Here is a 144,179-nt window from a genome sequence, read left to right as displayed (position 1 = left end):
AAAGGCACAATGCCGACTTAAATACAAGAAGAGTAAATCTTCTCGTTGTTTGTTTTGCTTTGAGCGTTTCCTGGGAGATCAATATTAGATTCCGTTGCACTACAGCAGCTTTACTGTATCCCTTGGATTTTCATATTGACGATGAAACACAGATATTGCGTCGGGATGTAATACAAATGGCACAATGCAGACGTAAGTACAAGAAGAGTTAATCTTCTCATTATTCGTGGTTTGCTTTGAGCGTTTCCTGGGAGATCAGTACTAGATTTTGATGCCCTACTGTAGCTTTACTCTATCCCTTGGACTTTCACATTGACAATGACACTCAGAAATTGCGTCTGGATTTAATACAAAAGGCACAATGCCGACATAAGTACAAAAAGAGTAAATATTCTTTCTGTTTGTGGTTTGCTTTGAGTCTTTCCTGGGAGATCGGTATATGATTCCGATGCACTACTGCAGCTTTACTCTATCCCTTGGACCTTCACATTGACGATGAAACACAGAAATTGCATCGCGATTCAATTTAAAATGCACACTGCCGATTTAAGTACATGAAGAGTGGATCTTCTCATTGTTCGTGGTTTAATTTGAGCGTTTCCTGGGAGATCAGTATTAGATTCTGATGCACTACTGCAGCTTTACTCTATCCCTATGACCTTCACATTGACGATCAAACACAGAGATTGCGTCAGGATTTAATACAAAAGGCACAATGTCGACTTAAGTACAAAAAGAGTCAATCTTCTCATTGTTTGTGGTTTGCTTTGAGCGTTTCTTGGGAGATCAGTGTTAGTTTCCGTTGCACTACTGCAGCTTTACTCTATCCCTTGCACCTTCACATTGACGCTGAAATACAGATATTGCGTCGTGACTTAATACAAATGGCACGATGCAGACTTAAGTACAAGAAGAGTAAATCTTGTCATTGTCCATGGTTTGCTTTGAGCGTTTCCTGGGAGATCAGTACTAGATTTAGATGCACTACTGTAGCTTTACCCCATCCCTTGGACCTTCACATTGACGATGAAATACAGAAATTGCGTCGGGCTTTAATACAAAAGGCACATTGTCGACTTAATTACAGGAAGAGTAAGTATTCTATTTGCTTGTGGTTTGTTTTGAGCGTTTTCTGGGAGATCAGTATTAGAATCGGATGCACTATTGCAGCTTTACTCTATCCCTTGGACCTTCACAATGACGATGAAACACAGAATTTGCGTCGGGATTTAATATAAAAGGCACAATGCCGACTTAAGTAATAGAAGAGTAAATCTTCTCATTGTTCGCGGTTTGCCTTGAGCTTTTCCTGGGAGATCAGTATTAGATTGCGGTGCACCACTGCAGCTTTACTCTATCCCTAGGACCTACACATTGACGATGAAACACAGTAAGTGCGTCGGGATTTAAAACAAAAGGCACAATGACGACTTAAGTACTAGAAGAGTAAATCTTCTCATTGTTTGTAGTTTGCTTGGTGCGTTTACTGGGAGATCAGTATTAGATTTCGAAGCACTACTGCAGCTTTACTCTATCCCTTGGACCTTCACATTGTTGATGAAACACAGAAATTGCGCCGAAATTCAATACAAAAGGCGCAATGCCGACTTAAGTATAAGAAGAGTGTATCTTTACTTGTTTGTGGTTTGCTTTGAGCGTATCCTGGGAGATCAGTATTAGATTCCGATGCACTACTGCTGCTTTACTCTTTCCCTTGGACCGTCACATTGACGATGAAACACAGATATTGCGTCGGGATATAATACAAAAGGCACAATGCCGACTTAAGTACAAAAAGAGTAAATATTCTTTATGTTTGTGGTTTGCTTTGAGTCTTTCCTGGGAGATCAGTATACGATTCCGATGCACTACTGCAGCTTTACTCTATCCCTTGGACCTTCACATTGACGATGAAACACAGAAATTGCGTCGCGAATCAATTAAAAAGGCACAATGCTGACTTAAGTACAAGAAGAGTAGATTTTCTCATTGTTCGCGGTTTAAATTGAGCGTTTCTTGGGAGATCAGTACTAGATTTAGATGCACAACTGCAGTTAATCCAACCCTTGGGCCTTCACATTAAACGATGAAACACAAAAAGTGCGTCGGGATTTAAAACAAAAGGCACTATGCCGACTTCAGTACTAGAAGAATAAATCATCTCATTGATTGTAGTTTGCTTAGAGCGTTTACTGGGAGATCAATATTAGATTCCGTAGCACTACTGCAGCTTTACTCCACACCTTGGACCTTCACATTGACGATGAAACACAGATATTGCGTCGGGATTTAATACAGAAGGCACAATGCCAACTTAAGTACAAGAAGAGTCAATCTTCTCATTGTATGTGGTTTCCTTTGAGCGCTTCCTGGGTGATCAGTACTAGATTCCGAAGCACTACTGCAGCTTTGCTCTATCCCTAGGACCTTCACATTGTCGATGAAACACTGAAATGGCGTCGGGATTTAATACAAAAGGCACAATGCCGACTTGAGTATAAGAAGACTAAATCTTCTCATTGTTTGTACTTTGGTTTGGGCGTTTCCTGCGACATCAGTATTAGATTCCGATGCACTTCTGCAGCTTTACTCTATCCCTTGGACCTTCTCCTTGACGATGACACAGAGAAATTGCGTCGGGATTTAATACAAATTGCACAATGCCGACTTAAGTACAAGAAGAGTAAATCTTCTCTTTGTTTGTAGTTTGCTTTGAGCGTATACTGGTAGATCAGTATTAGATTCGGATGAACTACTGCAGCTTTACTCTATCCCTTGGACCCTCACGTCGACGATGAAACACAGAAATTGCGTCGGGAATTTATACAAAAGTCACAATCCCAGCTGAAGAACAATAAGAGTACATCTTATCGGTGTTTGTGGTTTGCTTTGAGCGTTTCCTGGGAGATCAGTATTTGATTCCGATGCACTACTGCAGCTTTACTCTGACCCTAGGACCTACACATCGACGATGAAACACAGAGATTGCGTCGGGATTTAGTACAAAAGGCACAATGCCGACTTAAGTTCAAGAAGAGTAAATCTTCTCATTGTTTGTGGTTTGCTTTGAGCGTTTCCTGGGAAATGGGTATTGCATTCCGATGCACTACTGCAGCTTTACTCTATCCCTTGGACCTTCACATTGACGATGAAACATAGTGATTGGGTCGGGCTTTAATACAAAAGGCACAATGTCGACTTAATTACAGGAAGAGTAAATGTTCTTTTAGTTTGTGGTTTATTTTGAGCGTTTCCTGGGAAATAAGTATTAGAATCGGATGCACTACTGCAGCTTTACTCTATCCCTTGGACTGTCACATTGACGATGAAACACAGAAATTGCGTGGGGATTTAATATAAAAGGCACAATGCCGACTTAAGTACAAGAAGAGTAAATCTTCTCATTGTTCGCAGTTTGAATTGAGCGTTTCCTGGGAGATCAGTATTAGATTCCGATGCACCACTGCAGCATCACTCTATCCCTTGGACCCTCACATTGGCGAAGAAACACAGAAATTGCGTCGAAATTTAATACAAAAGGCGCAATGCCGACTTAAGTATAAGAAGAGTATATCTTCTCATTGTTTGTCGTTTGCTTTGAGCGTATCCTGGGAGATCAGTATTAGACTCCGATGCACTACTGCAGCTTTACTCTCTCCCTTGGACCGTCACTATGACGATGAAACACAGATATTGCGTCGTGATTTAATACAAAAGGCACAATGCCAACTTAAGTACAAGAAGAGTAAATCTTCTCATTGTTTGTGGTTTGCTCTGGGCGTTTCCTGGGAGATCAGTACTAGATTGCATTGCACTACTGCAGCTTTACTCTACCCCTTGGACCTTCAAATTGACGATGAAACACAGAAATTGGGTCGGGTATTAACCCAAAAGGCACAATGCCGACTTAAGTACAAGAAGACTAAATCTTCTCATTGTTTGTGGTTTGGTTTGGGCGTTTCCTGTGACATCAATATTAGATTCCGATGCACTTCTGCAGCTTTACTCTATCCCTTGGAACTTTTCCTTTACGATGAAACAGAGAAATTGCGTCGGGATTTAATACAAAATGCTCAGTGTTAACTTAATTAGAAGAAGAGTCAATCTTCTCAATGTTGGTGGTTTCCTTTGAGCGCTTCCTGGGTGATCAGTACCAAATTCCGAAGCACTACTGCAGTTTGACTCTATTCGTAGGAACTTCACTTTGCCGATGAAACAGAGAAATTGCGTCGGGATTTTATACAAAATGCACAATGCCGACTTATGTACAAGAAGAGTAAGTCTTCTCATTGTTTGTAGTTTGCTATGAGCGTATCCTGGAAGATCGGTATTAGATTCGGATGCACTACTGCAGCTTTACTCTATCCCTTGGACCCTCACATCGACGATGAAGCACAGAAATTGCGTCGGGATTTAATACAAAAGGCACAATCCCAGCTTAAGTACAATAAGAGTATATCTTTTCGTTGTTTGTGGTTGCTTTGAGCGTTTCCTGGGAGAACAATATTAGATTCAGATGCACTACTGCAGCTTTACTCTATCCCTTGGATCATCACATTGACGACGATACACAGAAATTGCGTCGGCATTTAATACAAAAGGCAAAATGACGACTTACGTACAAGAATAGTAAATCTTCTCATTGTTTGTGGTTTGCATTGAGCGTTTCCTGGGAGATCAGCATTAGATTCCGATGCACTACAGAAGCTTTACTCTATAATTAGGACTTTCACATTGGCTATGAAACAAAGAAGTTGCGTCGGGAATTAACCCAAAAGGAACAATGCAAACTTAAGTACAAGGTGAGTAAATCTTCTCGTTGTTTGTGGTTTGGTTTGAACGTTTCCTGGGACATAAGTTCTAGATTCCGATGCACTACTGCAGCTTTACTCATCCCTTGGACCTTCACATTGAAGATGAAACACAGAAATTGCGTCGGGATTTAATACAAAAGGCAGAATGCCGACTTAAGTACAACAAGAGTAAATCTTCCCATTGTTCGTGGTTTGCTATGAGCGTTTCGTGGGAGATCAGTATTTGATTCCGATGCACTACTGCAGCTTTACTCTGACCCTTGGACCTACACATTGACGATGAAACATAGAGATTGCGTCGGAATTTAGTACAACAGGCACAATGCCGACTTAAGTTCAAGAAGAGTAAATCTTCTAATTGTTTCAGGTTTGCTTTGAGCGTTTCCTGGGAGATCAGTATTAGATTCCGATGAACTACTGCTGCCTTACTCTAACCATTCGACCTTCAGATTGACGATGATACACAGAAATTGAGTCGGGATTTAAAACAAACGGCACAATGGCGCCTTAAGGACAATAATGGTCAATCTTTTCATAGTTTGAGGTTTGCTTTGAGCGTTTCCTGGGAGATCAGTATTAGATTCCGATGCACTACTGCAGCTTTACTATATCCCTAGGACCTGCACATAGACGATGAAACACAGAGATTGCGTCGGGATTTAATGCAAAAGGCACAAGGCTGACTGAAGCACAAAAAGAGGCAACCTTCTCATTGTTTGTGGTTTGCTTTGAGCGTTTCGTGGGAGATCAGCATTAGACTCCGATGCACTACTGCAGCCATACTCTATCCCTTGTACCCTCACATTGACGATGAGACACAGAGATTGCGTCGAGATTTAATACGAAAGGCACAATGTCAACTTAAGTTCAAGAAGAGTAAATCATCTCATTGTTTGTGGTTTGCTTTGAGCGTTTCCTGGGAGATCAGTATTAGATTCCGACTCACTACAGCAGCTTTACTCTATACCTTGGACCTTCAGATTGACGATGAAACATAGAAATTGCGACGGGACTTAAAACCAACGGCACAATGCAGACTTAAGTACAAGAAGAGTATATCTTCTCATTGTTTGTGGTTTTCTTTGAGCGTTTACTGGGAGATCAGTATTAGATTCCGATGCACTACTGCAGCTTTGCTCCATCCCTTTAACCTTCACATTGACGATGATACTCAGAAATTGCTTCGGGATTTATTACAAAAGGCGCAATGCCGACTTAAGTACAAGAAGAGTAATTCTTCTCATTGTTTGTGGTTTGCTTTAAGCGTTTCCTGATAGATCAGTATTAATTTGGGATGCACTACTGCAGAATTACTCAATACCTTGGACCTTCACATTGACGATGAAACACAGGGATTGCGTCGGGATTTAATATAAAGGGCACAATGCCGTCTCAAGTACAAGAAGAGTAAATCTCCTCATTGTTCGCGGTTTGAATTGAGCGTTTCCTGGGAGATCAGTACTGGACTTAGATGCACTACTGTAGCTTTACTCCATCCCTTGGACCTTCACATAGACGATGAAACACAGAAACTGCGTCGGGATTTAATACAAAAAGGCACAATGCCGACTTAAGTACAGGAAGAGTAAATCTTTTCATTGTTTGTGATTTGCTCTGAGCGTTTACTGGGAGATCAGTACTAGATTCCATTGCACTACTGCAGCTTTACTCTATCACTTGGTCCTTCACATTGACGATGAAACACAGTAATATGCATCGGGATTTAATACAAAAGGCACAAGGCCGACTGAAGTACAAAAGGAGTCAATCTTGTCATTGTTTGTGGTTTGCTTTGAGCGTTTCCTGGGAGATCAGCATTAGATTCCGATACACTACTGCAGCTATACTCTATCCCTTGAACCTTCACATTGACGATGAAACTCAGAAATTGTTCGGGATTTAGCATAAATGGGACAATGCCGACCTAAGTACAAGAAGAGTAAATCTTCTGATAGTTTGTGGTTAGCTTTGGCGTTTCCTGGGAGATAAGTACTAGATTCCGATGCACTACTGCAGCTTTACTCTACCCCTTGGACCTTCAAATTGACGATGAAACACAGAAATTGCGTCGGGTACTAACCCAAAAGGCACAATGACGACTTACGTACAAGAAGACTAAATCTTCTCATTGTTTGTGGTTTGGTTTGGGCGTTTCCTGGGACGTCACTATTAGATTCCGATGCACTTCTGCAGCTTCACTCCATCTCTTGGACCTTCTCCTTGACGATGAAACAGAGAAATTGCGTCGGGATTTAATACAAAATTCGCAATGTTGACTTAAGTACAAGAAGAGTCAATCTTCTCAATGTTTGTGGTTTCCTTTGAGCGCTTCCTGGGTGATCAGTACTAGATTCCGAAGCAGTACTGCAGCTTTACTCTATTCCTAGGACCTTCACATAGTCGATGAAACACAGAAATGACGTCGGGATTTAATACAAACGCACAATGCCGATTTAAGTACAAGAAGACTAAATCTTCTCATTCTTTGTGGTTTGGTTTGGGCGTTTCCTGGGACATCAGTATTAGATTCCGATGCACTACTGCAGCTTCACTCTATCCCTTGGACCTTCTCCTTGACGATGAAGCAGAGAAATCGCGTCAGGATTTAATACAAAATGCACAATGCCGACTTAAGTACAAGAAGAGTAAATCTTCACATTGATTGTAATTTGCTTTGAGCGTATCCTGGGAGATCAGTATTACATTCGGATGCACTACTGCAGCTTTACTCTATCCCTTGGACCATCACATCGACGATGAAACACAGAAATTGCGTCGGGATTTAATACATAAGGCACAATCCCAGCTTCAGTACAATAAGAGTATATCTTATCATTGTTTGAGGTTTGCTTTGAGCGTTTCCTGGGAGATCAGTATTAGATTCGGATGCGCTACTGCAGCTTTACTTTATCCCTTGGAACTTCACATTGACGATGAATCACAGGAATTGCGTCGGGATTTAATACAAAAGGCACAATGCCGACTTAAGTACAATATGAGTATATTCTCTCATTGTTTGTGGTTTGCTTTGAGCGTTTCCTGATAGATCAGTATTAGATTCCGATGCACTACTGCAGCTTTACTCTATCGCTTGGACCTTCACACTGACAATGAAACATAGATATGGCGTCGGGATTTAATACAAAAGGCACAATGCCTACTTAAGTTCAAGAAGAGTAAATTTTCTACATGTTTCTGGTTTGCTTTGTGCGTTTCCTGGGAGATCAGTATTACATTCCTATGCACTACTGCAGCTTTACTCTATCCCTTGGACCTTCAGAATGACGATGATACACAGAAATTGTGTCGGGATTTAAAACAAACGGCACAATGGCGCCTTAAGTACAAGAATAGTAAATCTTCTCATAGTTTGAGGTTTGCTTTGAGCGTTTCCTGGGAGATCAGTATTAGATTCCGATGCACCACTGCAGCTTTACTCTATCCCTAGGACCTGCACATTGACGATGAAACACAGAGATTGCGTCGGGATTTAATGCAAAAGGCAAAAGGCCGACTGAAGCACAAAAAGAGTCAATCTTCTCATTGTTTGTGGTTTGCTTGGAGCGTTTCGTGGGAGATCAGCATTAAACTCCGATGCACAACTGCAGCAATACCCTATGCCTTGAACCTTCACATTGACGATAAAACTCAGAAATTCCTTTGGGATTTAGTACAAAAGGCATAATGCCGACTTCGTACAAGAAGAGGAAATCTTCTCATTGTTTATGGTTTGCTTTGGCCGTTTCCTGGGAGATCAGTATTAAATTCCGATGCACCACTGCAGCATTACTCAATCCCTTGGACCTTCACATTGACGATGAAACACAGAAATAGCATCGGGGTTTAATACAAAAGGCACAATGCAGACTTAAGTACTCGTACAAGAGGAGTAAATCATCTCATTGTTTGTACTCTGCTTTAAGCGTTTCCTGGGAGATCAGTGTTAGATACCGATGCACTACTGCAGCTCTACTCTATCCCTTGGACCTTCACATTGACGATGAAACACAGAAATTACGTCGCGATTTAATGTAAAAGGCACAATGCCGACTTAAGTACAAGAACAGTAAATCTTGTCATTGTTCGTGGTTTGTTTGAGCGTTTCCTGGGAGATCAGTATTAGATTCCGATGCACAACTGCAGCTTTACTCTATTCCCTGGAGCCTCACATTGACGATGAAACACAGATAATGCGTCGGGATTTAATACAAATGGCACAATGACGACTTAAGTACAAGTAGAGTAAATCTCCTCATTGTTTTGTGGTTTGCTCTGAGCGTTTCCTGGGAGATCAGTACTAAATTCCATTGCACTACTGCAGCTTTACTCTATCCCTTGGACCTTTACATTGACGATGAAACACAGAAATATGCGTCAGGATTTAATACGAAAGGCACAAGGACGACTGAAGTACAAAAAGTGTCAATCTTCTCATTGTTTGTGGTTTGCTTTGAGCGTTTCCTGGGACATTAGTACAAGACTCCGATGCACTACTGCAGCTTTACTCTATCCCATGGACCTTCACATTGACGAAGAAACGCAGAAATTGCGGCGGTTTTTAATAGAAAACGCACAATGCCGACTTAAGTACAAAAGGCGTAAATCTTCTCATGTTTGTAGTTTGCTTTGAGCGTTTCCTGGGAGATCAGTATTAGATTGCGATACACTACTGCAGCTTTACTCTATCCCTTGGACCTTCACATTGACGGTGAAACACAGCAATAGCGTCTGGATTTAATACAAATGGCACAATGCCGACTTAAGTACAAGATGAATAAATCTTTTCATTTTGTTGTGGTTTGCTTTGAGCGTTACCTGGGAGATCAGTATTAGATTCCGATGCCCTACCTCAGCTTTACATTATCCAGTGGACCTTCAGATTGACAATGATACACAGAAATTGCGTCGGGATTTAATACAAAAGACACAATGCCGACTTAAGTTCAAGAAGAGTAACTCTTTTAATTGTACTGGATTGCTTTGAGCGTTTCCTGGGAGATCTGTATGAGATTCCGATGCACTACTGCAGTTTTACTCTATCCCTTGGACCTTCAGATTGACGATGAAACACAGAAATTGTGTCGGGATTTAAAACAAACGGCACAATGGCGCCTTAAGTACAAGAACAGTTAGTCTTCTCATAGTATGAGGTTTGCTTTGAGCGTTTCCTGGGAAATCAGTATTAGTTTCCGATGCACTACTGCAGCTTTACTCTCTCCCTTGAACCTTCACATTGACGACGAAACTCAGAAATAGCGTCGGGATTTAATACAAAAGGCACATTGCCGACTTGAGTACAAGAAGTGTAAATATACTTTTAGTATGTGGTTTGCTTTGAGCGTTTCCTGGGAGATCAGTATTAGATTGCGATGCACTACTGCAGCTTTACTCATTCCCTTGGACCTCCACATTGACGATGAAACACAGAAATTTCGTCGCGATTTACTGTAAAAGGCACAATGCCGACTTAAGTACAAGAATAGTAAATCTTTTAATTGTTTTGTGGTTTGCTCTGAGCGTTTCCTGGGAGATCAGTGCTAAATTCCATTGCACTACCGCAGCTTTACTCTGTCCCTTGGACTTTCACATTGATGATGAAACACAGAAATATGCTTCAGGATTTAATACAAAAGGCACAAGGACGAATGCAGTACAAAAAGTGTCAATCGACTCATTGTTTGTGGTTTGATTTGAGCGTTTCCTGGGAAATTAGTAATAGACTCCGATGCACTACTCCAGCTTTACTCTATCCCATGGACCTTCTCATTGACGATGAAACACAGCCATACCGTCGGGATTTATTACAAAAGGCACAATGGCGAATTAAGTTCAAGAGGAGTAAATCTTCTCATTGTTTGTGGTTTGCTTTGAGCGTTTCCTGGGAGATCAGTGTTAGATTCCGATGCACTACTGCAGCTTTACTCTATCCCTTGGACTCACACATTGACGAAGAAACGCAGAAATTGCGTCGGTTTTTAATAGAAAACGCACAATGATGACTTAAGTACAAAGAGCGTAAATCTTCTCATTGTCTGTTGTTTGCTTTGAGCGTTTCCTGGGAGATCAGTATTAGATTGTGATACACTACTGCATCTTTACTCTATCCCTTGGACCTTCACATTAATGGTGAAACACAGAAATAGCGTCGGGATTTAATACAAATGGCACAATGCCGACGTAAGTACAAGAAGATTAAATCTTCTCATCGTTTCGGGTTAGCTTTGAGCGGTACCTGGGAGATCAGTATTAGATTCCGAAGCACTACCTCAGCTTTACATTATCCAGTGGAGTTCCAGATTGACGATGATACACAGAAATTTCGTCGGGATTTAATACAAAAGGCACAATGTCGACTTAAGTACAAAAAGAGGAAATCTTCTCTTTGTTTGTGGTTTGCTTTGGCCGTTTCCAGGGAGATCAGTATTAGATTCCGATGCACTACTGCAGCAATATTCAATCCCTTGGACCTTCACATTGAGGATGAAACTCAGAAATTGCGTCGGCATGTAATTCAAAATGCACATTGCCGACTTAAGTACAAGAAGAGTAAATAATCTTTTAGCTTGTGGTTTGCTTTCAGCGTTTCCTGGGAGATCAGTATTAGATTCCGATGCACTACTGCAGTTTACTCATACCCTTGGACCTTCACATTGACGATGAAACACAGAAATTGCGTCGCAATTTAATGTAAAAGGCACAATGCCGACTTAAGCACAAGAATAGTAAATCTGCTCATTGTTCGTGGTTTGTTTGAGCGTTTCCTGGGAGATCAGTATTAGATTCCGATGCACTACTGCAGCTTTACTCGATCCCTTGGACCTTCACATTGACGGTGAAACACAGAAATAGCGTCTGGACTTAATACAAATGGCACAATGCCGATTTAAGTACAAGAAGATTAAATCTTCTCAATGTTTGTGGTTTGCTTTGAGCGTTTCCTGGGAGATCAGTATTAGATTCCGATGCACTACTGCAGCTTTACTCTATCCCTTGGACCTTCACATTGACGATGAAAGACAGAAATTGCGTCGGGATTTAATACAAAAGGCACCATGCCGTCTCAAGTACAAGAAGGGTAAATCTTCTCATTGTTCATTCTTTGCTTTGAGCGTTTCCAGGGAAATCAGTATTAGATTCCGATGCACTACTGCAGCTTTACTCTATCCCTTGAACCTTCACATTGACGATGATACTCAGATATTGCGTCGGGATTTAATACAAAAGGCACATTGCCGACTTAAGTACAAGAAGAGTAAATATTCTTTTACTTTGTGGTTTGCTGTGAGCATTTGCTGGGAGATCAGTATTAGAATCCGATGCACTACTGCAGCGATACTCATTCCCTTGGACCTTCACATAGACGATGAAACACAGAAATTGCGTCGCGAGTTAATGTAAAAGGCACAATGCCGACTTAAGTACAAGAATAGTAAATCTTGTCATTGTTCGTTGTTTGTTTGTGCGTTTCCTGGGAGATCAGTATTAGATTCCGATGCACAACTGCAACTTTACTCTATACCTTGGAGCCTCAGATTGACGATGAAACACAGATATTGCGTCGGGATTTAATACAAATGGCTCAATGCTGACTTAAGTACAAGAAGAGTAAATCTTCTCATTGTTTTGTGGTTAGCTCTGAGCGTTTAGTGGGAGATCAGTACTAAATTCCATTGCACTACTGCAGCTTTATCCCTTGGACCTTCACATTGACGATGAAACACAGCGAAACCGTCGGGATTTATTACAAAAGGCACAATGCTGACTTAAGTACTCGTACAGGAAGAGTAAATCTTCTCATTGTTTGTAGTTTGCTTTGAGCGTTTCCTGGGACCTCAATACTAGATTCCGATGCATTACTGCAGCCTTACTCTATCGCTTGGTTCCTCACATTGACGATGAAACACAGAAACTGCGTCGGGATTTAATACAAAAGGCACAATGACGACTTATATAAAATAAGTTCAAATCTTCTCATTGTTTGTGGTTAGATTTGAGCGTTTCCTCGGAGATCAGTATTAGATTCCAACGCACTTCTGCAGCTTTACTCTATCCCTAGGACCTTCACATTGACGATGAAACACAGAAATTGCGTCGCGATTTAATACAAAAGACACAATGCCGACTTAAGTACAAAAAGAGTAAATCTTCTCATTTTTCATGGTTTGCTATGAGCGTTTCCTGGGAGATCAGCATTAGATTCCGATGTACTACCGCAGCTTTACTCTATCCCTGGAACCTTGACATTGACGATGAAACTCAGAAATTGTGTCGGGATTTAATACAAAAGGCACAATGCCGCCTTAAGTACAAAAAGAGCAAATCTTCTCATTGTTTGTTGTTTGCTTTGAGCGTTTCCTGGAGATCAGTATTAGATTGCGATACACTACTGCACCGTTACTATATCCCTTGGACCCTCACATTGACGATGAAACACAGAAATTTCGTCGGGATTTAATGCAAAAGGCACCATGGCGACTTAAGTAAAATAAGGTTAAATGTTCTCAATGTTTGTGGTTAGCTTTGAGCGTTTCCTGGGAGATCAGTATTAATTTCCGATGCACTTCTGCAGATTTACTGTATCCCTTGCACCTTCACATTGACGATGTAACACAGAAATTGCGTCGCGATTTAATGTAAAACGCACAATGCCGACACAAGTGCAAGTATAGTAAATCTTCTCATTGTTCATGGTTTGCTTTGAGCGTTTCCTGGGAGACCAGCATTAGATTCCGATGCACTACTGCAGCTTTACTCATTCCCTTGGACCTTCACATTGACGATGAAACACAGAAATAGCGTCGCGATGTAATGTAAAAGGCACAATGCCGACTTAAGTACAAGAATAGTAAATCTTCTCAATGCTCGTGGTTTGTTTGAGCGCTTCCTGGGAGATCAGTATTAGATTCCGAGGCACTACTGCAGCTATACTCTATCCCTTGGAAATTCACATTGACGAAGAAACACAGAGATACCGTCGGCATTTATTACAAAAGCTCAATGGCGACTTAAGTTCAAGAAGAGTAATTCTTCTCATTGTTTGTGGTTTGCTTTAAGCGTTTCCTGGGAGACCAGTATTAGATTCCGATGCACTACTGAAGCTTTACTCTATCCCTTGGACCTTCAGATTGACGATGAAACACAGAAATTAGGTCGGAATTTAATACAAAAGACACAATGCCGACTTAAGAACAAGAAGAGTAATCTTCTCATTGTTTGTGGTTTGCTTTGAAAGTTTCAAGTGAGTTCAGTATTAGATTCTGATGCACTACTGCAGCTTTACTCTATCCCTTGGACCTTCACATTGACAATGAAACAGAGAAATTGCGTCGGGATTTAATACAAAAGGCACAATGGCGACTTAAGTAAAATAAGATTACATCTTCACATTGTTTGTGGTTAGCTTTGAGCGTTTCCTGGGAGATCAGTATTAGTTTTCGATGCACTTCCGCAGCTTTACTCCATCACTTGGACCTTCACATTGACGATGAAACACAGAAATTGCGTCGCGATTTAATGTAAAAGGCAGAGTGCCGATTTAAGTACAAGAATAGTAAATCTTCTCATTGTTCATGGTTTGCTTTGAGCGTTTCTTCGGAGATCAGGATTAGATTCCGATGCACTACTGCAGCCTTACACATTCCCTTGGACCTTCAGTTGACGATGAAACACAGAAATAGCGTCGCGATGTAATGTAAAAGGCACTATGCCGACATAAGTACAAGAATAGTAAATCCTCTCATTGCTCGTGGTTTGTTTGAGCGTTTCCTGGCAGATCAGTATTAGATTCTGATGGGCTACTGCAGCTTTACTCTATCCCTTGGACCTTTAATTTGACGTTGAAACACAGAAGTTGCGTCGCGATTTATTACAAAAGGCACAATGGCGACATAAGTTCAGGAAGAGTAAATCTTCTCATTGTTTGTGGTTTGCTTTGAGCGTTTGCTGGGAGATCAGTGTTAGATTCCGATGCAAAACTGAAGCTTTACTCTATCAATTGGACCTTCAGATTGACGATGAAACACAGAAATTGCGTCGGAATGTAATACAAAAGGCACAATGCCGCGTTAAGTACAAAAAGAGTAAATCTCCTTATTGTTTGTTGTTTGCTTTGAGCGTTTCGTGGGATATCAGCATTAGATTGCGATACACTACCGCAACTTTACTCTATCCCTTGGACCCTCACAATGCAGATTAAACACAGAAATAGCGTCGGGATTTATTACAAAAGGCACAAAGCCGACACAAGTACAAGAAGAGTATATCTTATCATTGTTTGTGGTTTGTTTTGAGCGATTCCTGGGAGATCAATATTAGATTCCGATGCACTACTGCAGTTTTACATTATCCCTTGGACCATCAGATTGACGATGAAACACAGATATTGCGTCGGGATTTAAAACATAAGGCACAATGGCGACATCAGTACAAGAAGAGTAAATCTTCCCATCGTTTGTGGTTTGCTTTGAGCGCTTCCTGGAAGATAAATATTAGATTCCGTTGCACTACTGCAGTTTTGCTCTATCCTTTGGACCTTCACATTGACGAAGAAACACAGAGATACCGTCGGGATTTATTACAAAAGGCACAATGCCGACTTAAGTACAAGAAGAGTAAACCTACTCATTGTTTGTAGTAAGCTTTGAGCGTTTCCAGGGAGATCAGTATTAGATTCCGATGCACTACTGCAGCTTAACTCTATCCCTTGGAGCCTCACATTGATGATGAAACACAGATATTGCGTCGGGATTTAATACAAAAGGCACAATGCCGACTTAAGTACAAGAAGAATAAATCTTCTCATTATTTTATGGTTTGCTCTGAGCGTTTCCTGGGAGATCAGTACTAGATTCCATTTCACTAGTGCAGCTTTACTCTATCCCTTGGACCTTCACATTGACGAAGAAACACAGAAATTGTGTCGGGATTTAATACAAAAGGTACAATGCCGACTTACATACAAAAAGAGTAAATCTTCTCATTTTTGATGGTTTGCTTTGCGCGTTTCCTGGGAGATCAGCATTAGATTCCGATGTACTACTGCAGCTTTACCCTATCCCTAGAACCGTGACATTGACGATGAGACCCAGAAATTGCGTCGGGATTTAATACAAAAGGCACAATGCCGACTTAAGTACAAAAAGAGTAAATACTCTTTTAGTTTGTGGTTTGCTTTGATCGTTTATTGGGAGATCAGTATTAGATTCCGATGCAATACTGCAGCTTTACTCATTCCCTTGGACCTTCACATTGACGACGACAGACAGAATTTGGGTCGCGATGTAATGTAAAAGGCACAATGCCGACTTAAGTACAAGATTGTAGATTCTTGGTGTACAACAATCTTCTCATTGTTCGTGGTGTGTTTGAGCGCTTCCTGGGAGATCAGTATTAGATTCCGATGCACTACTGCAGCTTTACTCTATCACCTGGACCTTGACATTGACGATGAAACACAGTGCTTGCGTCAGGATTTATAACAAAAGGCATAATAATAAGTACAAGAAGAGTATATCTTCTCATTGTTTGTGGTTTGCATTGAGCGTTTCCTGGGTGATCAGTATTAGACTCCGGTGTACTACTGCAGGTTTACTCTATCCCTTGGACCTTCACATTGACGATGAAACACAGAAATTGCGTCGCGATTTAATGTAAAAGGCAGAATGCCGACTTAAGTACAAAAATAGTAAATCTTCTCATTGTTCATGGTTTGCTTTGAGCGTTTCCTGGGTGATTAGCATTACATTCCGATGCACTACTGCAGCTTTACTCATTCCCTTGGACCTTCAATTGACGATGAAACACTGAAATAGCGTCGCGATGTAATGTAAAAGGCACAATGCCGACGTAAGTACAAGAATAGTAAATCTTCTCATTGCTCGTGGTTTGTTTGAGCGTTTCCTGGGAGATCAGTATTAGATTCCGATGCACTACTGCAGCTTTACTCTATCCCTTGGACCTTCACATTGACGATGAAACACAGAGATACCGTCGGGATTTATTACAAAAGACACAATCTCGACTTAAGTTCAGGAAGAGCAAATCTTGTCATTGTTTGACGTTTGCTTTGAGCGTTTCCTGGGAGATCAGTATTAGATTCCGATGCACTACTGAAGCTTTAGTCTATCCCTTGGACCTTCAGATTGACGACGAAACACAGAAATTGCGTCGAAATGTAATACAAAAGACACAATGCCTTCAAAAATACAATAAGAGTAATCTTCTCATTGTTTGTGGTTTGCTTTGAGCGTTTCAAGTGAGTTCAGTATTAGATTCCGATGCAATACTGCAGCTTCACTCTATCCCTTGGACTTTCACATTGACGACGAAACGCAGAAAATGCGTCGGGATTTAATACAAAATGCACAATTCCGCCTTAAGTACAAAAAGAGTAAATCTCCTCATTGTTTGTTGTTTGATTTGAGCGTTTCCTGGGAGATCAGTATCAGATTCAGATGCACCACTGCAGAACTACATTATCCATTGGACCATCAGATTGACGATGAAACACAGAAATTGCGTCGGGATTTGAAACAAAACGCACAATGGCGACTACAGTACAAGAAGAGTTAATCTTCTCATTGTTTGTGTTTTGCTTTGAGCGTTTCGTGGGAGATCAGTATTAGATTCCGATGCACTTATGCAGCTTAACTCTATCCCATGGACCTTCACATTGATGATGAAACACAGAAATATGCGTCAGGATTTAATACAAAAGGCACAAGGACGACTGAAGTACAAAAAGAGTAAATCTTCCCATTGTTGTAGGTTTGCTTTGAGCGTTTCCTGGGACATCAGTATTAGACTCCGATGCACTACTGCAGCTTTACTCTATCCCTTGGTCCCTCACATAGACGATGAAACACAGAAATTGCGTCGGGATTAAATGCAAAAGGTACAATGCCGACTTAGGTACAAGAAGAGTAAATCTTCTCAATGTTCATGGTCCGCTTTGAGCGTTTCCTGGGAGATCAGCTTAAAATTCCGATGCACTACTGCAGCTTTTTTCATTCCCTTGGACCTTTACATTGCCGAAGAAACACAGAAATTGCGTCGCGATTTAATGTAAAAGGCACAATGCCGACTGAAGTAACAGAATAGTAAATCTTCTCACTGTTCGTGGTTTGTTTGTGCGTTTCCTGGGAGATCAGTATTACATTTCGATGCACTACTGCAGCCTTACCCTATCCCTCGGACCTTCACATTGACGATGAAACGCAGAAATTGCGTCGGGATTTAATACAAAAGGCACAATGCCGCCTTAAGTACAAAAGGAGTAAATCTTTTCATTGTTTGTTGTTTGCCATGAGCGTTTCCTGGGAGATCAGTATTAGGTTGCGATACACTACTGCACCTCTACTCTATCCCTAGAACATTCACATTGACGATGAAACACAGAAATTGCGTCGGAATTTAATCCAAAAGACACAATGCCGACTTAAGTACAAGAGGAATAATCTTCTCACTGTTTGTGGTTTGCTTAGAGCGCTTCATGTGAGATCAGTATTAGATTCCGATGCACTACTGGAGCTTCACTCTATCCCTTGGACTTTCACATTGACGACGAAACGCAGAAAATGCGTCGGGATTTAATACAATATGCACAATGCCGGCTTATGTACAAAAAGAGTAAATCTTCTCATTGTTTGTTGTTTGCTTTGAGCGTTTCCTGGGTGATCAGTACTAGATTGCGATACACTACTGCACATTTCCTCTATCCCTAGGACCCTCACATTGACGATGAAACACAGAAATTGCGTCGGAATTTAAAACAAAAGGCACAATGCCGACTTAAGTACATGAAGAGTAAATCTTCTCATTGTTTTGTGGTTTGCTCTGAGCGTTTCCTGGGAGATCAGTACTAGATTCCATTGCACTACTGCAGCATTACTCTATCCCTTGGAAATTCACATTGACGATAAATCACAGAAATATGCGTCAGGATTTAATACAAAAGGCACAAGGACGATTGAATTACAAAAAGAGTAAATCTGGTCATTGTTGTCGGTTTGCTTTGAGCGTTTCCTGGGACATCAGTACTAGACTCCAATGCACTACTGCAGCTTTACTCTATCCCTTAAACCCTCACATTGACGATGAAACACAGAAATTGCGTCGGGATTAAATACAAACGGTACAATGCCGACTTAAGTACAAGAAGAGTAAATCTTCTCAATGTTCATGTTTTGCTTTGAGCGTTTCCTGGGAGATCAGCTTTAGATTCCGATGCACTACTGCAGTTTTACTCTATCCCTAGACCCTTCACATTGACGATGGAACTCAGAAATTGAGTCGGGATTTAATAAAGAAGGCACAATGCCGACGTAAGTACAAGAAGAGTAAATATACTTTTAAATTGTGGTTTGCTTTCAGCGTTTCCTGGGAGAGCAGTATTAGATTCCGATGCACTACTGCAGCTTTACTCATTCCCTTGGACCTTCACATTGACGATGAAACACAGAAATTGCATCGCGACATAATGTAAAAGGCACAATGCCGACTTAAGTACAAGAATAGTAAATCTTCTCATTGTTCGTGGTTTGTTTGAGCGTTTCCAGGGAGATCAGTATTAGATTCCGATGCACTACTGCAGCTTTACTCTATCTCTTGGACCATCACATTGACGATGAAACACAAAGATTGCGTCGGGATTTAAAACAAACGGCACAATGCCAACTTAAGTACAAGAAAAGTATACCTTCTCATTGTTTGTTGTTTGCCTTGAGCGTTTCCTGGGAGATCAGTATTAGATTGCGATACACTAATTCACCTCCACTCTATCTCTAGGACCTTCACATTGACGATGAAACACAGAAATTGCGTCGGAATTTAATACAAAAGACACAATGTCGACTTAAGTGCAAGAGGAGTAATCTTCTCACTGTTTGTGGTTTGCTTTGAGAGTTTCATGTGAGATCAGTATTAGATTCCGATGCACTACTGCAGCTTTACTCTATCCCTTGGACTTTCACATTGACGATGAAACGCAGAAGTTGCGTCGGGATTTAATACAAAAGGCAAAATGCCGCCTTAAGTTCAGAAAGAGTAAATCTTCTCATTGTGTGTTGTTTGCTTTGAGCGATTCCTGGGAGATCAGTATTAGATTGCGGTACACTAGTGCACATTTACTCTATCCCTAGCACCCTCACATTGACGTTGAAACACACAAATATGCGTCAGGATTTAATACAAAAATCACAAGGAGGACTGAAGTACAAATAGAGTCAATCTTCTCATTGTTGTTGGTTTGCTTTGAGCGTTTCCTGGGACATCAGTACTAGACACCGATGCACTACTGCAGCTTTACTCTATCCCTTGGACCCTCACATTGACGATGAAACACAGAAATTGCGTCGGGATTTAATACAAAAGGTACAATGCCGACTTGAGTACAAGAAGAGTAAATATTCTTTTAAAGTGTCTTTTGCTTTGAGCGTTTCCTGGGAGATCAGTATTAGATTCCGTTGCACTACTGCAGCTTTACTCATTCCCTTGGACCTTCACATTGACGATGAAACACAGAAATTGCGTCGCAATTTAATGTAAAAGGCACAATGCCGATTTAAGTACAAGAATAGTAAATCTTCTCATTGTTCGTGGTTTGTTTGACCGTTTCCTGGTAGATCAGTATTAGATTCCGATGCACTACTGCAGCTTTACTCTGTCCCTTGGACCTTCACATTGACGATGAAACACAGAGATTGCATCGGGATATAAAAGAAACGGCACGATGCCGACTTAAGTACATGAAAAGTATATCCTCTCATTGTTTGTGGTTTGCTTTGAGCGTTTCCTGGGAGATCAGTATTAGATTCCGATGCACTACTGCAGTTTTACTCTATCCCTTGGACCTTCACATTAACGATGAAACACAGAAATTGTGTCGGAAGTTAATACAAAAGACACAATGCCGACTTAAGTACAAGAGGAGTTATCTTCTCATTGTTTGTGGTTTGTTTTGAGCGTTTCCTGGAAGATCAGTATTGGATTCCGATGCACTACTGCAGCTTAGGTCTATCTCTTGGACTTTCACGTTGACGATGAAACACAGAAATTGCGTCGGGATTTAATACAAATGGCATAACGCCGACTTAAGTACAAGAAGAGTATATCTGCCCATTGTTTGTGGTTTGCTTTGAGCGTTTCCTGGGAGATCTGTATTAGATTCCGATGCACTACTGCAGCTTTACTCTAACCTTATACCTTCACATTGACGATGAAACACAGAAATTGCGTCGGGATTTAATATAAAAGGCACAGTGCCAACATAAGTACAAGAAGAGTATATCTTCTCATTGTTTGTGGTTTGCTCTCAGCTCTCCTTTGAGATCAGTACTAGATTTCATTGCAATACTGAAGCTTTACTCTATCCCTTGGAACTTCACATTGACGATGAAACACAGAAGAATGCGTCAGGATTTAATACAAAGGGCACAAGGACGACCGAAGTACTAAAAGAGTCAATCTTCCCATTGTTTGTTGTTTGGTTTGAGCGTTTCCTGGGACATCAGTACTAGATTCCAATGCACTACGGCAGCTTTACTCTATCCCTTTGACCTTCACATTGACGATGGAACACAGAAATTGCGTCGGGGTTTAATACAAAAGGCACAATGCGGACTTAAGTACAATAAAGTGAAATCTTCTCATTGTTTGTGGTTTGCTTTGAGCGTTTCCTGGGAGATCAGTATTCGTTTCCGATGCACTTCTGCAGCTTTTACTCTATCCCTTTGACCTTCACATTGACGATGAAACACAGAAATTGCGTCGGGATTTAATACAAAAGGCACAATGTCGACTTAAGTACATGAAGAGTAAATCTTCTCATTGTTTTGTGGTCTGCTCTGAGCGTTTCCTGGGAGATCAGTACTAGATTCCATTGCACTACTGCAGCATTACTCTATCCCTTGGACCTTCACATTGACGATAAAACACAGAAATATGCGTCAGGATTTAATACAAAAGGCACAAGGACGACTGAAGTACAAAAAGAGAAAATCTGATCATTGTTGTTGGTTTGCTTTGAGCGTTTCCTGGGACATCAGTACTAGACTCTGATGCAGTACTGCAGCTTTACTCTATCCCTTGGACCCTAACATTGACGATGAAACACAGAAATTGCGTCGGGATTAAATACAAACGGTACAATGCCGACTTAAGTACAAGAAGAGTAAATCTTCTCAATGTTCATGGTTTGCTTTGAGCGTTTCCTGGGGGATCAGCTTTAGATTCCGATGCACTACTGCAGTTTTACTATATCCCTAGACCCTTCACATTGACGATGAAACTCAGAAATTGAGTCGGGATTTAATAAAAAAGGCACAATGCCGACGTAAGTAGAAGAAGAGTAAATATACTTATAAATTGTGGTTTGCTTTCAGCGTTTCCTGGGAGATCAGTATTAGATTCCGATGCACTACTGCAGCCTTACTCATTCCCTTGGACCTTCACATTGACGATGAAGCACAGAAATTGCGTCGCGATATAATGTAAAAGGCACAATGCTGATTTAAGTACAAGAATAGTAAATCTTCTCATTGTTCGTGGTTTGTTTGAGCGTTTCCTGGGAGATCAGTATTAGATTCCGATGCACTACTGCAGCTTTACTCTATCCCTTGTACCTTCACATTGACGATGAAACGCAGAAATTGCATCGGGATTTAAAACAAACGGCACAATGCCGACTTAAGTACAAGAAAAGTATACCTCCTCATTGTTTGTGGTTTGCTTTGAGCGTTTCCTGGGAGATCAGTATTTGATTCCGATGCACTACTGCAGCTTTACTCTACCCCTTCGTCCTTCACATTGACGATGGAACACAGAAATTGCGTTGTAATTTAATCCAAAAGACACAATGCCGACTTAAGTACAAGAGGAGTAATCTTCTCATTGTTTGTGGTTTGCTTTGAGCGTTTCCTGGGAGATCAGTATTAGATTCCGATGCGCTACAGCAGCTTTACTCATTCCCTTCGACTTTCACATTGACGATGAAACACAGAAATTGCGTCGCGATTTAAAGTAAAAGGCACAATGCCGACTTAACTACAAGAATAGTAAATCTTCTCATTGTTCGTGGTTTGTTTGAGCGTTTCCTGGGAGATCAGTATTACATTGCGATGCGCTACTGCAGCTTTACTCTATCCCTTGGACCTTCACATTGACGATGAAACGCAGAAATTGCGTCGGGATTTAATAGAAAAGGCACAATGCCGCCTTAAGTACAAAAAGAGTATATCTTCTCATTGTTTGTTGTTTGCTTTGAGCGTTTCCTGGGAGATCAGTATTAGATTGAGATACACTAATGCACCTCCACTGTATCACTAGGGCCTTCACATTGACGATGAAACACAGAAATTGCGTCGGGATTTAATACAAAAGGCACAATGCCGACTTAAGTACAAGAAGAGTATATCTTATCATTGTTTGTGGTTTGATTTGAGTGTTTCCTAGGAGATCAATATTAGATTCCGATGCACTACTGCAGCTCTACATAATCCCTTGGACCATCAGATTGACGATGAAACACAGAAATTGCGTCGGGATTTAAAACAAGAGGCACAATGGCGACTTCAGTACAAGAAGAGTAAATCTTCTCATTGTTTGTGGTTTGCTCTGAGCGTTTCCTGGGAGATCAGTACTAGATTTCATTGCACTACTGCAGCTTTACTCTATCCCTTGGACCTTCACTTTGACGATGAAAACCAGAAATATGCGTCAGGATTTAATACAAAAGGCACAAGGACGACATAAGTACAATAAGGTGGAATCTTCTCATTGTTTGTGGTTTGCTTTGTGCTTTTCCTGGGAAATCAGTATTCGTTTCTGATGCACTTCTGTAGGTTTACTCTATCCCATGGACCTTCACATTGACGATGAAACACAGAAATTGCGTCGGGATTTAATACAAAAGGCACAATAGCACCTTAAGTACAAGAAGAGTAAAACTTCTCATTGTTTGTGGTTTGTCTTGAGCGTTTCCTGGGTGATCAGTACAAGATTCCGATGCACTACTGCAGCTTTACTCTATCCCGTGAAACTTCACAATGACGATGAAACTCAGAAATTGCGTCGGGATTTAATACAAAAGGCACAAAGCTGACTTAAGTACAAGAAGAGTAAATCTCTTTATTCTTTGTTGTTAGCTTTGAGCGTTTCCTGGGAGATCAGTATTAGAATCCGATGCTCTACTGCAGCTTTTCTGTATCCCTTGGACCTTGACATTGAAGATCAAACACAGAAATTGCGTCGCGATTTAATGTAAAAGGCACAATGCCGACATAAGTACAAGAATAGTAAGTCTTCTCATTGTTCGTGGTTTATTTGAGCGTTTCCTGGTTGATCAGTATTAGATTCTGATGCACTACTGCAGCTTTACTCTATCCCTTAGTCATTCACATTGACAATCGAAGACAGAAATTACGTCGGGATTTAAAAAAAAAGGCACTATGCCGACTTAAGTACATAAAGAGTAAATCTTCTCATTAATTGTAGTATGCTTTGAGCGGTTCCTGGGAGATCAGTATTAGATTCCGTTGCACTACTGCAGCTTTACTCTATCCCTTGGACCTTCACATTGACTATGCAACACAGAGGTTGCGTCGTGATTTAATACAAGAGGTACAAAGCAGACTTAAGTACTAGAAGAGTACATCTCCTCATTGTTTGTGGTTTGCTTTGAGCGTTTCGTGGGAGTTAAGTATTAGATTCCGATGCACTACTGCGGCTTTACTCTATCCCTTCGACCTTCAGTTTGACGATGAAACACAGAAATTGCGTCGGGATTTAAAACAAAAGGAACAATGCCGACTTAGGAAAAGAACATTAAATCATCTCATTGTTTGGTGTTTGCTTTGAGGGTTTCCTGGTAGATCAGTATTAGATTCCGATGCACTACTGCAGCTTTGCTCGATCGCTTGGACCTTCACATTGACGATGAAACACTGAAATTGCGTCGGGAGATAATACAATAGGCACAATGCCGACTGAAGTACAAGAAGAGTATATCTTTTCATTGTTTGTGGTTTGCTTTGAGCGTTTCCAGGGAGATCAGTATTAGATTCCGATGCACTACTGCAGCTCTACTCTATCCCTTGGACCTTCTCATTGACGATGGAACACAGAAATTGCGTCGGGATTTAATACAAAAGGCACAATGCCGACTTAAGTACAAGAACAGTGAATCTTCACATTGTTTGTGGTTTGCTTTGAGCGTTCCTTGGGAGGTCAGTACTAGATTACGATGCACCACTGAAGCTTTACTCTATCCCTTGGACCTTCACATTGACGATGAAACACCGAAATTGCCTTGTGATTTAATACAAAAGACACAACGCCCCCTTAAGTACAAAAAGAGTCAATTTTCTCATTTTTTGTGGTTTGCTTAGAGAGTATCCTGAGAGATCAGTGTTAGATTCCGATGCACTACTGCGGCTTTAATCTATCCCTTGGACCTTCACATTGAGGATGAAACACAGCAATTGCTTCGGGATTTAATACAAAAGGCACAATGTCGACATAAGTACAAGTCGAGTAAATATCCTTTTTGTTTGTGGTTTGCTTTGAGCGTTTCCCGGGAGATCAGTATTAGATTCCGATGCACTACTGAATATTTACTCTATCGCTTGGAACTTGACATTGACGATGAAACACAGAAATTGCGACGGGATTTAATACAAAAGGCACAATGCCGACCTAAATACAAGAAGAGTAAATCTTCACATTGTTTGTGGTTTGTTTTGAGCGTTTCCTGGGAGATCAGCGTTAGATTCTGACGCACTACAGTATCTTTTCTCTATCCCTTGAACCTTCACATTGACGATGAAGTTCAGAAATTGCGTCAGGATTTAATACAAATGGCACAATGCCGACTTAAGTACAGGAAGAGAAAATATTCTTTTTCTTTTTGGTCTGCTTTGAGCGTTTCCTGGGAGATCAGTACTAGATTCCGATGCAGATATTGTGTCGGGATTAAATACAAAAGGCACAATGCCGACTAAAGTACAAGAAGAGTAGATCTCATATTTTCTGGTTTGCTTTGAGAGTTTCCTGGGAGATCAGTATTAGACTCCGATGCACTACTGCAGCTTTCCTCTATCCCTCGGACGTTCAGATTGACGATGGAACACAGATATTGCGTCGGGATTTAATACAAAAGGCACAATGCCAACTTAAGTACAAGAAGAGTAAATCTTCTCATTGTTTGTGGTTTTCTATGAGCGTTTCCTGGGATATCAGTACAAGATTCCATTGCACTACTGCAGCTCTACTCTATCCCTTGGACCTTCACATTGACGATGAAACACAAAAATTGCGTCGGGATTTAGCCCAAAAGGCGCAATGCCGACTTAAGTACTAGCAGAGTGAATCATCTCATTGTTTGTGCTTTGGTTTGAGCGTTCCCTGAGACATCTGTACTAGATTTCGACGCACTACTGCAGCTTTACTCTATCCCGTGGACCCTCACATTGACGATGAGACACAGAAATCGCGTCGGGATTTAATACAAAAGGCACAATGCCGACGTAAGTACAAGAAGAGTAAATCTTCTCATTGTTTGTGGTTTGTTTTGAGCGTTTCCTGGGATATCACCATTAGATACCGTGCACTACTGCAGCATTACTCTATACCTTGAACCATCATTTTGACGATGAAAGACAGATATTGTGTCGGGATTTAATACAAAAGGCACAATGTCGACTTAAGTACAAGAAGAGTAAATCTTGTCCTTGTTTCTGATTTGCTTTGAGCGTTTCCTGGGAGATCAGTATTAGATTCCGATGCACTACTGCAGCTTTCCTGTATCCCTTGGACCTTCACATAGACGATGAAACATAGAAATTTAGTCGGGATTTAACCCGAAAGGCACAATACCGACTTAAGTACAAGAAGAATAAATCTTCTCGTTGTTTGTGGTTTGCTTTGGGCGTTTCCTGGGAGATCAGTATTAGATTCCGATGCATACTGCAGCATTACTCTATCCCTTAAACCTTCTCATTGACGATGAAATACAGAAATTGTGTCGGGATTTAATACAAAAGGCACAATGCCAACTTACGGACGAGATGAGTAATTCTTCTCATTGTGTCTGGTTTGCTTTGAGCGTTTCCTGGGACATCAGTACTAGATTCCGATGCACTACTGCTGCTTTACTCTATCCCTTGAACCCTCACATTGACGATGAATCACAGAAATTGCGTTGGGAATTAATACAAAAGGCACAATGCAGACTTATGTCCAAGCTGAGTAAATCTTCTCATTGTTTGTGGTTTGCTCTGAGCGTTTCCTGGGAGATCAGTACTAGATTCCATTGCACTACTGCAACTTTACTCTATCCCTTGGACCTTCACATTGACGATGAAACACAAAAATTGCGTCGGGATTTAGCCCAAAAGGCACATTGCCGACTTAAGTACTAGAAGAGTGAATCTTCTCATTGTTTGTGGTTTGGTTTGAGCGATTCCTGGGATATCACCATTAGATTCCGATGCGCTACTGGAGCTTTACTCTATCCCTTGAACATTCACAATGACGACGAAACACAGATATTGTGTCGGGATTTAATACAATAGGCACAATGCCGATTTAAGTACAAGAAGAGTAAATCTTTTCATTGTTTCTGTTTTGCCTTGAGCGTTTCCTGGGAGATCAGATTTAGATTCCGATGCACTACTGCAGGTTTCCTGTTTCCCTTGGACCTTCACACTGACGATGAGACACAGAGATTGCGTCGGAATTTAAAATAAAATGCACAATGCTGACTTAAGTACAAAAAGAGTAAATCTTCCCAATGTTTGTTGTTTGTTTGAGCGTTTCCTGGGAGATCAGTATTAGATTGCGAAACACTACTGCAGCTTCACTCTATCCCTTGGACCTTCAGATTGACGATGAAACACAGAAATTGCGTCGGAATTTAAAACAAAAGGCACAATGCGAACTTAAGTACAAGAAGAGTACATATTCTTTGTGTTTGTGGTTTCTTTGAGCGTTCCCTGGGAGATCAGTATTAGATTGCAATGCACTACTGCAGCTTTACTCTATCCTTTGGAACTTCACATTGAGATGAAACACACAGATTGCGTCGGGATTTAATACAAAACTCACAATGCAAAACTTAAGTTTAAGAAGAGTAAATCTTCACATTTTTTGTGGTTTACTTTGAGTGGTTCCTGGGAGATCTGTATTAAATTCCGATGCACTTCTGCAGCTTTACTCTATCAATTGGACCTTCAGATTAACGATGAAACACAGATATTTCGTCGGGATTCCATACAAAATGCACAATGCCGACTTAAGTTTAAGATGAGTAAATCTTCCCATTGTTTGTGGTTAGTTTTGAGCGTTTCGTGGGAGATCAACATTGGATTCCGATGGTCAACTGCAGCTTTTCTCTATCTCTTGAACCTTCACATTGACGATGATGCTCAGAAATAGCGTCGGGATTTAATACAAAAGGCACAATGACGACTCAAGTACAACAAGAGTAAATATACTATTTGTTTGTGGTTTGCTTTGAGCGTTTCCTGGGAGATCAGTATTAGATTCCGATAAACTACTGCAACTCTATTCTATCCCTTGGACCTTCACATTGACGATGAAACACAGAGATTGCGTCGGGATTTAATACTAAAGGCACAATGCCGACTTAGGTTCAAGATGAGTAAATCATCTCATTGTCTGTGGTTAAATTTGAGCGTTTCTGGGGAGATCAGTATTAGATTCCGATGCACTACTGCAGCTTTACTCTATCAATTGGACCTTCAGATTGACGATGAAACACTGAAGTTGTGTCGGGATTTAAAACAAAAGGCACAGTGCCGACTTAAGTACAAGATGAGTATATCTTCTCATTGTTTGTGGTTTGCTTTGAGCGTTTCCTGGTCGATCAGTATTAGATTACGATGCACTACTGCAGCTTTGCTCAATCGCTTGGCCCTTCACATTGATGATGGAACACACAATTGCGTCGAGATATAATACAAAAGGCACAATGCCGACTTAAGTACTAGAAGAGTAAATCTTCTCATTGTTTGAGGTTTGCTCTGAGCGTTTCCTTGGGGATCAGTACCAGATTCGATTGCACTACTGCAGCTTTACTCTATCCCTTGGACCTTCACATTGACGATGAAACACAGAAATTGCGTCGCGATTTAATATAAAAGGCACAATGCCGAATTGGGGACAACAATAGCAAATCTTCTCTTTGTTCGTGGTTTGTTTGAGCGTTCCTGGAAGATCAGTATAAGATTCCGATGCACTACTGCAACTTTACTCTTTCCCTTGGACCTTCACATTGACGATGAAACAAGAGATTGCGTCGGAATTTAATACAAAAGCCACAATGCCGACTTAAGTTCAAGATGAGTAAATCTTCTCATTGTTTGTGGTTTGCTTTGAGCGTTTCCTGGGAGATCAGTATTAGATTCCGATGCATTACTGCAGGTTTACTATATCCCTTGGACCTTCAGATTGACGATGAATAACAGAAATTGCGTCGGGATTTAAAACAAAAGGCACAATGCCGACTTAAGTACAAGAAGGGTATATCTTCACATTGTTTGTGGTTCGCTTTGGGCGTTTCCTGGTAGATCAGTATTAGATTCCGATGCACTACTGAAGGTTTACTCTATCCCTTGAACCTTCAAATTGACGATGAAACACAGAAATTGTGTCGGGATTTAATACAAAATGCACAATGCCGACTTAAGTACAAGAAGAGTAAATCTTCTCACTGATTCTGGTTTGCTTTGAGCGTTTCCTGGGAGATCAGTATAATATTCCGATACACTACTGCAGCTTTATTCTATCCCTAGGACCATCACATTGACGATGAAACACAGAGAGTGCGTCGGGTATTAATACAAAAGGCACATTGCCAACCTAAGTTGAAGAAGAGTTAATTTTCTCATTGTTTGTGGTTTGCTTTGAGCGTTTCCTGGGAGATCAGTATTAGATTCTGATGCACTACTGCAGCTTTACTCTATCCCTAGGACATTCTCATCGACGATGAAACGCAGAAATTGTGTGGGGATTTAATACAAAAGGCACAATGCCGACTTAAGTTCAAAAAGTTTAAATCTTCTCATTGTTTGTGAATTGCTTTGAGCGTTTCCTGGGAGATCAGGATTAGATTCCGATTCACTACTGCAGCTTTACTCTATCCCTTGGACCTTCACATTGACGATGCAACACAGATTTACTCATCTTGTACTTAACTCGGCATTGTGCCTTTTGTATTAAAACCCCACAACAATATCTGTGATTCATCGTCAATGGGATGGTCCAAGGGATACAGTAAAGCTGCAGTAGTGCATCGGAATCTAATACTGATCTTCCAGGAAACGCACAAAGCAAACCACAAAAAAAGAGAAGATTGGCTCTTTTTGTACTTAAGAGGCATTGTGCCTATTGTATTAATTCCCGAGGCAATTTCTGTGTTTCATCGTCAATGTGAAGGTACAAGGGTAAAAGTAAAGCTGCAGTAGTGCATTGGAATCTAATACTGATCTCCCAGGAAACGCTTAAAACAAACCACAAACAGAAATTGCCTCGGAAATTAATACAAAGGGCACAATGCCGACTTAAGTACAAAAAGAGCCAATCTTCTTTTTTTTGTGGTTTGCTTTGAGCGTTTCCTGGGAGATCAGTATTAGATTCCGATGCACTACTGCAGCTTTCTCTATCGCTTAGACCTTCACATTGACGATGAAACTCAAAAATTGCGTCGGGATTTAATACAAAATGCACAATGCCGACATAAGTACAAGAATTGTAAATCCTCTCATTGTTTGTGGTTTGTTTTGAGCGTTTCCTGGGAGATTAGCATAAGATTCCGATAGACAACTGCAGCTTATCTCTATCCCTTGAACCTTCACATTGACGATGATACTCAGAAAGTGCGTCGGGATTTAATACAAAAGGCACAATGACGACTTAAGTACAAGAAGAGTAAATGTACTTTTTGTTTTTGGTTTGCTTTGAGTGAATCCTGGGAGATCAGTATTAGATTCCGCTGCACTACTGCAGCTTTACTCTTTCACTTGGACCATCACATATACGATGAAACACAGAAATTGCGTCGCGATTGAATATAAATTGTACAATGCCGACTTAAGGACAAGAATAGCAAATCATCTCTTTGTTCGTGGTTTGTTTGAGCGTTTCCTGGGAGATCAGTATTAGATTACGATGCACTACTGCAGCTTTACTCTATCAACTGGACCTTCAGATTGACGATGAAACACAGAAATTGTGTCGGGATTTAAAACAAATGACACAATGCCGACTTAAGTACAAGAAGAGTAATCTTCTCATTGGTTGTGGTTTGAATTGACCGTTTCATGGGAGATCGGTATTAGATTCCGATGCACTACTGCAGCTTTACTCTATCCCTTGGACCTTCACATGGACGATGAAACACAGAAATTGCGTCAGGATTTAGCCCAAAAAGCACAATGCCGACTTAAGCACTAGAAGAGTAAATCTTCTCATTGTGTGTGGTTTGGTTTGAGCACTTCCTGGGACATCAGTACTTGATTCCGATGCACTACTGCAGCTTTACTCTATCCCCTGGACCCTCACATTGACGATGAAACACAGATATTGCATCGGGATTTAATACAAATGACACAATGCCGACATAAGTACAATTAGGTTAAATCTTCTCATTGCTTGTTGTTTGCTTTGAGCGTTTCCTGGAAGATCAGTATTAGATTCCGATGCACTTCTGAAGCTTTTCTCTATCGCTTGGACCTTCACATTGACGTTGAAACACAGAAATTGCGTCGGGATTTAATGCAAAATGCACAATGCCGACTTAAGTGCAAGAAGAGTAAATTTTGTCATTGTTTGTGGTTTGTTTTGAGCGTTTCCTGGGAGAACAGCATTAGATTCCGATAGACAACTGCAGCTTTTCTCTATCCCTTGAAGCTTCACATTGACGATGATGCTCAGAAATTGCGTCAGGATTTAATACAAAGGCACAATGCCGACATAAGGACAATAAGAGGAAATATACTTTGTGTTTTGCTTTGAGCGTTTCCTTGGAGATCAGTATTAGATTCCGATGCACTACTGCAGCTATACTCTACCACTAGGACCATCACATTGACGATGAAACACTGAAATTGGGTCGCGATTTAATATAAAAGGCCGACTTAAGAACAAGAATAGCAAATCATCTCTTTGTTCGTGGTTTTTTAGCGTTTCCTGTGAGATCAGTATTAGATTCCGAAGCACTACTGCAGCTTTACTCTATCCCTAGGACCTTCACATTGACGATGAAACACAGAGAGTGCGTCGGGAATTAATACAAAAGGCACAATGCCAACTTAAGTTGAAGAAGAGTTAATCTTCTTATTGTTTGTGGTTTGCTTTGAGCGTTTCCTGGGAGATCAGTGTTAGATTCCGATGCACTACTGCAGGTTTACACTATCCCTTTTACCTTCAGATTGACGGCGAAACACAGAAAGTGTGTTGGGATTTAAAACAAAAGGCACAGTGCCGACTTAAGTACAAGATGAGTATATCTTCTCAATGTTTGTGGTTTGCTTTGAGCGTGTCCTGAAAGATCAGTATTAGATTCCGATGCACTACTGCAGCTTTTCTCTATCCCTAGGACGTTCACATTGATGATGAAACGCCGAGAGTGCGTCGGGAATTAATACAAAAGGCACAATGCCAACTTAAGTTGAAGAAGAGTTAATCTTCTCATTGATTGTGGTTTGCTTTGAGCGTTTCCTGGGAGATCAGTGTTAGATTCCGATGCACTACTGCAGCTTTAGTCTATCCCTAGGAGCTTCACATCGACGATGAAACGCAGAAATGGCGTCGGAATTTGATTCAGAAGGCACAATGCCAACATAAGTACAAAAAGAGTAAATCTTCTCATTGTTTGTGGTTTGCTTTGAGCGTTTCCTGGGAGATCAGTATTAGATTCTGATGCACTACTGCAGCTTTACTCTTTCCCTAAGACCTTCACATTGACGACTAAACACAGAGAGTGCGTCGGGAATTAATACAAATGGCACAATGCCAACTTAAGTTGAAGAAGAGTTAATCTTCTTATTGTTTGTGGTTTGCTTTGAGCGTTTCCTGGGAGATCAGTGTTAGATTCCGATGCACTACTGCAGGTTTACTCTATCCCTTGGACCTTCAGATTGACGACGAAACACAGAAATTTTGTGGGGATTTAAAACTAAAGGCACAATGCCGATTTAAGTACAAGAAGGGTATATCTTCTCATTGCTTGTGGTTTGCTTTGAGCGGTTCCTGGTAGATCAGTATTAGATTCCGTAGCACTACTGAAGGCTTACTTAATCCCTTGGACCTTCACATTGATGAAGGAACACAGAAATCGCGTCGGAATTTAATACAAAAGACACAATCCTGACTTAAGTACAAGAAGAGTCAATCTTCTCATTGATTGTGGTTTGCTTTGAGCGTTTCCTGGGATCAGTATTAGAATCCGATGCACTACTGCAGCTTTAGTCTATCCCTAGGGGCTTCACATCGACGATGAACCGCAGAAATGGCGTCGGAATTTAATACAAAAGGCGCAATGCCGACATAAGTACAAAAAGAGAAAATCTTCTCATTGTTTGTGGTTAGCTTTGAGCGTTTCCTGGGAGATCAGTATTAGATTCCGATGCACTACTGCAGGTTTACTCTATCCCTTAGACCTTCAGATTGACGTTGAAACACAGAAATTGCGTCTGGATTTAATACAAAAGGCACAATGCCGACTAAAGTGCAAGAAGAGTAAATCTTCTTTATGTTTGTGGTTTGTTTTGAGCGTTTCCTGGGAGGTCAGTATTAGATTCCGATGCACTACTGCAGCTTTACTCTATCCCCTGGACCTTCAGATTGACGATGAAACACAGAAATTGCGTCGGTATTTAATACAAAAGGCACAATGCCGACTTAAGTACAAAAAGAGTCAAACCTCTCTTTTTTTGTGGTTTGCTTTGAGCGTTTCCTGGTAGATCAGTATTAGATTCCGATTCACTACTGCAGCTTAACTCTATCCCCTGAACCTTCTCATTGACGATGAAATTCAGAAATTGCGTCGGGATTTAATACAAAAGGCACAATGCTGAATTAAGTACAAGAAGAGTAAATTTTCTTTCTCATTTTGGTTTGCTTTGAGCGTTTCCTGGGAAATCATTATTAGATTCCGATGCACTACTGCAGCTTTACTGTATCGCTTGTACTTTTAGATTGATGATGAACCACAGAAATTGCGTCGGGATTTAAAGCAAAAGGCACAATGCCACCTTAAGAACAAGAAGAATAAATCTTCTCATTGTTCGTGGTTTGGTTGGAGCGTTTCTGGGAGTTCAGTATTAGATTCAGATGCTCTATTGCAGCTTTACTCTATCCCTTGGACCTTCACGTTGACGATGAAACACAGATATTGCGTCGGGATTTAATACAAAAGGCACAATGATGACTTATGTACAAGAAGAGTAAATATTCTCATTGTTTGTGGTTTGTTTTGAGCGTTTCCTGGGAGATCAATATTAGATGCCGATGCACTACTGCATCTTCACTCCATCCCTTGGACCTTCACATTGACGATGAAACACAGAAATTGCGTCGGGATGTAATGTAAAAGGCACAATGCCGACTTAAGTACAAGAAGAGTAAATCTTCTCTCTTTCGTGGTTTGCTTTGAGCGTTTCCTTGGAGATGAGTATTAGATTCCGATGCACTACTGCAGCTTTACTCTATCCCTAGAACTTTTAGATTGATGATGAAACACAGAAATTGCGTCGGGATTTAAAACAAGAGGCACAATGCCGCCCTAAGTACAAGAAGAGTAAATCTTCTCATTGTTTGCTGTTTGATTTTAGCGTTTCCTGGGAGATCAGTATTAGATTCCTATGCACTACTGCAGCTTTACTCTATCCCTTGGACATTCACATTGACAATGAAACACAGAAATTGCGTCGGGATTTTAAGGAACCATTTGCACTCGAGCACAGACATTATTTAATTTAGTTAACTTGGACTATATGTATCGATTTTTTAAGACAAGAGAATGCAAAATAAAGCAATTAACACCGCTCTCTTGTCACAGCCAGTAGGCATCAACACTCTCATGTCATTCGTTGTCCTAGAAGGACTTAATATTTAGTGCGGCTCCACAGTTAGCCATATTGATATTTATTAGCAGAAAAGAGGTGCAGAATTAATAAGTCGCTCTCATTTGTGAATGATCTGCCATTATTTATCTAGAATTTTACGTAAGTGTAATTTATATCTTAATGTATATGTTGAAATGAATATATGTTTATTTAATCTTATGCTTTGCTTTGTTTTAGTAGTTTCAGTCGCTCCATTTTTATCATTGATGCTGAGGTCAGATATCAGACTCTGTCTACAAAAAAAATATATAATGAGCCCTGGCTATGTTCCGTACATCTTCGGACGTGCGAAGCTCGATAAATTCACGGCGTAAAATTTTAATCCTCAATTACTTATCCAAACAAACAATCATTATTATTACAAATTATTATTATTCTATTTTATTATCATTTTATTTTATATGTTTTATTTGTTACACTGGCGACTATGTGCCAGGACTCATTATTGTATCTGTACTACAACTAATTGTTCTTTTTCATGTACATCCTGACCGGGCAACAAACTATGTGATGAGAATATTGAAGAAAACGAATCAAATCTGGAGACAATTTGGACTGGAAATGCAATCAAGACGACATGTACGGTAAGACGCAGCACTTGCTCATCCACAATTGATTCCAAGCACATTTTTCATTCAAAATTATTTTTCTCAGCATTAAATTCAGTATTCAGTTTCCATTCACTAATTTATTTTAAATTCCACGAAATCTCATTATTCAGATGATTACATTCCGATCCAACAATACGCAAGTTACATTGCACAATATGGCCGACATTGTACAAGATTCAAGCAACATGGCTAGTCACCATTAACACGTATGCTACTTTCGATCTTTAAAGTCATCTCTCAATAATTCTCAGTCATTTAAACACACACATAGGCAGTACATTTTCACACTACGCGTTTAAACGATTTTTTTTCTTGCACACAATTTATTCACGATATGGTAAAAACTCGACACCAGTACACAATGGAACAACAATCAAGTAATGCAAACATGGATACACAGACACAGTCAGACACAGAAATTAATACAGACACGCAAACGCATCAAAATAACCTGCTACACATACACACAAACGCCGAAAGGAGCAACTCCGAACCAAACCTGAGAGACCACGTCACGTCTAATGACGCGGCGGGGGCAAGCTCATTTTGCAATCAAAATTTTGGCGCTATACTGAATTCAATTTTGGAAGGCATATCCAATATTAAGCAAGATAATGACGAAAAATTCTCACAATTAATGACAGACAATGCAGCCTTCAGGAATGACATGAAATCAGACTTCGCGACACTGACTCAAAAGGTAGATGAAATTAATACACGTCTTTCCAAACAGGTCGACGATCTTACGGAAAAATTCGAAAATTTAGAGTTACGACAAAGCGACAATGCCAATCACATCCATGACTTGACAAAAACCTGTGAAACTATTAATTGCAAACTAGAATCAAACACGCACGCATGTGACGAAATTAATTTAAAGGTGAATACAATAGAAACAAACGTAGCTGACATTCACAAACAGATTCACACAACAATACAGATAGAGGCTGAACCCCATTTGTCTCGCATTAATTCACAATTTAAAGGATGGACGGCACACAAAGACGAAATTTTTGAAGAATGTATACAAAACAAATTGCCACATATTGTGCACGATTCTGTAGTGGAATACATGAACAACAATAGACAAGTAATCGATGACGATATGCAAACAAAGACAACTCAATGCCAAGCACAACAGAATAGTACACCCACTACACATTTTTACACACACAGAAGAAAATCTCGATTCGGAAATGAACACATGCACACACACGAATTTCCACACTCAAATACACAATACACTGACACGCATAGCAACAGATACCCATCACCTGAAATACAATACAATTATTCTGATGAAGAACCATGTACACACAGGGAAGAATTCAATGATTGCACGGAAAGAAACAGACGAACACGTAACAAAGAAGAAGAAAGTCTATTCAAGCACCGTAAATTCCAACCTTTTATACCAGGCAAAAACACTGTACACCCAGTCATTTTCTTAAAAGCTTTTAGGAACGCATTCCCACGTTCGTGGAGCGACCACAAACGCATTGCGTACGTTGTGGATTACATTCAAGGGGACGCTGCTGTCTGGGCTTACCATGAAAGCGACAGATGTGTAACATACGAGCAGTTTGAACGCGCCTTCTTGAATAAGTTTTGGTCACCCACTGTGCAGGAACGCATCCGCAAACAAGTCACTGAACCCGAACACTTCAATCCTAAAAACGGCAACCTGCGCAGATATTTCGAGAAGTACCTAAACATGACACACTTCCTTAATGAACCAGTGAAACCAAAAGATGTGATCCGATCACTGAAAGCAAGACTTCCTTTTAATATTAAAGAGAAATTACTGTACTTACCGGACGACGATCCTGAATATTTTTTGGAAAAGTTAGATGCTGTTGATTTACTATATGAAGAACAAGAACCAACACACAACTCACGCAGTAGGAATCAACATGTCTACATTGCTACATTACCAAACACACAGCAGAATTCACAACACACAGTAAACATGCAAAACAGTCACCACAACTCACAGCTGCACACAAACAACAGCTACGACTATACACAGGGAGATAACCCGTACAAAAAACGAAGAAACAACAATTTTAATTCAAGAAGGAATAGTGGAAACAACAACGCACACAAAGCAAAACAGAAACACTGGCAAAGAAACAACAACACAGATTACACAAGAAATGGAACACTTACACCACACTTTAATCAGAACGACAACCAGTATTATGTGAGACAGTGGCAAACACCGCAACCGCCACCACAAAATCATGTTCAGATGCCACAAGGGAATTTTGTGCAAACAAGCAACACAAACCAACAAGTGACTTCAGCCAACCGAAAACAGACAGGTGATTGGCAAAGACAATATCCAAATGTAAATATTATTGAGGTAGCTAATGAAACTACAACTACACTTACCAACGACCAGACAAACCAGGTAAACTAGAACCAGTCATTACTGAGCCCCAGGTCGTGACTGAGGAACATTTGGGGGGCAACTTCAATTTAGAAACTATGTTTGAATACACACTTGCTAGTGAAACTGTGAAACAAGAAAAATTAACATTTACACAACAAGAGTTGCCTACACTATTCTTAAGATATAATGAAAGTGGAAACTTAGCTGATGATCTGATAAATGACAACACACAATGTCACAATGTAAAGAAAAGATTTGTACTGTCTTCCACCTCAGGCATTGTAGGAGGTATACCTACTAACATAATTATTGATACAGAAGCTGCTGTCAGTGTGATTTCTCACAATTTTTATACTATGATGAAGAAAACTTCTAAGATACCAGAGTTCCCAGTTCAGAACTGTTTAATATTAACTGCATTAGGTAATAAGTCAAGTAGAGTTAATAAGCAGGTATTTGTGACTGTTAATATGGGAAATGGAATCGTACAATGGCCTTTCCTAGTTGTCCAAAACCTTGCTGCCAATTGTATATTGGGTATTGATTTTCTTTGCGAGAAGGACTGTACTATAGACTTCTCCAAAGGCATTTGTTATTTTAAGTATGAAGGCAGGGACATACTTTTGAACTTGGATACTCGACTAGTAGACCATAACAAGCACTGTTCTGGCTACAAGATACAGATTATACGTGAGACTGACATAGATTCCACACAACAACCTATATCACACGGTGAGGGAGTGAATGATGTACTTACACAAATTAATTCTAAGTTATCAGAATGTGATGCTATTAATGAAGAGGAGAGATCCCAGCTTAAACATATTTTACTTAAGAATAAGGATGTTTTCACTAGTAAGCCAGGTAGGATCAACACATATATGTATACAATTGAAGTCAAGCCTCACCAAATCTATTACCACAAGTCATACATGTACCTCTAGCTCTGCGACCTGCAGTTTGGGAAGAACTAAAGAAAATGATTACATGGAATATTATAGAACCATCAACATCTCCATATTGTAGCCCTTTGCATGTAGTGAAAAGACACAATGGAAGTATCAGGTTAGTATTAGATGCAAGAGCTATCAACCAAATTATCTTACCTGTGAGGACACTACCAAAAAATCTTGATGAACAACTTCAGAAGTTCTTGGATGCAAAATATTTCTCTACAATAGACCTTAAAAATTCGTTTTGGCAGGTGCCAATAAGCAAAGAATCCAGAAAATATACAGCCTTTATGTTTGGTGGCAGAACTTATCAATTTTGTGTATTACCATTTGGCCTAAATGTAAGCTCAGGAGTATTCATTACTGCACTAAACTCTGTACTCGGTGATGATTTACTAGAAACTGTTACACACTATGTAGATGACATACTGATTGCCTCAAAAACCTGGAAGGATCACACTGATACCCTGAACACTTTACTATGCAGATTCACACAAGCTGGTATCACTGCCAATATTTGTAAATCTAGATTTGCTTGTTGTGAGATCAAATACCTAGGACACATCATCAACACACAAGGCATTAAACCTGACCCGTCAAAATTAGATGCTATCAGACATTTCCCCAGTCCCACTAATAAGAAACAGTTAAAATCATTTCTCGGTCTATGCTCATTTTTCAGACGATTCATACCTAAACAGTTACTCAATAGCAGATACTTACTAAACTTATTAAAGAAGAACCAGGTATGGATTTGGAACCAAGACTGTGAAAATGACTTTACTAAAATCAAAAAAGCCTTAGTAAATTCTAACATGCTGGAACATCCAGACTTCAATTTGAACTTTTGTATTGCTTGTGATGCATCAAACATTGGTTTCGGATGTTGTTTATTTCAACTTGTTAATACAGAAACTTCAGAACATATTAAGATCATTGGTTTTGCCAGTCGTACTTTAACGGAATGTGAAAGATCTTACTCCACCACAGAATTGGAAACATTATCTATTATATGGGCATTTAAAAAGTTTAATTATTATCTGTATGGAAGACACGCCATTATATACACTGACCATCAAGCACTTACATTCCTTTTGTCATGTAAACTCATTCATCCCAGACTTACACGATGGGCACTTGCATTACAGAATTACTCTTTTGAAATCAAGCACATCAAGGGAAAAGACAACGTAATAGCTGACACACTTTCAAGACTACCGCAAGGATTACACCATAACAATACAGACTTTGAGAACACACACGATTACAGAATACTACTCATGCAAGACAAACAGTTTACACAATACTACATAGACCTATGCAAGAACATGGCAACACTACAAGATTCAGATCTACACTGGTACAAAATAAAACAAATCATGGTACAACAACACAATGACACTTTACAAGACAGATACATGTTACACAACAACATACTTTTCTACAAAAGACACACAAATGCTACTAACTGGTGCGTTTGCATACCACAAGATTCTGTACACAATCTCGTTGCACACACTCACACAGTTTGGGGACACTACGGAACAAAGAAATGTCTAAACAAGTTACATACATATTGCTATTTTCCAAACATGAGAAGAAAAATACATGATGTTATCAGCAAATGTCTCATATGTCAAAAATCCAAGCCACAAAATCAATCCACCAAAACAGATTTGCACTCTATCTTACCTACTGGACCTAGAGAGATACTTTGTACAGATGTTAGCGGACCTCATCCAACTAGCATCGGAGGTTGCAAATACATTCTAGCATTTTATGACATATTTTCTAAGCACATCAAACTTTTTGCCATTAAGTCACCCACAGCAAACACCATCATCAGAATATTCACAAATGATTACATGCCATACTGTGGAAAACCTAAAGCCATTCTATCAGATAACGCCAAGTATTATGCAGGATTCACCTGGAGAAAATTTCTAAAGGACAATAACATTAAGAACATCTTTATTTCAAAGTTTCATGCATCAGCCAACCCTTGTGAGAGAGTTTTTAGAGAATTAAATAGATTCATGAGAACTTATACCTCAACACAGCACACAAACTGGATACATTACCTAGCACTTTTTGAGGAATACACAACAATTTAAATATATACAACACACCCAACACTCCCAGAGAAATCATGTTTGACACAAAGGAAACTAATGAATGGAGCAACCCACTACCAAAATTTTCTGACACCAAACCTTCACACGAGGAAAAGGTAAGGGAAGTACTCATTGCAATTACTGAACAAGCTGACATTAGAAATAAGAACTATGGTGCTAATCTGAAAAGAAGGCAAAACTTTACAATAGGCATGCAAGTTTTACTTAAGACCCACTACAAATCATCATTACCTATAAAACGTAATGTTAAGTGGCGTCCGCTATATGAAGGTCCTTACACAATCATTGATACACCACACCCTGGAGCATATCTGTTACAAAACCCCAAGAATAAGAGAATTTTAGGTTTGTACCCTCACAAAGATTTGAAAACTTTTAGCCCTTAGCAGAGTATGCTGATACAAAAACAAGGTAAGTCACATCTGGTACTTCAAGCTGGAAGAAGAAGAAGATATAAGCTATAATCTTAAGTATCTACATTTTACAGCACCAGCAGTAACAGCAGCAGCAGCAAGAAAATAAGACACAGGAAGAACTAATAATTTTCATGCAAAGCACAGTTACTGATTATATTTGTTAATACCTTGCAGACAAGCTGACAGACTAAATGACCGGAGACAATTGCTGCTCTGAACCTGATATATTAATTGGCATGATAGACACTTCATTTGCTATTCACACTCACACCACAATCCACATGAACACAACATGCACAAAAAAAACACTCTACAGGAAATGACAAATGAGATTAATTGAGCAAGGCTATATAATTTATTTCATTTGTAAATGATACTTTGTGCATGTGCTAATTTGGAATTGACTGTGGATGTGACGTGTCGTGTCTTATTGTAATCATGACTTTTCAGGACAGATCATCTCAAGGATGTTTTCTAACCTATTATGAAAGTTTATGTTGCAGGAAACATTTAATGAGGAAGAACACTTAATGTGTAGTACTGATGTAATGGAAAATATACTTAAAAGGAAAACTTTATTAAAAAGGGGAAGAGACCTATAAAAGAAAATGGATTTTCTGAATGTATCACAATACACTGAACCTATTAGGTAATTTTTTTTATGTCTGACCCATATGTATTTGTAAATATCTAGTTTAACGCAATTGAAAAATATAAAATATGTATATGTATTACGAAACAATGTAGTGTAAATGTATAGATACATGTTTCACAGAAAATTTTTATATCTATGTAAATATGTAACAGAAAACTGTACTCAAAGTGAAGTGATATTTGTTATGTTTTGTGCTCTCTGTTGTGAACGAACATTTTGTTTTGCAACGAACAATGTATGAACAAGTTGTGTGCAAATATTAAAAAAAACGGTTCACTGCGCTCATGATGGAACACTATAGGTGACGTGAGTAGCAAAACCACGGCACACTTTTCCACGAAACGACGACACAATATCCAGGAGACGACATACGCTTTTTGGAAGACGAAATATGGAGGTTATTGAGTAGATGTAACACGGACTGGTCAGTATGGAACCACTGACACCATGAATTCCCACCAAGACGAAACCACATTTTAACTATGTCTTCCAAAGCACGCTTCGTTGCGAGATTCTTGATCTCCAACTTGTTTCTTCAAGAACTTTCGTCTCAATGTAAACAAAACGTGTGACTTGTGACATTTATTTTAAAGTGCAAAGACTTTAACACAGTATAAACCTTTACTGCCAAGTGACATTCTAAAGAGAATATGTTCACATATCTCTGAATATGCACAAAACCATTAATTAATTTTATTTATTGAATGAACATGTGTAATAACATTTTGAAGTGAAAGAGAACAACGGACTATATGCCCAACAAAATTTTTACAAAGTAACAGCACAAGTGAATACGAACTATGAAATTCGTTACAGTCTGTGTAGAACTGTTACATAATATTGAGAACTGTATGCGCGCTAGCAGTGATAGCGCTGAGCCACTTCGCTAGTCTCTGATACTGCAGTTCCTGAATTCAATACTGCTCGGAAGCGAATATTTTTATTTTTTCTTTACACTTTCATTGATCTTGTATGTAATTATTATTTATGTATTTTTGTGGATGTATGACATTTTATGATATTTTAAGTATGTTGAATCTGTGAAACAAGATACGTAATAACTTATGATTCATGACATGACAAATAAAGAAAATACGTCAACAACTTGCTCAGCTGCAGGTGGTACACCTTTGCTCTCGCAATTTGGGGGGCAGTTTAAGGAACCACTTGCACTCGAGCACAGACAATATTTAATTTAGTTAACTTAGATTATATGTATCGATTTTTTAAGACAAGAGAATGCAAAATAAAGCAATTAACACCGCTCTCTTGTCACAGCGAGTAGGCATCAACACTCTCATGTCATTCGTTGTCCTAGAAGGACTTAATATTTTGTGCGGCTCCACAGTTAGCCATATTGATATTTATTAGCAGAAAAGAGGCGCAGAATTAATAAGTCGCTCTCATTTGTGAATGATCTGCCACTATTTATCTAGAATTTTACGTAAGTGTAATTTATATCGTAATGTATATGTTGAAATGAATATATGTTTATTTAATCCTATGCTTTGCTTTGTTTTAGTAGTTTTAGTCGCAACATTTTCATGATTGATGCTGAGGTCAGATATCAGACTCTGTCTACAAAAAAAATATATAATGAGTCCTGTCTACGTACCGTACATCTTCGACATGCGAAGCTCGATAAATTCACGGCGTAAAATTTTAATCCTCAATTACTTATCCAAACAAACAATCATTATTATTACAAATTATTATTATTATATTTTATTATCATTTTATTTTATATGTTTTATTTGTTACAATTCCGATGCACTACTGCAGCTTTACTCTATCTCTTGGACCTTCACACTGTCGGTGATACACAGAAATTGCGTCGGAATTTAATACAAAAGGCACAATGCCGAATTAAGTACAAGAAGAGTAAATCTTCTCATAGTTTGTGGTTTGCTTTGAGCGTTTCCTGGGAGATCCGTATAAGATACCGATGCACTACTGCAGCTTTACTCTATCCCTCAGACCTTCAAATTGACGATGAAACACAGAAATTGCGTCGGTATTTAACACAAAATGCACAAAGGCGACGTAAGTACAAGAAGAGAATATCTTCTCATTGGTTTTGGTTTGCTTCGAGCGTTTCCTGGGAGATCAGTATTAGATTCCGATGCACTACTGCAGCTATACTCTATCCCTTGGACCTTCACATTGACGATGAAACACAGAATCTGCGTCGGGATTTAATACAAAAGGCACAATGCCGACTTAAGTACAAGAAGAGTAATTCTTCTCACTGTTTGTGGTTTGCTTTGAGCGTTTCCTGCGAGATCAGTATTAGATTCCTATGCACTACTGCAGCTTTACTCTATCCCTTGGACCTTCACAATGACGATGAAACACAGAAATTGCGTCGGGATTCAATACAAATGGCACAATGCCGACCAAAGTACAACAAGAGTAAATGATCTCATTGTTTATGTTTTGCTTTGAGCGTTTCCTGGGAAATCAGTATTAGTTTCCGGTGCACTAACCCAGCTTTACTCTATCCCTTGGACTTTCACATTGACGAAGAAACACAGATATTGCGTCGGGATTTAACACTGAAGGCATAATGACGACTTAAGTTCAAGAAGAGTAAATCTTGTCATTGTTTGTGATTTGCTTTGAGCGTTTCCTGGGAGGTCAGTATTAGATTCCGATGCACTACAGCAGCCTTACTATATCCCTTGGACCCTCACATTGACGATGAAAGAGAGAATTTGCGTCGGGATTTAATTCAAATGGCAGAATGCCGACTTAAGTACATGAACAGAAAATCATCTCATTGATTGTTGTTGGCTTTGGGCGTTTCCTGGGAGGTCAGTATTAGATTCCGATGCACTTCTGCAGCTTTACTCCTTACCTTGGACCTTCACATTGATGATGAAACACAGAAATTGCGTCGGGATTTAATACAAAAGGCACAATGCCGACTTAAGTACAAGAATAGCAAATCTTCTCATTGTTTGTGGTTTGCATTGAGCGTTTCCTGGAGATCAGTATTAGATTCTGATGCACCACTGCAGCCTTTCTTTATCCGTTGGACCTTCACATTGACGATGAGACACAGTATATGAGTCGGGATATAATACAAGGTCCGGCAGAAAAACCTCCCCTTTAAGGAAAGCTAATAAAAACAAAACCAAATAAGGTAGAAAAATTTTATTTATACTAAATAAAAGTACATATTATGCCATTTTAGAAAACACTCTTATGGGCTTACTTTTTAAATAAAACATCCCTTAAATGGCTTCCTGCACTGTCGACACACAGTTTGAGTCTTTCCCTGAAGTTATTCATTACTCTTTGAGTCATTTCAGGTGGAATAGCTTCAACCTCTTGTGTAATTGCTTCTTTCAGGGCTCGTAAAGATTGTGGACGTTGTTCATAAACTTTTGCTTTTAAATTGCCCCAAAGAAAGAAATCACAGGGCGTTAAGTCCGGCGATCGTGGGGGCCAGCCAATGTCTCCACGCAACGAGATCACATGTCCAGGAAACATTTCCTTCACCAATGCCAGTGACTGCCGCGCTGTGTGGGCTGTAGCACCATCTTGCTGGAACCAGACGTTCTCTATTTCACCAAAAAGCTCCCTTAGTTGCGGTTGGAGAAAGTCGCGGAGCATGGCACAATAGCGTTCACTGTTGACGGTTAAATTCCTGTCATTTTCTTCGAAAAAGTAAGGACTGATCACTCCGGAATTGTAAACAGCACACCATACTGTTACTTTAGGGCTATGAAGTGGTCGTTGATGAAGTTCTTGGGGATTGTGTTCACACCAGTACCTGCAATTTTGGCTGTTCACTGTTCCGGCAAGGTGAAAGTGTGCTTCATCAGAAAAAATCACAATATCATTGGGACGAATGTTCCGAAGAAGGTCTTGGCACAAACTTACACGGACACCACAGTCTCGTTCACTCAGTTCCTGCGTAGTTACAATTTTGTAAGGATGCATTTTAAGATCTCGATGCAAGATTCTTCTCACACTTCGATCAGATATCCGTAATGCTGCCGCATGCTTTTTAGCGGATCGTCGAGGAGATTGTTGAACTGAAGCTCTAACTGCATCAACATTTCCGGGGCCTGTTGCAGTCCGTGGTCGTCCAGGTGGTTTCCTTTTTAATGCGGAACCTGTCTCACGAAAGTTAGCAACCCAAGAATAAATTGTTTTCTTATCGGGAACAGGGTCCCGTCGTCCGAGCGCAAAGCGAACGCGAAAAGCACGTTGAGTATTAATAGGCGGTTCGCCATTTTGAATAAAATCTTCCACTACGAAGGCACGATGTTCACCAGACCACGCCATGGCGTACACAGAAAACGGCACGTAGGCAGCTACTTAACGACGCGCCCCCCACCACTCTGCTCCTTCTACTGTCCGCTGCACGTTACTTTGTAATCGGGGAGTTTTTTATGCCGGACCCTGTACAAAAAGCACAATGCCGACTTGAGTACAAGAAGAGTAATTCTTCTCACTGTTTGTGGTTTGCTTTGAGCGTTTCCTGTCAGATCAGTATTAGATTTCGATGCACCACTGCAGCTTTACTCTATCCCTTGGACCTTCACATTGACGATGAAACACAGATATTGCGTCCGGAGATAATACAAAAGGCACAACGCCGACTTAAGTACAAGAAGAGTAAATGAACTCATTGTTTATGGTTTGCTTTGAGCATTTCCTGGGAAATCAGTATTAGTTTAAGGTGCACTACTCCAGCTTTACTCTATCCCTAGGACCTTCATTTTGACGATGAAACATAGATTTTGAGTCGGGATTTAACTCAAAAGGCACAATGACGACTTAAGTACAAGAACAGTAAATCTTGTCATTGTTTGTAGTTTGCTTTAAGCGTTTCCTGGGAGATCAGTATTAGATTCCAATGCACTTCAGCAGCGTTACTATATTCCTTGGACCCTCACATTGACGGTGAAACACAGAATTTGCGTCGGGATTTAATACAAAAGGCACAATGGCGACTTAAGTTCAAGAAGAGTAAATCTTCTCATTGTTTGTGGTTTGCTTCGAGCATTTCCTGGGAAAGCAGTATTTGATTCCGATGCACTACTGCAGCTTTAATCTATCCCTTGGGACACCACATTGACGATGAAACAGAGAAATTGCGTCGGTTTTTAATACAAAAAGCAGAATACCGACTTAAGTACAAGAAGAGTAAATCTTCTCATTGTTTGTGGTTTGCTTTGAGCGTTTCCTGGGAGATCAGTATTAGATTCCGATGCACTACTGCAGCCATATTCTATCCCTTGGAACTTCACATTGATGATGAAAGACAGAAATTGCGTCAGGATTTAATACCAAAGGCATAATGCCGACATAAGTCCAAGTACAGTAAATCTACTCATTGTTTGTAGTTTGCTTTGAGCGTTTCCTGGGAGCTCAGTATTAGATTCCGATGCACTACTGCAGCTATACTCTATCCCTTGGACCTTCACATTGACGATCAAACTCAGAAATTGGGTCAGGATTTAATACAAAAGGCACAGTGCCGACTTAAGTACAAGAAGAGAAAATTTCTCATTGTTTGTGGTTTGCTTTGAGCGTTTCCTGGGGGATCAGTATTAGATTCAGATGCACTACTGCAACTTTACTCTATCCCTTGGACCTTCACATTGACGATGAAACACAGAAATTGCGTCGGGATTAAATACAAAAGGCACAATGCCGACTCAAGTACAAGAGGAGCAAATCTTCTCATTGCTTGTGGTTGGTTTGAGCGTTTCCTGGGGATCAGTATTAGATTCCGATGCAGTACTGGAGCATTCCTCTACCCCTTGGACCTTCGCAATGACGATGAAACACAGAAATTGCGTCGGGATTTAATACAAAAAGCGCAATGCCGACTTATGTACAAGAAGAGTAATTCTTCTCACTGTTTGTGGTTTGCTTTGAGCGTTTCCTGGGAGATCAGTATTAGTTTCCGATGCACTACTGCAGCTTTACTCTGTCCCTTGGACCTTCACATTTACGATGAAACACAGAAATTGCGTCGGGATTTAATACAAAAGGCACAATGCCGACCTAAGTATAAGAAGAGTAAATCTCCTCATTGTTTATTGTTTGCTTCGAGCATTTCCTTGGAGTACAGTATAAGATTCTCATGCACTACTGCAGCTTTACTCTATTCCTTGGACCTTCACATTGACGATGAAACACAGAAATTGCGTCGGGATGTAATACAAAAGGCACAATGCCGACCAAAGTACAAGAAGAGTAAATCTTCTCATTGTTTGTGGTTTGTTTGAGCGTTTCCTGGGTGATCAGTATTAGCTTCCGATGCCATACTCCAGCTTTACTCTATCCCTTGGAGCTTCACATGAACGATGAAACCCAGAAATTAGTTCGGGATTTAATACAAAAGGCACAATGACGACTTAAGTACAAGAAGAGTATATCTACTCATTGTTTGTGGTTTGCTTTGAGCGTTTCCTGGGGGATCAGTATTAGATTCCGATGCACTACTGCTGCGTTACTGTATCTCTTGGACCTTCACTTTGACCATGAAACACAGAAATTGCGTCGGGATTTAATGCAAAATGCACAATGCCGACTTAAGTACAAGAAGAGTAAATCTTCTCATTGTCTGTGGTTTGCTTTCAGCGTTTCTTGGGTTATCAGTCTTAGATTCCGATGAACATCTGCAGCATTACTCTATCCCTTGGACCTCCACATTGACGATGCAACACAGATATTGCGTCAGGTTTTAATACAAAAGGCACAATGCCGGCTTAAGTACGAGAAGAGTAATACTTCTCACTGTTTGTGGTTTGCTTTGAGCGTTTCCTGGGAGATCAGTATTAGATTCTGATGCACTATTGCAGCTTTACCCTATCCCTTGAACCTTCACATTTGCGATGAAAATCAGAAATTGCGTCGGGCTTTAATACAAAAGGCACAATCCCGACCTAAGTACAAGTAGAGTAAATCTTTTCATTGTTTGAGGTTCGTTTGAGCGTTTCTGGGTGATTAGTATTAGCTTCCGATGCACTACACCTGCTTTACTCTATCCCATGGACCTTCACATTGACGATGAAGCACAGAAATTGCGTCGGAATTTAATACAAAAGGCACAATGCCGACTGAAGTACAAGAAGAGTAAATCTTCCTATTTTTCCTGGTTTGCATTGAGCGTTTCCTGGGAGATCGGTATTAGATTCCGATGAACTACTGCAGCTTTACTCTATCGCTTGGACCTTCACATTGACGATGAAACACAGAAATATCGCCGGGATATAACACAAATGGCACAATGCCCACTTAAGTACAAGAAGAGTAAATCTTCTCATAGTTTGTGGTTTGCTTTGAGCGTTTCCTCAGAGATCGGTTTTTGATTCTGATGCACTATAGCAGCTTTACTCTATCCCTTGGACCTTCAAATTCACGATGAAACACAGAAATTGCGTCGGTATTTAATACAAAAATCACAATGCCGACTTAAGTACAAGAACGGTAAATCTTCTCATTGTTTTTGGTTCGCTTTGAGTGTTTCCTGGGAGATCAGTATTAGATTCCGATTCACTACTGCAGCTTTACTCTATCCCTTGGACCTTAACATTTACGATGAAACACAGAAATTGTGTCGGGATTTAATACAAATGGCACAATGACGACTTAAGTACAAGAAGAGTAAATCTTCTCATTGTTTGTGGTTTGCTTTTAGCGTTTCCTGGGAGATCAGCATTAGAGTCCGATGCACTACTGCAGCGTTACTGTATCCCTTTTACCTTCAGTTTGACGATGAAACACAGAAATTGCGTCGGGATTTAATGCAAAATGCACAATGCCGACTTAAGTACAAGAAGAGTAAATCTTCTCATTGTTTGTCGTTTGCTTTGAGCGTTTCCTGAGACATCAGTATTAGATTCCGATGCACTTCTGCAGCTTTAACCTATCCCTTGGACATTCACATTGACGATGAAACACGGAAATTGCGCCGGGATTTAATACAAAAGGCAGAATGCCGACTTTAGTACAAGAAGAGTAAATCTTCTCATTGATCGTTGTTTGCTTTGAGCGTTTCCTGGGAGGTCAGTATTAGATTCCGAAATACTACTGCAGCTTTCCACTATCCCTTGGACCTTCACATTGACGATGAAACACAGAAATTGCGTAGGAGTTTTATACAAAAGGCAAAGTGCCGACTAAAGTAGAAGAAGTAAAAAATCATCTCATTGTTTGTGGTTTGCTTTGAGCGTTTCCTAGTAGATCAGTATTAGATTCCGATGCACTTCTGCAGCTTTACTTTATCCCTTGGACCTTCACATTGACGATGAAACACAGAGATTACGTCGGGATTTAATACAAAAGGCACAATGCCGACTTAAGTACAAGAAGAGTAAATCTTCTCATTGTTCGGTGTTAGATTTGAGCGTTTCCTGGGAAATCAGTATTAGATTCCGATGCACTACTGCCGCTTTACTCTATCCCTTGGATATTCACATTGACGATGAAACAGAGAAATTGCGTCGGTACTTATTACAAAAGGCACAATACCGTCTTAAGTAAAAGAAGCCTAAATCTTCTCAATGTTTGTGGTTTTCTTTGAGCGTTTCCTGGGAGATCAGTATTAGTTTCCGATGCACTACTGCTCCTTTACTCTATACCTTGGACCTTCACATAGACGATGAAACACAGAATTGCGTTTGGATTTAATACAAAAGGCACAATGCCGACTTATGTACAAGAAGAGTAATTCTTCACACTGTTTGTGGTTTGCTTCGAGCGTTTCCTATGAGATCAGTATTAGATCCGATGCACTACTGCAGCTTTACTCTATCCCTTGGAACCTCACATTGACGATGAAACACAGAGATTGCGTCGGGATTTAATACAAAATGTAAATGGCCGACTTAAGTACAAGAAGAGTAAATCTTCTCATTGTTCGGTGTTAGATTTGAGCGTTTCCCGGGAAAACAGTATTAGATTCCGATGCACTACTGCTGCTTATTCTATCCCTTGGATATTCTCATTGACGATGAAACACAGAAATTGTGTCGGGATTTAATACAAAAGGCACTATGCCAACTTAAGTAAAAGAAGAGTAAATTTTCTCATTGTTGAGGTTTGCTTTGAGCGGTACCTGGGAGATCAGTATTTGTTTCCGATGCACTACTGCAGGTTTACTCTATACCTTGGACCTTCACATTGACGATGAAACACAGAAATTGCGTGGGCATTTAATACAAAAGGTAAATGGCCGACTTAAGTACAAGAAGAGAAAAGCTTATTGTTTGTGGTTTGGTTTGAGCGTTTCCTGGGAGATCAGTATTAGATTTCCATGAACTACTGCAGCTTTCCCCAATCCCTTGGACCTTCACATTGACGATGAGACACAGAAATATCGCCGGGTTATAATACAAAATGCACAATGACGAGTTAGGTACAAGAAGAGTAAATCTTCTCATTGTTTGTGGTTTGCTTTGAACATTCCCTGGGAGATCAGTATTTCATTCCGATGCACTGCTGCAGCTTTACTCTATCCGTTGGACCTTCACATAGACGATGAAACACAGAAATTGTGTCGGGATTTAATACAAAGGCACAATGCCGACATAAGTACAAGAAGAGTACATCTTCTCATTGTTTGTGGTTTGCTTTGAGCGTTTCCTGGCTGATCAGTATTAGATTCCGATTCACTACTGCAGCTATACTGTATCCCTTGAGCCTTCACATTGACGATGAAACAGAGAAATTGCGTCGGTATTTATTACAAAAGGCACAATACCGTCTTAAGTACAAGAAGCCTAAATCTTCTCAATGTTTGTGGTTTTCTTTGAGCGTTTCCTGGGAGATCAGTATTAGTTTCCGATGCACTACTGCACCTTTACTCTATACCTTGGACCTTCACATAGACGATGAAACACAGAATTGCATCGGGATTTAATACTAAAGGTACACGCCGACTTAAGTACAAGAAGAGAAAATCTTATTGTTTGCGGTTTGGTTTGAGCGTTTCCTGGGAGATCAGTATTACATTCCGATGCACTACTGCAGATTGACTCTATCCCTTTTCTCTTCACATTGACGATGAAACACAGAAATTGTGTCGGGATTTAATACAAAAGGCAGGACGCCGACGTAAGTACAAGTTGGGTTAATCTTCTGATTGTTTTTGGTTCGCTTTGAGCGTTTCCTGGGAGATCAGTATAGATTCCGATACACTACAGCAGCTTTACTCTATCCCTTGGACCTTCACATTGACGATGAAACACAGAAATTGCGTCGGGATCTATCACAAAAGGCACAATGCCGACTTAAGCACAAGAAGAGTAAATCTTCCCATTGTTTGTGGTAGGCTTTGCGCGTTTCCTGGAGATCAGTATAAAATTCCGATGCACTACTGCAGTTTTACTCTATGCCTAGGTCCTTCATATTGACGATGAAACTCAGAAATTGCGTCGGGATTAAATACAAAAGGCACAATGCCGACGTAAGTACAAGTTGGGTTAATCTTCTGATTGTTTTTGGATCGATTTGAGCGTTTCCTGGGAGATCAGTATTAGATTCCGATGCACTGCTGCAGCTTTACTCTATCCCTTGGACCTCCACAGTGACGATGAAACACAGAAATTGAGTCGGAATTTAATACAAGAGGCACAATGACGATTTAGTTTCAAGAAGAGGAAATCTTCTCATTGTTTTAGGTTCGCTCGAGCGTTTCCTGGGAGATCAGTATTATCTTCCGATGCACTACTGCAACTTTACTCTATCCCTTGGTCCTTCACGTTGACGATGAAACAGAGAAATAACGTTGGTATTTAATACAAAAGGCACAATACCGACTTTAGTACATGAAGAGTAAATCTTCTCATTGTTTGAGGTTTGCTTTGAGCGTTTCCTGGGAGATCAGTATTACATTCCGATGCACTACTGCAGCTTTACTCCATCCCTTGGACTTTCACATTGTCGATGAATCACGGAAATTGCGTCGGGATTTAATACAAAGGGCACAATGCTGACTTAAGTACAAGAAGAGTAAGGCTTCTAATTGTTTGTGGTTTGCTTTGAGTGTTTCCTGGGGGATCAGTATTAGATTCCGTTGCACCACTGCAGCCTTTCTTTATCCGTTGGACCATCACATTGACGATGAAACATAGAATTTGCGTCGGGATTTAATACAAAAGGCACAATGCCGACTTATGTACAAGAAGAGTAATTCTTCACACTGTTTGTGGTTTGCTTCGAGCGTTTCCTACGAGATCAGTATTAGATCCGATGCACTACTGCTGCTTTACTCTTTCCGCTGGACCTTCACATTGACGATGAAACACAGAAATTGCGTCGGTATTTAATACAAAAGGCACAATGACGACTTACGTACAAGAAGAGCAAATCTTGTCACCGTTTGTGGTTTGCTTTGAGATTTTCCTGGGAGATCAGTATTAGATTCCGATTCATTACAGCAGCGTTACTAAATCCCTTGGACCTTCACATTGACGATGAAACACAGAAATTGCTTCGGGATTAATACAAAAGGCACAATGCCGACTTATGTACAAGAAGAGTAATTCTTCTCACTGTTTGTAGTTTGCTTTGAGCGTTTCCTGGGATACCAGCATTAGATTCCGATGCACTACTGCAGCTTTACCCTATCCCTTGGACTTTCAACTTTACAATGTCACTTTAAATCAGTCTTGATTGCAATTTTTTTTTTTATTATTCATATGACCGGTTTCGGTTCATTCAGAACCATCTTCAGATCTGATATTTAAGTTACAGTAGTAACCCGTCCAATTAAGCAACTTTCACATGCTACGTCACATTTACGATGAAACACAGAAATTGCGTCGTGATTTAATACAAAAGGCACAATGACGACTTAAGTACAAGAAGAGTAAATCTTCTCATTGTTTGTTGTTTGATTTGAGCGTTTCCTGGGAGATCAGTATTAGATTCTGATGCACTATTGCAGATTTACTCTATCCCTTGGACTTTTACATTGTCGATGAAACACAGAAATAGCGTCGGGATTTAATACAAAAGGTAGAATGCCGACTTAAGTACAAGAAGAGTAAATCTTCTCATTGTTTGTGGTTTGCTTTGAGCGTTTTCAGGAGATTAGTATAAGTTTCCGATGCACTACTGCACCTTTACTCTATCCCTTGGAAGATCACATTGACGATGAAACACAGAAATTGCGTCGGGATTTAATACAAAAATCTCAATGCTGACATCAGTACAAGAAAAGTAAATGTTCTCAATGTTTCTGGTTTCTCTTAGCGTTTCCAGGGAGATCAGTATTAGATTCCGATGCAATACTGCAGCTTTACCATATCCCTTAGACCTTCACACTGACGATGAAACACATAAATTGCGTCCGAATTTGATACAAAAGGCACAATGCCGTCTTAAGTACAAGAATTATATATCCTCTCATTGTTTGTCATTTGCCTTGAGCGTTTCCTGAAAGATCAGTATTACATTCCGATGCAATACTGCAGCTTTACTCTATCTCTTGGACCATCGCATTGACGAAGAAACAAAGACATGGCGTCGGGATTTAGAACAAAAGGCACAATGCCGTCTTAAGTACAAGAAGAGCTAATCTTCTTATTGTTTTTGGTTTGCTTCCAGCATTTCCTGGGAGATCAGTATTAGATTCCGATGCACTACTACAGCTTTACTCAATCCCTTGGACCTCCACATTGACGATGCAACACAGAAATTGCGTCGGGGATTAATACAAAAGGCACAATGCCGGCTTAAGTACGAGAAGAGTAATACTTCTCACTGTTTGTGGTTTGCTTTGAGCGTTTCCTGGGAGATCACTATTAGATTCTGATGCACTATTGCAGCTTTACTCTATTCCTTGGACTTTCACATTGTCGATGAAACAGAGAAATAGCGTCGGGTTTAATACAAAAGGCACAATGCCGACTTAAGTACAAGAAGAGTAAATCTTCTCATTTTTTGTGGTTTGCTTTGAGCATTTCCAGGAGATTAGTATAAGATTCCGATGCACTACTGCACCTTTACTCTATCCCATGGACCTTCACATTGACGAAGAAACACAGAAAATGGGTAGGAGTTTAATACAAAAGGCAAAATGCCGACTAAAGTACAAGAAGAGTAAATCTTCTTTTTCTTTTTGGTTTGCTTTGAGCGTTTCCTGGGAGATCAGTGTTGGTTTCCGAGGCACTACTGCTGCTTTTCTCTATACCTTGGTCCTTCACATTGACGTTCAAACACAGAAATCGCGTCGGGATTTAATAAAAAAGGCACAACGCCAACTTAAGTAGAGGAAGAGAAAATCTTCTCATTGTTCGTGGTTTGTTTGAGCGTTCCCAGGGAGATCAGTATTAGATTCCGATGCACTACTGCAGCTTTATTCTATCCCTTCTACCTTCAGATTGACGATGAAACACAGAAATTGCGTGGGGAATTAATACAAAAGGCACAATGCCGACTTAAGGACAAGAAGAGAAAATCTTCTCATTGTGTGTGGTTTGCTTTGAGCGTTTCCTGGGAGATCAGTATTAGATTCCGATGCACTTCAGCAGCTTTACTCTATCCCTTGGACCTTCACATTGACGATGAAACACAGAAATTGCGTCGCGATTTTACACAAAAGGCACAATGCCGACTTAAGCACAAGAAGAGTAAATCTTCCCATACTTTATGGTATGCTTTGAGCGTTTCCTGGAGATCAGTATAAAATTCCGATGCACTACTGCAGGTTTACTCTGTGCCTTGGTCCATCACATTGACGATGAAACTCAGAAATTGCGTCGGCATTTAATACAAGAGGCACAATGCCGACTCAAGTACAAGAAGAGTAAATCCTCCCATTGTTTGAGGTTTGCTTTGAGCGTTTCCTGGGAGATCAGTATTAGATTCCGATGCACTACTGCAACTTTACTCTATCCCTTGCACCATCACATTGGCGATGAAATACAGAAATTGCGTAGTGGTTTAATACAAAAGGAGAAATGCCGAATTAAGTACAAGGAGAGTAAATCTTCATATTGTTTTTGGTTCGCTTTGAGCGTTTCCTGTGAGATCAGTATTAGATTCCGAAGCACTACTGCAGTTCTACTGTATCCCTTGGACCTTCACATTAACGAAGAAACACAGAAATAGCGTCGGGATTTAATACAAAAGGGACAATGTCGACTTCAGTACAAGAAGAGTAAATCTGCCCATTGTTTGTGGTTTGCTTCGAGCGTTTCCAGGGAGATCAGTATTAGATTCCGATGCACTACTGCTGCTTTACTCTATCCCTTGGACTTTCTCATTGACGATGAAACGGAGAAATTGTGTCGGATTTTAATACAAAAGCTACGATACCGACTTAAGTGCAAGTGGAGTAAATCTTCTCATTGTTTGTGGTTTGCTTTGAGCGTTTGCTGGGAGATCAGTGTTAGAATCCGATGCACTACTGCAGCCTTACTCCATCCCTTGGACCTTCACATTGACGATGAAACACAGAAGTTGCGTCGGGATTTAATACAAAAGGCACAATGCCGACTGGTGTACAAGAAGAGTAATTCTTCTCACTGTTTGAGGTTTGCTATGAGCGTTTCCTGGGAGATCAGTATTAGATTCCGATGTACTACTCCAGCTTTACTCTATACCATGGACCTTAACATAATGATGAAACACAGAAATTGCGTCTCTATTTAATACAAAAGGCTAAATGAAGGCTTAAGTTCAAGAAGAGTGAATCTTCTCATTGTTTCTGGTTTGCTTTGAGCGTTTCCTTGGAGATCAGTATTACATTCCGATGAACTACTGCAGCTTTACTCTATCCCTTGGACTTTCTCATTGACGATGAAACGGAGAAATTGTGTCGGATTTTAATACAAAAGCTACGATACCGACTTAAGTACAAGTGGAGTAAATCTTCTCATTGCTTGTGGTTTGCTTTGAGCGTTTACTGGAGATCAGTATTAGTTTCCGATGCACTTCTGCAGCTTTACTCTATCCCTTGGACCTCCACATTGACGATCAAACACAGAAATTTCGTCGGGATTTAATACAAAAGGCACAATGCCGACTTAAGTACAAGAAGTGTAAATCTTCTCAACGTTTGTGCTTTGCTTTGAGCGTGTCCTGGAGATCAGTATTATATACCGATGCACTACTGCAGCTTTACTCTATCCCTTGGGCCATCGCATTGACGATAAAACACAGAAATGGCGTCGGGATTTGAAAGAAAAGGCACAATGGCGACTTAAGTACAAGGAGAGTAACTCTTCTCATTGTTTATGGCATGCTTTGAGCGTTTCCTGGGACATCACTATTAGATTCCGATGCACTACTGCAACTTTACTCTATCCCTTGCACCATCTCATTGACGATGAGATACAGAAATTGCGTAGTGGTTTAATACAAAATGTAAAATGACGACTTAAGTACAAGGAGAGTAAATCTTCATACTGTTTTTGGTTCGCTTTGAGCGTTTCCTGTGAGATCAGTATTAGATTCCGAAGCACTACTTCAGCTTTACTCTATCCCTTGGACTTTCACATTAACGAAGAAACACAGAAATAGCGTCGGGATCTAATACAAGAGGCACAATGCCGACTTCAGTACAAGAAGAATAAATCTTCTCATTTTTTGTGGTTTGCTTCGAGCGTATCCTGGGAGATCAGTATTTGATTCCGATGCACTACTACAGCTTTACTCTATGCACTGGAGCTTCATATTGACGATCAAACACCGAAATTGCGTCGGGATTTAATACAAATGGCACAATGCCGACTTAAGTACAACAAGAGTAAATCTTCTCATTGTTTTTGGTTTGCTTTGAGCGTTTCCTGGGAGATCAGTATTAGATTCCGATGCAGTACTGCAGCCTTACTCTATCCCTTGGACCTTCAAATTGACGTTGAAACACAGAAATTGCGTCGGGATTAAATACAAAAGGCACAATGCCAACTTAAGTACAAGAAGAGTAAATCATCTCAATGTTTGTGGTTTGCTTCGAGCGGTTCCTGTGAGATCAGTATTAGTTTCCGATGCACTCCTGTAGCTTTACTCTATCCGTTGGGCCTTCACATTGACAATGAAACAGAAAATGGCGTCGGGATATAATAAAAAAGGCACAATACCATCTCAAGTACAAGAAGAGTAAATCTTCTCATTGTTTGTGGTTTGCTTTGAGCGTTTCCTTGGAGATCAGTATTACTTTCCGATGCACCACTGCAGCTTTACTCTATCCCTTGGGCTTTCACATTGTCGATGAAACACAGAAATTGCTTCGGGATGTAATGCAAAAGGGACAATGCCGACTTAAGTACAAGGAGAGTAAATCTTCTCATTGTTTGCGGTTTGCTTTGAGCGTTTCTGGAGATCAGTATTAGATTCCGATGCACTACTGCAGCTTCACTGTATCCCTTGGATCTTCACATTGACGATGAAACACAGAAGTTGCGTCGGGATTTAATACAAAAGGCACAATGCCGACTGTGGTACAAGAAGAGAAATTTTTCTCATTGTTTGAGGTTTGCTAAGAGCGTTTCCTGGGAGATCAGTATTAGATTGCGATGCACTACTCCAGCTTTACTCTATCCCATGGACCTTCACATTGACGATGAAACACAGAAATTTTATCTGGATTTAATACAGAAGACACAATGCCGACTTAAGTACAAGAAGAGTCAATCTTCGCATTAGTTGAGGTTTGCTTTGAGCGTTTCCCGGGTGATCAGTATTATATTCCGATGCACTACTGCAGCTTTACTCTATCTCTGGGACCTTCACATCGACGATGAAACACAGAAATTGCATCGGAATTAAATACAATATTCACAATGCCGAATTAAGTACAAGAAGAGTAATTCTTATCACTGTTTTTGGTTTGCTTTGAGCGTTTCATAGGAGATCAGAATTAGATTCTGAAGCACTACTGCAGCTTTACTCTATCCCTTGAAGTTTCACATTGAGGATGAAACACAGAAATTGCGTCGGGATTTAATACAAAAGGCACAATGCCGCTTTAAGTACAAGAAGAGTAAATCTTCACATTGTTTATGGTTTGCTTTGAGTGTTTCATGGGAGATCAGTAATAGTTTCCGAAGCACTACTTAAGCTTTACCCTATCCCGTGGACCTTCACATTGACGATGATGCACAGATATTGCGTCGGGATTTACTACAAAAGGCACAATGAAGACTTAACTACAAGAAGAGGTATCTTCTGATTGCTTGTGGTTTGCATTGAGCATTTTCCTTGGAGATCAGTATTACATTCCGATGCATTTCTGCAGCTTTACTCTAGCTCTTGGACCATCACATTGACGATGAAAGACAGAAACTGGGGCAAGAATTAATAAAAAAGGCACTATGCCGACATATGTACAGGAAGAGAAAATCTTCTCATTGTTTTTGTTTGCTTTGAGCGTTTCCGGGGAGATCAGTGTTAGATTCGGATGCACTACTGCAGCTTTACTCTATCCCTTGGACCTTCACATTGCCGATGAATCACAGAAATTGCGTCGGGAAATAATACAAAAGGCACAATGCCGACTTAAGTACAAGAAGAGTAAATCTTCTCATTGTTTGTGGTTCGCTTCGAGTGTTTCCTTGGAGATCAATATTAGATTCCGACGAACTACTGCAGCTTTTCATTATCCTTTTGGCCTTCACATTTACGATGAAACACAGAAATAGCTTCGAGATTTAATACAAAATGCACAATGCCAACTTCTGTACAAGAAGAGTAATTCTTCTCACTGTTTGTGGTTTGTTTTGGGCGTTTCCTGGGAGATCAGTATTAGATTCCGATGCACTACTGCAGCTTTACTCTATCTCTTGGACCTTCACATTTACGATGAAACACAGAAATTGCGTCGGGATTTAATACAAATGGCACAATGCCTACCTAACTACAAGAAGAGTAAATCTTCTCATTGCTTGTGGTTTGCTTTGAGCGTTTCCTGGGGTATCAGTATTACATTCCGATGCACTGCTGCTGCTTTACTCTATCCCTTGGACCTTCACAGCGACGATGAAACACAGAAATTGCGTCGGGACTTAGTACAAAAGGCACAATGCCGACTTAAGTTGAAGAGGAGTAAATCTTTTCATTGACTCTGGTTTGCTTTGAGCGTTTCCTGGGAGATCAGCATTAGATTCCGATGAACTACTGCAGCTTTTCCCTATACCTTGGGCCGTCACATTGATGATGAAATAGAGAAATTGCGTCGGTATTTAATTTAAAAGGCACAATACCGACATAAGTACAAGAAGAGAAAATCTTCTTTTTGTTTGTGATTTTTTGAGCGCTTTCTGGGAGATCAGTATTAGGTTCCGATGCACTACAGCAGCTTTTTTCTATACCTTGGACCTTCACATTGACGATGAAACACAGTAATTATGTCTCGATTTAATACAAAACGCACAATGCCGACTTAAGTACGAGAAGATTAAATCTTCTCTTAGTTTGTGGTTTGCTTCGAGCGTTTCCTGGGAGATCAGCATTAGATTCCGATGAACTACAGCAGCTTTTCTCTGTCCCTTGGATCGTCACATTGACGATGAAACAGAGAAATTGCGTTGGTATTTAATAAAAAATGCTTAATACCGATTTAAGTACAAGAAGAGTAATTTTTCTAATTGTTTGTAGTTTGTTTTGAGTGTTTCCTGGGAGATAAGTATTAGATTCCGATGCACTACTGCAGCTTTACTCTATACCTTGGACCTTCACATTGTCGATGAAACACCGAAATTGCGTCGGGATTTAATAAAAAAGGCACAATGCCGACTTAAGTTCAAGAAGAGTAAATCTTCTCATTGTTTGTGGTTTGCTTTGAGGGTTTCCTGGAAGATCAGTATCAGTTTCGAAGCACAATTGCAGCGTTACTCTATCCCTTGGTCCTTCACATTGACGGTGATACAGAGATATTGTGTCGGGATTTAATACGAAAGGCACAAAGCCGACTTAAGTACAAGAAGAGTAAATCTTCTCATTGTTCGTGGTTTGTTTGAGCGTTTCCTGGGAGATCAGTATTAGATTCCGACGCAGTACTGCAGCTTTACTCTATCCCTTGGACCTTCACATTGACGGTGATACAGAGATATTGCGTCGCGATTTAATACAAAAGGCACAATGCCGACTTAAGTACAAGAAGATTAAATCCTCTCATTGTTTGTGGTTTGCTTCGAGCGTTTCCTGGGAGATCAGTATTATATTCCGATGAACTACAGTAGCTTTCCTCTATCCCTTGCGTCGTCACATTGACGATGAAACACAGAAATTGCGTAGGGGTTTAATACAAAAGGCACAATGCTGACTTAAGTACAGGAAGCGTAAATTTTCTCATTGTTTGTGGTTAGCTTTGAGCGTTTCCTCGGAGATCAGAATTAAATTCCGATACACTACTCCAGGTTTACTCTATCCCTTGGATCTTCACATTGACGATGAAACACAGAAATTGCGTCGGTATTTAATACAAAAGCTTAATACCGACTTAGGTACAAGAAGAGTAAATCTTCTCATCGTTTGTGGTTTGCTTTGAGGGTTTCCTGGAAGATCAGTATTAGTTCCGAAGCACAACTGCAGCGTTACTCTATACCTTGATCCTTCACATTGACGATGAAACACAGAAATGGCGTCGGGATTTAATTCAAAAGGCACCATGCCGACTTAAGTACTAGAAGAGTAAATCTTCTTATTGTTTCTGGTTTGCTTTGAGATTTTCCTAGGAGGTCAGTATTAGATTCCGATGCACTACTGCAGCTTTACTATATCCCTTGGCCCCTCACGTTGACGATGAAACACAGAAATTGCGTCGGGACTTAATACAAAAGGCACATTTCCGACTTAAGTACAAGAAGAGTAAATCTTCTCATTGTTTGTGGTTTGCTTTGAGCGTTTCCAGTGAGTTCAGTATTAGATTCCGATGCACTACTGCAGCTTTAGTCTATACCTTGGACCGTCACATTGACGATGAAACACCGAATTTGCGTCGGGGTTGAATACAAAAGGCACAATGCCGACTGAAGTACAAGAAGAGAAAATGTTATTGTTTGTGATTTGGTTTGAGCGTTTCCTGGGAGATCAGTATTAGATTCCGATGCACTACTGCAGCTTTAATCTATCCCTTGGACCTTCACATTGACGATGAAACACAGAAATTGCGTCGGGATTTAACACAAAATCCACAATGCCTACTGAAGTACAAGAAGAGTAAATCTTCTCCATGTTTGTGGTTTGCTTTGAGCGTTTCCTGGGAGCTCTGTATTACATTCGGATGCACTACTTCAGCTTTACTGTATCCCTTGGATCCTCACACTGACGATGAAACCCAATTATTGCCTCGGGATTTACTACAAAAGGCAAAATGCCGACTTAAGGACAAAAAGAGAAAATCTTCTTATTGTTTTTGGTTTGCTTTGAGCGTTTCCTCTGACATCGGTATTAGATTCCGATTCACTACTGCAGCTTTACTGCATCCCTTGGACCTTCACATTGTCGATGAAACACAGAAATTGCGTCGGGATTAAATACAAAAGGCACAATGATGACTTAAGTACAAGAAGAGTAAATCTGCCAATTGTCAGTGGTATGCTTTGAGCGTTTCCTGGGAGATCGGTATTAGATTCTGATGCACTACTGCAGCTTTACTGCATCCCTAGGACCTGCACATTGTCGATGAAATACAGAAATGGCGTCGAGATTTAATACCAAACGCACAATGCCGGCTTAAGTACAAGAAGAGTAAATCTCCACATTGTTTCTGGTTTGCTTTGAGCGTTTGATGGGAGAACAGTATTAGATTCCGATGCACTACTGCTGCTTTACTCTAACCCTTGGACCTTCACATTGACGATGAAGCACAGAAATTTCGTCGTGATGAACACAAAATGCACAATGCCTACTTAAGTACAAGTAGAGTAAATTTTCTCATTGTTTGTGGTTTGCTTAGAGCGTTTCCTGTGACATCGGTAGTAGATTCCGATTCACTACTGCAGCTTTACTCTATCCCTTGGAACTTCGCATTGACGATGAAACACAGAAATTGCGTCGGGATTAAATACAAAAGGCACATTGATGATTTAAGTACAAGAAGAGTAAATCTGCCCATTGTCAGTGGTTTGCTTTGAGCAATTCCTGGGAGTTCAGTATTAGATTCCGATGCACTACTGCTGCCTCACTCTATCCCTTGGACCTTCACATTGACGACGAAAAATAGAATTTGCGTCGGGAATTAATACAAAAGGCACAATGCTGACTTAAGTACAAGAAGAGTAAATCTTTTCAATGTTTGTCGTTTTTCTTTTAACGTTTTATGGGAGATCAGTATTAGGTTCCGATGCACTACTGCAGCTTTACTCTATACCTTGGACCTTCACATTGACGATGAAACACAGAAATTGCGTCGGGATTTAATACAAATTGTACAATGCCAACCTAAGTACAAGAAGAGCATATCATCTCATTGTTTATGGTTTGCTTTGAGCGTTTCCTGGGAGATCAGTATTAGATTCCGATGCACTACTGCAGCTTTACTAAATCCCTTATACCTTCACATTGACGATGAAAAACAGAAATTGCGTCGGGATTTAATACAAAAGGCAGAATGCCGATATAAGTACAAGAGGAGTATATCTTCTCATTGTTTGTGGTTTGAATTGAGCGTTTCCTGGGAGATCAGTATTAGATTCCGATGCACTACTGCAGCAATACTCTATTCCTTGGACCTTCACATCGACATTGAAATACAGAAATTGCGTCGGGGTGTAATACAAAAGACACAATGCAGTCTTAAGTACAAGAAGAGTAAATCTTCTCATTGTTTGTGGTTTGCTTTGAGCGTTACCTGGGGGATCAGTATTAGATTCCGATGCACTACAGCAGCTTTACTCTATTCCTAGGACCTTCACGTTGACGATGAAACACTGAAATTGCGTCGGGATTTAACACAAAATGCACAATGCCGACTTAAGTACAAGAGGAGTAAATCTTCGCATTGTTTGTCGTTTGCTTTGAGCGTATCCTGTTAGCTCAGTATTAGATCCGAAGCAACACTGCAGCTTTACTGTACTCATGGACCTTCACATTGACGATGAAAGACAGAAATTGCGTCAGGATTTACCTCAAAAGGAACAATGCCGACTTAAGAACATGAAGAGTAAATCTTCCTATTGTTCTTGGTTTGCTTTGGGCGTTTCCTGTGTCATCGGTATTAGATATCGATTCACTACTGCAGCTTTACTCTATCCCTTAGACGTTCACATTGACGATGAAACACAGATATTGCGTCGGGAATTACTACAAAAGGCACAATGCCGACTTAAGTACAAGAAGAGTAAATCTTCTCATTGTTAGTGGTTTGATTACAGCGTTTCCTGGGAGAGCAGTATTAGATTCCGATGCACTACTGCAGCTATACTCTATCCCTTCGAGCTTCACATTGACGATGAAACACAGAATTTGCGTCGGGATTTAATACAAAAGGCACAATACCGACCTAAGTACAAGAAGAGTAAATCTTCTCTTTGTTTGTGGTTTGTTTTGAGCGTTTCCTGGGAGATCAGTATTACATTCTGATGCACTACTGCAGCTTCACACTATCTCATGGACTTTCACTTTGTCGATGAAACAAAGAAATTGCGCCGGGATTTGATGCAAAAGGCACTACGCCGACATCAGTACTGGAAGAGTAAAGCTTCTCATTGTTCGTGGTTTGCTTTGAGCGATTCCTGGGATGTCAGTATTAGATTCCGACGCACCTCTGCAGCATTACTCTATCAATTGGACCTTCACATTAACGATGAAACACAAAAATTGCGTCGGTATTTAATACAAAAGGCACAATGCCAACTTATGTACAAGAAGAGTAAATCTTCGCATTGTTTTTGGTCATCTTTGAGTGATTCCTTGGTGATCAGTATTAGATTCCGATGCACTACTGCAGCTTTACTGTAACCTTTGGATCTTCACACTGACGATGAAACACAATTGTTGCGTCGGGATTTACTACAAAAGGCAAAATGCCTACTTAAGTACAAGAAGAGAAAATCTTCTTATTGTTTTTGGTTTGCTTTGAGCGTTTTCTGTGAATTCGGTATTAGATATCGATTCACTACTGCAGCTTTACTCTATCCCTTGGATCTTAGCATTGACGATGAAACACAGAAATTGCGTCGGGGTTAAATACAAAAGGCACAATGATGATTTAAGTACAAGAAGAGTAAATCTGCCCATTGTCAGTTGTTTGCTTTGAGCAATTCCTGGGAGATCAGTATTAGATTCCGATGCACTACTGCAGCCTTACTCTGTCCCTTGGACCTTCACATTGACGACGAAAAATAGAATTTGCGTCGGGATTTAATACAAAAGGCACAATGCCAACCTAAGTACAAGAAGAGCATATCATCTCATTGTTTGTGGTTTGTTTTGAATGTTTCCTGGGAAATCAGTATTAGATTCCGAGGCACTACTGCTGCTTTTCTCTATCCCTTGAACCTTCATATTGACGATGATACTCAGAAATTACGTCGGGATTTAATACAAAAGATACTATGCCGACTCAAGTACAAGAAGAGTAAATATATCTTTTGTTTGTGTTTTGCTTTTAGCGTTTCCTGGGAGATCAGGATTACATTCCGATGCACTACTGCAGCTTTACTCTATCACTTGGACCATCACATTGACGATGAAACACAGAAATTGCGTCGCGATTTAATATAAAAGGCACAATGCCGAATTGGGGACAACAATAGCAAATCTTCTCTTTGTTCGTGGTTTGTTTGAACGTTCCTGGGAGATCAGTATTAGATTCCGATGCACTACTGCAACTTTACTCTATCCCTTGGACCTTCACATTGACGATGAATTACAGAGATTGCGTCGGAATTTAATACAAAAGCTACAATGCCGACTTAAGTTCAAGATGAGTAAATCTTCTCATTGTTTGTGGTTTGCTTTGAGCGTTTCCTGGGAGATCAGTATTGGATTCCGATGCACTACTGCTGCTTTACTCTATCCCTTGGACTTTCGCATTGACGATGAACCGCAGAAATTGCGTTGGGATTAAATACAAAAGGCACAATGCCGACTTAAGTACAAAAACAGTAAATCTTCTGAATGATTGTTGTTTGTTTGAGCGTTTCCTGGGAGATCAGTATTAGATTGCGAAACACTCCTGCATCTTTACTCTATACCTTGGACCTTCAGATTGACGATGAAACACAGAAGTTGCGTCGGAATTTAAAACAAAAGGCACAATGCAAACTTAAGTACAAGAAGAGTAAATATTCTTTTTGTTTGTGGATTTTTAAGCGTTTCCTGGGAGATCAGTATTAGATTCCGATGCACTACTACAGATTTACTCTATCCCTAGGACCTTCACATTAAGGATGAAACACAGGGAGTGCGACGGGAATTAATACAAAAAGCACTATGCCAACGTCAGTTGAAGAAGAGTTAATCTTCTCATTGTTTGTGGTTTGCTTTGAGCGTTTCCTGGGAGATCAGTATTAGATTCCGATGCACTACTGCAGGTTTACTCTATCCCTTGGACCTTCAGATTGACGATGAATAACAGAAAATGCGTTGGAATTTAATACAAAAGGCACAATGCCGACATAAGTACAAAAAGATTAAATCTTCTCATTGATTGTGGTTTCCTTTGAGCGTTTCCTGGGAGATCAGAATTAGATTCCGATGCACTACTGCAGCTTTACTCTATCACTTGGACCTTCAGATTGACGATGAAACCCTGAAATTGCGTCTCGATTTAATACAAAGGCACAATGCCGACTTAAGTACATGAAGAGTAAATCTTCTCATTGTTTGTGGTTTGCTTTGAGCGTTTCCTGGGAGATCAGAATTAGATTCCGATGCACTACTGCAGCGTTACTCTATCCCTTGGACCTTCAGATTGACGATGAAACACAGAAATAGCGTCTCGATTTAGTACAAAAGGCACAATGTCGACTTAAGTACAAGAAGAGTAAATCTTCTCATTGTTTGTAGTATGCTTTGAGCGTTTCCTGGGAGATCAGTATTAGATTCCGATGCACAACTGCAGCTTTACTCTATCCCTTGGACCCTCACATTTACGATGAAACACAGAAATTGCGTCGGGATTTAATACAAAAAGCACAATGCCGACTTAAGTACAAGAAGAGTAAATCTACCACTTGTTTGTGGTTTGCTTTGAGCGTTTCCTGAGAGATCAGTATTAGATCCGATGCACTACTTCAGCTTTACTCCATCCCTTGGACCTTCACATTGAGGATGAAACACAGCAATTGCGTCTCGATTTAATACAAAACGCACAATGTCGACATAAGTACAAGAAGAGTACATCTCTTAATTGTTTGTGGTTTTCTTTCAGCGATCCTTGGGAGATCAGTACTACATTCCGATGCACTACTGCAGCTTACTCTATCCCTTGGACATTCACTTTGACGATGAAACACAGAGATTGCGTCGGGATTAATACAAAAGTACAATGCCGACTTAGGTTCAAGATGAGTAAATCATTTCATTGTTTGTGCTTAAACTTGAGCGTTTCCAGGGAGATCAGTATTAGATGCTTTTAGAGTTTCCTGGAACATCAGTATTTGATTGCGATGCACTACTGCAGCTTTCCTCTACCCCTTGGACGTTCAGATTGACGATGAAACACAGATATTGCGTCGGGATTTAATACAAAAGGCACAATGCCGACGTAAGTACAAGAAGAGTAAATCTTCTCATTGTTTGTGGTTTGCTTTGAGCGTTTCCAGGGATATCACCATTAGATACCGTGCACTACTGCAGCATTACTCTACACCTTGAACCACCATTTTGACGATGAAACACAGATATTGTGTCGGGATTTAATACAAAAGGCACAATGTCGACTTAAGAACAAGAAGAGTAAATCTTCTCATTGTTTCTGGTTTGCTTTGAGCGTTTCCTGGGAGATCAGTATTAGATTCCGATGCACTATTGCAGCTTTCCTGTATCCCTTGGACCTTCGAATAGACGATGAAACATAGTAATTTCGTCGGGATTTAACCCAAAAGGCACAATGCCGACTTAAGTACAAGAAGATTAAATCTTCTCGTTGTTTGTGGTTTGCTTTCGGCGTTTCCTGGGAGATCAGTATTAAATTCCGATGCATACTGCAGCATTACTCTAGCCCTTAAACCTTCACATTGACGATGAGACACAGAAATTGTGTCGGGATTTAGTACAAAAGGCACAATGCCAACTTACGGGCAAGATGAGTAATTTTTCTCATTGTTTCTGGTTTGCTTTGAGCGTTTCCTGGAACATCAATACTAGATTCCGATGCACTACTGCTGCTTTACTCTATCCCTTGAACCCTCACATTGACGATGAATCACAGAAATTGCGTTGGGAATTAATACGAAAGGCACAATGCAGACTTATGTCCAAGAGGAGTAAATCTTCTCATTGCTTGTGGTTTGCTCTGAGCGTTTCCTGGGAGATTAGTACTAGATTCCATTGCACTACTGCAACTTTACTCTATCCCTTGGACCTTCACATTGACGATGAAACACAAAAATTGCGTCGGGATTTAGCCCAAAAGGCACAATGCCGACTTAAGTACTAGAAGAGTGAATCTTCTCATTGTTTGTGGTTTGGTTTGAGCGATTCCTGGGATATCGCCATTAGATTCCGATGCACTACTGGAGCTTTACTCTATCCCTTGAACATTCGCTTTGACGACGAAACACAGATATTGTGTCGGGATTTAATACAATAGGCACAATGCCGCCTTAAGTGCAAGAAGGATAATTCTTCTTATTGTTTCTGGTTTGCTGTGAGCGTTTCGTGGGAGATCAGTATTATAATCCGATGCACTGCTGCAGCGTTGCTCTATTTCTTGGACCTTCACTTTGACGATGAAACACAGAAATTGCGTCGGGATATAATACAAAAGGCAAAATACCGACCTAAGTACAATCAGGTTAAATCTCCTCATTGTTTTTGGTATGTTTTGAGCGTTTCCTGGGAGATGAGTATTAGGTTCCGATGCACTTCTGCAGCTTTACTTTGACGGTTGGACCTTCACATTGACGATGAAACAAAGAAATTGCGTCGGGATTTAATACAAAAAGCACAATGCCGACTTAAGTACAAGAAGAGTAAATCTTCTCATTTTTTGTGGTTTGCTTTGAGTGGTTCCTGGGAGATCTGTATTAGATTCCGACGCACTTCTGCAGAATTACTCTATCAATTGGACCTTCAGATTGACGAAGGAACACAGAAAATGTGTCGGGATTTAAAACAAACGGCACAACGCCGACTTAAGTACAACAAGTGTATATCTTCTCATTGGTTGTGGTTTGCTGTGAGCGTTTCCTGGGAGATCAGTATTAAATTCGATGCACAACTGCGGCTTTACTCTATCCTTTGGACCTTCAGATTGACGATGAAACACAGAAGTTGCGTCGGGATATAATACAAAAGGCACAATGCCGACTTAAGTACAAGAGGAGTACATCTCTTAATTGTTTGTGGTTTTCTTTGAGCGATCCTTGGGAGATCAGTACTACCTTCCGATGCACTACTGCAGCTTACTCTATCCCTTGGACATTCACATTGACGATGAAACACAGAGATTGCGTCGGGATTAATACAAAAGTACAATGCCGACTTAGGTTCAAGATGAGTAAGTTATCTCATTGTTTGTGGTTTGCTTTGAGCGGTTCCAGGGAGATCAGTATTAGATTCCGATGCACTTCAGCAGCTTTACACTATGAATTGGACCTTCAGATTGACGATGAAACACAGAAACTGCCTCGGGATTTAATACAAAAGGCACAATGATGACTTAAGTACAAGAAGAAAAAATCTTCTAATTGTTTGTGGTTTGTTTTGGGTGTTACCTGGGAGATCAGTATTAGATTCCGATGCACTACTGCAGCATTACTCTATCCCTTGGACCTTCACATTGACGATGAAACACAGACATTGCGTCGCGATTTAATATAAAAGGCACAATGCCGACTGAAGAACAACAATAGCAAATCTTCTCTTTGTTCTTGGTTTGTTTGAGCGTTTCCTGGGAGATCGGTATTAGGTTCCGATGCACTACTGCAACTTTACTCTATCCCTTGGACCTTCACATTGACGATGAAACACAGAAATTGCGTCGGAATTTAAAACAAAAGGCACAATGCGAACTTAAGTACAAGAAGAGTAAATATTCTTTTTGTTTGTGGTTTCTTTGAGCGTTTCCTGGGAGATCAGCATTAGATTGCAATGCACTACTGCAGCTTTACTCTACCCTTTGGAACTTCACATTGACGATGAAACACACAGATTGCGTCGGGATTTAATACAAAATTCACAATGCAAAACTTAAGTTCAAGAAGAGTAAACCTTCTCATTTTTTGTTGTTTACTTTAAGTGGTTCCTGGGAGATCTGTATTAGATTCCGATGCACTTCTGCAGCTCTACTCTATCAATTGGACCTTCAGATTGACGATGAAACACAGAAATTGTGTCGGGATTTAAGACAAAAGGCACAATGCCGATTAAAGTAGAAAAAGAGTAAATCTTCTCATTGTTTGTGGTTTGCTTTGAGCGTTTCCTGGTAGATCAGTATTAGATTACGATGCACTACTGCAGCTTTGCTCTACAGCTTGGACCTTCACATTGACGATGAAACACAGAAATTGCGTCGGGATATAATACAAAAGGCACAATGCCGACTTAAGTACAAAAGTAGTCAATATTATCTTTATTTGTGGTTTGCTTTGAGAGTTTCTTGGGGGATCAGTATTAGATTCCGATGCTCTACTGCAGCTTTACTCTATCCCTTGAACTTTCACATTGACGATGAAACTCAGAAATTGCGTTGGGATTTAATACAAAGGCACAATGCTGACTTAAGTACAAGAAGAGTAAATCTTCTCATTGTGTGTGGTTTGCTCTGAGCGTTTCCTTGGAGATCAGTACTAGATTCCATTGCACTACAGCAGCTTTACTCTATCCCTTGGAACCTCACATTGACGATGAAACACAGCAATATGCGTCGGGATTTAATGAAAAAAGCACAAGGCCGTCTGATGTGCAAATAGAGTCAATCTCCTCCTTTTTGTGGTTTGCTTTGAGCGTTTCCTGGGAGATCAGCATTAGATTCCGATGCACTACTGCAGCCATACTCTATCCCTTGAACTTTCACATTGACGATGAAACTCAGAAATTGCGTCGGGATTTAATACAAAAGGCACAATGCCGACTTAAGTACATGATAAGTAAATCTTCCCATTGTTTGTGGTTAGTTTTGAGCGTTTCGTGGGAGATCAGCATTACATTCCGATGGACAACTGCAGCTTTTCTCTATCTCTTGAACCTTCACATTGACGATGATGCTCAGAAATTGCGTCGGGATTTAATACAAAAGGCACAATGCCGACTTAAGTACAAGAAGAGTAAATATACTTTTTGTTTGTGGTTTGCTTTGAGCGTTTCCAGGGAGATCAGTATTAGATTCCGATAAACTACTGCAACTCTACTCTATCCCTTGGACCTTCACATTGACGATGAAACACAGAGATTGCGTCGGGATTTAATACAAAAGGCACAATGCCGGCTTAGGTTCAAGATGAGTAAATCTTTTCATTGTTTGTGGTTAAACTTGAGCGTTTCCAGGGAGATCAGTATTAGATTCCAATGCACTACTGCAGCTTTACTCTATCAATTGGACCTTCAGATTGACGATGTAACACGGAAGTTGTGTCGGGATTTAAAACAAAATGCACAATCCCGATATAAGTACAAGATGAGTAAATCTTCCCATTGTTTGTGGTTTGTTTTGAGCGATTCCTGGGAGATCAGTATTAGATTCCGATGCAGTTCTGCAGCTTTTCTGTATCCCTTGAACCTTCATATTGGCCATGATACTCAGAAATTGCGTCGGGATTTAACACAAAAGGTACAATGCCGACTTAAGTACAAGAAGAGTAAATATACCTTTTGTTTGTGTTTTGCTTTGAGCGTTTCCTGGGAGATCAGTATTGGATTCCGATGCACTACTGCTGCTTTCCTCTATCGCTTGGACTTTCGCATTGACGATGAACCGCAGAAATTGCGTTGGGATTTAATACAAAAGGCACAATGCCGACTTAAGTACAAAAAGATTTAATCTTCTCAATAATTGTTGTTTGTTTGAGCGTTTCCTGGGAGATCAGTATTAGATTGCGAAACACTCCTGCAGCTTTACTCTATCCCTTGGACCTTCATATTGACGATGAAACACAGAAGTTGCGTCGGAATTTAAAACAAAAGGCACAATGCGAACTTAAGTACAAGAAGAGTAAATATTCTTTTTGTTTGTGGATTTTTAAGCGTTTCCTGGGAGTTCAGTATTAGATTCCAATGCACTACCACAGCTTTACTCTATCCCTAGGACCTTCACATTAAGGATGAAACACGGAGAGTGCGTCGGGAATTAATACAAAAAGCACTATGCCAACGTCAGTTGAAGAAGAGTTAATCTTCTCAATGTTTGTGGTTTGCTTTGAGCGTTTCCAGGGAGATCAGTATTAGATTCCGATGCATTACTGCAGGTTTACTATATCCCTTGGACCTTCAGATTGACGATGAATAACAGAAATTGCGTCGGGATTTAAAACAAAAGGCACAATGCCGACTTAAGTACAAGAAAAGTACATCTCTTAATTGTTTGTGGTTTTCTTTGAGCGATCCTTGGGAGATCAGTACTACCTTCCGATGCACTACTGCATCTTACTCTATCCCTTGGACATTCACATTGACGATGAAACACAGATTTTGCGTCGGGATTAATACAAAAGTACAATGCCGACTTAGGTTCAAGATGAGTAAGTTATCTCATTGTTTGTGGTTTGCTTTGAGCGGTTCCAGGGAGATCAGTATTAGATTCCGATGCACTTCAGCAGCTTTACACTATGAATTGGACCTTCAGATTGACGATGAAACACAGAAACTGCCTCGGAATTTAATACAAAAGGCACAATGATGACTTAAGTACAAGAAGAAAAAATCTTCTAATTGTTTGTGGTTTGTTTTGGGTGTTACCTGGGAGATCAGTATTAGATTCCGATGCACTACTGCAGCATTACTCTATCCCTTGGACCTTCACATTGACGATGAAACACAGAAATTGCGTCGCGATTTAATATAAAAGGCACAATGCCGACTGAAGAACAACAATAGCAAATCTTCTCTTTGGCTTGGTTTGTTTGAGCGTTCCTGGGAGATCGGTATTAGGTTCCGATGCACTACTGCAACTTTACTCTATCCCTTGGACCTTCACATTGACGATGAAACACAGAAATTGCGTCGGAATTTAAAACAAAAGGCACAATGCGAACTTAAGTACAAGAAGAGTAAATATTCTTTTTGTTTGTGGTTTCTTTGAGCGTTTCCTGGGAGATCAGCATTAGATTGCAATGCACTACTGCATCTTTACTCTACCCTTTGGAACTTCACATTGACGATGAAACACACAGATTGCGTCGGGATTTAATACAAAATTCACAATGCAAAACTTAAGTTCAAGAAGAGTAAACCTTCTCATTTTTTGTTGTTTACTTTAAGTGGTTCCTGGGAGATCTGTATTAGATTCCGATGCACTTCTGCAGCTCTACTCTATCAATTGGACCTTCAGATTGACGATGAAACACAGAAATTGTGTCGGGATTTAAGACAAAAGGCACAATGCCGATTAAAGTACAAAAAGAGTAAATCTTCTCATTGTTTGTGGTTTGCTTTGAGCGTTTCCTGGTAGATCAGTATTAGATTACGATGCACTACTGCAACTTTGCTCTACAGCTTGGACCTTCACATTGACGATGAAACACAGAAATTGCGTCGGGATATAATACAAAAGGCACAATGCCGACTTAAGTACAAAAGTAGTCAATATTATCTTTATTTGTGGTTTGCTTTGAGAGTTTCTTGGGGGATCAGTATTAGATTCCGATGCTCTACTGCAGCTTTACTCTATCCCTTGAACTTTCACATTGACGATGAAACTCAGAAATTGCGTTGGGATCTAATACAAAGGCACAATGCTGACTTAAGTACAAGAAGAGTAAATCTTCTCATTGTGTGTGGTTTGCTCTGAGCGTTTCCTTGGAGATCAGTACTAGATTCCATTGCACTACAGCAGCTTTACTCTATCCCTTGGAACCTCACATTGACGATGAAACACAGCAATATGCGTCGGGATTTAATGAAAAAAGCACAAGGCCGTCTGATGTGCAAATAGAGTCAATCTCCTCCTTTTTGTGGTTTGCTTTGAGCGTTTCCTGGGAGATCAGCATTAGATTCCGATGCACTACTGCAGCCATACTCTATCCCTTGAACTTTCACATTGACGATGAAACTCAGAAATTGCGTCGGGATTTAATACAAAAGGCACAATGCTGACTTAAGTACATGATAAGTAAATCTTCCCATTGTTTGTGGTTAGTTTTGAGCGTTTCATGGGAGATCAGCATTAGATTCCGATGGACAACTGTAGCTTTTCTCTATCTCTTGAACCTTCACATTGACGATGATGCTCAGAAATTGCGTCGGGATTTAATACAAAAGGCACAATGCCGACTTAAGTACAAGAAGAGTAAATATACTTTTTGTTTGTGGTTTGCTTTGAGCGTTTCCAGGGAGATCAGTATTAGATTCCGATAAACTACTGCAACTCTACTCTATCCCTTGGACCTTCACATTGACGATGAAACACAGAGATTGCGTCGGGATTTAATACAAAAGGCACAATGCCGTCTTAGGTTCAAGATGAGTAAATCTTTTCATTGTTTGTGGTTAAACTTGAGCGTTTCCAGGGAGATCAGTATTAGATTCCAATGCACTACTGCAGCTTTACTCTATCAATTGGACCTTCAGATTGACGATGTAACACGGAAGTTGTGTCGGGATTTAAAACAAAATGCACAATCCCGATATAAGTACAAGATGAGTAAATCTTCCCATTGTTTGTGGTTTGTTTTGAGCGATTCCTGGGAGATCAGTATTAGATTCCGATGCAGTTCTGCAGCTTTTCTGTATCCCTTGAACCTTCATATTGGCCATGATACTCAGAAATTGCGTCGGGATTTAATACAAAAGGTACAATGCCGACTTAAGTACAAGAAGAGTAAATATACCTTTTGTTTGTGTTTTGCTTTGAGCGTTTCCTGGGAGATCAGTATTGGATTCCGATGCACTACTGCTGCTTTCCTCTATCGCTTGGACTTTCGCATTGACGATGAACCGCAGAAATTGCGTTGGGATTTAATACAAAAGGCACAATGCCGACTTAAGTACAAAAAGATTTAATCTTCCCAATAATTGTTGTTTGTTTGAGCGTTTCCTGGGAGATCAGTATTAGATTGCGAAACACTCCTGCAGCTTTACTCTATCCCTTGGACCTTCATATTGACGATGAAACACAGAAGTTGCGTCGGAATTTAAAACAAAAGGCACAATGCGAACTTAAGTACAAGAAGAGTAAATATTCTTTCTGTTTGTGGATTTTTAAGCGTTTCCTGGGAGTTCAGTATTAGATTCCAATGCACTACCACAGCTTTACTCTATCCCTAGGACCTTCACATTAAGGATGAAACACGGAGAGTGCGTCGGGAATTAATACAAAAAGCACTATGCCAACGTCAGTTGAAGTAGAGTTAATCTTCTCAATGTTTGTGGTTTGCTTTGAGCGTTTCCAGGGAGATCAGTATTAGATTCCGATGCATTACTGCAGGTTTACTATATCCCTTGGACCTTCAGATTGACGATGAATAACAGAAATTGCGTCGGGATTTAAAACAAAAGGCACAATGCCGACTTAAGTACAAGAAGGGTATATCTTCACATTGTTTGTGGTTCGCTTTGGGCGTTTCCTGGTAGATCAGTATTAGATTTCGATGCACTACTGAAGGTTTACTCTATCCCTTGGACCTTCACATTGACGAAGAAACACAGAAATTGCGCCGGAACTTAATACAAAAGACACAATGCCGACCTAAGTACAAGGAGAGTAAATATTCTCATTGTTTGTGGTTTCCTTTGAGTGTTTCCTGGGATCAGTATTACATTCCGATGCACTACTGCAGCTTTAGTCTATCCCTAGGACCTTCACATCGACGATGAAACGCAGAAATTTCGTCGGAATTTAATACAAAAGGCACAATGCCGACATAAGTACAAAAAGAGTAAATCTTCGCATTGTTTGTGGTTTGCTTTGAGCGTTTCCTGGGAGATCACAATTAGATTCCGATGCACTCCTGCAACTTTACTCTATCCCTTGAACCTTCAAATTGACGATGAAACACAGAAATTGTGTCGGGATTTAATACAAAAGGCACAATGCCGACTTAAGTACAAGAAGAGTAAATCTTCTCATTGATTCTGGTTTGCTTTGAGCGTTTCCTGGGAGATCAGTATAATATTCCGATACACTACTGCAGCTTTATTCTATCCCTAGGACCATCACATTGACGATGAAACACAGAGAGTGCGTCGGGTATTAATACAAAAGGCACATTGCCAACCTAAGATGAAGTAGAGTTAATTTTCTCATTGTTTGTGGTTTGCTTTGAGCGTTTCCTGGGAGATCAGTATTAGATTCCGATGCACTACTGCAGCTTTACTCTATCCCTAGGACATTCTCATCGACGATGAAACGCAGAAATTGTGTGGGGATTTAATACAAAAGGCACAATGCCGACTTAAGTTCAAAAAATTTAAATCTTCTCATTGTTTGTGAATTGCTTTGAGCGTTTCCTGGGAGATCAGGATTAGATTCCGATTCACTACTGCCGCTTTACTCTATCCCTTGGACCTTCACATTGACGATGAAACACAGATTTACTCATCTTGTACTTAACTCGGCATTGTGCCTTTTGTATTAAATCCCAACACAATTTCTGTGATTCATCGTCAACGTGAAGGTCCACGGGATACAGTAAAGTTGCAGTAGTGCATCGGAATCTAATACTGATCTTCCAGGAAACGCACAAAGCAAACCACAAAAAAAGAGAAGATTGGCCCTTTTTGTACTTAAGTCGGCATTGTGCCTATTGTATTAATTCCCGAGGCAATTTCTGTGTTTCATCGTTAATGTGAAGGTACAAGGGTAAAAGTAAAGCTGCAGTAGTGCATTGGAATCTAATACTGATCTCCCAGGAAACGCTTAAAACAAACCACAAACAGAAATTGCCTCGGAAATTAATACAAAAGGCACAATGCCGACTTAAGTACAAAAAGAGCCAATCTTCTTTTTTTTGTGGTTTGCTTTGAGCGTTTCCTGGGAGATCAGTATTAGATTCCGATGCACTACTGCAGCTTTCTCTATCGCTTAGACCTTCACATTGACGATGAAACTCAAAAATTGCGTCGGGATTTAATACAAAATGCACAATGCCGACTTAAGTACAAGAAGTGTAAATCCTCTCATTGTTTGTGGTTTGTTTTGAGCGTTTCCTGGGAGATTAGCATAAGATTCCGATAGACAACTGCAGCTTATCACTATCCCTTGAACCTTCACATTGACGATGACACTCAGAAAGTGCGTCGGGATTTAATACAAAAGGCACAATGACGACTTAAGTACAAGAAGAGTAAATGTACTTTTTGTTTTTGGTTTGCTTTGAGCGAATCCTGGGAGATCAGTATTAGATTCCGATGCACTACTGCAGCTTTACTCTTTCACTTGGACCATAACATATACGATGAATCACAGAAATTGCGTCGCGATTGAATATAAATTGTACAATGCCGACTTAAGGACAAGAATAGCAAATCTTCTCTTTGTTCGTGGTTTGTTTGAGCGTTTCCTGGGAGATCAGTATTAGATTACGATGCACTACTGCAGCTTTACTCTATCAATTGGACCTTCAGATTGACGATGAAGCACAGAAATTGTGTCGGGATTTAAAACAAAAGACACAATGCCGACTTAAGTACAAGAAGAGTAATCTTCTCATTGCTTGTGGTTTGAATTGAGCGTTTCATGGGAGATCATTATTAGATTCCGATGCACTACTGCAGCTTTACTCTATCCCTTGGACCTTCACATGGACGATGAAACACAGAAATTGCGTCGGGATTTAGCCCAAAAAGCACAATGCTGACTTAAGCACTAGAAGAGTAAATCTTCTCATTGTGTGTGGTTTGGTTTGAGCACTTCCTGGGACATCAGTACTTGATTCCGATGCACTACTGCAGCTTTACTCTATCCCCTGGACCCTCACATTGACGATGAAACACAGAAATTGCATCGGGATTTAATACAAATGACACAATGCCGACATAAGTACAATTAGGTTAAATCTTCTCATTGCTTGTTGTTTGCTTTGAGCGTTTCCTGGAAGATCAGTATTAGATTCCGATGCACTACTGCAGCTTTACTCTATCCCTAGGACGTTCACATTGATGATGAAACACTGAGAGTGCGTCGGGGATTAATACAAGAGGCACAATGCCAACTTAAGTTGAAGAAGAGTTAATCTTCTTATTGTTTGTGGTTTGCTTTGAGCGTTTCCTGGGAGATCAGTATTAGATTCCGATGCACTACTGCAGCTATACTCTACCACTAGGACCATCACATTGACGATGAAACACTGAGATTGGGTCGCGATTTAATATAAAAGGCACAATGCCGACTTAAGAACAAGAATAGCAAATCATCTCTTTGTTCGTGGTTTTTTAGCGTTTCCTGTGAGATCAGTATTAGATTCCGAAGCACTACTGCAGCTTTACTCTATCCCTAGGACCTTCACATTGACGATGAAACACAGAGAGTGCGTCGGGAATTAATACAAAAGGCACAATGCCAACTTAAGTTGAAGAAGAGTTAATCTTCTTATTGTTTGTGGTTTGCTTTGAGCGTTTCCTGGGAGATCAGTGTTAGATTCCGATGCACTACTGCAGGTTTACACTATCCCTTTTTCCTTCAGATTGACGGCGAAACACAGAAAGTGTGTCGGGATTTAAAACAAAAGGCACAGTGCCGACTTAAGTACAAGATGAGAATATCTTCTCAATGTTTGTGGTTTGCTTTGAGCGTGTCCTGAAAGATCAGTATTAGATTCCGATGCACTACTGCAGCTTTACTCTATCCCTAGGACGTTCACATTGATCATGAAACACTGAGAGTGCGTCGGGGATTAATACAAAAGGCACAATGCCAACTTAAGTTGAAGAAGAGTTAGTCTTCTCATTGATTGTGGTTTGCTTTGAGCGTTTCCTGGGAGATCAGTGTTAGATTCCGATGCACTACTGCAGCTTTAGTCTATCCCTAGGAGCTTCACATCGACGATGAAACGCAGAAATGGCGTCGGAATTTAATACAGAAGGCACAATGCCGACATAAGTACAAAAAGAGTAAATCTTCTCATTGTTTGTGGTTTGCTTTGAGCGTTTCCTGGGAGATCAGTATTAGATTCTGATGCACTACTGCAGCTTTACTCTATCCCTAAGACCTCCACATTGACGACTAAACACAGAGAGTGCGTCGGGAATTAATACAAATGGCACAATGCCAACTTAAGTTGAAGAAGAGTTAATCTTCTTATTGTTTGTGGTTTGCTTTTAGCGTTTCCTGGGAGATCAGTATTAGATTCCGATGCACTACTGCAGGTTTACTCTATCCCTTAGACCTTCAGATTGACGATGAAACACAGAAATTGCGTCTGGATTTAATACAAAAGGCAAAATGCCGACTAAAGTGCAAGAAGAGTAAATCTTCTCTATGTTTGTGGTTTGTTTTGAGCGTTTCCTGGGAGGTCAGTATTAGATTCCGATGCACTACTGCAGCTTTACTCTATCCCGTGGACCTTCAGATTGACGATGAAACACGGAAATTGGGTCGGTATAAAATACAAAAGGCATAATGCCGACTTAAGTACAAGAGGAGTGTATCTCTTCATTGTTTGTGGTTTGCTTTGAGCGTTTCCTGGGAAATCAGTATTAGTTTCCGATGCACTACTGCAGCTTTACTGTATCCCTTGGACCTTCATATTGACGATGGAACACAGAAATTGCGTCGGTATTTAATACAAAAGGCACAATGCCGACTTAGATACAAAAAGAGTCAAACCTCTCTTTTTTTGTGGTTTGCTTTGAGCGTTTCCTGGTAGATCAGTATTAGATTCCGATTCACTACTGCAGCTTAACTCTATCCCTTAACCTTCTCATTGACGATGAAATTCAGAAATTGCGTCGGGATTTAATACAAAAGGCACAATGCTGAGTTAAGTACAAGAAGAGTAAATTTTCTTTTTCATTTTGGTTTGCTTTGAGCGTTCCCTGGGAAATCAGTATTAGATTCCGATGCACTACTGCGGCTTTACTGTATCGCTTGTACTTTTAGATTGATGATGAACCACAGAAATTGCGTCGGGATTTAAAGCAAAAGGCACAATGCCACCTTAAGAACAAGAAGAATAAATCTTCTCATTGTTCGTGGTTTGGTTGGAGCGTTTCTGGGAGTTCAGTATTAGATTCAGATGGTCTATTGCAGCTTTACTCTATCCCTTGGACCTTCACGTTGACGATGAAACACAGATATTGCGTCGGGATTTAATACAAAAGGCACAATGATGACTTATGTACAAGAAGAGTAAATATTCTCATTGTTTGTGGTTTGTTTTGAGCGTTTCCTGGGAGATCTGTATTAGATTCCGATGCACTACTGCAGCTTTACTCTGTCCCTAGGACGTTCACATTGATGATGAAACACAGAGAGTGCGTCGGGAATTAATACAAAAGGCACAATGCCAACTTAAGTTGAAGAAGAGATAATCTTCTCATTGATTGTGGTTTGCTTTGAGCGTTTCCTGGGAGATCAGTGTTAGATTCCGATGCACTACTGCAGCTTTAGTCTATCCTTAGGAGCTTCACATCGACGATGAAACGCAGAAATGGCGTCGGAATTTAATACAAAAGGCACAATGCCGACATAAGTACAAAAAGAGTAAATCTTCTCATTGTTTGTGGTTTGCTTTGAGCGTTTCCTGGAAGATCAGTATTAGATTCTGATGCACTACTGCAGCTTTACTCTATCCCTAGGACCTTCACATTGACGACGAAACACAGAGAGTGCGTCGCGAATTAATACAAATGGCACAATGCCAACTTAAGTTGAAGAAGAGTTAATCTTCTTATTGTTTGTGGTTTGCTTTGAGCGTTTCCTGGGAGATCAGTGTTAGATTCCGATGCACTACTGCAGGTTTACTCTATCCCTTGGACCTTCAGATTGACGACGAAACACAGAAATGTTGTCGGGATTTAAAACTAAATTCACAATGCCGATTTAAGTACAAGAAGGGTATATATTCTCATTGCTTGTGGTTTGCTTTGAGCGGTTCCTGGTAGATCAGTATTAGATTCCATAGCACTACTGAAGGCTTACTTAATCCCTTGGACCTTCACATTGACGAAGAAACTCAGAAATCGCGTCGGAATTTAATACAAAAGACACAATCCTGACTTAAGTACAAGAAGAGTCAATCTTCTCATTGATTGTGATTTGCTTTGAGCGTTTCCTGGGATCAGTATTAGAATCCAATGCACTACTGCAGCTTTAGTCTATCCCTAGGAGCTTCACATCAACGATGAAACGCAGAAATGGCGTCGGAATTTAATACAAAAGGCGCAATGCCGACATAAGTACAAAAAGAGAAAATCTTCTCATTGTTTGTGGTTCGCTTTGAGCGTTTCCTGGGAGATCAGTATTAGATTCCGATGCACTACTGCAGGTTTACTCTATCCGTTAGACCTTCAGATTGACGATGAAACACAGAAATTGCGTCTGGATTTAATACAAAAGGTACAATGCCGACTAAAGTGCAAGAAGAGTAAATCTTCTCTATGCTTGTGGTTTGTTTTGAGCGTTTCCTGGGAGGTCAGTATTAGATTCCGATGCACTACTGCAGCTTTACTCCATCCCGTGGATGTTCAGATTGACGATGAAACACGGAAATTGGGTCGGTATAAAATACAAAAGGCACAATGCCGACTTAAGTACAAGAGGAGTATATCTCTTCATTGTTTGTGGTTTGCTTTGAGCGTTTACTGGGAGATCAGTATTAGTTTCCGATGCACTACTGCAGCTTTACTGTATCCCTTGGACCTTCATATTGACGATGGAACACTGAAATTGCGTCGGTATTTAATACAAAAGGCACAATGCTGACTTAAGTACAAAAAGAGTCAAACCTCTCTTTTTTGTGGTTTGCTTTGAGCGTTTTCTGGTAGATCAGTATTAGATTCCGATTCACTACTGCAGCTTAACTCTATCCCTTGAACCTTCTCATTGACGATGAAATTCAGAAATTGCGTCGGGATTTAATACAAAAGGCACAATGCTGAGTTAAGTACAGGAAGAGTAAAAATTCTTTTTCATTTAGGTTTGCTTTGAGCGTTTCCTGGGAAATCAGTATTAGATTCCGATGCACTACTGCATCTTCACTCCATCCCTTGGACCTTCACATTGACGATGAAACACAGAGATTGCGTCGGGATGTAATGTAAAAAGCACAATGCCGACTTAAGTACAAGAAGAGTAAATCTTCTCTCTTTCGTGGTTTGCTTTGAGCGTTTCCTGGGAGATGAGTATTAGATTCCGATGCACTACTGCAGCTTTACTCTAACCCTAGGACTTTTAGATTGATGATGAAACACAGAAATTGCGTCGGGATTTAAAACAAAAGGCACAATGCCGCCCTAAGTACAAGAAGAGTAAATCTTCTCATTGTTTGCGGTTTGATTTTAGCGTTTCCTGGGAAATCAGTATTAGATTCCGATGCACTACTGCAGCTTTACTCTATCCCTTGGACATTCACATTGACAATGAAACACAGAAATTGCGTCGGGATTTTAAGGAACCATTTGCACTCGAGCACAGACAATATTTAATTTAGTTAACTTAGATTATATGTATCGATTTTTTAAGACAAGAGAATGCAAAATGAAGCAATTAACACCGCTCTCTTGTCACAGCCAGTAGGCATCAACACTCTCATGTCATTCGTTGTCCTAGAAGGACTTAATATTTAGTGCGGCTCCACAGTTAGCCATATTGATATTTATTAGCAGAAAAGAGGCGCAGAATTAATAAGTCGCTCTCATTTGTGAATGATCTGCCATTATTTATCTAGAATTTTACGTAAGTGTAATTTATATCGTAATGTATATGTTGAAATGAATATATGTTTATTTAATCTTATGCTTTGCTTTGTTTTAGTAGTTTCTGTCGCTCCATTTTCATGATTGATGCTGAGGTCAGATATCAGACTCTGTCTACAAAAAAAATATATAATGAGCCCTGGCTACGTTCCGTACATCTTCGGACGTGCGAAGCTCGATAAATTCACGGCGTAAAATTTTAATCCTCAATTACTTATCCAAACAAACAATCATTATTATTACAAATTATTATTATTATATTTTATTATCATTTTATTTTATATGTTTTATTTGTTACACTGGCGACTATGTGCCAGGACTCATTATTGTATCTGTACTACAACTAATTGTTCTTTTTCATGTACATCCTGACCGGGCAACAAACTATGTGATGAGAATATTGAAGAAAACGAATCAAATCTGGAGACAATTTGGACTGGAAATGCAATCAAGATGACATGTACGGTAAGACGCAGCACTTGCTCATCCACAATTGATTCCAAGCACATTTTTCATTCAAAATTATTTTTCTCAGCATTAAATTCAGTATTCAGTTTCCATTCAGTAATTTATTCTAAATTCCACGAAATCTCATTATTCAGACGGTTACATTCCGATCCAACAATACGCAAGTTACATTGCACAATATGGCCGACATTGTACAAGATTCAAGCAACATGGCTAGTCACCATTAACACGTATGCTACTTTCGATCTTTAAAGTCATCTCTCAATAATTCTCAGTCATTTAAACACACACATAGGCAGTACATTTTCACACTACGCGTTTAAACGATTTTTTTTCTTGCACACAATTTATTCACGATATGGTAAAAACTCGACACCAGTACACAATGGAACAACAATCAAGTAATGCAAACATGGATACACAGACACAGTCAGACACAGAAATTAATACAGACATGCAAACGCATCAAAATAACCTGCTACACATACACACAAACGCCGAAAGGAGCAACTCCGAACCAAACCTGAGAGACCACGTCATGTCTAATGACGCGGCGGGGGCAAGCTCATTTTGCAATCAAAATTTTGGCGCTATACTGAATTCAATTTTGGAAGGCATATCCAATATTAAGCAAGATAATGACGAAAAATTCTCACAATTAATGACAGACAATGCAGCCTTCAGGAATGACATGAAATCAGACTTCGCCACACTGACTCAAAAGGTAGATGAAATTAATACACGTCTTTCCAAACAGGTCGACGATCTTACGGAAAAATTCGAAAATTTAGAGTTACGACAAAGCGACAATGCCAATCACATCCATGACTTGACAAAAACCTGTGAAACTATTAATTGCAAACTAGAATCAAACACGCACGCATGTGACGAAATTAATTTAAAGGTGAATACAATAGAAACAAACGTAGCTGACATCCACAAACAGATTCACACAACAATACAGATAGAGGCTGAACCCCATTTGTCTCGCATTAATTCACAATTTAAAGAATGGACGGCACACAAAGACGAAATTTTTGAAGAATGTATACAAAACAAATTGCCACATATTGTGCACGATTCTGTAGTGGAATACATGAACAACAATAGACAAGTAATCGATGAAGATATGCAAACAAAGACAACTCAGTGCCAAGCACAACAGAATAGTACACCCACTACACATTTTTACACACACAGAAGAAAATCTCGATTCGGAAATGAACACATGTACACACACGAATTTCCACACTCAAATACACAATACACTGACACGCATAGCAACAGATACCCATCACCTGAAATACAATACAATTATTCTGATGAAGAACCATGTACACACAGGGAAGAATTCAATGATTGCACGGAAAGAAACAGACGAACACGTAACAAAGAAGAAGAAAGTCTATTCAAGCACCGTAAATTCCAACCTTTTATACCAGGCAAAAACACTGTACACCCAGTCATTTTCTTAAAAGCTTTTAGGAACGCATTCCCACGTTCGTGGAGCGACCACAAACGCATTGCGTACGTTGTGGATTACATTCAAGGGGACGCTGCTGTCTGGGCTTACCATGAAAGCGACAGATGTGTAACATACGAGCAGTTTGAACGCGCCTTCTTGAATAAGTTTTGGTCACCCACTGTGCAGGAACGCATCCGCAAACAAGTCACTGAACCCGAACACTTCAATCCTAAAAACGGCAACCTGCGCAGATATTTCGAGAAGTACCTAAACATGACACACTTCCTTAATGAACCAGTGAAACCAAAAGATGTGATCCGATCACTGAAAGCAAGACTTCCTTTTAATATTAAAGAGAAATTACTGTACTTACCGGACGACGATCCTGAATATTTTTTGGAAAAGTTAGATGCTGTTGATTTACTATATGAAGAACAAGAACCAACACACAACTCACGCAGTAGGAATCAACATGTCTACATTGCTACATTACCAAACACACAGCAAAATTCACAACATACAGTAAACATGCAAAACAGTCACCACAACTCACAGCTGCACACAAACAACAACTACGACTATACACAGGGAGATAACCCGTACAAAAAACGAAGAAACAACAATTTTAATTCAAGAAGGAATAGTGGAAACAACAACGCACACAAAGCAAAACAGAAACACTGGCAAAGAAACAACAACACAGATTACACAAGAAATGGAACACTTACACCACACTTTAATCAGAACGACAACCAGTATTATGTGAGACAGTGGCAAACACCGCAACCGCCACCACAAAATCATGTTCAGATGCCACAAGGGAATTTTGTGCAAACAAGCAACACAAACCAACAAGTGACTTCAGCCAACCGAAAACAGACAGGTGATTGGCAAAGACAATATCCAAATGTAAATATTATTGAGGTAGCTAATGAAACTACAACTACACTTACCAATGACCAGACAAACCAGGTAAACTAGAACCAGTCATTACTGAGCCCCAGGTCGTGACTGAGGAACATTTGGGGGGCAACTTCAATTTAGAAACTATGTTTGAATACACACTTGCTAGTGAAACTGTGAAACAAGAAAAATTAACATTTACACAACAAGAGTTGCCTACACTATTCTTAAGATATAATGAAAGTGGAAACTTAGCTGATGATCTGATAAATGACAACACACAATGTCACAATGTAAAGAAAAGATTTGTACTGTCTTCCACCTCACGCATTGTAGGAGGTATACCTACTAACATAATTATTGATACAGGAGCTGCTGTCAGTGTGATTTCTCACAATTTTTATACTATGATGAAGAAAACTTCTAAGATACCAGAGTTCCCAGTTCAGAACTGTTTAATATTAACTGCATTAGGTAATAAGTCAAGTAAAGTTAATAAGCAGGTATTTGTGACTGTTAATATGGGAAATGGAATCGTACAATGGCCTTTCCTAGTTGTCCAAAACCTTGCTGCCAATTGTATATTGGGTATTGATTTTCTTTGCGAGAAGGACTGTACTATAGACTTCTCCAAAGGCATTTGTTATTTTAAGTATGAAGGCAGAGACATACTTTTGAACTTGGATACTCGACTAGTAGACCATAACAAGCACTGTTCTGGCTACAAGATACAGATTATACGTGAGACTGACATAGATTCCACACAACAACCTATATCACACGGTGAGGGAGTGAATGATGTACTTACACAAATTAATTCTAAGTTATCAGAATGTGATGCTATTAATGAAGAGGAGAGATCCCAGCTTAAACATATTTTACTTAAGAATAAGGATGTTTTCACTAGTAAGCCAGGTAGGATCAACACATATATGTATACAACTGAAGTCAAGCCTCACCAAATCTATTACCACAAGTCATACATGTACCTCTAGCTCTGCGACCTGCAGTTTGGGAAGAACTAAAGAAAATGATTACATGGAATATTATAGAACCATCAACATCTCCATATTGTAGTCCTTTGCATGTAGTGAAAAGACACAATGGAAGTATCAGGTTAGTATTAGATGCAAGAGCTATCAACCAAATTATCTTACCTGTGAGGACACAACCAGAAAATCTTGACGAACAACTTCAGAAGTTCTTGGATGCAAAATATTTCTCTATAATAGACCTTAAAAATTCGTTTTGGCAGGTGCCAATAAGCAAAGAATCCAGAAAATATACAGCCTTTATGTTTGGTGGCAGAACTTATCAATTTTTTGTATTACCATTTGGCCTAAATGTAAGCTCAGGAGTATTCATTACTGCACTAAACTCTGTACTCGGTGATGATTTACTAGAAACTGTTACACACTATGTAGATGACATACTGATTGCCTCAAAAACCTGGAAGGATCACACTGATACCCTGAACACTTTACTATGCAGATTCACACAAGCTGGTATCACTGCCAATATTTGTAAATCTAGATTTGCTTGTTGTGAGATCAAATACCTAGGACACATCATCAACACACAAGGCATTAAACCTGACCCGTCAAAATTAGATGCTATCAGACATTTCCCCAGTCCCACTAATAAGAAACAGTTAAAATCATTTCTCGGTCTATGCTCATTTTTCAGACGATTCGTACCTAAACAGTTACTCAATAGCAGATACTTACTAAACTTATTAGAGAAGAACCAGGTATGGATTTGGAACCAAGACTGTGAAAATGACTTTACTAAAATCAAAGAAGCCTTAGTAAATTCTAACATGCTGGAACATCCAGACTTCAATTTGAACTTTTGTATTGCTTGTGATGCATCAAACATTGGTTTGGGATGTTGTTTATTTCAACTTGTTAATACAGAAACTTCAGAACATATTAAGATCATTGGTTTTGCCAGTCGTACTTTAACGGAATGTGAAAGATCTTACTCCACCACAGAATTGGAAACATTATCTATTATATGGGCATTTAAAAAATTTAATTATTATCTGTATGGAAGACACGCCATTATATACACTGACCATCAAGCACTTACATTCCTTTTGTCATGTAAACTCATTCATCCCAGACTTACACGATGGGCACTTGCATTACAGAATTACTCTTTTGAAATCAAGCACATCAAGGGAAAAGACAACGTAATAGCTGACACACTTTCAAGACTACCGCAAGGATTACACCATAACAATACAGACTTTGAGAACACACACGATTACAGAATACTACTCATGCAAGACAAACAGTTTACACAATACTACATAGACCTATGCAAGAACATGGCAACACTACAAGATTCAGATCCACACTGGTACAAAATAAAACAAATCATAGTACAACAACACAATGACACTTTACAAGACAGATACATGTTACACAACAACATACTTTTCTACAAAAGACACACAAATGCTACTAACTGGTGCGTTTGCATACCACAAGATTCTGTACACAATCTCGTTGCACACACTCACACAGTTTGGGGACACTACGGAACAAATAAATGTCTATACAAGTTACATACATATTGCTATTTTCCAAACATGAGAAGAAAAATACATGATGTTATCAGCAAATGTCTCATATGTCAAAAATCCAAGCCACAAAATCAATTCACCAAAACAGATTTGCACTCTATCTTACCTACTGGACCTAGAGAGATACTTTGTACAGATGTTAGCGGACCTCATCCAACTAGCATCGGAGGTTGCAAATACATTCTAGCATTTTATGACATATTTTCTAAGCACATCAAACTTTTTGCCATTAAGTCACCCACAGCAAACACCATCATCAGAAGATTCACAAATGATTACATGCCATACTGTGGAAAACCTAAAGCCATTCTATCAGATAACGCCAAGTATTATGCAGGATTCACCTGGAGAAAATTTCTAAAGGACAATAACATTAAGAACATCTTTATTTCAAAGTTTCTTGCATCAGCCAACCCTTGTGAGAGAGTTTTTAGAGAATTAAATAGATTCATGAGAACTTATACCTCAACACAGCACACAAACTGGATACATTACCTAGCACTTTTTGAGGAAATACACAACAATTTAAATATATACAACACACCCTACACTCCCAGAGAAATCATGTTTGACACAAAGGAAACTAATGAATGGAGCAACCCACTACCAAAATTTTCTGACACCAAACCTTCACACGAGGAAAAGGTAAGGGAAGTACTCATTGCAATTACTGAACAAGCTGACATTAGAAATAAGAACTATGGTGCTAATCTGAAAAGAAAGCAAAACTTTACAATAGGCATGCAAGTTTTACTTAAGACCCACTACAAATCATCATTACCTCTAAAACGTAATGTTAAGTGGCGTCCACTATATGAAGGTCCTTACACAATCATTGATATACCACACCCTGGAGCATATCTGTTACAAAACCCCAAGAATAAGAGAATTTTAGGTTTGTACCCTCACAAAGATTTGAAAACTTTTAGCCCTTAGCAGAGTATGCTGATACAAAAACAAGGTAAGTCACATCTGGTACTTCAAGCTGGAAGAAGAAGAAGATATAAGCTATAATCTTAAGTATCTACATTTTACAGCACCAGCAGTAACAGCAGCAGCAGCAAGAAGATAAGACACAGGAAGAACTAATAATTTTCATGCAAAGCACAGTTACTGATTATATTTGTTAATACCTTGCAGACAAGCTGACAGACTAAATGACCGGAGACAATTGCTGCTCTGAACCTGATATATTAATTGGCATGATAGACACTTGATTTGCTATTCACACTCACACCACAATCCACATGAACACAACATGCACAAAAAAAAACACTCTACAGGAAATGACAAATGAGATTAATTGAGCAAGGCTATATAATTTATTTTATTTGTAAATGATACTTTGTGCATGTGCTAATTTGGAATTGATTGTGGATGTGACGTGTCGTGTCTTATTGTAATCATGACTTTTCAGGACAGATCATCTCAAGGATGTTTTCTAACCTATTATGAAAGTTTATGTTGCAGGAAACATTTAATGAGGAAGAACACTTATTGTGTAGTACTGATGTAAAGGAAAATATACTTAAAAGGAAAACTTTATTAAAAAGGGGAAGAGACCTATAAAAGAAAATGGATTTTCTGAATGTATCACAATACACTGAACCTATTAGATAATTTTTTTATGTCTGACCCGTATGTATTTGTAAATATCTAGTTTAATGCAATTGAAAAATATAAAATATGTATATGTATTACGAAACAATGTAGTGTAAATGCATAGATACATGTTTCACAGAAAATTTTTATATCTATGTAAATATGTAACAGAAAACTGTACTCAAAGTGAAGTGATATTTGTTATGTTTTGTGCTCTCTGTTGTGAGCGAACATTTTGTTTTGCAACGAACAATGTATGAACAAGTTGTGTGCAAATATTAAAAAAAACGGTTCACTGCGCTCATGATGGAACACTATAGGTGACGTGAGTAGCAAAACCACGGCACACTTTTCCACGAAACGACGACACAATATCCAGGAGACGACATACGCTTTTTGGAAGACGAAATATGGAGGTTACTGAGTAGATGTAACACGGACTGGTCAGTATGGAACCACTGGCACCATGAACTCCTACCAAGACGAAACCATATTTTAACTATGTCTTCCAAAGCACGCTTCGTTGCGAGATTCTTGATCTCCAACTTGTTTCTTCAAGAACTTTCGTCTCAATGTAAACAAAACGTGTGACACGTGACATTTATTTTAAAGTGAAAAGACTTTAGCACAGTATAAACCTTTACTACCAAGTGACATTCTAAAGAGAATATGTTCACATATCTCTGAATATGCACAAAACCATTAATTAATTTTATTTATTGAATGAACATGTGTAATAACATTTTGAAGTGAAAGAGAACAACGGACTATATGCCCAACAAAATTTTTACAAAATAACAGCACAAGTGAATACGGACTATGAAATTCGTTACAGTCTGTGTAGAACTGTTACATAATATTGAGAACTGTACGCACGCTAGCAGTGATAGCACTGAGCCACTTCGCTAGTCTCTGATATTGCAGATCCCGGGTTCAATACTGCTCGGAATCGAATATTTTTATTTTTTATTTTCACTTTCATTGATCTTGTATGTAATTATTATTTATGTACTTTTGTGGATGTATGACATTTTATGATATTTTAAGTATGTTGAATCTGTGAAACAAGATACGTAATAACTTATGATTCATGACATGACAAATAAAGAAAATACGTCAACAAATTGCTCAGCTGCAGGTGGCACACCTTTGCTCTCGCAATTTGGGGGGCAGTTTAAGGAACCATTTGCACTCGAGCACAGACAATATTTAATTTAGTTAACTTAGATTATATGTATTGATTTTTTAAGACAAGAGAATGCAAAATAGAGCAATTAACACCGCTCTCTTGTCACAGCGAGTAGGCATCACACTCTCATGTCATTCATTGTCCTAGAAGGACTTAATATTTTGTGCGGCTCCACAGTTAGCCATATTGATATTTATTAGCAGAAAAGAGGCGCAGAATTAATAAGTCGCTCTCATTTGTGAATGATCTGCCATTATTTATCTAGAATTTTACGTAAGTGTAATTTATATCGTAGTGTATATGTTGAAATGAATATATGTTTATTTAATCTTATGCTTTGCTTTGTTTTAGTAGTTTTAGTCGCTCCATTTTCATGACTGATGCTGAGGTCAGATATCAGACTCTGTCTACATTAAAAATATATAATGAGCCCTGGCTACGTTCCGTACATCTTCGGACGTGCGAAGCTCGATAAATTCACAGCATAAAATTTTAATCCTTAATTACTTATCCAAACAAACAATCATTATTATTACAAATTATTATTATTATATTTTATTATTATTTTATTTTATATTTTTTATTTGTTACAGGATTTAAAACAAAAAGCACAATGCCCACTTAAGTACAAGAAGAGTAAATCATCTCATTGTTTGTGGTTTGGTTTGAGCGTTTCCTGGGAGATCAGTACTAGATTCCATTGCACTACTGAAGCTTTACTCTATACCTTGGATCTTTACATAGACGATCAAACACAGAAAATGCGTCGGGATTTAATACAAAAACCACAATGCCGTCTTAAGCACAATCAGGTTAAATCTTCTCATTGTTTGTGGTTTGCTTTGAGCGTTTCCTGGGAGATCAGTATTAGATTCCGATGCACATCTGCAGCTTTACTCTAACTCTTGGACCTTCACAATGACGATGAAAACAGATATTGCGTCGGGATTTAATACAAATGGCACAATGCCGACATAAGTAAAAGATGAGAAAATCTACTCATTGTTTGTGGTTTGTTTTTAGCGTTTCGTGAGAGATCACCAATAGATTCCGATGCACTACTGCAGCTTCACTCTATCCCTTGGACCTTCACATTGACGATGAAACACAGAAATTGCGTCGGGATTTTATATAAAAGGCTCAGTGCTGACATAAGTACAAGAATAGTAAATCTTCTCATTGTTCGTGGTTTGCTTTGAGCGTTTTCTGGGATATCAGTATTATATTCCGATGCACTACTGCAGCTTCACTCTATCCCTAGGAATTCCACATTGACGATGAAACACAGAGAGTGTGTCTGGTGTTAATACAAAAGGCACAATGCCAACTTAAGTTGAAGAAGAGTTAATCTTCTCATAGTTTGTGGTTTTGTTTGAGCGTTTCCTGGGAGATCAGTATTAGATTCCGATGCACTACCACAGCTTTACTCTATCCCTTGAACCTTCAGATTGACGATGAAGCACAGAAATTGCTTAGGGATTTAAAACAAAAGGCACAATGCCGACCTAAGTACAAGAAGAGTAAATCTTCTCATTGTTTGTGGTTTGCTTTGAGCGTTTCCTGAGATCAGTATTAGATTCCGACGCACTACTCCAGCTTTACTCTATCCTTAGGACCTTCACATCGACGATGAAACGCAGAAATTGCGTCGGGATTTAATACAAAAGGCACAATGCCGACTTAAGTACAAAAAGAGTAAGTCTTCTCATTGTTTGTGTTTTGCTTTGAGCGTTACCTGGGAGATCAGTATTAGATTCCGATACACCACTGCCGCTTTACTCTATCCCTTGGACCTTCAGAGTGACGATGAAACACAGAAATTGTGTCGGGAATTAATACAAAAGGCACAATGCCGACTTAAGTACAATAAGAGAAAATCTTCTCATTGTTCGTGGTTTGTTTTGAGCGTTTCCTGGGAGATCAGTATTCGTTTCCGATGCACTACTGCAGCTTTATTCTATCCCTTGTCCTCCACATTGACGATGAAACACAGAAATTGCCTCGACATTTAATACAAAAGGCACAATGCCGACTTAAGTACAAAAAGAGTCAATCTTCTCATTGTTTGTGGTTTCTTTTAAGCGTTTCCCAGGAGATCAGTATTAGTTTCCGATGCAGTACTGCAGCATTACTCTATCCCTTGGACCTTCACATTGACGATGAAACACAGACATTGCGTCGGGATTTAATACAAAAGGCTCAATTCCGTCTTAATTACAAGAAGAGTAAATCTTATCATTGTTTGTGGTTTGGTTAGAGCGTTTTCTGGGAGATCAGTATTAGATTCCGATGCACTACTGCAGCTTTACCCTATCCCTTGGACCTTCGCATTGACGATGAAACACAGAAACTGCGTTGGGATTTAATACAAAAGGTACAATGCCGAGTTAAGTACAAGGTGAGTAAATCTTCTCATTGTTCGTGGTTTGCTTTGAGCGTCTCCTGGGAGATCAGTACTAGATTCCTATGCACTACTGCAGCTTTACTCTATCCTTTGGACCTTCACATTGACGATGAAACACAGAAATTGGGTCGGGATTTAATACAAAAGGCACATTGCCGACTTAAGTACAAGAAGAGCAAATATTCTTTTTGTTTGTGGTTTGCTTTGAGCGTTTCCTGGGAGATCAGTATTAGATTGCGATGCACTTCTGCATCTTCACTCCATCCCTTGGACGTTCACATTGACGATGAAACACAGAAATTGTGTCGGGACTTAATACAAAAGCCACAATGCCGACTTACGTTCAAGAAGAGTAAACCTTCTCATTGTTTCTGGTTTGCTTTCGGCGTTTCCTAGGAGATCAGTATTAGAATCCGATGCATACTGCAGCATTACTCTATACCTTGGACCAACATATTGACGATTAAACACAGAAATTGTGTCGGGACTTAATACAAAAGGCACAATGCCGACTTAAGTACAAGAAGAGTAAATCTTTCATTGTTTGTTGTTTGCTCTGAGCGTTTGCTGGGGGATCAGTACTAGATTCCATTGCACTACTGCAGCTTTACTCTATCCCTTGGACCTTCATATTGACGATGAAACACAGAAATAGCATCGGGATTGAATACAAAAGGCACAATGCCGACTTAAGTTCAAGATGAGTAATTCTCCTCATTGCCTCTGGTTTGCTTTGATCGTTTCCTGGGTTATAGGTATTATATTCCGATGCACTACTACAGCTCCACTCTATCCCTTGGACCTTCGCATTGTCGATAAAACACAGAAATTGCGTCGGGATTAAACCCAAAAGGCACAATGCCGACATAAGTACAATAAGGTTAAATCTTCTCATTGTTTGTGGTTTGTTAGAGCGTTTACTGGGAGATCAGTATTAGATTCGGATGCACTTCTGCAGCTTTACACTATCCTTTGGACATTCACATTGACGATGAAACTCAGAAATTGCGTCGGGATTTAATAAAAAAGGCACAATGCCGACTTAAGTACAATAAGAGTAAATATTCTTTTTGTTTGTGGTTTGCTTTGAGCGTTTCCTGGGAGATTAGTATTTGATTCCGACGCACTACTGCACCTTTACTCTATCCCTTGGACCTTCACATTGTCGACGAAACACAGATATCGCGTCGGGATTTAACCCAAAAGGCACAATGGCGACGTAAGTACAATAATGTGAACTCTTGTCATTGTTTGTGGTTTGTTAGAGTGTTTACTGGGAGATCAGTATTAGATTCCGATGCACAACTGCACCTTTACTCCATCCCGTGGACCATCAGATTGACAATGAAACACAGAAATTGCTTCGGGGTTTAAAACAAAATGTACAATGCCGACTTAAGTACAAGAAGGGTATATCATCTCATTGTTTGTGGTTTACTTTGAGCGTTTCCTGGGAGATCAGTATTAGATTCCGATGGACTACTGCAGCTTTACTCTATATCTTGGACCTTCACATCGACGATGAAACGCAGAAATTGCAATGGGATTTAATACAAAAAGCACAATGCCGACTTAATTACAAAAAGAGTAAATCTCCTCATTGTTCGTGGTTTGCTTTGAGCGTTTCCTGAGAGATCAGTATTAGATTCCGATCGACTACTGCAGCTTTACTCTATCCCATGGACCATGAAATTAACGATGAAACATAGAATTGGGTCGGGATTTAATACAAAAGTCACAATGCCGGCTTAAGTACAAGAAGAGTAAATCTTCTCATTGTTCGTGCTTTGCTTTGAGTGTTTCCTTGGAGGTCAGTATTAAATTCCGATGCACTACTGCAGCTTCACTCTATCCCTTGGACCTTCACATCGACGATGAAACGCAGAAATTGCGTCGGGATTTAATACAAAAGGCACAATGCCGACTTAAGTACAAAAAGAGTATTTCTTCTCATTGTTTGTGGGTTGCTTTGAGCGTTTCCTGGGATATCAGTATTAGATTACGATGCACTACTCCGGCTTTAATCCATCCCTTGGCCCTTCACATTGGCGATGAAGCTCAGAAATTGCGTCGGGATTTAAAATAAAAGGCACAATGCCGACTTAAGTTCAAGAAGAGTAAATCTTCTCATTGCTTGTGGTTTGCTTTGAGCGTTTCCTGGGAGATCAGTATTAGATTCCGATGCACTACTGCAGCTTTACTCTATCACTCTGACCACCAGATTGACGATGAAACACAGATATTGCATCGGGATTCAAAACAAAAGGAACAATGGTGACTTAAGTACAAGAAGGGTACATCTTCACATTGTTTGTGGTTTGCTTTGACCGTTACCCGGCAGATCAGTATTAGATTCCGATGCACTACTGTAGCTGTACTCAATTCCTTGGACCTTCGGATTGACGATGAAAGACAGAAATTGCGTCGGGATTTAAAACAAAAGGCACAATGCTGACTTAAGTACAAGAAGGATATATCCTCCCATTGTTTGTGGTTTGCTTTGAGCGTTTCCAGGGAGATCAGTATAAGATTCCGATGCACTATTGCATCTTTACTCTATCCCTAGGACTTTTAGGTTGATGATGAAACACAGAAATTGCGTCGGGATTTAAAACAAAAGGCACAATGCCGCCCTTAGTACAAGAAGAGTAAATCTTCTCATTGTTTCTGGTTTGCTCTGAGCGTTTCCTGGGAGATCAGTATTAGATTCCGATGCACTACTGCAGCTTTACTCTATCCCTTGGATCTACACATTGACAATGAAACACAGAGATTGCGTCGGGATTTAAAACAAAAAGCACAATGGAGACTTAAGTACAAGAAAAGTAATTCTTCTCAGTGTTTGTGGTTGGTTTGAGCGTTTCCTGGGAGTTCAGTGTTAGAATCCGATGCACTTCTGCAGTTTTACTCTATCCCTTGGACCATTACATTGACGATGAAACACATAAATTGTGTCGGGACTTAATACAAAAGGCACAATGCCGACTTAAGTACAAGAAGAGTAAATCTTGTAATAGTTTGTTGTTTGCTCTGAGCGTTTCCTGGGAGATCAGTACTAGATTTCATTGCACCACTGCAGCTTTACTCTATCCCTTGGACCTTTATATTGACGATGAAGCACAGAAATGGCATCAGGGTGTAATACAAGTGGCACAATGCCATCTTAAGTACAAGAAGCGTGAATCGTATCATTGTTTTTGGTTTGCTTTGGGCGTTTCCTGGGAGATCAGTATTAGATTCCGATGCATACTGCAGCATTACTCTATACCTTGGACCAACATATTGACGATTAAACACAGAAATTGAGTCGGGACTTGATACAAAAGGCACAATGCCGACTTAAGTACAAGAAGAGTAAATCTTTCATTGTTTGTTGTTTGCTCTGAGCGTTTCCTGGGGGATCAGTACTAGATTCCATTGCACTACTGCAGCTTTACTCTATCCCTTGGACCTTCATATTGACGATGAAACACAGAAATAGCATCGGGATTGAATACAAAAGGCACAATGCCGACTTAAGTTCAAGATGAGTAATTCTCCTCATTGCCTCTGGTTTGCTTTGATCGTTTCCTGGGATATAGGTATTATATTCCGATGCACTACTACAGCTTCACTCTATCCCTTGGACCTTCGCATTGTCGATAAAACACAGAAATTGCGTCGGGATTAACCCAAAAGGCACAATGCCGACATAAGTACAATAAGGTTAAATCTTCTCATTGTTTGTGGTTTGTTAGAGCGTTTACTGGGAGATCAGTATTAGATTCGGATGCACTTCTGCAGCTTTACACTATCCTTTGGACATTCACATTGACGATGAAAGACAGAAATTGAGTCAGGATTTAATATAAAAGCCACAATGCCGACTTAAGTACAAGAAGAGTAAATCTTCTCATTGTTTGTGGTTTGTTTTGAGCGTTTCCTGGGAGATTAGCATTAGATTCCGATGCACTACTGCAGCTTTACACTATCCCTTGAACCCTCACATTGACGATGAAACTCAGAAATTGCGTCGGGATTTAATACAAAAGGCACAATGCCGACTTAAGTACAATAAGAGTAAATATTCTTTTTGTTTGTGGTTTGCTTTGAGCGTTTCCTGGGAGATTAGTATTAGATTCCGATGCACTACTGCAGCTTTACTCAATCCCTTGGACCTTCATAGTGACGATGAAACAAGAAATTGTGACGCGGTTTAATATAAAGGCCACAATGCCGACTTAAGTACAAGAAGATTAAATCATGTCATTGTTCGTGGTTTGTTTGAGCGTTTCCTGTGATATCACTATTAGATTCCGATGCACTACCTCAGCTTTACTCTATCGATTGGACCCTCACATTGCCGATGAAACACAAAGATTGCGACGGGATTTAATACAAAAGGCATAATACCGACTTGAGTTCAAGAAGATTATATCTTGCCATTGTTAGTGGTTTGCTTTAAGCGTTTCCTGGGAGATGAGTATTTGATTCCGATGCACTACTGCACCTTTACTCTATCCCTTGGACCTTCACATTGTCGACGAAACACAGATATCGCGTCGGGATCTAACCCAAAAGGCACAATGGCGACTTAAGTACAATAATGTGAACTCTTGTCATTGTTTGTGGTTTGTTAGAGTGTTTACTGGGAGATCAGTATTAGATTCCGATGCACTACTGCACCTTTACTTCATCCCGTGGACCATCAGATTGACAACGAAACACAGAAATTGCTTCGGGGTTTAAAACAAAATGCACAATGCCGGCTTAAGTACAAGAAGGGTATACCTTTTAATTGTTTGTGGTTTGCTTTGAGCGTCTCCTGGGAGATCAGTATTAGATTCCGATGCACTACTGCAGCTTTACACTATGCCTTGAACCCTCACATTGACGATGAAACGCAGAAATTGCAATGGGATTTAATACAAAAAGCACAATGCCGACATAAGTACAAAAAGAGTAAATCTTCTCATTGTTTGTGGTTTGCTTTGATCGTTTCCTGAGAGATCAGTATTAGATTCCGATCGACTACTGCAGCTTTACTCTATCCCATGGACTTTGAAATTGACGATGAAACATAGAATTGGGTCGGGATTTAATACAAAAGTCACAATGCCGGCTTAAGTACAAAAAGAGTAAATCTTCTCGTTGTTCGTGCTTTGCTTTGAGTGTTTCCTTGGAGGTCAGTATTAAATTCCGATGCACTACTGCAGCTTCACTCTATCCCTTCCACCATCAGATTGACGATGAAACACAGAAATTGCGTCTTGATTTAAAGCAAATGGCACAATGCTGACTTAAGTACAAGAACAGTAAATCTTCTCATTGTTTGTGGTTTACTTTGAGCGTTTCCTTACAAATCAGTATTAGATTCCAATGCACTACTGCAGCTTCACTCTATCCCTTGGACCTTCACATCGACGATGAAACGCAGAAATTGCGTTGGGATTTAATACAAAAGACACAATGCCGACATAAGTACAAATTGAGTAAATCTTCTCATTGTTTGTGGTTTGCATTGTGCGTTTACTGGGAGATCAGTATTAGATTCCGATGCACTACCGCAGCTTTACTCTATCCCTTGGACTTTCACATTGACGATGAAACACAGAAATTGCGTCGGGATATAATACAAAATGCACAATGCCGACTTATGTACAAGAAGAGTAAATCTTTTCATTGTTTGTGGTTTGCTTTGAGCGTTTCCTGGGAGTTTAGTATTAGATTCCGATGCACGTTTGCAGCTTTACTCTACAGGTATCCCTACGACCTTCACATTGACGATGAAACACAGAAATTGCTTCGGGATTAAATACAAATGCACAATGTCGACATCAGTACAAGAAGAGTAAATACTCTTTGTGTTTGTAGTTTGCTAGAGCGTGTCCTGGGAGATCAGTAATAGATTCCGATGCACTACTGCAGCTTTACTCTATCCCTTGGACCTTAACACTGACGATGAAACAGAGAAATTGCGTCGGGATTTAATTCAAAAGGCACAATGCCGACAAAAGTACAAGAAGAGCTAATCTTCTGATTGTTTTTGGTTATCTCTGAGCGTTTCCTGGGAGATCAGCATTAGATTCCGATGCACTACTGCTGCTTTACTCTATCCCTTGGATCTTCACACTGACGGTTAAATGCCGAAATTGCGACGGGATTTAATACAAAAGACACAATGCTGACTTATGTACAAGAAGACATAATCTTCTCATTGATTGTGGTTTGCTTTGAGCGTTTCCTGGGGGATCAGTATTAGATTCCGATGCAGTACTGCAGTTTTACTCTATCCGTTGGACCTTCACATTGACGATGAAACACAGAAATTGCTTCGGGATATAATACAAGAGGCACAATGTCGACTTCAGTACAAGAAGAGTAAACATTCTTTTTGTCTGTAGTTTGCTTTGAGCGTTTCCTGGGAGATCAGTAATAGATTCCGATGCACTATTGCAGCTTTACTCTATCCCTCGGACCTTCACATTGCCGATTAAACACAGAAATTTCGCCGGGATTTGGTATAAAAGGCATAATGCCGAATTAAGAACAAGAAGAGAAAATCTTCTCATTGTTTGTGGTTTGCTTTGAGCGTTTCCTGGGAGATCAGTATTAGATTCCGATGCACTACCGCAGCTTTACTCAATCCCTTGGACCTGAACATTGACGATGTAACACAGAAATTGCGTCGGGATTTAATACAAAAGGCACAATGCCAACTTAAGTACAAGAAGAGTGAATCTTCTCAATGTTTGTGGTTTGCTTGAGGCGTTTCCTGGGAGATCAGAATTAGATTCCGATGCACTACCGCAGCTTTACTCTTTCCCATGGACCTTCACATTGATGATGAAACACAGAAATGGCGTAAGGATGTAATACAAAAGGCACATTGCCTACTCACGTACCAGAAGAGTTAACTTCTCATTGTTTCTGGTTTGATTTGAATGTCTCCTGGAAGATAAGTATTAGATTCCGATGCACAACTGCAGCATTACTCTACAGGTATCCCTTGGGAATTCACATTGACGATGATACACAGAAATTGCGTCGGGATTTAATACAAAAATCACAATGCCGACTTAAGTACAAGAAGAGCAAATATTCTCATTGTTTGTGCTTTGCTATGAGCGTTTCCTGTGGGATCAGTATTACATTACGATGCACTACTGCAGCTTTACTCTATCCCTTGAACATTCACATTGAAATTGAATTTCAGAAACAGCTTTGCGATGTAATACAAAACGCACAATGCCGACTTAGGTACAAGAAGGTTAAATCTTCTCATTGTTTGTGGATTGCTTTGAGCGTTTCCTGGGAGATCAGTATTAGATTGCGACACACTACTGCTGCATTACTGTATCCCTTCGACCTTCACATTGAGGATGAAAAACAGAAAGTGCGTCGGGATTTAACACAAAAGACACAATGCCGACTTAAGTACAAGTAGAGTGAATCTTCTCATTGTTTGTGGTTTGCTTTGAGCGTTACCCGGGAGATCAGTATTAGATTCCGATGCACTACTGTAGCTTTACTCAATTCCTTGGACCTTCGGATTGACGATGAAAGACAGAAATTGCGTCGGGATTTAAAACAAAAGGCACAATGCTGACTTAAGTACAAGAAGGGTATATCCTCCCATTGTTTGTGGTTTGCTTTGAGCGTTTCCAGGGAGATCAGTATAAGATTACGATGCACTATTGCAGCTTTACTCAATCCCTAGGACTTTTAGATTGATGATGAAACACAGAAATTGCGTCGGGATTTAAAACAAAAGGCACAATGCCGCCCTAAGTACAAGAAGAGTAAATCTTCTCATTGTTTCTGGTTTGCTCTGAGCGTTTCCTGGGAGATCAGTATTAGATTCCGATGCACTATTGCAGCTTTACTCTATCCCTTGATTCTTCACATTGACGATGAAACACAGAAATTGGGTCGGCATTTAATACAAAAGGCACAATGCCGACTTAAGTACAAGAAGAGTATACCTTTTAATTGTTTGTGGTTTGCTTTGAGCGTCTCCTGGGAGATCAGTATTAGATTCCGATGCACTACTGCAGCTTTACTCTATCCCTTGGATCCTCACATTGACAATGAAACACAGAAATTGCGTCGGGATTTAAAACAAAAAGCACAATGGAGACTTAAGTACAAGAAAAGTAATTCTTCTCAGTGTTTGTGGTTGGTTTGAGCGTTTCCTGGGAGTTCAGTGTTAGAATCCGATGCACTTCTGCTGGTTTACTCTATCCCTTGGACCCTCACATTGACGATGAAACACAGAAAATGCGTCGGGATTTAATAGAAAAGGCACAATGCTGATTTAAGTACAAGGAGTGTATACCTGCTCAATGTTTGTGGTTTGCTTTGAGCGTTATCTGGGGGATCAGTATTAGATTTCGATGCACTACTGCAGCTTTACTCTATCCCTTGGACCATTGCATTGACGATGAAACACAGAAATTGTGTCGGGACATTATAAAAAAGGCACAATGCCGACTTAAGTACAAGAAGAGTAAATCTTGTAATTGTTTGTTGTTTGCTCTGAGCGTTTCCTGGGAGATCAGTACTAGATTCCATTGCACCACTGCAGCTTTACTCTATCCCTTGGACCTTTACATTGACGATGAAACACAGAAATGGCATCGGGATGTAATACAAGTGGCACAATGCCATCTTAAGTACAAGAAGCGTGAATCGTATCATTGTTTTTGGTTTGCTTTGGGCGTTTCCTGGGAGATCAGTATTAGATTCCGATGCATACTGCAGCATTACTCTATACCTTGGACCTTCACATTGACGATGACACACAGAAATTGTGTCGGGACTTAATACAAAAGCCACAATGCCGACTTACGTTCAAGAAGAGTAAACCTTCTCATTGTTTCTGGTTTGCTTTCGGCGTTTCCTGGGTGATCAGTATTAGAATCCGATGCATACTGCAGCATTACTCTATACCTTGGACCAACATATTGTCGATTTAACACAGAAATTGTGTCGGGACTTGATACAAAAGGCACAATGCCGACTTAAGTACAAGATGAGTAAATCTTTCATTGTTTGTTGTTTGCTCTGAGCGTTTCCTGGGGGATCAGTACTAGATTCCATTGCACTACTGCAGCTTTACTCTATCCCTTGGACCTTCATATTGACGATGAAACACAGAAATAGCATCGGGATTGAATACAAAAGGCACAATGCCGACTTAAGTTCAAGATGAGTAATTCTCCTCATTGCCTCTGGTTTGCTTTGATCGTTTCCTGGGATATAGGTATTATATTCCGATGCACTACTACAGCTTCACTCTATCCCTTGGACCTTCGCATTGTCGATAAAACACAGAAATTGCGTCGGGATTAAACCCAAAAGGCACAATGCCGACATAAGTACAATAAGGTTAAATCTTCTCATTGTTTGTGGTTTGTTAGAGCGTTTACTGGGAGATCAGTATTAGATTCGGATGCACTTCTGCAGCTTTACACTATCCTTTGGACATTCACATTGACGATGAAAGACAGAAATTGAGTCAGGATTTAATATAAAAGCCACAATGCCGACTTAAGTACAAGAAGAGTAAATCTTCTCATTGTTTGTGGTTTGTTTTGAGCGTTTCCTGGGAGATTAGCATTAGATTCCGATACACTACTGCAGCTTTACACTATCCCTTGAACCTTCACATTGACGATGTAACTCAGAAATTGCGTCGGGATTTAATACAAAAGGCACAATGCCGACTTAAGTACAATAAGAGTAAATATTCTTTTCGTTTGTGGTTTGCTTTGAGCGTTTCCTGGGAGATTAGTATTAGATTCCGATGCACTACTGCAGCTTTACTCAATCCCTTGGACCTTCATAGTGACGATGAAACAAGAAATTGTGACGCGATTTAATATAAAGGCCACAATGCCGACTTAAGTACAAGAAGATTAAATCATCTCATTGTTCGTGGTTTGTTTGAGCGTTTCCTGTGATATCACTATTAGATTCCGATGCACTACCTCAGCTTTACTCTATCGATTGGACCTTCACATTGCCGATGAAACACAAAGATTGCGACGGGATTTAATACAAGTGGCATAATACCGACTTGAGTTCAAGAAGATTATATCTTGCCATTGTTAGTGGTTTGCTTTAAGCGTTTCCTGGGAGATGAGTATTTGATTCCGATGCACTACTGCACCTTTACTCTATCCCTTGGACCTTCACATTGTCGACGAAACACAGATATCGCGTCGGGATTTAACCCAAAAGGCACAATGGCGACTTAAGTACAATAATGTGAACTCTTGTCATTGTTTGTGGTTTGTTAGAGTGTTTACTGGGAGATCAGTATTAGATTCCGATGCACTACTGCACCTTTATTCCATCCCGTGGACCATCAGATTGACAATGAAACACAGAAATTGCTTCGGGGATTAAAACAAAATGCACAATGCCGACTTAAGTACAAGAAGGGTATATCATCTCATTGTTTGTGGTTTACTTTGAGCGTTTCCTGGGAGATCAGTATTAGATTCCGATGGACTACTGCAGCTTTACTCTATATCTTGGACCTTCACATCGACGATGAAACGCAGAAATTGGAATGGGATTTAATACAAAAAGCACAATGCCGACTTAAGTACAAAAGAGTAAATCTTCTCATTGTTTGTGGTTTGCTTTGAGCGTTTCCTGAGAGATCAGTATTAGATTCCGATCGACTACTGCAGCTTTACTCTATCCCATGGACCTTGAAATTGACGATGAAACATAGAATTGGGTCGGGATTTAATACAAAAGTCACAATGCCGGCTTAAGTACAAGAAGAGTAAATCTTCTCATTGTTCGTGCTTTGCTCTGAGTGTTTCCTTGGAGGTCAGTATTAAATTCCGATGCACTACTGCAGCTTCACTATATCCCTTCCACCTTCAGATTGACGATGAAACACAGAAATTGCGTCTTGATTTATAGCAAATGGCACAATGCTGAATTAAGTACATGAACAGTAAATCTTCTCATTGTTTGTGGTTTAGTTTGAGCGTTTCCTTACAAATCAGGATTAGATTCCAATGCACTACTGCAGCTTCACTCTATCCCTTGGACCTTCACATCGACGATGAAACGCAGAAATTGCGTTGGGATTTAATACAAAAGACACAATGCTGAGATAAGTACAAATTGAGTAAATCTTCTCATTGTTTGTGGTTTGCATTGTGCGTTTACTGGGAGATCAGTATTAGATTCCGATGCACTACCGCAGCTTTACTCTATCCCTTGGACCTTCACATTGACGATGAAACATAGAAATTGCTTCGGGATTAAATACAAAAGCACAATGTCGACATCAGTGCAAGAAGAGTAAATACTCTTTGTGTTTGTAGTTTGCTAGAGCGTGTCCTGGGAGATCAGTAATAGATTCCGATGCACTACTGCAGCTTTACTCTATCCCTTGGATCTTAACACTGACGATGAAACAGAGAAATTGCGTCGGGATTTAATTCAAAAAGCACAATGCCGACAAAAGTACAAGAAGAGCTAATCTTCTGATTGTTTTTGGTTTGCTCTGAGCGTTTCCTGGGAGATCAGCATTAGATTCCGATGCACTACTGCTGCTTCACTCTATCCCTTGGATCTTCACATTGACGGTTAAATGCCGAAATTGCGACGGGATTTAATACAAAAGACACCATGCTGACTTATGTACAAGAAGACATAATCTTCTCATTGTTTGTGGTTTGCTTTGAGCGTTTCCTGGGGGATCAGTATTAGATTCCGATGCAGTACTGCAGTTTTACTCTATCCGTTGGACCTTCACATTGACGATGAAACACAGAAATTGCTTCGGGATATAATACAAGAGGCACAATGTCGACTTCAGTACAAGAAGAGTAAACATTCTTTTTGTCTGTAGTTTGTTTTGAGCGTTTCCTGGGAGATCAGTAATAGATTCCGATGCACTATTGCAGCTTAACTCCATCCCTCAGACCTTCACATTGCCGATTAAACACAGAAATTTCGCCAGGATTTGGTATAAAAGGCATAATGCCGAATTAAAAACAAGATGAGATAATCTTCTCATTGTTTGTGGTTTGCTTTGAGCGTTTCCTGGGAGATCAGTATCAGATTCCGATGCACTACCGCAGCTTTACTCAATCCCTTGGACCTGAACATTGACAATGTAACATAGAAATTGCGTCGGGATTTAATACAAAAGGCACAATGCTGACTTAAGTACAAGAAGAGTGAATCTTCTCATTGTTTGTGGTTTGCTTGAGGCGTTTCCTGGGAGATCAGAATTAGATTCCGATGCACTACCGCAGCTTTACTCTTTCCCATGGACCTTCACATTGATGATGAAACACAGAAATGGCGTCAGGATGTAATACAAAAGGCACATTGCCTACTCACGTACCAGAAGAGTTAACTTCTCATTGTTTCTGGTTTGATTTGAATATCTCCTGGAAGATAAGTATTAGATTCCGATGCACAACTGCAGCATTACTCTACAGGTATCCCTTGGGAATTCACATTGACGATGATACACAGAAATTGCGTCGGGATTTAATACAAAAATCACAATGCCGACTTAAGTACAAGAAGAGCAAATCTTCTCATTGTTTGTTCTTTGCTATGAGCGTTTCCTGTGGGATCAGTATTACATTACGATGCACTACTGCAGCTTTACTCTATCCCTTGAACATTCACATTGAAATTGAATCTCAGAAATAGCTTTGCGATGTAATACAAAACGCACAATGCCGACTTAGGTACAAGAAGGTTAAATCTTCTCATTGTTTGTGGATTGCTTTGAGCGTTTCCTGGGAGATCAGTATTAGATTGCGACACACTACTGCTGCATTACTGTATCCCTTCGACCTTCACATTGAGGATGAAACACAGAAAGTGCGTCGGGATTTAACACAAAAGACACAATGCCGACTTAAGTACAAGTAGAGTGAATCTTCTCATTGTTTGTGGTTTGCTTTGAGCGTTACCCGGGAGATCAGTATTAGATTCCGACGCACTACTGTAGCTTTACTCAATTCCTTGGACCTTCGGATTGACGATGAAAGACAGAAATTGCGTCGGGATTTAAAACAAAAGGCACAATGCTGACTTAAGTACAAGAAGGGTATATCTTCCCATTGTTTGTGGTTTGCTTTGAGCGTTTCCAGGGAGATCAGTATTAGATTCCGATGCACTACTGCAGCTCCACTCTATCCCTTGGTTTTTCACATTAACGAATAAACACAGAAATTGCGACGGGACTTAATACAATTGACACAATGCCGATTTAAGTACAAGAGGAATTAATCTTCTCATTGTTTGTCGTTTGATTTGAGCCTTTCCTGGGAGATCAGTATTAGATTCCGATGCATACTGCAGCTTTACTCAATCCCTTGGACCTTCACATTGACGATGAAACGCACATATTGCGTCGGGATTTAATACAAGAGGCACAATGCCGTCTTAAGTTCAAGAAGAGTAAATCTTCTCATTGTTTGTGCTCTACTTTGTGCGTCTCTTGGGAGATCAGCATTAGATTCCGATGCACTACTGCAGCATTGCTCTATCCCTCGGACCTTCACATTGATGATGACACGTAGAAATTGTGTCGGGATTTAATACAAAATGCACAATGCCGACGTAAGTACAAGAAGAGTAAATCTTCTCATTGGTTTTGGTTTGCTTTGAGCGTTTCTGTGAGTTCAGTATTAGATTCCGGTGCACTACTGCAGCTTTACTCTATCCCTTGGACCTTCACAATGACGATGAAGCACAGAAATTGCGTCAGAATTTAATACAATAGGCACAATGCCGACTCAAGTACAAGAAGAGCAAACCTTCTCATTGTCTTTGGTTTGCTCTGAGCGTTTCCTGGGAGATCAGTACTAGATTCCATTGCACCACAGCAGCTTTACTCTATGCCTTGGACCTTCACAATGACGATGAAATACAGAAATGGCGTCGGGATTTAATACAAAAGCGCAATGACGACTTAAGTACAAGAAGAGTAAATCATCGCATTGTTTGTGCTTTACTTTGTGCGTTTTTCCGGAGATCAGCATTAGATTCTGTTGCACTACTGCAGCATTACTCTATCCCTTGGACCATCACATTGACGATGAAACACAGAAATTGCGTCGGGATATAATGCAAAATTGTTTGTGGTTTGCTTTGAGCGTTTCCTGGGACATCAGTCCTGGATTCCTGTGCACTACTGCCGCTTTTTCTCTATCCCTTGGACCTTCTCATTGACGATCGAACACAGAAATTGCGTCGGGATTTAATACAAAATGCACAATGCCGACTTAAGTACAAGAAGAGTAAGTCTTCTCATTGTTTGTGGTTTCCTTTGAGCGTTTCCTGGGAGATTAGTATTTGATTCCGATGCACCACTGCGGCTTTACTCTACCCCTTGACCTTCACATTGATGATGAAACACAGAAATTGCGTCGGGATTTAACCCAAAAGGGACAGTGCAGACTTACGTACAAGATGAGTAAATCTTCTGATTGTTTGTGGTTATGTTTGAGCTTTTCCTAGGACATCAGTACTAGATTCCGATGCACTACTGCAGCTTTACTCTATCCCTTGGACCTTAACATTGACGATGAAACAGAGAAATTGCGTCGGGATTTAATTCAAAAGGCACAATGCAGACAAAAGTACAAGAAGAGCTAATCTTCTGATTGTTTTTGGTATGCTTTGAGCGTTTCCTGGGGGATCAGTACTAGATTCCGGTGCACTACTGCGGCTTTGCTCTATCCGTTGGACCTTCACATTGACGATGAAACACAGGATATGAATCGGGATTTAATACGAGAGGCAGAATGCCGACTTAAGTACAAGGAGAGTAAATCTTCTAATTGTTTGTGGTTTTCTTTGAGCGTTTCCTGTGGAATCCGTACAAGATTCCGAGCCACTACTGCAGTTTTACTCTATCCCTTTTACCTTCACATTGACGACGAAACACACAAATTGCTTCGGGATATAATACAAAAGGCACAATGTCGACTTCAGTACAAGAAGAGTAAATATTCTTTTTGTCTGTAGTTCGCTATGAGCGTTTCCCGGGAGATCAGTATTAGATTCTGATGAACTACTGCAGCTCCACCCTATCCCTTGGTTCTTCACAATAACGAAAAAACACAGAAATTGCGACGGGTCTTAATACAAAAGGCACAATGCCGACTTAAGTACAAGAGGAATTAATCTTCTAATTGTTTGTGGTTTGCTTTGAGCGTTACATGGGAGATCAGTATTAGATTCCGATGCACTACTGCAGCTTTACTCAATCCCGTGGACCTTCACTTTGACGATGAAACGCAGATATTGCGTCGGGATTTAATACAAGATGCACAATGCCGACTTAAGTACAAGAAGAGAAAATCTTCTCATTGTTTGTGGTTTGCTCTCAGCGTTTCCTGGGAGATCAGTATTAGATTCCGATGCACTACTGCAGCTTTACTCTATCCCATGGACCTACAAATTGACGAAGAAACAAAGAAATTGCGTCGGGATTTAATACAAAAGCCACATTGCCGGCTTAAGTACAAGAAGAGTAAACATTCTCATTGTTTCTAGTTTGATGACAGCGTTTCCTGGGGGATAGGATTCCGATGGACTACTGCAGCTCTACTCTAGCCCATGGACATTCACATTGATGATAAAACACAGAAATTCCCTCGGGATTAATACAAAAGGCACAATGTCGACTTAAGTACAAGAAGGGTATATCTTCCCATTCTTTATGGTTTGCTTTTAACGTTTCCTGGGAAATCAGAAATACATTCCGATGCACTACTGCAGCTTTACTCTATCCCTTGGAGCTTCACATTGACGATGAAACACAGAAATAGCGTCGGCATTAAATAGAAAATGCACAATGCCGACTTAAGTCCAAATTAGTAAATCTTTTCAATGTTTCTGTTTTGCTTTGAGCGGTTCCTGGGAGATCAGAATTAGATTACGATGAACCACATCAGGTTTACTCTATCCCTTGGACATTCACATTGACGATGAAACACAAAAATTGAGTCTGGATGTAATACAAAAGCCACAATGCCGACTAACCTTTGTGGTTTGCTTTGAGCGTTTCGTGGGAGATCAGAATTACATTCCGATGCTTTACTGCAGCTTTACTCTATCCCTTGGACCTTCACATTGAGGATGAAACGTAGACATTGTGTCGGGATTTAAAGCAACAGGCACATTGCCGACTTACGTACAAGAAGACTGAATCTTCTCATTGTTTCTGGCTTGATTTGAACGTTTCCAGGGAGATAAGCACTAGATTCCGATGCACCACTGCAGCTTTACTCTATCCCTTGGACTTTCACATTGACGATGAACCACAGAAATTTTGTCGGGATATAATACAAATGGCACAACGATGACTTAAGTGCAAGAAGACTAAATCTACTCATTTTTAGTGGTTTGCTTTGAGCAATTACTGGGAGATGAGTATTAGATTCCGATCCACTACTGCAGCTTTACACTATCCCTTGGACCTTCACATTGACGATGATACACAGAAATTGCGTCGGGATTTAATACAAAAGGCACAAAGCAGACTTAAGTACAAGAAAGCAAATCTTCACATTGTTTGCGGTTTGCTTTGAGCGTTTCCTTGGAGATCAGTATTACATTCCGATGCACTACTGCAGCTTTACTGTGTCCCTTGGAATGTCACATAGTCGATGAAACACTGAAATTGCGACGGTATTTAATACAAAATGCACAATTCCGACTTAAGTACAAGAAGAGTAAATCCTCTAATTGTTTGTGGTTTGCTTTGTGTGTTTCTGGGACATTAGTATTAGATTCTGATGCACTACTGCAGCTTTACTCCATCCCTTGGACCTTCACATTGACGATGAAACAGAAATTGAGACGGGATATAATACAAAATGCACAATGCCGATTTAAGTACAAGAGGAGTATATCTTCTCATTGCTTACGGTTTGTTTTGAGCGTTTCTTGGGAGATCAGTATTAGATTCCGATGCACTACTGCAGCTTTACTGTATCCCAGGACTTTCACATTATCGATGAAACACAGAAATTCCGTCGGGATTTAATACAAAATGCACAGTGCTGACCTAAGTACAAGAAGAGTAGATCTTCTCATTGTTTTTGGTTTGCTCTGAGCGTTTCCTGGAGATCAGTATTAGATTCCGATGCGCTACTGCAGCATTACTCTATCCCTTGGACCTTCACATTGACGACGAAATACAGAAATTGCGTCGGGATTTCATACAAAAGGCACAATGCCGACTTAAGTACAAGAAGAGTAAATCTTCTCATAGTTTGTGGTTTGCTTTGAGCGTTTCATGGGAGATCAGTATTAGATTCCGATGCACTACTGCAGCTTTACTCTATCCCTTGGACTTTCACATTGCCGACGAAACACAGAAATAGCGTCGGGCTTTAATACAAAAGGCAAAATGCCGACTTAAGTAAGAGAAGAGTAAATCCTCTCATTGTTTGTGGTTTGCCTTGAGCGTTTCATGGGAGATCAGCATTAGATTTCGATGCGCTACTGCAGCTTTACTCCATCGTTTGGCCTTCACATTGACGATGAAAAACTGAGATTGCGTCGGGATATAATACAAAAGGCACAATGCCGACTTAAGTAAGAGAAGAGTAAATCCTCTCATTGTTTGTGGTTTGACTTGAGCGTTTCATGGGAGATCAGTATTAGATTCCGATGCACTACTGCAGCTTTACTCCATCCTTTGGCCTTCACATTGACGATGAAAAACTGAGATTGCGTCGGGATATAATACAAAATGCACAATGCTGACTCAAGTAAGAGAAGAGTAAATCTTTCACTGTTTGTGGTTTGATTTGAGCGTTTAATGGGAGATCAGTATTAGATTCCGATGCACTACTGCAGCTTGACTTTATCCCTTGGACCTTCACATTGACGATGAAACACACAAATTGCGTCGGGATTTAATACAAAAGGAACAATGAAGACTTAAGTACAAGAAGAGTATATATTCTCATTGTTTGTGGTTTGCTTTGAGCGTTTCCCGGAGATCAGTATTAGATTCCGATGCACTACTGCAGCTTTACCCTATCCCTTGGATACTCACATTGACGATGAAACACAGAAATTGTGTCGGGATTCAATACAAAAGGCACAATGCTGACTTAAGTAAGAGAAGAGTAAATCTTCTCATTGTTTGTAGTTTGCTTTGAGCGTTTAATGGGAGATCAGTATTAGATTCCGATGCACTACTGCAGCTTGATTCTATCCCATGGACATTCACATTGACAATGAAACACAGAAATTGCGTCGGGATTTAATACAAAAGGAACAATGAAGACTTAAGTACATGAAGAGTATATATTCTCATTGTTTGTGGTTTGCTTGAGCGTTTCATGGGAGATCAGTATTGGATTCCGAAGCACTACTGCAGATTTGCTCAATGCCTTGGAACAACACATTGACGATGAAACACAGAAATTGCGTCGGGATTTAATGCAAAAGGCACAAAGAGGACTTGAGAACTAGAAGAGTAAATCTTCTCATAGATTGTGGTTTGTTATGAGCGTTTCCTGGGATATCACTATTAGATTCCGGTGCATCACTGCAGCTTTACTCTATCACTTGGACTTCCAAATTGACGATGAAACACAGAAATTGCGTCTTGATATAATACAAAAGGTTCAATGCCGACTTAAGTACAAGAAGAGTAAATGATCTCATTGTTTATGATTTGCTTTGAGCGTTTCCTGGGAGATCGGTATTAGATTCAGGTGCACTACTCCGGCTTTAATCCATCCCTTGGCCCTTCACATTGACGATGAAACACAGAAATTGCGTCGGGATTTAATACAAAAGGCACAATGCCGACTTAAGTTCAAAATGAGTATATCTTCTCATTGTTCGTTGTTTGCTTTGAGCGTTTCCTGGGACATCAGTATTAGATTCCGATGCACTACTGCAGCTTTACTGTAACCCCTTGACCTTCACATTGACGATGAAACACAGATATTGCGTCGAGATTTACTACAAAAGGCACAATGCCGACGTAAGTAGAAGAAGAGTATATATTCTCATTGCTTGTGGTTTGCTTTGAGAATTTCCTGGGAGACCAGTACTACATTCCGATGCACTACTGCAGCTTTAATCTATCCCTTTGACCTTCACATTGACGATGAAACACAAAAATTGAGACCGAACTTAATACAAAAGGCACAGTGCCGACTTAAGAACAAGACGAGTAAATGTTCTCATTGTTTATGGTTTGCTTTGAGCGTTTCCTGGGAGATCAGTATTAGATTCCGGTGCACTACTCCAGCTTTACTCTATCCCTTGGACCTTCACTTTGACGATGTAAGACAGATATGGCGTCTGGATTTAACACAAAAATGCACAATGACGACTTAAGTACAAGAAGAGTAAATCTTGTCATTGTTTGTGGTTTGCTTTGAGCGTTTCCTGGGAGATCAGTATTAGATTCCGATGCACTACAGCAGCGTTACTATATCGCTTGGACCTTCACATTGACGATGAAACACAGAAATTGCGTCCAGATTTAATACAAAAGGCACAATGCCGACTTACGTACAAGAAGAGAAAATCTTCTCATTGTTTGTGGTTTGCTTTGAACGTTTCCTGGGAGATCAGTATTAGGTTCCGATGCTCTTCTGCAGCTATCCCTTGGACCTTCACATTGACGATGAAACACAGAAATTGCGTCGGGATTTAATACAAAAGGCACAATGCCGACTTAAGTTCAAGAGGAGTAAATCTACTCATTGTTCGTTGGTTGCTTTGAGCGTTTCCTGGGAGATCAGTATTAGATACCGATGCACTACTGTAGCTTTACTCAATCCCTTGGACCTCCACATTGACGATGAAACACAGATAATGCGTCGAGATTTACAACAAAAGTCACAATGCCGACGTAAGTACAAGAAGAGAATATATTCTCATTGCTTGTGGTTTGCTTTGACAATTTAATGGGACATCAGTACTACATCCTGATGCACTGCTGCAGCTTTACTCTATCATTTGGACCATCACATTGACGATGAAACACAAAAATTGCGACGGACATTAACACAAAACGCACAGTGCCGACATAAGTACAAGAAGAGTAAATCTTTTCATAGTTTCTGGTTTGCTTTGAGCGTTTCCTGGGAGATCAGTATTAGATTCCGATGCACTACTACAGCTTTAATGTATCCCTTCGACCTTCACATTGACGATAAAACACAGAAATTGCGTCGGGATTTAATCCAAATGCACAAATCCACTTAAGTACAAAAAGAGTAAATCTCCTTATAGTTTGTTGTTTGCATCGAGCGTTTCCTGGGAGATCAATATTAGGTTCCGATGCACTACTGCAGCTTTAATCTACCGCTTGGGACTTAACATTGACGATGAATCCCACAAATTGCGTCGGGATTTACCGCAAAATGCACAACACCAACTTATGTAGAAGAAGTGTAAATCTTCTCATTGTTCGCGGTTTGTTTGAGCGTTTCCTCGGAGATTAGTATTAGATTCCGATGTACTACTGCAGCCCTACTCCATATCTTGGACCCTGGCATTGACGATGAAACGCAGAAATGGCGTCGGGATTTAAAACAAAAGGCATAATGCCGTCTTAAGTACAAGAAGAGTTAATCTTCTCATTGTTCGTCGATTGCTTCGAGCGTTTCCTGGGAGATCAGTATTAGATTCCGTTGCACTACTGCAGCTTTACTCTATCCCTTGGCCTTTCACATTGACGATGAAACACATAAATTGCGTCGGGATTTAATAGAAAAGGCAGAATCCCGACTTAAATCCAAGGACAGTAAATCTTCTCATTGTATGTGGATTGCTTTGATCGTTTCCGGGGAGCTCAGTATTAGATTCTGTTGCACTACTGCAGCTATACTCTAACCCTTGGACCACCACACTGACGATGACACAAAGAAATTGCGTCGGGATTTAATACAAAAGGCACAATGCCGACTTAAGTACAAGAAGATAAAATCTTCTCATTGTTTGTGGTTTGCTTTGAGCGATTCGTGGGAGATCAGTATTGGATTCAAATGCACTACTGCAGCTTTACTCCATCCCTCGGACCTTCACATTGACGATGAAACACAGAAATTGCGTCGGGATTTAATACAAAAGGCAAAATACCGACTTAAGTTCAAAAGGAGTAAATCATTTCTTCGTTTGTGGTTTGCTTTGAGCGTTTCCGGGGGGATCAGTATTGGATTCCGATGCACTACTGAAGCATTGCTCTATCCCCCGGCCCTTCAAATTGACGATGAAACACAGAAATTGCGTCGGTATTTAACGCAAAATGCACAAAGCCGACGTAAGTACAAGAAGAGTAAATCTTCCCATTGTCTTTGGTTTGCTTTGAGCGTTTCCTGGGAGATCAGTATTAGATTCAGATGCACTACTGCAGCTCTACTCCATCTCTTGGACCCTCGCATTGACGATGAAATGCAGAAATGGCGTCGGGATTTAAAACAAAAGGCATAATGCCGTCTTAAGTACAAGAATAGTAAATCATCTCATTGTTTGTCGTTTGCTTCGAGCGTTTCCTGGGAGATCAGTATTAGATTCCGATGCACTACTGCAGCTTTACTCTATCCCTTGGACCTTCACATTGACGAAGAGACACAGAAATTGCGTCGGGATTTAATAGAAAGGCACAATCCCGAATTAAGTCCAAGAACAGTAAATCTCCTCGTTGTATGTGGTTTGCTTTGAGCGTTTTCGGGGGGCTCAGTATTAGATTCCAATGCACCACTGCAGGTATAATCTATCCCCTGGACCTTCACACTGGCGACGAAACACAGAAATTGCGTCGGGATTTAATACAAAGGGCACAATGCCGACTTAAGTACAAGAAGATAAAATCTTCTCATTGTTTGTGGTTCGCTTTTAGCGTTTCCCGGGAGATCAGTATTGGATTCAGATGCACTACTGCAGCTTTACTCTATATCTTGGACCTTCACATTGACGATGAATCACAGATATTGAGTCGGGATCTAATACAAAAGTCATAATGCTGACTTAAGTGCAAGAAGAGCAAATCTTCTCATTGTTGGTTATTTGACTTGGGCGTTTCCTGGGAGATCAGTATTGGATTCCGATGCACTACTGTGGCTTTACTCCATCCCTTGGAGCATCACTTTGATGATGAAACCCAGAAATTGCGTCGGGATTTAATACAAAAGGCACAATGCCAACTGAAGTACAAGAAGAGCAAATCCTTTCATGGTTTGTGGTTTGCTTTGAGCGTTTCCGGGGAAATCAGTATTAGAGTCAGATGCACTACTGCAGCTTTACTCTATCCCTTGGACCTTCACATTGACGATGAAACACAGAAATTGCGTCGGGCTTTAATACAAAATTCAAAATGCCGACTTAAGTACAAGAAGAGTAAATGTTCTCATTGTTTATGGTTTGCTTTGAGCGTGTCCTGGGAAATCAGTATTAGTTTCCGGTGAACTACTCCAGCTTTACTCTTTCCCTTGGACCTCCACTTTGACGATGATTTACAGATATTGCGTCGGGATGTAGCACAAAAGGCACAATGACGACTTAAGTACAAGAAGGGTGAATCTTGTCATCGTTTGTGGTTTGCTTTGAGCGTTTCCTACGATATCAGTATTAGATTACGATGCACTACAGCAGCTTTTCTATATCCCTTGGGCCCTCACATTGACGATGACAGACAGAAATTGCGTCGGGATTTAATTCAAATGGCATAATGCCGACTTAAGGACAAGAAGAGAAAACTTCACATTGTTTGTGGTATGCTTTGAGCGTTTCCTGGGAGATCAGTACTAGATTCCGATGCATTTCTGCAGCTTCACTCTATCCCTTGGACCTTCACATTGACGACGAACCACAGATATTGCGTCGGGATTTAATACATAAGGCACAATGCCGACTTAAGTACAAGAAGAGAAAATCTTCTCTTTGTTTGTGGTTTGCTTTGAGCGTTACCTGGGAGATCAGTATTAGATTCAGATGCACTACTGCAGCCTTAGTCTATCCCTTGGACTTTCACATTGACGATGAAACACAGAAATTGCGTCGGGATTTAATACATAAGGCACAATACCGACTTAAGTACAAAAAGGGCAAATCTTCTCATAGTTTGTGGTTTGATTTGAGCGTTTCTTGAGAGATCAGTATTAGATTCCTATGCACTACTGCAGCTTTACTCTATCCCTTGGATCTTAACATTGACGATGAAACACAGAAATTGCGTCGTGATTTAATACAAAAGGCACAGGGCTGACTTAAGTACAAGAAGAGCAAATCTCCTCATTGCTTGTGGTTTGCTTTGAGCGTTTCCTGGAGATCAGTATTGGATTCCGATGCACTACTGCAGCTTTCCTCTATCCCTTGGTCCTTCACCCTGACGATGAAACACAGAAATTGCGTCGGGCTTTAATACAAAATTCACAATGCCGACTTAAATACAAGGAGAGTAAATGTTCTCATTGTTTATGGTTTGCTTTGAGCGTGTCCTGGGAAATCAGTATTAGTTTCCGGTGAACTGCTCCAGCTTTACTCTATCCCTTGGACCTTCACATTGACGACAAACCACAGAAATTGCGTCGGGATTTAAAACAAAAGTCACAATGCCGACTTAAGTACAAGAAGACCAAAACTTCTCATTGTTTGTGGTTTGCTTTGAGCGTTTCCGGGGAGCTCAGTATTAGGTTCAGATGCACTACTGCAGCTATACTCTATCCCTTGGACCTTCACATTGACGTTGAAACACAGAAATTGCGTCGGGATTTAATACATAAGGCACAATGCCGACTTAAGTACAAGAAGAGAAAATCTTCTCTTTGTTTGTGGTTTGCTTTGAGCGTTACCTGGGAGATGAGTATTAGATTCAGATGCACTACTGCAGCCTTAGTCTATCCCTTGGACTTTCGCATTGACGATGAAACACAGAAATTGCGTCGGGTTTTAATACATAAGGCACAATACCGACTTAAGTACAAAAAGGGCAAATCTTCTCATAGTTTGTGGTTTGCTTTGAGCGTTTCTTGAAAGATCAGTATTAGATTCCGATGCACTACTGCAGCTTTACTCTATCCCTTGGATCTTAACATTGACGATTATACACAGAAATTGCGTCGGGATTTAATACAAATAGCACAATGCCGACTAAAGGACAAGAAGAGTAAATTTTCTTATTGTTTGTTATTAGCCTTGAGCGTTTCCTGGGGGATCAGTATTTGATTCCGATGCACTACTGCAGCTTTACTTTATCCCTTGGACCTTCACATTGACGATGATTCACAGAAATTGCGTCGGGATTTAATACAAAAGGCAGAATGCCGACTTAAGTACAAAAAGAATAAATCCTCTCATTATTTGCGGTTTGCTTTGAGCGTTTCCTTGGAGATCGGTATTAGTTCCGAAGCACAACTGCAGCTTTACTCTATCCCTTGGAGCTTCACATTGACGATGAAACCCAGAAATTGTTTCGGGATTTAATACAAATGGCACAATACCGACTTAAGTACAAGAGGAGTAAATCTTCTCATTGTTTGTGGTTTGCTTTGAGCGTTTCCTGGGGATCAGAATTAGATTCCGACGCACTGCTGCAGCTTTACTCTATCCCTTGGACCTTCGCATTGACGATGAAACACAGAAATTGCGTCGGGATTTAATACAGTAGGCACAATGCCGACATAAGTACAAGTGGAGTAAACTTTCTCAACGTTTCTGGTTTGCTTTGAGTGTTTCCTGGGAGATGAGTATTAGATTCCGATACACAACTGCAGCTTTACTCTATCCCTTGGACTTTCACATTGACGATGAAGCACAGAAATATCGCCAGGATATAGTACAAAAGGCACCTAGCCGACTTAAGTACAAAAAGAGTAAATCTTCTCATTGTTTGTGATTTGCTTTGAGCGCTTCCTGGGAGATCAGTATTAGATTCCGATGCACTACAGCAGCGTTACTATATCCCTTGGACCCTCACATTGACGAAGAAACACAGAAATTGCGTCGGGATTTAATAGAAAAGGCACAATGCCGACTTAAGTACAAGAAGAGCAAATCTTCTCATAGTTTGTGGTTTGCTTTGAGCGTTTCCTGAGAGATCAGTATTAGATTCCGATGCACAACTGCAGTTTTACTCTATCCCTTGGAACTTAACATTGACGATAAAACACAGAAATTGCGTCTGGGTTTAATAGAAATGTGCACAATGTCGTCTTAAGGACAAGAAGAGAAAATCTTCGCATTGTTTGTTATTTGCCTTGAGCGTCTTCTGGGTGATCAGTATTATATTCTTTAAGGAACCATTTGCACTCGAGCACAGACAATATTTAATTTAGTTAACTTAGATTATATGTATCGATTTTTTAAGACAAGAGAATGCAAAATAGAGCAATTAACACCGCTCTCTTGTCACAGCGTGTGGGCATCAACACTCTCATGTCATTCGTTGTTCTAGAAGGACTTAATAATTTGTGCGGCTCCACAGTTGGCTATATTGATATTTATTAGCAGAAAAGAGGCGCAGAATTAATAAGTCGCTCTCATTTGTGAATGATCTGCCATTATTTATCTAGAATTTTACGTAAGTGTAATTTATATCGTAATGTATATGTTGAAATGAATATATGTTTATTTAATCTTATGCTTTGCTTTGTTTTAGTAGTTTTAGTCGCTCCATTTTCATGATTGATGCTGAGGTCAGATATCAGACTCTGTCTACAAAAAAAATATATAATGAGCCCTGGCTACGTTCCGTACATCTTCGGACGTGCGAAGCTCGATAAATTCACGGCGTAAAATTTTAATCCTCAATTACTTATCCAAACAAACAATCATTATTATTACAAATTATTATTATTATATTTTATTATCATTTTATTTTATATGTTTTATTTGTTACATTGGCGACTATGTGCCAGGACTCATTATTGTATCTGTACTACAACTAATTGTTCTTTTTCATGTACATCCTGACCGGGCAACAAACTATGTGATGAGAATATTGAAGAAAACGAATCAAATCTGGAGACAATTTGGACTGGAAATGCAATCAAGACGACATGTACGGTAAGACGCAGCACTTGCTCATCCATAATTGATTCCAAGCACATTTTTCATTCAAAATTATTTTTCTCAGCATTAAATTCAGTATTCAGTTTCCATTCAGTAATTTTTTCTAAATTCCACGAAATCTCATTATTCAGACGATTACATTCCGATCCAACAATACGCAAGTTACATTGCACAATATGGCCGACATTGTACAAGATTCAAGCAACATGGCTAGTCACCATTAACACGTATGCTACTTTCGATCTTTAAAGTCATCTCTCAATCATTCTCAGTCATTTAAACACACACATAGGCAGTACATTTTCACACTACGCGTTTAAACGATTTTTTTTCTTGCACACAATTTATTCACGATATGGTAAAAACTCGACACCAGTACACAATGGAACAACAATCAAGTAATGCAAACATGGATACACAGACACAGTCAGACACAGAAATTAATACAGACACGCAAACGCATCAAAATAATCTGCTACACATACACACAAACGCCGAAAGGAGCAACTCCGAACCAAACCTGAGAGACCACGTCACGTCTAATGACGCGGCGGGGGCAAGCTCATTTTGCAATCAAAATTTTGGCGCTATACTGAATTCAATTTTGGAAGGCATATCCAATATTAAGCAAGATAATGACGAAAAATTCTCACAATTAATGACAGACAATGCAGCCTTCAGGAATGACATAAAATCAGACTTCGCCACACTGACTCAAAAGGTAGATGAAATTAATACACGTCTTTCCAAACAGGTCGACGATCTTACGGAAAAATTCGAAAATTTAGAGTTACGACAAAGCGACAATGCCAATCACATCCATGACTTGACAAAAACCTGTGAAACTATTAATTGCAAACTAGAATCAAACACGCATGCATGTGACGAAATTAATTTAAAGGTGAATACAATAGAAACAAACGTAGCTGACATTCACAAACAGATTCACACAACAATACAGATAGAGGCTGAACCCCATTTGTCTCGCATTAATTCACAATTTAAAGGATGGACGGCACACAAAGACGAAATTTTTGAAGAATGTATACAAAACAAATTGCCACATATTGTGCACGATTCTGTAGTGGAATACATGAACAACAATAGACAAGTAATCGATGACGATATGCAAACAAAGACAACTCAATGCCAAGCACAACAGAATAGTACACCCACTACACATTTTTACACACACAGAAGAAAATCTCGATTCGGAAATGAACACATGCACACACACGAATTTCCACACTCAAATACACAATACACTGACACGCATAGCAACAGATACCCATCACCTGAAATACAATACAATTATTCTGATGAAGAACCATGTACACACAGGGAAGAATTCAATGATTGCACGGAAAGAAACAGACGAACACGTAACAAAGAAGAAGAAAGTCTATTCAAGCACCGTAAATTCCAACCTTTTATACCAGGCAAAAACACTGTACACCCAGTCATTTTCTTAAAAGCTTTTAGGAACGCATTCCCACGTTCGTGGAGCGACCACAAACGCATTGCGTACGTTGTGGATTACATTCAAGGGGACGCTGCTGTCTGGGCTTACCATGAAAGCGACAGATGTGTAACATACGAGCAGTTTGAACGCGCCTTCTTGAATAAGTTTTGGTCACCCACTGTGCAGGAACGCATCCGCAAACAAGTCACTGAACCCGAACACTTCAATCCTAAAAACGGCAACCTGCGCAGATATTTCGAGAAGTACCTAAACATGACACACTTCCTTAATGAACCAGTGAAACCAAAAGATGTGATCCGATCACTGAAAGCAAGACTTCCTTTTAATATTAAAGAGAAATTACTGTACTTACCGGACGACGATCCTGAATATTTTTTGGAAAAGTTAGATGCTGTTGATTTACTATATGAAGAACAAGAACCAACACACAACTCACGCAGTAGGAATCAACATGTCTACATTGCTACATTACCAAACACACAGCAAAATTCACAACACACAGTAAACATGCAAAACAGTCACCACAACTCACAGCTGCACACAAACAACAACTACGACTATACACAGGGAGATAACCCGTACAAAAAACGAAGAAACAACAATTTTAATTCAAGAAGGAATAGTGGAAACAACAACGCACACAAAGCAAAACAGAAACACTGGCAAAGAAACAACAACACAGATTACACAAGAAATGGAACACTTACACCACACTTTAATCAGAACGACAACCAGTATTATGTGAGACAGTGGCAAACACCGCAACCGCCACCACAAAATCATGTTCAGATGCCACAAGGGAATTTTGTGCAAACAAGCAACACAAACCAACAAGTGACTTCAGCCAACCGAAAACAGACAGGTGATTGGCAAAGACAATATCCAAATGTAAATATTATTGAGGTAGCTAATGAAACTACAACTACACTTACCAATGACCAGACAAACCAGGTAAACTAGAACCAGTCATTACTGAGCCCCAGGTCGTGACTGAGGAACATTTGGGGGGCAACTTCAATTTAGAAACTATGTTTGAATACACACTTGCTAGTGAAACTGTGAAACAAGAAAAATTAACATTTACACAACAAGAGTTGCCTACACTATTCTTAAGATATAATGAAAGTGGAAACTTAGCTGATGATCTGATAAATGACAACACACAATGTCACAATGTAAAGAAAAGATTTGTACTGTCTTCCACCTCACGCATTGTAGGAGGTATACCTACTAACATAATTATTGATACAGGAGCTGCTGTCAGTGTGATTTCTCACAATTTTTATACTATGATGAAGAAAACTTCTAAGATACCAGAGTTCCCAGTTCAGAACTGTTTAATATTAACTGCATTAGGTAATAAGTCAAGTAGAGTTAATAAGCAGGTATTTGTGACTGTTAATATGGGAAATGGAATCGTACAATGGCCTTTCCTAGTTGTCCAAAACCTTGCTGCCAATTGTATATTGGGTATTGATTTTCTTTGCGAGAAGGACTGTACTATAGACTTCTCCAAAGGCATTTGTTATTTTAAGTATGAAGGCAGAGACATACTTTTGAACTTGGATACTCGACTAGTAGACCATAACAAGCACTGTTCTGGCTACAAGATACAGATTATACGTGAGACTGACATAGATTCCACACAACAACCTATATCACACGGTGAGGGAGTGAATGATGTACTTACACAAATTAATTCTAAGTTATCAGAATGTGATGCTATTAATGAAGAGGAGAGATCCCAGCTTAAACATATTTTACTTAAGAATAAGGATGTTTTCACTAGTAAGCCAGGTAGGATCAACACATATATGTATACAATTGAAGTCAAGCCTCACCAAATCTGTTACCACAAGTCATACATGTACCTCTAGCTCTGCGACCTGCAGTTTGGGAAGAACTAAAGAAAATGATTACATGGAATATTATAGAACCATCAACATCTCCATATTGTAGCCCTTTGCATGTAGTGAAAAGACACAATGGAAGTATCAGGTTAGTATTAGATGCAAGAGCTATCAACCAAATTATCGTACCTGTGAGGACACTACCAAAGAATCTTGACGAACAACTTCAGAAGTTCTTGGATGCAAAATATTTCTCTACAATAGACCTTAAAAATTCGTTTTGGCAGGTGCCAATAAGCAAAGAATCCAGAAAATATACAGCCTTTATGTTTGGTGGCAGAACTTATCAATTTTGTGTATTACCATTTGGCCTAAATGTAAGCTCAGGAGTATTCATTACTGCACTAAACTCTGTACTCGGTGATGATTTACTAGAAACTGTTACACACTATGTAGATGACATACTGATTGCCTCAAAAACCTGGAAGGATCACACTGATACCCTGAACACTTTACTATGCAGATTCACACAAGCTGGTATCACTGCCAATATTTGTAAATCTAGATTTGCTTGTTGTGAGATCAAATACCTAGGACACATCATCAACACACAAGGCATTAAACCTGACCCGTCAAAATTAGATGCTATCAGACATTTCCCCAGTCCCACTAATAAGAAACAGTTAAAATCATTTCTCGGTCTATGCTCATTTTTCAGACGATTCATACCTAAACAGTTACTCAATAGCAGATACTTACTAAACTTATTAAAGAAGAACCAGGTATGGATTTGGAACCAAGACTGTGAAAATGACTGTACTAAAATCAAAGAAGCCTTAGTAAATTCTAACATACTGGAACATCCAGACTTCAATTTGAACTTTTGTATTGCTTGTGATGCATCAAACATTGGTTTGGGATGTTGTTTATTTCAACTTGTTAATACAGAAACTTCAGAACATATTAAGATCATTGGATTTGCCAGTCGTACTTTAACGGAATGTGAAAGATCTTACTCCACCACAGAATTGGAAACATTATCTATTATATGGGCATTTAAAAAATTTAATTATTATCTGTATGGAAGACACGCCATTATATACACTGACCATCAAGCACTTACATTCCTTTTGTCATGTAAACTCATTCATCCCAGACTTACACGATGGGCACTTGCATTACAGAATTACTCTTTTGAAATCAAGCACATCAAGGGAAAAGACAACGTAATAGCTGACACACTTTCAAGACTACCGCAAGGATTACACCATAACAATACAGACTTTGAGAACACACACGATTACAGAATACTACTCATGCAAGACAAACAGTTTACACAATACTACATAGACCTATGCAAGAACATGGCAACACTACAAGATTCAGATCCACACTGGTACAAAATAAAACAAATCATGGTACAACAACACAATGACACTTTACAAGACAGATACATGTTACACAACAACATACTTTTCTACAAAAGACACACAAATGCTACTAACTGGTGCGTTTGCATACCACAAGATTCTGTACACAATCTCGTTGCACACACTCACACAGTTTGGGGACACTACGGAACAAAGAAATGTCTAAACAAGTTACATACATATTGCTATTTTCCAAACATGAGAAGAAAAATACATGATGTTATCAGCAAATGTCTCATATGTCAAAAATCCAAGCCACAAAATCAATTCACCAAAACAGATTTGCACTCTATCTTACCTACTGGACCTAGAGAGATACTTTGTACAGATGTTAGCGGACCTCATCCAACTAGCATCGGAGGTTGCAAATACATTCTAGCATTTTATGACATATTTTCTAAGCACATCAAACTTTTTGCCATTAAGTCACCCACAGCAAACACCATCATCAGAAGATTCACAAATGATTACATGCCATACTGTGGAAAACCTAAAGCCATTCTATCAGATAACGCCAAGTATTATGCAGGATTCACCTGGAGAAAATTTCTAAAGGACAATAACATTAAGAACATCTTTATTTCAAAGTTTTATGCATCAGGAAACCCTTGTGAGAGAGTTTTTAGAGAATTAAATAGATTCATGAGAACTTATACCTCAACACAGCACACAAACTGGATACATTACCTAGCACTTTTTGAGGAATACACAACAATTTAAATATATACAACACACCCAACACTCCCAGAGAAATCATGTTTGACACAAAGGAAACTAATGAATGGAGCAACCCACTACCAAAATTTTCTGACACCAAACCTTCACACGAGGAAAAGGTAAGGGAAGTACTCATTGCAATTACTGAACAAGCTGACATTAGAAATAAGAACTATGGTGCTAATCTGAAAAGAAGGCAAAACTTTACAATAGGCATGCAAGTTTTACTTAAGACCCACTACAAATCATCATTACCTATAAAACGTAATGTTAAGTGGCGTCCGCTATATGAAGGTCCTTACACAATCATTGATACACCACACCCTGGAGCATATCTGTTACAAAACCCCAAGAATAAGAGAATTTTAGGTTTGTACCCTCACAAAGATTTGAAAACTTTTAGCCCTTAGCAGAGTATGCTGATACAAAAACAAGGTAAGTCACATCTGGTACTTCAAGCTGGAAGAAGAAGAAGATATAAGCTATAATCTTAAGTATCTACATTTTACAGCACCAGCAGTAACAGCAGCAGCAGCTAGAAGATAAGACACAGGAAGAACTAATAATTTTCATGCAAAGCACAGTTACTGATTATATTTGTTAATACCTTGCAGACAAGCTGACAGACTAAATGACCGGAGACAATTGCTGCTCTGAACGTGATATATTAATTGGCATGATAGACACTTGATTTGCTATTCACACTCACACCACAATCCACATGAACACAACATGCACAAAAAAAAAACACTCTACAGGAAATGACAAATGAGATTAATTGAGCAAGGCTATATAATTTATTTCATTTGTAAATGATACTTTGTGCATGTGCTAATTTGGAATTGACTGTGGATGTGACGTGTCGTGTCTTATTGTAATCATGACTTTTCAGGACAGATCATCTCAAGGATGTTTTCTAACCTATTATGAAAGTTTATGTTGCAGGAAACATTTAATGAGGAAGAACACTTAATGTGTAGTACTGATGTAATGGAAAATATACTTAAAAGGAAAACTTTATTAAAAAGGGGAAGAGACCTATAAAAGAAAATGGATTTTCTGAATGTATCACAATACACTGAACCTATTAGGTAATTTTTTTTTATGTCTGACCCATATGTATTTGTAAATATCTAGTTTAATGCAATTGAAAAATATAAAATATGTATATGTATTACGAAACGATGTAGTGTAAATGTATAGATACTTGTTTCACAGAAAATTTTTATATCTATGTAAATATGTAACAGAAAACTGTACTCAAAGTGAAGTGATATTTGTTATGTTTTGTGCTCTCTGTTGTGAACGAACATTTTGTTTTGCAACGAACAATGTATGAACAAGTTGTGTGCAAATATTAAAAAAAACGGTTCACTGCGCTCATGATGGAACACTATAGGTGACGTGAGTAGCAAAACCACGGCACACTTTTCCACGAAACGACGACACAATATCCAGGAGACGACATACGCTTTTTGGAAGACGAAATATGGAGGTTATTGAGTAGATGTAACACGGACTGGTCAGTATGGAACCACTGACACCATGAATTCCTACCAAGACGAAACCACATTTTAACTATGTCTTCCAAAGCACGCTTCGTTGCGAGATTCTTGATCTCCAACTTGTTTCTTCAAGAACTTTCGTCTCAATGTAAACAAAACGTGTGACTTGTGACATTTATTTTAAAGTGCAAAGACTTTAACACAGTATAAACCTTTACTACCAAGTGACATTCTAAAGAGAATATGTTCACATATCTCTGAATATGCACAAAACCATTAATTAATTTTATTTATTGAATGAACATGTGTAATAACATTTTGAAGTGAAAGAGAACAACGGACTATATGCCCAACAAAATTTTTACAAAGTAACAGCACAAGTGAATACGAACTATGAAATTCGTTACAGTCTGTGTAGAACTGTTACATAATATTGAGAACTGTATGCACGCTAGCAGTGATAGCGCTGAGCCACTTCGCTAGGCTCTGATACTGCAGTTCCTGAATTCAATACTGCTCGGAAGCGAATATTTTTATTTTTTCTTTACACTTTCATTGATCTTGTATGTAATTATTATTTATGTATTTTTGTGGATGTATGACATTTTATGATATTTTAAGTATGTTGAATCTGTGAAACAAGATACGTAATAACTTATGATTCATGACATGACAAATAAAGAAAATACGTCAACAACTTGCTCAGCTGCAGGTGGTACACCTTTGCTCTCGCAATTTGGGGGGCAGTTTAAGGAACCACTTGCACTCGAGCACAGACAATATTTAATTTAGTTAACTTAGATTATATGTATCGATTTTTTAAGACAAGAGAATGCAAAATAAAGCAATTAACACCGCTCTCTTGTCACAGCGAGTAGGCATCACACTCTCATGTCATTCGTTGTCCTAGAAGGACTTAATATTTTGTGCGGCTCCACAGTTAGCCATATTGATATTTATTAGCAGAAAAGAGGCGCAGAATTAATAAGTCGCTCTCATTTGTGAATGATCTGCCACTATTTATCTAGAATTTTACGTAAGTGTAATTTATATCGTAATGTATATGTTGAAATGAATATATGTTTATTTAATCCTATGCTTTGCTTTGTTTTAGTAGTTTTAGTAGCAACATTTTCATGATTGATGCTGAGGTCAGATATCAGACTCTGTCTACAAAAAAAATATATAATGAGTCCTGGCTACGTACCGTACATCTTCGACATGCGAAGCTCGATAAATTCACGGCGTAAAATTTTAATCCTCAATTACTTATCCAAACAAACAATCATTATTATTACAAATTATTATTATTATATTTTATTATCTTTTTATTTTATATGTTTTATTTGTTACAATTCCGATGCACTACTGCAGCTTTACTCTATCTCTTGGACCTTCACACTGTCGGTGATACACAGAAATTGCGTCGGAATTTAATACAAAAGGCACAATGCCGAATTAAGTACAAGAAGAGTAAATCTTCTCATAGTTTGTGGTTTGCTTTGAGCGTTTCCTGGGAGATCTGTATAAGATACCGATGCACTACTGCAGCTTTACCCTATCCCTCAGACCTTCAAATTGACGATGAAACACAGAAATTGCGTCGGTATTTAACACAAAATGCACAAAGGCGACGTAAGTACAAGAAGAGAAAATCTTCTCATTGGTTTTGGTTTGCTTCGAGCGTTTCCTGGGAGATCAGTATTAGATTCCGATGCACTACTGCAGCTATACTCTATCCCTTGGACCTTCACATTGACGATGAAACACAGAAATTGCGTCGGGATTCAATACAAATGGCACAATGCCGACCAAAGTACAACAAGAGTAAATGATCTCATTGTTTATGTTTTGCTTTGAGCGTTTCCTGGGAAATCAGTATTAGTTTCCGGTGCACTAACCCAGCTTTACTCTATCCCTTGGACTTTCACATTGACGAAGAAACACAGATATTGCGTCGGGATTTAACACTGAGGGCATAATGACGACTTAAGTTCAAGAAGAGTAAATCTTGTCATTGTTTGTGATTTGCTTTGAGCGTTTCCTGGGAGGTCAGTATTAGATTCCGATGCACTACAGCAGCCTTACTATATCCCTTGGACCCTCACATTGACGATGAAAGACAGAATTTGCGTCGGGATTTAATTCAAATGGCAGAATGCCGACTTAAGTACAAGAACAGAAAATCATCTCATTGATTGTTGTTGGCTTTGTGCGTTTCCTGGGAGGTCAGTATTAGATTCCGATGCACTTCTGCAGCTTTACTCCTTACCTTGGACCTTCACATTGATGATGAAACACAGAAATTGCGTCGGGATTTAATACAAAAGGCACAATGCCGACTTAAGTACAAGAATAGCAAATCTTCTCATTGTTTGTGGTTTGCATTGAGCGTTTCCTGGAGATCAGTATTAGATTCCGATGCACCACTGCAGCCTTACTTTATCCGTTGGACCTTCACATTGACGATGAGACACAGTATATGAGTCGGGATATAATACAAGGTCCGGCAGAAAAACCTCCCCTTTAAGGAAAGCTAATAAAAACAAAACCAAATAAGGTAGAACAATTTTATTTATACTAAATAAAAGTACATATTATGCCATTTTAGAAAACACTCTTATGGTATTACTTTTTAAATAAAACATCCCTTAAATGGCTTCCTGCACTGTCGACACACTGTTTGAGTCTTTCCCTGAAGTTATTCATTACTCTTTGAGTCATTTCAGGTGGAATAGCTTCAACCTCTTGTGTAATTGCTTCTTTCAGGGCTCGTAAAGATTGTGGACGTTGTTCATAAACTTTTGCTTTTAAATTGCCCCAAAGAAAGAAATCACAGGGCGTTAAGTCCGGCGATCGTGGGGGCCAGCCAATGTCTCCACGCAACGAGATCACATGTCCAGGAAACATTTCCTTCACCAATGCCAGTGACTGCCGCGCTGTGTGGGCTGTAGCACCATCTTGCTGGAACCAGACGTTCTCTATTTCACCAAAAAGCTCCCTTAGTTGCGGTTGGAGAAAGTCGCGGAGCATGGCACAATAGCGTTCACTGTTGACGGTTAAATTCCTGTCATTTTCTTCGAAAAAGTAAGGACTGATCACTCCGGAATTGTAAACAGCACACCATACTGTTACTTTAGGGCTATGAAGTGGTCGTTGATGAAGTTCTTGGGGATTGTGTTCACACCAGTACCTGCAATTTTGGCTGTTCACTGTTCCGGCAAATCACAATATCGTTGGGACGAATGTTCCAAAGAAGGTCTTGGCACAAACTTACACGGACACCACAGTCTCGTTCACTCAGTTCCTGCGTAGTTACAATTTTGTAAGGATGCATTTTAAGATCTCGATGCAAGATTCTTCTCACACTTCTATCAGATATCCGTAATGCTGCCGCATGCTTTTTAGCGGATCGTCGAGGAGATTGTTGAACTGAAGCTCTAACTGCATCAACATTTCCGGGGCCTGTTGCAGTCCGTGGTCGTCCAGGTGGTTTCCTTTTTAATGCGGAACCTGTCTCACGAAAGTTAGCAACCCAAGAATAAATTGTTTTCTTATCGGGAACAGGGACCCGTCGTCCGAGCGCAAAGCGAACGCGAAAAGCACGTTGAGTATTAATAGGCGGTTCGCCATTTTGAATAAAATCTTCCACTACGAAGGCACGATGTTCACCAGACCACGCCATGGCGTACACTGAAAACGGCACGTAGGCAGCTACTTAACGACGCGCCCCCCACCACTCTGCCCCTTCTACTGTCCGCTGCACGTTACTTTGTAATCGGGGAGTTTTTTATGCCGGACCCTGTACAAAAGGCACAATGCCGACTTGAGTACAAGAAGAGTAATTCTTCTCACTGTTTGTGGTTTGCTTTGAGCGTTTCCTGTCAGATCAGTATTAGATTTCGATGCACCACTGCAGCTTTACTCTATCCCTTGGACCTTCACATTGACGATGAAACACAGATATTGCGTCGGGAGATAATACAAAAGGCACAATGCCGACTTAAGTACAAGAAGAGTAAATGAACTCATTGTTTATGGTTTGCTTTGAGCATTTCCTGGGAAATCAGTATTAGTTTAAGGTGCACTACTCCAGCTTTACTCTATCCCTAGGACCTTCATTTTGACGATGAAACATAGATTTTGAGTCGGGATTTAACTCAAAAGGCACAATGACGACTTAAGTACAAGAACAGTAAATCTTGTCATTGTTTGTAGTTTGCTTTAAGCGTTTCCTGGGAGATCAGTATTAGATTCCAATGCACTTCAGCAGCGTTACTATATTCCTTGGAACCTCACATTGACGGTGAAACACAGAATTTGCGTCGGGATTTAATACAAAAGGCACAATGGCGACTTAAGTTCAAGAAGAGTAAATCTTCTCATTGTTTGTGGTTTGCTTCGAGCATTTCCTGGGAAAGCAGTATTTGATTCCGATGCACTACTGCAGCTTTAATCTATCCCTTGGGACACGACATTGACGATGAAACAGAGAAATTGCGTCGGTTTTTAATACAAAAAGCACAATACCGACTTAAGTACAAGAAGAGTAAATCTTCTCATTGTTTGTGGTTTGCTTTGAGCGTTTCCTGGGGATCAGTATTATATTCCGATGCAGTACTGGAGCATTCCTCTACCCCTTGGACCTTCGCAATGACGATGAAACACAGAAATTGCGTCGGGATTTAACACAAAAAGCGCAATGCCGACTTATGTACAAGAAGAGTAATTCTTCTCACTGTTTGTGGTTTGCTTTGAGCGTTTCCTGGGAGATCAGTATTAGTTTCCGATGCACTACTGCAGCTTTACTCTATCCCTTGGACCTTCACATTTACGATGAAACACAGAAATTGCGTCGGGATTTAATACAAAAGGCACAATGCCGACCTAAGTATAAGAAGAGTAAATCTCCTCATTGTTTATTGTTTGCTTCGAGCATTTCCTTGGAGATCAGTATAAGATTCTCATGCACTACTGCAGCTTTACTCTATTCCTTGGACCTTCACATTGACGATGAAACACAGAAATTGCGTCGGGATTTAATACAAAAGGCACAATGCCGACCAAAGTACAAGAAGAGTAAATCTTCTCATTGTTTGTGGTTTGTTTGAGCGTTTCCTGGGTGATCAGTATTAGCTTCCGATGCCATACTCCAGCTTTACTCTATCCCTTGGAGCTTCACATGAACGATGAAACACAGAAATTAGTTCGGGATTTAATACAAAAGGCACATTGACGACTTAAGTACAAGAAGAGTATATCTTCTCATTGTTTGTGGTTTGCTTTGAGCGTTTCCTGGGGGATCAGTATTAGATTCCGATGCACTACTGCTGCGTTACTGTGTCCCTTGGACCTTCACTTTGACCATGAAACACAGAAATTGCGTCGGGATTTAATGCAAAATGCACAATGCCGACTTAAGTACAAGAAGAGTAAATCTTCTCATTGTCTGTGGTTTGCTTTCAGCGTTTCTTGGGTTATCAGTCTTAGATTCCGATGAACATCTGCAGCATTACTCTATCCCTTGGACCTCCACATTGACGATGCAACACAGATATTGCGTCAGGTTTTAATACAAAAGGCACAATGCCGGCTTAAGTACGAGATGAGTAATACTTCTCACTGTTTGTGGTTTGCTTTGAGCGTTTCCTGGGAGATCAGTATTAGATTCTGATGCACCATTGCAGCTTTACCCTATCCCTTGGACCTTCACATTTGCGATGAAAATCAGAAATTGCGTCGGGCTTTAATACAAAAGGCACAATCCCGACCTAAGTACAAGTAGAGTAAATATTTTCATTGTTTGTGGTTCGTTTGAGCGTTTCTGGGTGATTAGTATTAGCTTCCGATGCACTACACCTGCTTTACTCTATCCCATGGACCTTCACATTGACGATGAAGCACAGAAATTGCGTCGGAATTTAATACAAAAGGCACAATGCCGACTGAAGTACAAGAAGAGTAAATCTTCCTATTTTTCCTGGTTTGCATTGAGCGTTTCCTGGGAGATCAGTATTAGATTCCGATGAACTACTGCAGCTTTACTCTATCGCTTGGACCTTCACATTGACGATGAAACACAGAAATATCGCCGGGATATAACACAAATGGCACAATGCCCACTTAAGTACAAGAAGAGTAAATCTTCTCATAGTTTGTGGTTTGCTTTGAGCGTTTCCTCAGAGATCGGTTTTTGATTCTGATGCACTACTGCAGCTTTACTCTATCCCTTGGACCTTCAAATTGACGATGAAACACAGAAATTGCGTCGGTATTTAATACAAAAATCACAATGCCGACTTAAGTACAAGAAGGGTAAATCTTCTCATTGTTTTTGGTTCGCTTTGAGTGTTTCCTGGGAGATCAGTATTAGATTCCGATTCACTACTGCAGCTTTACTCTATCCCTTGGACCTCCACATTGACCATGAAACACCGAAATTGCGTCGAGATTTAATACAAGAGGCACAATGACGACTTAGGTACAAGAAGAGTAAATCTTCTCATTGATTTAGGTTCGCTTCAAACGTTTCCTGGGAGATCGGTATTAGATTCCGAAGCACTACTGCAGCTTTACTCCATCCCTTGGTCGTTCACATTGACGATGAAACAGAGAAAGAGCGTTGGTATTTAATAAAAAAGGCACAATACCGCCTTTATACATGAAGAGTAAATCTTCTCATAGTTTGTGGTTTGCTTTGTGCGCTACCTGGGAGATCAGTATTACATTCCGATGCACTACTGCAGCTTTACTCTATCCCTTGGACTTTCACATTGTCGATGAAACACAGAAATAGTGTCGGGATTTATACAAAGGCACAATGCCGACTTAAGTACAAGAAGAGTAAATCTTCTCATTGTTTGTGGTTTGCTTTGAGCGTCTCCAGGAGATAAGTATAAGATTCCGATGCACTACTGCACCTTTACTCTATCCCTTGGACCTTCACATTGGCGATGATACACAGAAATAGCGCCGGGATTTAATACAAAAGGCACAATGCCGACTTAAGTGCAAGAGAAGTATATGTTCTCGTTGTCTGTGGTTTGCTTTGAGCGTTTCCTGGAGGATCAGTATTCGATTCCGATGCACTACTGCAGCTTTACTCGATCCGTTGGACCTTCACATTGACGATGAAAGACCGAAATTGGGTCGGGATTTATTACAAAATGCACAATGCCGACTTAAGTACAAGAAGAGAAAATCTTCTCATTGTTTGTGGTTTCCTTTGAGGGTTTCCTGGGAGAACTGTTTTGGATTCCGATGGACTTGTGCAGCTTTACTCTATCCCTTGGACCTTCACATTTACGATGAAACACAGAAATTGTGTCGGGATTTAATACAAATGGCACAATGACGATTTAAGTACAAGAAGAGTAAATCTTCTCATTGTTTGTGGTTTGCTTTTAGAGTTTCCTGGGAGATCAGCATTAGAGTCCGATGCACTACTGCAGCGTTACTGTATCCCTTTTACCTTCAGTTTGACGATGAAACACAGAAATTGCGTCGGGATTTAATGCAAAATGCACAATGCCGACTTAAGTACAAGAAGAGTAAATCTTCTCATTGTTTGTCGTTTGCTTTGAGCGTTTCCTGAGATATCAGTATTAGATTCCGATGCACTTCTGCAGCTTTAACCTATCCCTTGGACCTTCACATTGACTATGAAACACGGAAATTGCGCCGGGATTTAATACAAAAGGCAGAATGCCGACTTTAGTACAAGAAGAGTAAATCTTCTCATTGATCGTTGTTTGCTTTGAGCGTTTCCTGGGAGGTCAGTATTAGATTCCGAAATACTACTGCAGCTTTCCACTATCCCTTGGTCCTTCACATTGACGATGAAACACAGAAATTGCGTAGGAGTTTTATACAAAAGGCAAAATGCCGACTAAAGTAGAAGAAGAGAAAATCATCTCATTGATTGTGGTTTGCTTTGAGCGTTTCCTGGGAGATCAGTATCAGATTCCGATGCACTTCTGCAGCTTTACTTTATCCCTTGGACCCTCACATTGACGATGAAACACAGAGATTGCGTCGGGATTTAATACAAAAGGCACAATGCCGACTTAAGTACAAGAAGAGTAAATCTTCTCATTGTTCGGTGTTAGATTTGAGCGTTTCCTGGGAAATCAGTATTAGATTCCGATGCACTACTGCCGCTTTACTCTATCCCTTGGATATTCACATTGACGATGAAACACAGAAATTGTGTCGGGATTTAATACAAAAGGCACTATGCCAACTTAAGTAAAAGAGGAGTAAATCTCCTCATTGTTTGTGGTTTGCTTTGAGCGGTTCCTGGGAGATCAATATTAGTTTCCGATGCACTACTGCAGGTTTACTCTATAATTTGGACCTTCACATTGACGATGAAACACAGAAATTGCGTCGGGATTTAACACAGAAGGTAAATGCCCGACTTAAGTACAAGAAGAGAAAAGCTAATTTTTTGTGGTTTGGTTTGAGCGTTTCCTAGGAGATCAGTATTAGATTTCCATGAACTACTTCAGCTTTCCTCTATCCCTTGGACTTTCACATCGACGATGAGACATGGAAATATCGTCGGGATATAATACAAAAGGCACAATGACGACTTAGGTACAAGAAGAGTAAATCTTCTCATTGTTTGTGGTTTCCTTTCAGCGTTTCCTGGGAGATCAGTATTAGATTCCGATGCACTACTGCAGCTTTACTGTATCCCTTGGGCCTATACATTGACGATGAAACAGAGAAATTGCGTCGGTACTTAGTACAAAAGGCACAATACCGTCTTAAGTACAAGAAGCCTAAATCTTCTCAATGTTTGTGGTTTTCTTTGAGCGTTTCCTGGGAGATCAGTATTAGTTTCCGATGCACTACTGCACCTTTACTCTTTACTTAGGACCTTCACATAGACGATGACACACAGAATTGCGTCGGGATTTAATACTAAAGGTACACGCCGACATAAGTACAAGAAGAGAAAATCTTATAGTTTGCGGTTTGCGGTTTCCTGGGAAATCAGTATTACATTCCGATGCACTACTGCAGATTGACTCTATCCCTTTTCCCTTCACATTGATGATGAAACACAGAAATTGTGTCGGGATTTAATATAAAAGGCAGACCGCCAACTTAAGTAGAAGAAGAGGAATTCTTCTCATTGTTCGTGGTTTGTTTGAGCGTTACCTGGGAGATCAGTATTAGATTCCGATGCACTACTCCAGCTTTTCTATATCACTTGCACCTTCTCATTGACGTTGAAACACAGAAATTGCGTCGGGATATAACACAAAAGGCACAATGCCGACTTAAGCACAAGAAGAGTAAATCATCCCATTGTTTGTGGTACGCTTTGAGCGTTTCCTGGAGATCAGTATAAAATTCCGATGCACTACTGCAGCTTTACTCTATGCCTTGGTCCTTCACATTGACGATTAAACTCAGAAATTGCGTCGGGATTAAATACAAAGGGCACAATGCCGACTTACGTACAAGAAGGGTTAATCTTCTCATTGTTTTTGGTTCGTTTTGAGCGTTTCCTGGGAGATCAGTATTAGATTCCGATGCACTACTGCAGCTTTACTCTATCCCTAGGACCTCCACATTGACGATGAAACACAGAAATTGCGTCGGAATTTAATACAAGAGGCCCAATGACGACTTAGTTACAAGAAGAGTAAATCATCTCATTGTTTTAGGTTCGCTTCGAGCGTTTCCTGGGAGATCAGTATTAGTTTCCGATGCACTACTGCAGCTTTACTCTATCCCTTGGACCTTCACATTTACGATGAAACACAGAAATTGCGTCGGGATTTAACACAAAAGGCACAATGCCGACCTAAGTATAATAAGAGTAAATCTCCTCATTGTTTATTGTTTGCTTCGAGCATTTCCTTGGAGATCAGTATAAAATTCTCATGCACTACTGCAGCTTTTCTCTATTCCTTGGACCTTCACATTGACGATGAAACACAGAAATTGCGTCGGGATTTAATACAAAAGGCACAATGCCGACCAAAGTACAAGAAGAGTAAATCTTCTCATTGTTTGTGGTTTGTTTGAGCGTTTCCTGGGTGATCAGTATTAGCTTCCGATGCCATACTCCAGCTTTACTCTATCCCTTGGAGCTTCACATGAACGATGAAACACAGAAATTAGTTCGGGATTTAATACAAAAGGCACAATGACGACTTAAGTACAAGAAGATTATATCTTCTCATTGTTTGTGGTTTGCTTTGAGCGTTTCCTGGGGGATCAGTATTGGATTCCGATGCACTACTGCTGCGTTACTGTATCCCTTGGACCTTCACTTTGACCATGAAACACAGAAATTGCGTCGGGATTTAATGCAAAATGCACAATGCCGACTTAAGTACAAGAAGAGTAAATCTTCTCATTGTCTGTGGTTTGCTTTCAGCGTTTCTTGGGTTATCAGTCTTAGATTCCGATGAACATCTGCAGCATTACTCTATCCCTTGGACCTCCACATTGACGATGCAACACAGATATTGCGTCAGGTTTTAATACAAAAGGCACAATGCCGGCTTAAGTACGAGATGAGTAATACTTCTCACTGTTTGTGGTTTGCTTTGAGCGTTTCCTGGGAGATCAGTATTAGATTCTGATGCACCATTGCAGCTTTACCCTATCCCTTGGACCTTCACATTTGCGATGAAAATCAGAAATTGCGTCGGACTTTAATACAAAAGGCACAATCCCGACCTAAGTACAAGTAGAGTAAATCTTTTCATTGTTTGTGGTTCGTTTGAGCGTTTCTGGGTGATTAGTATTAGCTTCCGATGCACTACACCTGCTTTACTCTATCCCATGGACCTTCACATTGACGATGAAGCACAGAAATTGCGTCGGAATTTAATACAAAAGGCACAATGCCGACTGAAGTACAAGAAGAGTAAATCTTCCTATTTTTCCTGGTTTGCATTGAGCGTTTCCTGGGAGATCAGTATTAGATTCCGATGAACTACTGCAGCTTTACTCTATCGCTTGGACCTTCACATTGACGATGAAACACAGAAATATCGCCGGGATATAACACAAATGACACAATGCCCACTTAAGTACAAGAAGAGTAAATCTTCTCATAGTTTGTGGTTTGCTTTGAGCGTTTCCTCAGAGATCGGTTTTTGATTCTGATGCACTACTGCAGCTTTACTCTATCCCTTGGACCTTCAAATTGACGATGAAACACAGAAATTGCGTCGGTATTTAATACAAAAATCACAATGCCGACTTAAGTACAAGAAGGGTAAATCTTCTCATTGTTTTTGGTTCGCTTTGAGTGTTTCCTGGGAGATCAGTATTAGATTCCGATTCACTACTGCAGCTTTACTCTATCCCTTGGACTTCCACATTGACCATGAAACACCGAAATTGCGTCGAGATTTAATACAAGAGGCACAATGACGACTTAGGTACAAGAAGAGTAAATCTTCTCATTGATTTAGGTTCGCTTCAAACGTTTCCTGGGAGATCGGTATTAGATTCCGAAGCACTACTGCAGCTTTACTCCATCCCTTGGTCATTCACATTGACGATGAAACAGAGAAAGAGCGTTGGTATTTAATAAAAAAGGCACAATACCGCCTTTAGTACATGAAGAGTAAATCTTCTCATAGTTTGTGGTTTGCTTTGTGCGTTACCTGGGAGATCAGTATTACATTCCGATGCACTACTGCAGCTTTACTCTATTCCTTGGACTTTCACATTGTCGATGAAACACAGAAATAGTGTCGGGATTTAATACAAAGGCACAATGCCGACTTAAGTACAAGAAGAGTAAATCTTCTCATTGTTTGTGGTTTGCTTTGAGCGTCTCCAGGAGATAAGTATAAGATTCCGATGCACTACTGCACCTTTACTCTATCCCTTGGACCTTCACATTGGCGATGATACACAGAAATAGCGTCGGGATTTAATACAAAAGGCACAATGCCGACTTAAGTGCAAGAGAAGTATATGTTCTCGTTGTCTGTGGTTTGCTTTGAGCGTTTCCTGGAGGATCAGTATTCGATTCCGATGCACTACTGCAGCTTTACTCGATCCGTTGGACCTTCACATTGACGATGAAAGACCGAAATTGGGTCGGGATTTATTACAAAATGCACAATGCCGACTTAAGTACAAGAAGAGAAAATCTTCTCATTGTTTGTGGTTTCCTTTGAGGGTTTCCTGGGAGAACTGTTTTGGATTCCGATGGACTTGTGCAGCTTTACTCTATCCCTTGGACCTTCACATTTACGATGAAACACAGAAATTGTGTCGGGATTTAATACAAATGGCACAATGACGACTTAAGTACAAGAAGAGTAAATCTTCTCATTGTTTGTGGTTTGCTTTTAGCGTTTCCTGGGAGATCAGCATTAGAGTCCGATGCACTACTGCAGCGTTACTGTATCCCTTTTACCTTCAGTTTGACGATGAAACACAGAAATTGCGTCGGGATTTAATGCAAAATGCACAATGCCGACTTAAGTAGAAGAAGAGTAAATCTTCTCATTGTTTGTCGTTTGCTTTGAGCGTTTCCTGAGATATCAGTATTAGATTCCGATGCACTTCTGCAGCTTTAACCTATCCCTTGGACCTTCACATTGACGATGAAACACGGAAATTGCGCCGGGATTTAATACAAAAGGCAGAATGCCGACTTTAGTACAAGAAGAGTAAATCTTCTCATTGATCGTTGTTTGCTTTGAGCGTTTCCTGGGAGGTCAGTATTAGATTCCGAAATACTACTGCAGCTTTCCACTATCCCTTGGACCTTCACATTGACGATGAAACACAGAAATTGCGTAGGAGTTTTATACAAAAGGCAAAATGCCGACTAAAGTAGAAGAAGAGAAAATCATCTCATTGTTTGTGGTTTGCTTTGAGCGTTTCCTGGAGGATCAGTATTCGATTCCGATGCACTACTGCAGCTTTACTCGATCCGTTGGACCTTCACATTGACGATGAAAGACCGAAATTGCGTCGGAAGTTAATACAAGAGGCACAATGACGACTTAGTTACAAGAAGAGTAAATCATCTCATTGTTTTAGGTTCGCTTCGAGCGTTTCCTGGGAGATCAGTATTAGCTTCCGATGCACTTCTGCAGCTTTACTCTATCCCTTGGTCCTTCACATTGACGATGAAACAGAGAAATATCGTTGGTATTTAATACAAAAGGCACAATACCGAGTTTAGTACATGAAGAGTAAATCTTCTCATTGTTTGAGGTTTGCTTTGAGCGTTTCCTTTGAGATCAGTATTACATTCCGATGCACTGCTGCAGCTTTACTCTATCCCTTGGACCTTCACATAGACGATGATACACAGAAATTGCGTCGGGATTTAATACAAAGGGCACAATGCTGACTTAAGTACAAGAAGAATAAATCTTCTAATTGTTTGTGGTTTGCTTTGAGCGTTTCCTGGGGGATCAGTATGAGATTCTGTTGCACCACTGTAGTCTTTCTTGATCCGTTGGACCATCACATTGACGATGAAACACAGAATTTGCGTCGGGATTTAATACAAAAGGCACAATGCCGACTTATGTACAAGAAGAGTAATTCTTCACACTGTTTGTGGTTTGCTTTGAGCGTTTCCTTTGAGATCAGTATTACATTCCGATGCACTGCTGCAGCTTTACTCTATCCCTTGGACCTTCACATTGACGATGAAACACAGAAATTGCGTCGGTATTTAATACAAAAGGCACAATGACGACTTAAGTACAAGAAGAGCAAATCTTGTCACCGTTTGTGGTTTGCTTTGAGATTTTCCTGGGAGATCAGTATTAGATTCCGATGCACTACAGCAGCGTTACTAAATCCCTTGGACCTTCACATTGACGATGAAACACAGAAATTGCTTCGGGATTAATACAAAAGGCACAATGCCGACTTATGTACAAGAAGAGTAATTCTTCTCACTGTTTGTAGTTTGCTTTGAGCGTTTCCTGGGAGACCAGCATTAGATTCGGATGCACTACTGCAGCTTTACCCTATCCCTTGGACTTTCAACTTTACAATGTCACTTTGAATCAGTCTTGATTGCAATTTTTTTTTTTATTATTCATATGACCGGTTTCGGTTCATTCAGAACCATCTTCTGATATTTAAGTTACAGTAGGAACCCGTCCAATTAAGCAACTTTCACATGCTACGTCACATTTACGATGAAACACAGAAATTGCGTCGTGATTTAATACAAAAGGCACAATGACGACTTAAGTACAAGAAGAGTAAATCTTCTCAGTGTTTGTTGTTTGATTTGAGCGTTTCCTGGGAGATCAGTATTAGATTCTGATGCACTATTGCAGATTTACTCTATTCCTTGGACTTTCACATTGTCGATGAAACAGAGAAATAGCGTCGGGTTTAATACAAAAGCTACAATGCCGACTTAAGTACAAGAAGAGTAAATCTTCTCATTGTTTGTGGTTTGCTTTAAGCGTTTCCTGGAGATCAGTATAATATTCCGATGCACTACTTCTGCTTTACTCTAATCCTCGGACCTTCACATTGACGATGAAACAAGGAAATTGCGTCGGGATTTAATACAAAAGGCACAATGAGGACCTAAGTACAAGAAGAGTAATTCTTCTCATTGTGTGTGGTTTGCTTTGAGCGTTTTCTGGGAGATCAGTATTAGATTCCGATGCACTACTCCAGATTTACTTAATCCCTTGGACCTTCACATTGACGATGAAATACAGAAATTGCGTCGGGATTTAATACAAATGGCACAATGACGATTTAAGTACAAGAAGAGTAAATCTTCTCATTGTTTGTGGTTTGCTTTTAGCGTTTCCTGGGAGATCAGTATAAGATTCCGATGCACTACTGCAGCGTTACTGTATCCCTTGGACCTTCGTTTTGACAATGAAACACAGAAATTACTTCGGGATTTAATGCAAAATGCACAATGCCGACTTAAGTACAAGAAGAGTAAATCTTCTCATTGTCGGTCGTTGTCTTTGAGCGCTTCCTGGGATATCAGTATTAGATTTCGAGGCACTTCAGCAGCTTTAACCTATCCCTTGGACCTGCTCATTGACGATGAAACACAGAAATTGCGTCGGGATCTAATACAAAAGGCACAATGCCGACATTAGTACTAGAAGAGTAAATCTACTCTTTCCTCGTTGTTTGATTTGAGCGTTTCCTGCTAGATCAGTATTAGATTCCGATGCACTACTGCAGCTTTACTCTATCCCTTGGACATTCACATTGACGATGAAACACAGAAATTGCGTAGGATTTTAATACAAAAGGCACAATGTCCACTTAAGTAAAGAAGAGTAAACTTTTTCATTGTTTGTGGTTTGCTTTGAGCATTTCCTGGAGATCAGTATAAGATTCCGATGCACCTTTACTCTATCCCTTGGACCTTCACATTGACGATGAAACACAGAAATTGCGTCGGGATTTAATACAAGAGGCACAATGACGACTTAAGTACAAGAAGAGTTAATCTTCTCATTGTTTGCGATTTGCTTTGAGCGTTTCCTGGAGATCAGTATAAGATTCCGATGCACTACTGCACCTCTATTCAATCCCTTGGACCTCCACATTGACGATGAAACACAGAAATTGTGTCGGGAATTAATACAAAAGGCACAATGCCGACTTAAGGACAAGAAGAGAAAATCTTCTCATTGTTTGTGGTTTGCTTTGAGCGTTTCCTGGGAGATCAGTATTAGATTCCGATGCACTTCAGCAGCTTTACTCTATCCCGTGGACCTTCACATTGACGATGAAACACAGAAATTGCGTCGCGATTTTACTCAAAAGGCACAATGCCGACTTAAGCACAAGAAGAGTAAATCTTCCCATACTTTATGGTATGCTTTGAGCGTTTCCTGGACATCAGTATAAAATTCCGATGCACTACTGCAGGTTTACTCTGTGCTTTGGTCCATCACACTGACGATGAAACTCAGAAATTGCGTCGGCATTTAATACAAGAGGCACAATGCCGACTCAAGTACAAGAAGAGTAAATCCTCCCATTGTTTGTGGTTTGCTTTGAGCGTTTCCTGGGAGATCAGTATTAGATTCCGATGCACTACTGCAACTTTACTCTATCCCTTGCACCATCACATTGGCGATGAAATACAGAAATTGCGTAGTGGTTTAATACAAAAAGAGAAATGCCGAATGAAGTACAAGGAGACTAAATCTTCATATTGTTTTTGGTTCGCTTTGAGCGTTTCCTGTGAGATCAGTATTAGATTCCGAAGCACTACTGTAGTTTTACTCTATCCCTTGGACCTTCACATTAACGAAGAAACACAGAAATAGCGTCCGGATTTAATACAAAAGGGACAATGCCGACTTCAGTACAAGAAGAGTAAATCTGCCCATTGTTTGTGGTTTGCTTCGAGCGTTTCCAGGGAGATCAGTATTAGATTCCGATGCACTACTGCAGCTTTACTCTATCCCTTGGACTTTCTCATTGACGATGAAACGGAGAAATTGTGTCGGATTTTAATACAAAAGCTACGATACCGACTTAAGTACAAGTAAATCTGCCCATTGTTTGTGGTTTGCTTCGAGCGTTTCCAGGGAGATCAGTATTAGATTCCGATGCACTACTGCAGCTTTACTCTATCCCTTGGACTTTCTCATTGACGATGAAACGGAGAAATTGTGTCGGATTTTAATACAAAAGCTACGATACCGACTTAAGTACAAGTGGAGTAAATCTTCTCATTGTTTGTGGTTTGCTTTGAGCGTTTGCTGGGAGATCAGTGTTAGAATCCGATGCACTACTGCAGCCTTACTCCATCCCTTGGACCTTCACATTGACGATGAAACGCAGAAGTTGCGTCGGGATTTAATACAAAAGGCACAATGCCGACTGGTGTACAAGAAAAGTAATTCTTCTCACTGATTGAGGTTTGCTATGAGCGTTTCCTGGGAGATCAGTATTAGATTCCGATGCACTACTCCAGCTTTACTCTATACCATGGACCTTAACATAATGATGAAACACAGAAATTGCGTCTCTATTTAATACAAAAAGCAAAATGAAGGCTTAAGTTCAAGAAGAGTGAATCTTCTCATTGTTTCTGGTTTGCTTTGAGCGTTTCCTTGGAGATCAGTATTACATTCCGATGAACTACTGCAGCTTTACTCTATCCCTTGAACTTTCACATTGTCGATGAAACACAGAAATTGCGTCGGGATTTAATGCAAAAGGAACAATGCCGACTTAAGTAGAAGAAGAGTAAATCTTCTCATTGCTTGTGGTTTGCTTTGAGCGTTTACTGGAGATCAGTATTAGTTTCCGATGCACTTCTGCAGCATTACTCTATCCCTTGGACCTCCACATTGAC

The sequence above is a fragment of the Schistocerca piceifrons genome, chromosome 2 (genome assembly GCF_021461385.2).
Source record: "Schistocerca piceifrons isolate TAMUIC-IGC-003096 chromosome 2, iqSchPice1.1, whole genome shotgun sequence".
In the NCBI taxonomy this organism is placed as follows: Eukaryota; Metazoa; Arthropoda; class Insecta; order Orthoptera; family Acrididae; genus Schistocerca; species Schistocerca piceifrons.
The sequence above is the reverse complement of the archived record's forward strand: the minus strand, read 5'-3'. Positions refer to the sequence as shown.